Raw genomic sequence first — 144,179 nt, forward strand, 5'->3', positions numbered from 1 at the left:
TTCTAAGACCCCATTTAAAAACCCTTTCAAAAACTCCATTCTTGGGCTGGGCATGGTAGTGCTCCACTTTAATCCTAACATTCAAGACAGGCAACTGTCAATGGGTTCAAGGCCACTGGCCTACAAAGCAAGTTCCAGCACAGCTGGAACTACCCAGTGAGACCCTGTCTCAAAACAACAATAAAACCAAGCCCCCTCCCTCAAAAACAAATAAAAAAAACCACACACACACACACATCCTAGTCACCCATTGTTCAATGATCTCCCCCTGAAAACATTTGATGACCATTCCAATGTTTGGTATTTGGAAATTCCCACCACTGGGTCCTAAGGCTCTTTTGTACCTTCGAGCTAGGCCATCTCAACCAGACTCACCCTGCCTGCCAGCCACTCCCTTTCATTTCTAATTCTGTCTACTCTTTCTCTACCAAACTCCTGTACTTCCCAGCTGCTTTAAAAGATGACACCCCCACTGCATACATAGATCTCTTCCATGGCAGTTTGCCTGTACGCTCATGAATCAGCAACCCAAAGTATACAGAACCCCAGGGTTTGAGCAGTCCAGACCCTGGGGTTATTATAGAGGGGACTGATTATGACTTTCTTTTTTAATGTAGTAGCAACCCAATCTCCCTTCCCACTCACATTTTATATATATATATATATATATATATATCTGAGCCATGGGCACCATTTCTTTAAGTTTCATGGATTGGGACAAACAAACTAAGGCTAAAGGTGTTTTCTAAAACTCTACAAAGACAGAAAGTCCTTCTGGAACATTCATTCATCAACTGCTTTATAATGCTAGGGTCTGAGAGGGTTATAGCTGAAGTCTAAGATTTATTTACGCCTCTGAGGGTTGTGAGAGAACCTAGATATCTATATGAGGGAAAGAAAGCTGTTAGGGAAACTTACCTATACAGGAAGTTTCAAGAAAGAGTTCTGGTCATCAAGAAGCAGCCTGAAAAAGTTGGTTGAGAACTGGGTCCTGAAAAGGACTTGGACAGGAGTATGGTGAGTGTCTGAGGGTGGGAAAGTTGGCTGCTGGGCTGAAGTAAGCAGAAAAGAGCCACACCTGAGATATAAAAGTCCAGCTGCAAGGAGAGGTGTGTGCTGAGGTCTGGTAAACATAGGCAGGGGGTAACAATAGTGTGCTATCTGCAATCCTGGTTGCTATCAAGGAGATTCCATGCTAACCTTCCCAAGTAAAAGATTTACTGGGTCTCATTGCCCAACTCCAAAAATGTCCAGCCTGCAAAGTCCCTTAGTCAAATCGCCTCTCTTATCCTTCAGGAATGCCCGAATAGTCCAGGGTGGTGCAGCATAGGACACATGAGGGGTGGTACTGCACCTGGGGAATAGGATTTGTTGGAATCTCCTCTGGTTAGGGCAGGAAGTCCAACAATGCAGTGCCCTGGGTCCTGTCCATGCCATTGCTGCCAAGGCAGGCGGTCCAGAGCCGCAGAAGAGGTTTGTATGCGGACAGGGCTGTCTAGACTCCTATCAAGGCGAGTCCAGCTAGGGGGAGGATGGTTCTGCAGTATTAGTCCGGCTGCCGCCTCTGCCTCCCCCCTACCCATGGCTCCTCTGGCAAGCTTAGCCCCTCAAAGGGGAGCTCAGAAGAAGTCACGCCTTTGGGCGGTCACCAGTGTCAGAGGTGTCTGCAGCAGACAATGACAGCAGTCTGGCAGGCTGGGTGTTTTAAGTAACTGAGAAGTTGTAGGATTTGTCTGCCTTACATACACCGTGTGTTCTTTACTACGATGACTGCCCCCTCCGCTTCTAGTACGGAAATACCCCCACAATATTGTGCCCATTGCTATTTTAAACCGAAGGCTGGAGAGAAAAACGCGCCCTATGCCCTACAAGGGAAAAGAGACGCGCGGGGGTGTTGGGGGCGGCAACAAAGCGGCCTTGCAGCTCTAACCCAAAGACCAGTAAGAGCTCCTGGTCCAGCCCGCCTGCAATGGGGGTGGGAGCCAAATGAGAACTGGAGGCCCAGGAGGGGGTGCGGCTGGTTGGGACCACGGGACCAAGGTTCCAAGGCTAAGTGGGAAGTTCAGAAACCCAACTGTGCTCCCTTGAGGAGGAACAGACGGTGGATATCTTAACCTATCCTAAAGCCAGTCTCAGTCTGGCCCTGGCTAGCGCGCCAGCTTCCTCTGCAGAGAGACATAGGAGATGCACCGCAGAGGGGAGGGGCCACAGCAAGGCCTCGCGGGTGAGCAGCACCGGCCTAACAGCTGTTCCAGCAAATGTACTACAAACAAAGCTAAGGAGTTCCCGGCCTGCAAACACATTCTTGGGGTGCTAGCTAGCGGCGCCCCTCCCAGAACCACGCAACAGCACATGTGGGCCCATCCCAGCCTCCCCTTACAACCTAGAGGCGTAGCCCAGGCTAGTCCGCCCGCCTTCCGGCCCTCCCACCCCACCCCCAGCCACGATCGCCTGTACCCTAAAGACTAACGGCCTCTGGGCCCCTCACTGGACAGTACGAAAAGCGAGTACCAAGAAAGAGCGGCGAGAGACTGGGACTCCGACCAGCCTGGCCCTTGATGCCCTCCTCCAGGCGACCAGAACAGAGCACGCGGGGATGCACTAGACCTTCAGCAGGATGGCTCCTAGCTGTGCGCAGTGCTTACCCTGCCAGGTCCAGCTCCCAGCGCGGTTATTGTCTGCTGAGCTGCTCTGCTCTGAGCTGGAGCCTCTGCTGAGAACGCCGCCACGACTGCTCCTGCCGCAGCCGACACCACAGCTACAGCATTCTCCTGCACCGACTACCCTCCTCCAGGCTCTGGGCAGCTCCCCCATACCCCTTTCACCCTGGACTCCACAGTTACAGGGTGGGACGTCCGTGATCTGATTGGCAGGCATGAGGTCCAATCGCTACAGTGGGAAGGCATGCCCTGGCCCGCCCACTGTTTTCCTTGGTTCTTCTGTCTTTAAATGCAAATAAGCCGGGCGTGGTATTGGCAGGGGGCGGAGAGGTTGCCGAACCCCTAGCCCGGGCTCCCCACTTCCGCCCCCACGCGGGGCGGGTTTCAGCGTGGCTACACACCCGACTCAAAGAGCTAGTCCCGCCCAGATGGGACTAGCCAGGTTCTTGAAACTCGGTTTCGATTTTGCAAGCATTCCTATTTCCGTGGCCGGTGCTTTCGCGCTACTGCTCCCAGGTTGCTACTAAGGAGTTTTTCCACGTTGTTTGAGACCAGCTGGGAGAAATGGGGCAGGGAAATGGGGAGCCGTAAAGATTGTAGGGCCTGCAGAACCCCTTGGCACCGTGGCTGGTCCATTATTAAGTGTGGCAGCAGGGCCTAGTGGCTGGTGTTCCCAAAAAGGAGATCACCTGTCAGGAAAGTGACCTGCCTTTCCCCACACCACACCACTTGCCTCCTGCTTCAGGCCCTTAGGGAAGGCAAGATAGAGGTCAACTGCCAGCAGTCACCAAAGGCCTAGTGCTGCCCAGGAAAGGAAGCCGCTTCTCTGAAGTTACTTGGACTACCAGCGACTGGGGCATATTTGGAAGAGATACCTAGGCTCGTCTTTGAGGGTAGCTTTCACTTTTCGTCTTAGGAAGGTAACTAACTGTTTCTATGGTTGGACTCTCACTCAAATTTCATACCTTCCGAAGTACATGGAATGATTCTCAAGATCTCCAGAGCACTCTCCTTCACTTGTGAGTCTCGTTCTGTGCAGATCCCTTTTCTGGAAAACTCTAAGTACTGAAAGAAGTTTTGTCTGAGCCCTAACCAGAGGTCAGCCTGAGGAACTGTGAGGAGGCCTGTCAGACCAGCCTTGCAGGCTACTGTGTCTGGAATGTGGCAGGGAGCCAGCTGAGCTTAGGCCTCTAACTAGCCTAAAGACATTAAGTGGCATTAGTAACTGCCAGTGCCAGGTGAGCTGGAGCAACAAAGAATCCAGTTGTATAACCAGCTCTGGAATGTACAGAAATCCCGGCTTGAGGGGGAAGTGGATTGAGGTTGCAGAGCAGGGAAGGATTAGAGAACAATGACACCCCCCACCCCCACCCCTCCACCCCTCCACCCCCCAACCTCACCCCCCCACCCCGCCTCCCTTGCAGAGTTTTCTGCTGCTCTACTGGATCCTGTCTACCTTGTAAAGATCCAGATGCTGAACTGGTAAGACTTGGACGGCTGCCACTGCCTGTGTGAAGCAAAGGAATTGACAGGGCTGTTAGAGCTGGGGTCTGCTTTCCTTTCTGCCTCAGGCTTGCTGGGAGACCTTGGCCAATCTGATCTCCCTTCTGCGCCAGTCATTCCATTTCCACAAAGAGGGAATAAGCTTTATCAGTTCAACTCAATTCTTTCTATAGTATTCCATGATGTTCCGTGACCTTCAATGACATTCTAGACATCTTTACCAAAAATTAGCAATGTGAATCAGCCCAATAAATGTTGAATGGCAAACCACTTTATAACTTGGTTGTGTAAATCCTTTCCCCTAGCCTGGTTTGAATGGCTGGACTATAACATTTCCCTGGATCTCTGCTTTCCAGCTTTGCAAAAATCTTGATTCTCATTTGTTGGGCCTGAGATAGCATATTTTCTTTTTCGCACTTCCATCATACTCTGCTAATCTGTGTCTGTCACTCAAGACTTGCTCACATTTCACACAGACCCTTGGTTTTTCGAACTAGACCAAGATGTTTATTTAGAAAAGCTAGTTTTAAAATCCCGAGTCCAGGGAAACAAAGGGCAAGACAGTCTTGGCTGTGAAAACATGTGCGAGCCCGCTAGGTTGTGGACTTGAACTAGCCCTGGACAGTGCTCTGTTGCTCCCATCAAAGGAGATAGTCCTGCATGCCCTCTTCTCAGTCTTGAAACATCTGACACACCAGTCACCTTTGGAAGTGACAGATATTAGGCTGAGACAGAAGAAATAAAAGAAAAAAGGGGGAAAAGAAAGAAAGAAAAGAAGCCTTCAAATTGGACCCTTGTTTGTGGTCATGAAATTCCCAAGTCTTAAGAGGAAAATACATGGACATTACAGCACATATACCCTAAGAAGGACCATGGGAGCGGGTAGTATAGCTCCTCAGTGGTGTATCAGTCCTCCCTAGGAGTTAAAAAATGAAGTGGGTAAATAAAATCCCTCCTCTCAAAGAGGCCCCCTAAAGTGCCCATCTCAGATGCTGACTGAAAGGTGATCAGATAGATCATTTAGTCAGGCCAGAAGTTGATGGCGGGAAGCAGGATTTCTTTCTTGTTTTAAGTTTCTTTATCTGCAAAATGAAATCCATTACCTTGCTACACAATATCTTCTAGCTCCAGTGGAAAAACCTATGCAGAGTTAGGTTGATATCCCTGGGAGACCTGCTCCTTTCTGAAGGGAAATGGAGGAGTGAATCTGGACTGAGGGTGGAGGCTGGGAGGGGTGGGCAGCGGGGAAACTGTGGTCAGGGTGTATTGAAAACAAAAAGAACAAAAAGAAAGACAAAACAAGAAAAACCCATGAAGACAACTGTGAGTTGTGTGGCGGCAACTCCATAAACAATTTGACTGTCCCACATGATTACAGGGCCCACTATTTTGCACTCCATGGGTGCCTCTGCTAGTCTAAGCCTAGTGATCTATGTTAGGAGTTTCCATCGTAATCTTAGAGGACCTGAGGATGAAATGCTGAGAAGATCCAGGAAGCTAAATCAGATAGCTGGCAAAGGTGCTTTGGAGCAGTACAAGTGGGATGATTTCATTTTTACAAATTAGGAAAGAACATTAGAAAAAAAGTTCAACAGAAGATGGCCTTGATAATGGAGTCAAGTCTGAAAAATACAGGAAGGATTCCTACCCAAAGCAGAAATGCCCAGTGCAGTGAGCAAGTACACTGGATTGAGCAAGAGCTAAAATTCCATTGAGAAAACAAGCTTGAAATTAGACTAGAAAAATATATCTTGAACCAAAATGTAAAAAATCATGAATAACTGGATATAGTGATAACCAGTTAGCTAATTTCACCCTTTCCTTGGTAGCCATAGAGTAGAGTGACTGTGCAGCAGATGCCCAGGGCTGGAATGCCAGCTTTTGCTGCCTAGTTTTATGTCAATTTGATGCAGGATGGAGTCATCTGAAGGGAGGGAACCTCATTTAAGAAAATGCCTCCATAAGATAGGGCTGTAGGTAAGCCTGTAGGGCATTTTCTTAATTAGTGATTGATGGGTGAGGGTCCAGCCCATTGTGGGTGGTGTCGTCCCTGGGCTGGTGGTCCCGGGTTCTATACGAAAGCAGGCTGAGCAAGCCAGGGGAGCAAGCCAGTAAACAGCACCCCTCCATAGCCTCTGCATCAGCTCCTGCCTCCAGTGTCTTGCTCTCCTTGAGTTCCTGTTCTGACTTTCTTTGGTGATGAACAGAAGTGTGGAAATGTGAGCTGAATAAACCCTTTCCTCCCCAATTTGCTTTTGGTCATGGTGTTTCATCACAGTAATAAGTAATCCTAACTAGGACAGAAATTGGTACCTGGATTGTATTCCTGTGACAGACTTGACCATGCTGTTTTGGGAAGGATTGTGAAAGGAATTTGGAACTTTGGGCCAGAAAAGCCATTGAATGTTCAAAAGTTGGTGAGCTGTTTTGTGGGAGCTTGGAAAATAAGAATGTTGAGAAAAATGCAGATGATAGAGGCTGGCTTGTGAAGTTCCAGAGGGAAGTTTGAGAGTCACTTAAAGACTCTACAGGAGCTGTTGCATAATTTGAATTAAGAATCCGTGGTTCTGGTCAGCTGGAGCTGAAGAATCAGCCACGTTTAACAAGCACCACTGAAGTGAAACCTTTCTTTTACTGGGACAATTGATGCTGGTTAACTGGTGGTGAGAAATTAGTGGTGAAAAAGAAAAGACCAGCATTATTGAGGTGAAATCTGGGAATTGTTTCCTTAGAGTCAACACAGAGACGCTGTGTTCCACAGGTGGCCAAGGCTGTACCTTGTGCTGGCAGCTGAACTTGGTAGTGTAAGAGTCACCCAGGTGGTACTGGCTTGGAAGACATTAAGGGGTCCATGGAGAGAAGTGGAGGCTTAGCACTGTGGGACAGGGTTGGAGTCTCTGAAGAGAGCTGTGTGGTTTGAAGGAGAATGACCCCCAAAGGGAGTGGCACTATTAGGAGGTGTGGTGTTGTTGGAGTAGGTGTGGCCTTATTGGAGGAAGTATGCCATTATAGGGGTGGGTTTTGAGGTCACCCATGTTCAAGCTATGCCTAATGTGTGGCATACAGTTGCTTCTGCTGCCTGAAGATCAAGATGTAGAATCCTCAGTTCTTTCTCCAGCACCATGTCTGCCTGTACACCACCATATCCCACCATGAAGATAATGGACTAAACCTCTGAAACTGTAAGCAAAACCCAATTAAATGTTTTCCTTTATGAGAGTTGCTGTGGTCATGGTGTCTCTTCACAGCAATAGAAACCTAAGCCAAGCACCTAGGAGAGGCTATTGGTAAAAGTACAGCCCAGTTGCAGCAAGAGACCTCAGCATTTTGGAGATGCCAGTACCATGGAATGACCACCACAATCAGCAGCAGGCATGAAGTGGAGCCAGCTGGAGCTTAGGAGACAGTCTTTGTGTACTGCAGAAGGCAGAGCTGGAGAAGTGACCCAAGCCCCTTCCAGGAGCCAAGCAGATCTCGAGGGGGTCCCAGACATTGGACACTAAGTTATTTACAGTTGGAGTTTGGTTTTGCTTTGTTCAGATTGTGACTCTGCCATGCTTCACCCCTCTTGAAGAAACTTATTAACTTATTCTTAATTGTACAGGATCTCACAGTGAAGAAAACTCAACTTTTAAAGTGATTTGGGAATTTTACAGAGATTTTGGATTTTAAAAGAGACTGGATATTTTAAAGAGACTGAATTTCTGAGTGTTTGATGTTTTAAAGACTGTTAGAAATTAAAAATTTGGAATGTTTATATTGTAATGTTGATACTAAAGTAGGATCTTAGGGATGGACAAGAAAGGTTATGGCATAACAGTGATATGTTTGTGTCAAGGTGAGAAGGGATCAATTGTGCTGCCTAGTTTTATGTCAACTTGTCACGGGCAAGAGTCATCTGAGAGGAGGGAACCTCAATTAAGAAAATGCCTCCATAAGATCTGGCTATAGGATATTTTCTTCATTAGTGATTGGTGGGGGAGGGCCTAGCCCATTGTGGGTGGTGCCATCCTTGTGCTGGTGGTGCTAAGTTCTATAAGAAAGCACACTGAGCAAGGTATGATGAGGAAGCCAGTAAGCAGCACTCTTGCAAGGCCTCTGCATCAGCTCCTGCCTCCAGATTCGTGCCGTGTTTGAGTTCCTATCCTGACTTCCTTCAGTGATGACCAGTGTTGTGGAAGCATAAACGAAATACACCATTTCCCCCCTAAGTTGCTTTTGGTCATGGTGTTCCATCATAGTAACAGTAATCATAACTAAGAAAGACACTTAGGGGCAGCACAATCTGTCTGGGCAGATTAACCATCACTCTTAGAATTAATTTCCTCTTATACATTAATGAAGATACCACCTGTATTGGCTATTTTCTGTTCACAGTGATAAAAAACAACTTAAAAGAGGAAGGTGTTATTTTGGCTCCCAGTTTGAGAGGGTATAGTCCATCATATTGCAGAAGGCATGGCAGCAGGGGTTGTAGTAGCAGCTCTATAGTGGTTACAGCGGCAGGCCTGTGTGGCAGATGCTAGTTATATAGTGCTGACCAGAAAGCAGAAAGTTCGGCCCAGAAATGGAGTCAGACTAACCTTAATGCTTGCTCCCAGCTACCCAATTCCTCTGGCTAGACCCCACTTTCTAAAGGTTCTATACCCTCCCAAAACAGTGTCACAAGTTGGGGAGCAAGTGCTTAAACACTTTAGGGGACATTTCACATTCAAACTATGACTTTTGCATTAAATCCAAAGGCCAAGGGCCATCTTACAATGTAAAGTGCATTCAGTTCAATTTCAAGAGTCCTCACAGTCTGAGAGCCCCAATGCTGTTCAAAGTTCTAAAGTCTCGTGTGAGCCTCTTAGCTATGAGACCTTGTAAAATAAATTAATTATGTACTTTTAGTATATGTGACAAAGAAAAAAACTCCCATTCCAAAAAGGAACAGAGGTGTATCGAGGAAATATTGGACCAGCTGGGAGCTTTAAACCCAGCTCTCAGGAGGCAGAGACAGGTGGATCTTAGTGAGTTCAAGGCCTGCCAGGTTTACACAAACCTTGTCAAAAATAAATAAATAAAAAGGAAGGAAGAAAGGAAGAAAACAAGAAAGGAAGGGAGGAAGAAAGGAAGAAGGAAGGAAATCTTGAACCAAAGCAAGATAGAATCTTAGCAGTACAAATACCAAACCCTACAGTTCCATATCCACATCTGGGGTTCATGATGACATCATCTGGGCCCCAATTAGCTTTTACCCATAGCCCTGCCACCTGCAGTATATTACTGGCTCTTGTTTAGACCAATTCCATTGAGTGCCTGCAGTTTTCCTTGGTCGACATTCCATGTTGGTACCTCCAACATCCTGGTGTTTCCATTGCAACTTAGACTTCACCATCAGCTTCATATAAGAGCCTCTTCTTGACTTTTTCTATTATTTATTTTTATTGTAGGGGGAAGTGTGTACCCTGGCACAAATTGTGGGGGTCAGAGGATAACCTTGTGGAGTCAGTTGTCTCCTTCCACCTTTATGTAGATTTGGGGATTAAAATTACGTTGCCAGGCTTGTGTGTCAAGCCCCTCTTTACCCACTGAGTCATCTAGCTGGTGTCCATACAGTGGCCTCTAAGGAATTCCTTGCAGGGGACTTGACTCTGCCATATATTTCTTGGTCTTAGCAGCTTCTTTGAACCTTCATGTAATCCTCCATGACCCCGTAACTCTTGCATTCCTCGTGTGTGCAAAGTGAGCAGTATGTGGATAATGATAATTTCTGCTTTTCGCATGAGATGTAATAGTCTACTGTCGTTTGGCCACAGAAGCAGAGGCCAAATGGCTGAAGCTGGGAAAATAATTATCTAGAGGTGTGTCTCTTGTATGATTCCAAATCCAGTCAAGTTGGCAATGAGTAACTGTCACAACACTGGAGCTTTCAAATGGGTGGAACATCATTCTCATTGTCTTTCTGCAGAGTTCATAGTTGCTCTTGAGTTGCGCTAATCACTTTAACAGTGACTCCCCCTTGGTCTATCTGTAGCGACTTTGCTCATGGCTCTGAACTAGCTCACATCCCTTTCTAGCACACTTTCCTTGCCAACTGCACACTTTTAATATAGTTTGGCTCCACTTTCTGTTCTCTATCACTGTAAATCTTGCTGCCTGGCTCCAAGCAATGAGCAGTAGCCTGAATGCTACGCTGTACTGAAATTCTCTCTGAACAACTTATTCCATTACTCTTAGGTTCAGCCTGAAATTTTCAGGACACGGGCAGAACACGATCAGTTCTTTGCCAGAATATAGCACAAATGTACTGTAGCCCAATTTCTGACAGAGTCCCTTTTCCTTTCTGAAACCTGATGAACCTGACCTTCGCTATCCACATTTCCATCAGTATTCTGGTTTTTCAAATTCTGACCAGAATTTCTCATTAAGATCTGCTTATAACATTCTTTTGTTTCTGTAGCTCAACTCTTCCATATTCCTCCTACAAACCAGTTTTAAGGGCCTATGACCCACAGGGTCAAATTATCACACTAATGACTACACTCCTGATACCTAATTTCTGTGTTAGATTCTTTCTTTGTCACTGTGAGAGAATAACTAAAAGAAATAACTTAAGGTAGAAAATATTTTGGCTCTCAGTTTTAGCATGGTAGTAAGAGCACTTTGTGTCATGGTGGCAAAAGTATGTGGCAGATGCTCATTACATGATACCTACCTGAAAGCAGAGATGTTGGAGCAGAATCAGGGCTAGGTCATAAGCCTCAATTCCTGCCCCTCCAGCTACCCTTCTTCAGCTTGTAAATGTTTGTACAACTTCTGAAACAGTGCTATCAAATTTGGACCAAATGTTCTAACACATAACTATGGGAGACATTTCACATGCAATATAATAGTGTTTAAGTCACATGTCATGGAGCTATAATAAGCATAAGTGACTAGAGCCTGATACATACAAACCTAAATAAATGTTACCTATTGGTATTATTGTTATTAATATCACTAACTTCATTATTATTGGTCTTCTTTGGATGCAGTGTGGATATTTTCAAAGTTACAAGACTTACACTATCTTTGAAATTACTTTTATAAAATAAGCATACATGAGTCTGTGTTTACTTATGTACAGATTCCTTTTGATTCTGCAAACCAGCCTAAGATTCTCTTGTTCACTTTTATATTCTTAGCATCCAATAAAGTTTAAAAAAAAGACAGTGCTGAGCATATGCTTGCTAAACATTGTCAGATGAGACATTTTCAGATCTAATATCAAGCTTAGGGGCCAGTAAAGCAGGTTAGAAAGACAGGAAAATTATACAATCAAAAAACCAGTAAGATTTAAAAAATGGCCAATCAAAACAATATGAGCCAAAAAAAATCTACAAAAATATCATTGACTTAATTTTGTGTTGACCATCTAATGCTGGGCATGGGGCCTGCCCTTAAGTGAAGGAGTTGGGGAGAAGAAACAATGATCAGAATTTATTGTATGAAAAAATATTTTCAATTAAAAAATGAAACCAAGAAAAGGCAGGAAAATTATGGGTACATAGAAAGGAAAGGAGCCTCTCGCCCTAGTCTGGTTGAAGCCTCTCAACAGCAGAGAAGAAAGAATTCAAACATAGTCAACAACATTTGCTGGGAAGATGGACATCCTGGTTAGTTTTTTATTGTCAACAGGACATAACCTAGAGTCACCCAGGAGAGGGAACGACAGTTGAGGGATTGCCCAGTTCACGGCCCTGTCAGTGAGGGACTGGTTGACAGATGTGGGAAGGCCCAGCCCACTTGGGCCCTACTTGCCCAAGGCAGGAGGGCCTGGGCAGTATACTAAAGCTAGTTAAGCATGAGCCAGGAAGAGAACTAGTAAGCAACATTCCTCCATGGTTTCTGCTTCAGTACCTGCTTGAATTCTTGTCCCGACTTCCTTCAGTGGTAGATAGTGTCCTGGAAATTTGAAAATGAAATAAACCCTCCTTTCCTCCCCAAGTTGATTTTGGCCATGGTGATTAACACAGCAACAGTTTCTACCATATATGTAGTATTCCTTTCATGTGTAGACAATTTATGTTCAAGTAACAATAAACCAGAATTAATGCCTGAATGTATATGTCTGGATAAGCCTCATTCCTTTCCCTGAGAACCTCAAACAACACTATTTACAGTAAACATATCTCACTTTCTTTGTGGGATAGACATTTACCTTCTCACCTGTAATCTTGTCACCTGACCCTCTGAAACCTGACAGTGACAAGACAGAAACTTCAAAATCCTATATATGCTATTTTTAAAAAAAATGAGCTGAGACTCCCCTGATGGGCCCATACCTACAGTTGGGTATGTCTTGCTTTCTTCTGAGTGCCTCCTTTTCTCCTAATCATGGGGCTTAAGCTTCTAAAATTTCAACTCTTTTATTGTAGTAGCTAGTCCTGAAATTCTTTGCATAGTTGAAGCCACAAATCATATACTGGCATTAGTTGAGGTCCCCTAAACTAAGGGAACTATTCAGCCTGCTGAGTTTACAGTAGAGAGCTCTGACTCCTTTTACCTGTATTGGAAAACACTGACATCAGAAAACTGTGATGATTCCAGTCACTGAATACTTCCTCTCTGCCAAGTTCTGTGTCACTGAAGAAGCATGATCATCATCCAGAGGAATAAACTAGACACGGCTTCTCTCCTTACAGGCAGCCATTCTAGCAGAGGAGGACCCATATTTTATACTTTCCAATTTGGGCAAGGAACTGCCAGATGTTGCTGTCATTCAGGGACTACAAATACAGATTAAGAAAATGTAGTGCTTGTGTCTGGGACATTCTGAGCTTGATGTGTCAGAAATCTTACTGTAAGAGGCTGGGAATGTGGCTCAATGACAGAAAAATTTGAACAGTATAATCCTAAGCACTGCAAACAAAGAAAGGTAAGATAGCAACTTTGAACCAGGTGTAAAATTCCAGGCATAATTCCAGCACTCAGGAGAGAGAGTAAGACAGGAAGGTCATAGGTTTGGAGCCTGCCTTAGCTACAAACCCTATGTAATAAAACAAAAGAGAGGAAGAGAGAAAGAGAGGAAAAGAAAGACAGCATAGAAATACAAGTGTTGAACTTGTTCCCTTTGCCTGTGGTGACTGACATCTGAAAATGGGCATGTTTGTGCCTCCCTTCCTTCAGATGTGTAATCAAATGTCACAACACAAAGATCAACAGTGATTATCTTACCTGGACACTTGATATATAACAGTTCTGTTTTCCATTGCCTTCACGTTCCAATACCTTAGTTAGCTTTTTCCCCATTCATAGCAATGCTACTGTCTAACATAATGTCTGTTATTTATCTATTTTTATTGCTGTGTTTTTCATTGCCTTTCATCATGATAATGAAAGCACTAACAGACTAAAAAATACTTCTGTAAAATGTACAGTTATCCAGATAGTAATGAATATAATGGAGAAAAGAGAGTGGAAAAGGGTGCAGAGCATACTGACTCTATTAATGGCCCAGGTGAGAGGCAGTGATATGGTGAGACATATTTGGATTCTGCATGTATTCTGAAAACAGAACTAGCTCTACACTGTGATGGCACCTTGGATGAAGGCTGTGAGAGAAAAATCCTACAACACTCTCAGATAAAGGCAGAACATATACCCTGGGGTATGGACCTAGAAATTCACTGGTGATATGGGCAACACCAGCTAGAAGGCAAAACTGGCATAGACACCAACCAGTATGGATCAAGAAAATAGTTTCCTTGTTACAGAAGTTTGGCTACAAAAGGTAGTGGCTGGAGAGGGCCCTGGGGTGCATGTTTGTTTTTACATGTTAGAAGGTGAGGAGCTTGTTTGTATGCTGAGAGAAAGAGATTAAGTAGAAGACAAAGACTCTGGCTCAGTGGGGGAATGTGCTTGCCTGACTACCCGAATTCCATTCCCAGAACCTACTTAAAGGTGGGAGGAGATATGGCTTCACAAAATTGTCCCCATATGTGCTGTGGCATACACTCAACAAATAAATCAAGTATATGTAATTTAAAATGAAAAAGAAAAGATAATCTGGTGTCGGAGTGGTGGCTGGTGATAGATGGAATCCAGAGTACTGATGAGTTAGTCTTGGTTAGTAGGACAGACTAAGACAAGAAGGAATAGGAGGATTCAATAGTATATTGACATGAAAGTTAAAGATTTCATACCTACCTGCTCTGGAAAGTAGGAGACACTAAAGTTCCAATTTGATAGTGAGAAGAAAAGCAGTATGGGGTGGGGGGAATATAAGAAAGCTTGCTAATACTGCACAGAGTCAGATATAGCTATTTTAGAAAATGGCTAGTTAATAAAGTACCAAGGAGATGTTACCTAGGTAAGTACATTCACTCCATTCTGTAGGTTTGTGAGTGACTACTTTTTAAAAACCAGTTATTTAACAACACTGGATCTCAGTTTTTTTAATCTATAAAATGGCCATGAGTATGATAAGGCTGTTAAATCAAATGAGTTAATCTACATAAAATGTTTGTTTGAGCACATTCCCCAGCATATAAGAAGTATTTGACTGAAAGTAACTCTTTAGGTTTCTTTTGAAAAATATACTTAACAAATCATAATTTTATATACAAATGAGGAACAATGTAATACTTTCACTAAATGTAATATGATTACATCAAGTGGATTGACATACTTATCATCTATTTACCTATAATTTTATGGCTTGACATGTAAATTTTACTTTTAGTCATTTTGAATAATATACTGCATAATTATTGACTGTAGTTATCCTTTGTACAACAGATCTCAAAGTCTCCTGTCTATCTGAAAATTATATTCTTTTGATCAATAATTTCCCATTCCATTTCTCCCCATGCCCTCAACCTCTGGTAACAATCAGTACTCATTATGTTAAGGGAAATAAGTCAGGAATAGAAAAAGAAGCACTCAATGATCTAACTCATATGTGAATTATAAAAATAAATTAATATCTCATACACGTTAAAAGTGGAGAGGTGATAACAGTTATGAAATGGCCAAGAAATTCTGGTTTGCTAATTCACATTAAAGTAACTATAGATAGTATCACTGTACTATATAGACATTTCAAAAAGCTGGAAAAAGTGTAAATTTTTACCCCAAAATATAAATATTTAAGGAAATAATATTCTTAACCTGATTTAAACATTAGACCATGTACAAATGTATTGAAATATCATGTAGTACTTTATATACATGTACATTTTAATGTTTTACATATAGATGAAAATAAACTTAAGGTTGAAATGTAACTAAGGAGAAACGAATGGACAGGAAGGCAGGCAAGGGAAGGGGCAAAGGGAAAGAAAGCAGGAGTTGTAGGATTTCTGAAATGCAGTACCTAGCCCAGAACAGGGAGAATCTATGGAGCCAGCCCATACATTTCTAGGAATATGATTTCTGGAAAAGAGGGGCAATTCTGATTAGAAAGAATGGCTCCTTTTTAAGTGAGGTCAAGGATGCTAAAACAGTACATGGTGGTTTTGAAGCAGTTTGTCTATAAACCAGAGCACTGGAAGGGGGTCCTTGGATCAGATCCTACTCTTTGCCTACCATGCACTGCTTTTTTACTGAAGACAGAAAGTCTGTTTATTGGACTGGCTAGCAAGGAGCTAGCAAGCAGGCTAGATGTCGGAAGCTAGACTTGGTTATATTTTTTTTTTCCAAAGAGGGACGGATCTAGAGCTTACCTGAAGTTTAAAAGTACTGAAGACTCAGCCTTTCTGAAAGTTGGTTGCAGCTGAAAGTTTAGGGAATAGGGGTATTAGATTCTCACCAAGGGTCAGTGACAAGAAACAAAAGGCCAAGGGAAGATTGAATTTAGTAATGTTGCCTCTACTTACTTGTCACACCTCATAGGGAAAATAATCTTGGAAGAGTTATTAGAATTTGAGATGATCTATCCCAACCCTTGGCCCATTGTCTAGAAGGGAGCAGTGAGGTCTGGGGAAAGGAAAGGACTGAGGCACTAAGTTTTTCATACCCAATGGAAGTAATCAACTAAAAGAAGAAGACCTAGAGGTGGTCTGGAGAGCTGGTTTACCCAAAATATGAACACTTAATTTTGCCAGTATCTCAGTAACCTCATGTGGAAAATAGAGCTGTTTCAGGCCCTCCTCATTGTTGGGTATTTGGTATATACCAATAATAGTCTCAACTGCAAGTCTTTTGAAATGCCCAGTGTCCTTATGTTTTTGTGGGTCAACCAGAGAATCTACGCCTCACATACCATAGAAGATTGTGCCCTATTCAAATGGGTGTACTTTTCTAGCCCCTAAGCCAGATGGAGATAATGATATTGGCTTTGAGAATAGTCAGCATGGGCTACCACTTTCAGAAGCCCACTGGATTCTTCCACATACTTGGATTTTTGAAAACCTTTATACCAGGGCAGCAAACTCTTACCAAGAGCCTTGTTGAGAAGGGTCAGTTGATGGGTCAGTTTTCTCTCTTCATTTTTCAGCAGTCAAGATTCCTGTGCTGGTCAGGACCAGACTTACGCCAATCCTTCCCTATGGCAGATCAAACCCTTTCCCCAGGGGCCCTCCCCCATTCCCACACATAAACAGCAGACACCACAGCCACCAGGATATGCTTTGCTGAGGGCTTTATTATGGAGGATACTACACCAGAAAAGTCATGAGGTCTATTACCCTCAAGCTACCTGTTTTAGCAGGTAGTTTTTGGAGGTATTGCGGGTTCCTTCGAAGGTTGAAAACTTATCACTGATGTTTGAGGTAGTTCTTCAACACAGGGGGGATATCTAGCTGGTCGACGGCTTGTGGCTGCTTGGCCTGGATCAGCGATCTGCGGATAACTAGACGAGCCTGAGACAGCAGTGACCGTGGAGTGGCTACAACAACGAGAAACAGATTATGAGCATCAGTTCTCAGTATACTTATCCTTTCCAAGCCTACATCTACTGTGCCGTGGCTACTACAGCCATAATACCCTCTCCCCTCTAAGAACTGTCCCAATAGTCTCCCAATGCATGGTAACAATGGGGATACACTGAAGCCTAGAGAAGAGATGCTCTCAGGGCATCAAAATAGTCAGTCATTGGCAGATCTAAGAGCAGGAATTCTATAAATGCTTTCTAAATACCTCATCTTGGTGACCTTTGTACTCATGTGGAATCTTTAACCTTTTCTCCCCAGGACCCCAGGAGAATGGAGAAGATGGAGCTATCTCTACTTCAACCCAGAGGGAAGGACTTAGATGATGATTTGGAACCCTGAGACCTCCAATAAAAAATCCTATGAGGTATGCATGATCACCACTCACTCACCTCTGGCTTGTCGCAGCAATTTGATGCCTTTATCATTTTGTGAGGTCAGATCCAAGGGGAGAGATGGAAGGTAGATGTTAGCTCCGAAATCTATTAAAAGCTGGATGTACTCTGGCTCACAATTATGATGAAGGCATATTTCAAGAAGTGTGCGGGGCTGCGGAACACGACCTATGAGGCTCTGGTCGGTGCAGTTGTAATTGGGGTCTGCCCCATAGAACAAAAGCAGGCGGAAGCAGTCGAGGTGACCATAGACTGCAGCCAAATAGAGGGGGCCCGAACACGAAGCTATGTTTGATGCCCAGACTGGAAGCTTAGCTTTGACATTGGCCTCTGCACCATGCCCTAGGAGCTCCTGTAAGATGGCAACAGCACCATCACGTGAGGCAGTGAGAACAGGAGAGCAATTGTTGTAGATGCTACCACTAGGACAGGCACCAGCTTCTAGAAGCATGCGCACACATTCCAGATGACCATGACTGACAGCAGTGAAAAGCGGTGTTTGTGCTTTGACATCCAAGCTATCAACATCAGCACCATGTTCCAGTAGAACCTTCACGCAATTCAAGTGGCCATAAGAAGCTGCCAAACGCAAGGGTGTTCCAGGTATTCCCCATCCACTCCTGCTGTTGATGAATCGTTTATAGCGCTCCTGTTGTAGAAGGCGATCCAGGGTACAGGAGTCATTGTCATATACAGCTTGATTGAGAGCCTGCTTCTCTTCTGTGTTACTGTCCTCCTCCTCCTTTTCAGGCTGCAGAAGAGAGAAGATCTTGGCGATGTCCATGAGGTTCATTCTGGCTTATTGGAATAGCACTATTTTCATTCTGAGGAAGTGACAATTAGAGATTTGTGAGTAACAAAAGAGGGAGACAGACTAAGCGTCTCTATCAAAAATATGGAATGCCTGACTATGTTTACTCTCTGACCTTCACCATTAGGGTACTCATCCATGGGTGTCTTGTTTCTCAGTTTCAATTTTATTTTAGGACTCAAGATGCTTTTCAAATTAGTCAGGTAATTTCACAGTTTGGTGACTTAGCATATACCGTTCTGCCTGCCCTCGAAACTCCTACTTCTGGGAAGATTTCCCTGAGTACTTGGAGGTTTCAAAAAGATCATAATTGGAATTCAGCTACAAACAGACACATTTGGACTTATTTGTATACCATTAGTGAATACCACTATTGGTAATAGGGCATGCTTCCTGGCTGGAGACTTGGGAGATGTGTCTTCCTCAATTGACAATGTGACATTAATGAGGTAGCTTAGGCCAGGTAGTGAGCAGCTCAATAGAATGATAATTTGTGATATCAAGCTGTCATTTATGGGTATTCTAATAACAGTCTCAGGGGGTAAGATCTCAACTCCACTTCTTGGCATTTTAGATGGATTTCAACTTTTTCACGTTCCGCTCATCCATAACCAAATAAATATCCCTCTCCTGAGCTTTCTGTAACCTCTTCTCAGATTAAGACCCCATGGGGTTCAGGAAGAGAGGTTCCTGAAAAATAGATGCTAAGGGTATTGGCTGTTTAAATGAAGAGGTAGCATCACAAAGAATATAATTAATATAAAGGCAAGTACATGGCAGAAACAACAGGTTTCCAGAGCAAGTTCTCTATGGTGATGAACAGCTTCACCCTCAGGACTACTTCAAACCAAGAGTACCTTTGATTGCTGACACTTAGATCCTTCTGCTTTTCTGTGTTTTGACTCAAGCCTTATCACATTCTCTGTCAAATATGGTCTAGAGCTTTGATGCAAACCTCAACTCTTTTTCCTCAATAATCTTTAGGCCTCAATAAATCACCTATGAGCCAATAATGGATTTAGCTTAACCCCTGACCATGCCAGTTCCACTCTAGGCTCTCCAAGTGAAGTTTTCTTGCCTTAGTTGTAATGTCGTCAGGGTGAGCTGGTAGGGTTTTCAGAGCTCAGGACTTCCTACTTTCCCACAGTCTTCAGCCTAGGTCTCAGGGCCTCATAGCTCCATTTATTCACTATCTCCCCAACCACTTTAAAGAATATTATAGGGTGGATGAGTGAGGTCACCCTCAATTTTAGCCCTGTCCTCACTTGCCAGCATCAGCTTTATTCTTGGAGCGCAATGGAAGTAAAATTTGGGGAATCAGACAGACCAAGGTTTGTAACTCAGCTCTCCAAGATCCTAACACGGTATCTTGGGCAAGTCTCTTTTTTTGTGATTTACTGTCTTTATCTACAAGACAGAAATGGTAGTTCATGCTTTATGGGCTTCTAGGGTAAAGATAACTCCTCTACATAAAACTTCAAAGATGAGCTGCTTTACATTTTCAATCTCCTTACAGTAGCTCTTCTCCCTCAACTAACTTAGGAAATGAAACTTTCTCCATCAGTCTTCTTTACCAAACATATTCAAACAGATACCTACAATTTACATACCCACCTCCTATTTATTTCTCTAGCCTATGCAGTGTGGCTCCATACACTCTCAATCTAAGAAAGCTTTTAGAAGGATAATCTTTGTGACTGAACTTATTAGGTGTTTTGAAAATCTTTTTTTTTCCTCTCTTCTTTTCTTTCTTTTTTTCTTGTGGTATTAAGACTGAACACAGGGCTTCATGAATGAAGCACTTTACCACCCTCTGCTCACTTTGCAGACTTTTCTGAAATACCTGTCCTTACTGAATGTTCCATTCTACAAAACCCTATCAGTTTCTTAAGGAGCATCATCCCCTGATTTTTCTCCTCACAGTTCTTCACTGGAATATTTATATTCCCTTGTTTTCTCCTTCAGTCCCAGAGCTTAGCTTTAGTCCTCACCTTCATTCTACTGATGTCTAGTCTATTACATCACTGACCCACCCTCAGGCCTCTTTTTAGTTCCAGGCATATATCCATTGAGTCTCTACAGGTACTTCCAAGTCAGCAGTACCATACTAGGACCATTATTACCCTGAGACTTAATCCTTATATCAATTCCTCATCATCTATCAAACTAAATCTCCATGATATATCTTAGTTCCTTACCTCTTACCACTTCCACTCAATCTCATGTCTGGTGGGTTTTTATAACCTAGAGACTTCACCAGACCATATATCCTCTTCAGAGTTTCATACCCATTCTAATACTTTATCTAGGCCTCCCCTGTCTTTTGCCTCAACCATTGCAGTTATCTCCTAAACTATAGTTTCCTTTATCAATATCTTTCCTGTATTGTGGTTAAACTGATAATATAAAAATACAAGTGTGATCTATTCTAAATCAATTAATAAGTTCTCTTTTCTTTGCTTTATTTTCTTCTTTTCAGTAATGGGGATTGATTATACAGCTTTGCTGGTGTTATTGCTCTATCACTGAACTACATCCCCAGCATTTTTTTGTACATTTGAATTTTGAGGCAGGGTTGGCGTTGAACTTGCAATCCTCATGACTCAGCCTCCTTAGTGGCTGTGCCTTCAGTCCCAAACAAATGCTTTTTCTTTTGTTCAAGTTATATATGAAATGCTTTATATCTCACATAACTTTGTCAATCTCTGTAGCCTCATTTCATACTATTTTTCTAATTAGACTCTGAAATACAGTGATAAGGGGTGAAAATGATACCTCTCCATGTACATCAATCTTTTTTCTGTCACTATATGTCTTTTGAGTTAATTACTCTATAATTTATGTTCATATAACTCTACTGTCATCACCACATGTATAGGTATCTGTTTTGCTCCCATTGTGGATGAAGAGGTCATGTAGGGGTAGCAGTAAAACATAGGTCTGGAGTTGAGTTTCAATCATGTAACTGTGTGGCCTAGGGCATTCTTAATTTCTCTGCATGAGCTTCTTTATCACTACAGAGGAGATAATGATAGTAATTGGAGTAATTGCTTAAAATGTGCCTGAACATGGTTCTTGATAGTTAATTAGATCATGTTCCACTTCTATTATTTTAATGACATATAAACTAGATTGAATTGGAAGATGGCAAAACAGGGACAAACAGCATTCTCCTAAGTCTTCAGGAATCTGAAAGAAAACATCTGATTCCTGACTCAAAAAACAGGTAAGAATCATGGAAAGGAAAGAGAGGATTAGGGTAAAGAGTGGACTCAGCAATTAGAAAAATAGAGAAATGTTGAATGGTAGAGGCATAAAGGAAATACAATTTTTACCATGATCTCAATAGATTCCAAGAACACTTGAGACAAAGTCTGACATTACTTTATGATAAATACCCCGAAGAAACCAGGAATAGAAAGAATATCACTCAACCAAATAAAGGATATATGACAAACCTATAGCCAATGTTATACTAAGTAGGGAAAATGTCAAAGCATTTCCATTACAAACAGAAAGGAGATAAAGGGTTGAATTTTTTCTGTTTTTAATAAATGTAGTCCTTGAAGTCTTAGCTTGACCAATAAGACCTCATCTGGCAGCACAGTAGAGTTGATCCTATTGATGAGGGTGGGGTATGGGGTGCGGATGAATCTGCAAGGGGTGAACTAGCTGGGGCAATGATGGAGAGCTCACCCCTGGTGGTGAAGATGGGGGAGAGCTGGTGGGCTGACCAACCCTGCAACTACCCAGGCCCAGAACCAGGGTTATGAGTTGGTCCACCCTAACATCCACCGCAGCTATGATCTGTTGGAGCAGGAGAAGGGGCCAGTCCTGCAGACCCAGGATTTCCATGACACAGGGCAACAACAGGATATCCAAGAGGAGGGCCCAGCATTGATGACATATCAGAAACCAGAGGCCTCAAACCAGACCAATGATTCTTTGCAATGAGTACTTGCACATAAAGATATATGGATAAAAGGGTTTACTGCGTGACTCACTATGTCACTCTATAGCTTCCATAACAAGACTTTTCCTTTTTTCTTTCTTTTTTTCTCTTAAATTTTATTTTATTTTATTTTTTTTTGGGGGGGAGGTTACAGGGGCATAGAGCAGTTACAAAGGGACAGGAAATGAATGGGATCAAGATGCATGATGTGAAAGACACAAAGAATAAATAAAACGAAATAAAAAACAAAAAATAAATAAATGTAGTCCTTGAAGTCTTTGCTTGACCAATAAGAAAAAGGAATAAAAGGAACATGAATTTTTTAAAAAGGCAGAAATCAACTTAACTGTACAGGCAGAAGTCAATTTACCCATATTGCATATTTTCAGACCATATGATGCTATACATAAGAAACCCTTAAGATTTTACCAAAAACCAAACCAAAACAAACCAAAACAAAACCATCTCAGAATTGATAAACATGTCCAGAGAAATAGCAAGATAAAATATTGATATATAAAGCTCAACAGCCTCCCTATATACTGATAATGAACACGCTGAGTAAGAAACCATGAAACCACCCCATTTACAATGGCTTCAAAAGTGTGGTGGTTTGAAAGAAAATGGCCCCCAAAGGAAGTGGCAGTATTAGGAGATGTGGACTTGTTGGAGTAGGTGTGGTCTTGTTGGATTAAAGTGTGTCACCAAGGAGGCAGGCTTTGAGGTCTCATATATGTATGCTAAAGCCATGCCCAGTGTCACAGTCCACTTCTTGTTGCCTGTGAATCAAGATGTATGACTCTCAACTACTTCTTCAGCACCATGTCTGCATGCATGCCACCATGTCCCAACATGATGATAATAGACTAAACCTCTGAAAATGTAAGGTACCTCAATTAAATGTTTTTCCTTTATAAAAGTTGCCATGGTCATGGTGTCTCTTCATAGCAATAGAAACCCTAAATAAGACAGAAGTATATCTTGGAATAAACTTGATAGATGAGTCCTTTTTATTAAAAATTTATATAACTGAACAAAGAAATTGACTAAGATATCAGAAGATAGAAATACTTCAAATGATCAGAGACTGGAAGAATTAATATTGTGAAAATGGCCATATTACCAAAAACAATCTACAGATTTAATTTGATCCAAATAAAAATTCCAACAACAATGTTCTTCACAGAAACAAAGAATATAGTCCTAAAATTCACACTGAAGCACAATAGACCCCAAATAGCCAAAGTAATCCTGAGTAAAACTACCTATACTGCAGGTATCAAAGGCTTATTTTGAATTATACCACAGAGCCAGAATAGCAATATCTGCATGGTACTAGCACAAAAACAGACACATAAACCAACAGTATAGAAAGTCTAAAAATAAATCCAAACAGCTACAGCCATTTGATTCTTAACAAAGGTATAAAAAAACTAAATCATAGAAAATAAAACCTATTCAACATTTGATGAAGGTAAAACTAGATATCCACATGTAGCAGAATGAAACTAAATCCATATCGCTCAACCTATACAAAAATCAATTCAAAGAGTATCAAAGACATTAATGTAAGTTTTGGAACTCTCAAACTACTAGAAGAAAAATAAGACAAACACTTCAAGAGATCAGCATTGATAATGATAGCACAGGAAATAATGACAAAGAATTGGCAAATGTAATTATATAAAATTAAAAGTTTTCACAGTAAAATAAACTATTAATAGAATGATGATACCACTTACAGAACTGGAGAAAATATTTGCTATGTATACACCTAACAAGGTATGAATATCTAGAATAAAAAGAAACCTAAAATAGGATTACTATAGGGCCCAGTAATACTCCTCATTGGTACATATCTGAGAGACTCTAAGTAAATATACCAGAGTTATTTACACATCTATGTTAATAACAGTACTATTCATAATAGCCAAGTTGTGGAATCAAACTAGGTATCCAACAATAGATAAATGGTAAGGAAACTGTGGTGTGTGTAAACATTGGGCTTTTTCAGCCATAAAGAAAAACAAGATTATGTCACCTGCAAGAAAATGGTTATAACTGGACATCATATTTTGCAAAATAAGTCAGATTCAGAGAAATATTTTTCTCTCACTTGTGGATCTTAGAGATTTTATATTAATGCTTAAAATCATTTTAATCTGTATGTCAAAGTAGAAGTAGACTTTCTGGGAGAATGAAGTGGAATAGAGAAAGAGGGTGGTAAGGGGTGGAGAGAAGAGAAGGATAATGGGGTGAATACAGACAAAGGACACTTTTGAATAAAAATGCATTTATGAAACCAAACTATGTGCAATGACTATATGCTCATGAATACAAATTTCAATTAGCTTTTAATTATGATAGTTACAGATTTCTTTTTTTTATTTCCTTTTTTAAAATTCTTTTTAGACAAAGTCACTCAATGGAGCCCTGGCTGTCCTGGAACCTGCTATGTAGTCCAGGCTGGCCTTGAACCCACAGAGACCCATCTGTTCTGCCTCCCCAAAGCTGGCTTTAAAGAAGTGCACTACAATACCTGGCTTTGATTATTAATTTCTATGACTATTCTCTACCTTGTGATTAAATTTCCTCATCTATAGGCACAAATGATAGTCCATCCTTCATGAGAGAAATAATTACTCCTATAATATTATTTTCTTTCTATACTTCCTATTTCTTCACAACAGATATTGTCAGCTACTTTAGGGGACAAATCAGGAAAACTATAGTATATATATATTGTGGTTTTCTATGATTATTGCTTACTTAATATTTTAAAAACTTGAGCTGGAATGGATCATATTGACAAGTTAATTTCTTCACCTTAGGGATGGGTAATTCAAAGCTTAGAGTGTTCCAGGGACTTTTCTAATATTACATCATTGTTATTATGAAGTATCTTGTTATTATGAACCCAGAATATATCTATAAACTTGTACGTTTCAAAGGTATTTCACATAGTGGCATGAATAATACCCTCATTTTGAAGATGGTAGAAACTAGAGCTTGGAAGTTAACACATTTGTGAAGTGCCTTACACCAACCAGATCCATTCTACCAGAGCTAGAAATAAAATTTAGACTTCCCTACTTTTCACCATCCCCTTCTTGGATTGTAACATGAAACGTACATACACTCCTCTTCCTTGCTTCATGTTTAGTTACACTGCAGCTTTTAACTTTTGAGCATAATATTGAATTCCAAGAACTTTTGTAATGGAAGTTTCATTTATATATCTTTTCTCCTGACAGTCCATGGGGATTCCTTTCTTACTATTTCATTTTAGGGACTTGGGTCTCTGGTGGAGGAAATGGTGACATTCTCACCTAGGTCACACAATGAGTTCACAGAACAGTTTATATTATAATGAGCTCCAGACAGAAAGAAGCCATGGCTGTTTGTACTTGAGTTAACTGTGCTTCAATTAGATAAGAACGAGAAAATCCAGCCAGTTTACTGTGTAGCTTTACCTTGCTCTAGATTTTTAATAAACAGTTAGTACATGTATACTGTACAGAAAGAGCTTCTTTTTAATCCCCATAGTGCAGTTATTTTAAACATTTCCTTTGTGACACCGATAGTGGTAAAGTCAAAGTCCTTTTTGTTCTGCTTTTAGTACATGAAGCAATACATATATAGTTAAAGAACCAACTATCTTGAAATGTTGCTATCAAATCATTTTAACACTGTATGATATAGTAAATAACAAGATCTATTAATAATTTGGAAGTGGTGGTTGACGGTCAATGTAATTTCAGGACCTCTGCCACATTGTAATATGATATGCTTGTGATTTATTCTGGTGACCAAGTCATACAAACTTGTAACACTACCACCACTTGCTGCCTGCATTTATCTTAGAAAAATATGCTGAATTTCAGTTAGAGGTTAGGGGATAGGAGACAAAAGGTAATTGCTTATTTTTCCAAGGGTTTTTTAAACCCTTTATATTTTATCTAAGGCCCTCTTAGAATCTGTGTACCCAGAGTAAGAACTCTTCTAGGGAGAGTAGATGGTTTCATGGGAGCTAGAACATTCCTTAAGACATTATTAGACTATTTTTAAGTTTCACCTTCTTTATTCCATCTTGAGAAACTCTGTCATTATGGCCTTGAGCCCACTCTACTGCATACTCCAGGTCATACAAATGCTATGTAGGGACACACAACCAAACTTTTAACCTTATCTCTGTGGCAGATAACAACACATATTCCTGAATAAATAAATTCATCCACATATAGTGGCCCATGCCTGTAATCCTAGCACTAGGAAACCTAAGGCAAGATTTCCACTTTGAAGAAGTTCAAGGCTAGACTATGTGGTAGATTGAGATCCTGTATCAAAAAGCACCACCGCAACTACCACCACCACCAGCAAGAAGATCAAACAGAAAACATTTTTGAAATAAAAATTTAAAAATGGAAACCAAAACAATACAAAACAAAGTAACGAAAAAAATCACACATAGACTTTGGGACAGATGAATCAAGAAGCTCCCATAATATCCTTCCTCCCTTCTAAAAGTTCTTCCCCTTCTATCTTCTAAGCACTCCCAGATGATGGCCCTGAGAAAAAAAAGCAGGACTTCCACCTCCAGGAGAGAGCTGAAAGTTAGGATACTCACCGGACTTCAGCTTGAGCTGTGCTGAATGGGAAGTTGCAGTCCTAGCTCCTCTGTGAAGCACAAAGGTCCTAGTTGGCCCTCTTAAAAGGTTTGGAACCGCTCTTCCCAGTGGAAAGACTAGTCATTGGTCCCTGGGCTGATTTATTCTAGGTGGCTATTTTTAGTTGGTCCTCATTCTCCCTCCCTTGACTGTGTTATCTTACCAGTGACATTCTGGGAGTGATCTCAGCAAGAGGAGGAGGGATGCCCCAGGGAAGTCCTATGAGGCCTTTTTGATAGGCATCTGGTAGGCTAAAACATGCTCTCAGTATGTCCTCACGTACTCTGCTACAGTGCTCACTAGGACACTAAGATAAGGGCGCTGAGCAGTAGACATTCCTATGTTTCACAACGGCGCCAGAGAAATCCCAGCTTCACATAGCTAGCTCACCTTCCTCTGGGCTATAACCTTTTACTTTCTTCTCCCATATGAAGTGCTCTGTTTTTTTCCTTTCTTTAGAGCTCTACAATGTATCACTCCATTCTCTACTGACTGAGGAGGAGGATGAATAGGGGAAAACCTCATACTGGAATGAGCTCTCTGTCATCTTTTCTAAAGCTTAAGCAAATCTTGCTGTCTTATGAAGGAACTTCCTCATCTACTCATCCATTGGGTTCAGTCTGAAGGTGTTACCTTCTTACTTAGAGGTAACACCTCCAGATTAATGTATGCAGCATTAGAAACTTAATTAAAATCACAGTTCTTAAGTGTATAATTTTTCTCTCTCTGATTACCTTTAAGTGATGGAAATGGTATGAAACTAATTTTATAAATAACTACATCATCAATTTTAGATGTTACAAACAAAAGTGGAACCAGCATCCTGCCTCCCTCTGGAATAAAAACCAGTCTTTCTGTTTGGATTTGAGTCTCATTCCTTGGATGGGAATTCATATATGGTACTGTAAACCTGGTCAAAAGCCTGCAGCTAAGGAGATCATAGGTCCTAATGGGAAAGCTTCCGCTGTTTTATAAATGGGTATGACATGCCTATCATGTTGTCTTCTAAGTAACTCTTTATGCATATAGACCAATGCCGCTGTGAGCTTTAGTCAGAGAAGCTTCTTTTTGCAGTGGCCATAAAAATCTGCACAAACTCAAATGGTCAAAGTGCTAAGAATAAGTGATTGTTGAATGCTGAGCCCCAAACGAAACATCAGTATCACCCCCTCCAATGCTTAGGGGATGTGATGAAAGAATGGTTGGAAAGAATGTAAGAGCCAGAGGAAGAAAGGCGAGTGGTGAAGAATTCTGACTAACGGGCATGGCACAGACTTGGATGTAGCACTCTAAAATTCCCAGCAGCTGTGATTACATGCACAACATTGGTCTCCATCAAGAGCCTGTCTCAAAGCAGAAGGAGCTTATGGGAGGATTTGCACATCGTTAATGGTTGCTAGGGGAGGGAAAGACATTTTCTTTGAGTAGTAAGGTTCCCACGTTCCTGTAAACAAACTCTTATCCATGTTCCTGGGTAAGCAACCCTAATGAAATTCCAGGAATGGAGACACACACACAGAGAGAAAGAGAGAGAGAGAGAGAAAGAGAGAGAGAGAGAGAGAGAGAGAGAGAGAGAGAGAGAGAGAGAGAGAGAGAGAGAGGAGAAGAAGAAGGAGGAAGAAGAGGAGGAGGAGAATGAAAAAGAGAAGAAAGTAAAGGGAGATACTTGCTGGTAAGAGGAAGAGGATCAGTGGGAATGGGAGAAGGGTGAGAGGATAATGGGAGGTGAAATAATGAAACCTATTGCTGTGTATAATTAATATATTCTAATTTATTTCTTAATCATTTTTAGTTCTTCTTTTGAGAACTCTCTCCAGATCCTTAGCCCATTTTTAAATGGGTCTTTTTTTATTCTTTGTTTTTTGAGTTCTCTATATATTCTAGATATTAATCCTGTCAGTGTTCAGCTGACCAAGAGTCTCTTCTATTCTGTAGGCATCCTCTTTACATGATTGTTTCTTTAGCTGTGCAGAAGCTTTTCAGTTTCATGAGATCTCACTTGATGGTTGGTAGCCTTGATTCTTGGGGAAATGAAGTCCTATCAGAAAGTTCTTTCCTACATCTATATCGCATAGGGTACTGCCTATGTTACCTTCTAACAGTTTCAGACTTCATGTTTAGGTCTTTGGAGTTAGTTTTGTGCAAAGGTGATAGAGTTCTAATTTCATTCTTTTGCATGTGAACATCCAGTTTTCCCAGCACCATTTGTTTAAGATAATTTCTTTTCTCCAGATTGTTTTTGGCATGTTTGTCAAATATGAAGTGGCTAAAGTTATATGTGCTCATATTTGGGTTTTTTATTTTGTTCCATTGATATACATGTTTGTTTTAGTACCAGTATCATATTATTTTTATTACTATGGCTCTGTAATAAATCTTAAGATTTGAAGTGGTAATCCCTCCAACATTGTTCTTTTGTTCAGGGTTGTTTTGGCCATCCAGGGTCTTTTGTGATAAATGATGTAATGATATTATAATTTCAAAAATACTTAAAATAAAGAAAACAAATGCATCTAATCAGTACATGTGCAAATGAACTGAACAGAGATCTTAACAAAGACAAATGGCCAATAAACACTTGAGAAATGTTTAACACCTTTAAACAAAGGAAAATATAAATGAAACTATTTTGAAATTCTATCTTACCTCAGTCATAATGGCCCCCAAGAACACAAATCATAATGAATGCTGGTGAAGATGTGGGGAAAGGTGATTCTTATACACTGATGGTGGGAATGGAAGCTGGCATACCCTTGAAACACTAAAAACAGAACCACCATATGACTCAATTGTGCTACTCTTAGGTATATACTCAAATTCTAAGTTAGTTATGCCAGAGATCCCTGAACATACATGTTTATGGCCACAGTATTCAAAATAGCATGCTATGAAACTAGTCTTTATGCTTGTTAATGGCTAAAGAAAATGTGGTGCATACACAATAGTTTTATTAAGTCTAAAGAAGACCAAAATGTTATAATTTTCAGGAAAATAGAAAGAACCAGAGATCATCATGTAATTAGGCAAAATAAATGAGCCATATTCAGAAAGACAAATATATTTTAAATATGTAGCACCTAGATTTAAGGTTTTTTTTGTGTGTGTAGAACTCAGACTGTGAAGGGGGAGCACAGGGTCTAATGGGTGTCAGCAGAGTGGAATAAGAGAGAGTAATGGGGGAAAGAAAAAGAATTCTCATACTAGATTAACAATATATGCATGTACACCTATATGATAGAACAGAAGAAGGGGACTATACTTGATGGGAAGGTAAACAGAAGGGGTAAAGGGAGAAGATAGCAGAGGGGTGGGAGATATGAGGAAAGTATAAGTCTGTTATTAATAAAGGACATAACAAGATAGTGTACAAAAAAAGAATACACTGACATCACCAGCTATGGTCACATATAGTACAATAGGTGTCAAAGTATTTCTTGTAACTCATAAATTTGTCTACACCAAGGCTCTAGCAATTCTTCAATTAAAGATAAAATTTTTCTACTGTTGTACTAGTTCCTGTTCGAGGATTCTGCTCATAGATTTGTGCTTTGATAAATTGTGATTCCTTTACATCTTTGTGTCTATCCCTCCAAATTAGGGGATAGTGTTTTGTTCCATGGTCTTGTTACTGGCCTAGCAAAAATGAAGATATTCTAAAGAGATACTTTTGTCTCTCAATCTGACCATCAGACTATTCAAACAATGGACCCCAAAGAAATGGAAATTGCCCTAAGAATCTCATGTTGGTAGAAGGTAAAGGCACCACCCAGATGGCAAATGTGTCTCACAAGAAAAGATTTCACACAGATCTAACAACTTGTCAGACCACTTTATGGGATGAGACCTAAGCCCAGACAGTGATGGGTCAGAGATGGACAGGGCCACACCTTATCCAGAAAAGTTCAGGTGTGGATATCTCTGGCCTTCTATTTAAATTTTAGTCTCATTTTAGGCCCTCAAGATGGACTTGAGGAAATCAATGGATCTCGTTGTCACTCTTCCCAGTGTGGCCACATTGAATAAATCTCCTTTTTCTGCTTTCCACTGGTAATACGATTATTTATTGAGGATGTGTGATCAAACTTGGCTTTGGGCAAGCCAGGTTTAATGACAAACTCAGTTCTTTAATGTATTTAAGAAAAGTTGTTAATTTTGTTTGTTTACCTATTTTCTTCTTTATGAGTTGGGATGACAATTTCCAAGATTTTCCCATGCTAACTTACAAACAGGAAAGCCTTTTATATTGTTACATTTCCTTTGAGGTCTTATAGATTATATAGAAATATTTTGATAACAAATTGCCTAGAGACTTTGGCTGTTATCTTTCTGCTATAAACTTCTAGTTTTACGACATTGTGGACAGAATGTCCAATCCATATGACTATAATTCCTTTAAAGTTGTTGGGGCTTGTTTTAGGGATAAAGATGTGGTTTACTTTGGTATGTTATATCAGAGCTTGAAAATGTGTACTCTGCTGTTGTTGGAGATATATAACAGATTTTGTTGGCTGGAGGGTTTTTTCCCAATCCTATATTCTTTTTTTTTTTTTTTGGTTTTTCGAGACAGGGTCTCTCTGTGTAGCTTTGCGCCTTTCTTGGAACTCGCTTTGGAGACCAGGCTGGCCTCGAACTCACAGAGATCCGCCTGGCTCTGCCTCCCGAGTGCTGGGATTAAAGGCGTGCGCCACCACCACCCGGCTCCAATCCTATATTCTTATTTTCTATTATTGTTATCAGTTCCTGAAAGAAGGATGTTAAAGTCCTCAACTACAATTATGTTTGTTTATTTCTCATTTAACTTCTATCAGGGTTTGTTTCATGTATTTTGAGTTTCAGTTGTTAGATCTGTGTTCATGTTGGGTCATAATGTCTCCCTCTTTCTTTGATTAGTTTTTTAATCCTTTGTTTCCTTTGTCATCATCCTGACTAGGCCTCCTGAGTGCTGGTTACAAATATTCTCCACTGTGTTCCCTTCTCTTTTTTGGCATAGATCAGATCTTATTTTGTAGCCCACCTTGGCCTTGAACTTGAAATTTTCCTTATCATTTATTTTTTAATTTATTTACTTGAGCCAGGGTTTCACTATTTAGCCATAGTTGGTCTGGAACTTGCTATACAAAGCAGGCTGGCACAAAAGTTATGGTGATTCTTCTGTCTCTACTTACTGAGTGCTGGAATTACATGTGTCACCAAATATGGCTTTCTATTACACTTACTGCCAATCTACCTATGTTGTTGTTGAATGTCAAATGAGTTACTTATATACAACACCTGGTAAGTTTTTGCTTTAATAGTCTCTGATATTCTCTTGTGGTATATGTAAAGTATTTTCGTCTAGATATTATTTATATTGATTTTCATTCTGTCTTCATGCACATTACCTGATCGAGTATTTTCAGTATTATGTCCTTGCATCATTTTTGTACAGGTTGCAAACAATATTAAAGTATGACAGTACTTGGTATGATACATGACTAATCACAGCCAATTAGTATTAATGTTTTACTACTCTTTAAAATATCGAAAAATAAAATCCATTTAGATCCTTTTACACCCTTTAGATAATATGACCTTAAGTATCAGATGTTACTTAAAAAAAAAATCTCCCACCTCCAAACCAGGACCATAAAACAGGCCTAAGACTTCAAGAAAACTGGAATGTGTTCAAACCCTATTACATGTCCTGGAACCAAGAGGTTCAAACATAGGCAGTCTGACTTATGATCCATCCTGTAGTTTACCCTTTTTTTTTTTTTTTTTTTTGGTTTTTCGAGACAGGGTTTACATTTTTAAAAAAGGCAGTTTCTGTGCTGACAGGCCTTCCTTCTTCCCTACTCTCCACTACAAAAATTGATGCTCGGGTCCTGCAAGGTGCATTCTCCCGAGCCCTTGGAGGCATCAGCCTCTCAGGCAAATAAAGTCTGGTGGATCCAGCCTGACCAGGACCCTTCCTTTGCCACGAGCCTTTTTCCAGTTACCATTTCTCATCTTTCCTGAACCTTCCAAGAGTCACTCTACTCTCCAATTTCACTATGGCTGAACTGTGGCTGCTATACAACCTGAAGACCTCACCCCATCTGGGACCATGATTTCCAGAAGCCTTCTTGCCACATGAATGGAGAGTTTTGTCTCCACTTATGTATGCCATTTTATATATTAAACTTCTAAGGCCAGTTCCCAAAACGCTCTCACACATTTTGATCTGGCCAACAGGCACTCTCTCTCTCAAATTTCCCTGCACTCTGCTTCTCTACACACACCTTCTCTTCCCCCAAACCCCATCTCCACAGTCTACCTTCCATTCACTTCCCTCTTTCCCTTCCTTGATCCCTGAAGCTCACCCTACACGCCTCAGGTCTAAACTGCTGTCCCATGGGCCTCTTTTTCTTTGATGCAGAAGGTCCAGTTGAGATCTGGGAACTTTTCCCTTCTGAGGGACCGTCTAAGTCCTGCCCAGAATAAGAAGATGGTTTTGGTCTTTAAGATTACTGATTATTTTAAGTTACTCCAGGTATGCCACAGAAGAATTTTATCTGCTCTATGGCACCAAACTGGGTGCTGCTAGGGAGGGCAAAAGCAGTAGCAGCAGAAACAGAATAATCACTATGTATAGGTTATATTTGTTCTGTGCTCTCTAAACTCACTACGAAGCAGGCTTGGGAGATGGGATTTTGCTCTGTGACTTTGGAATCAAGCATGTTTGTCTCAATGGACTCTAAAACCCCTATCCTGGACCAGGCTGGGGGAAAGGGAAACAACAAAATAGCCCAAGAACTAAAGGCATTGTGCCCATGTGGACAGCTAATGGGCAGACTATTTCCAGCATAGCTCTTACTATTATTGATTTCCTTATATAGGGATGCCCATAGTAAAACCAACTCTGGTACAAGGATACAAAGGTCTGACTATTGAGCTGCTTCTGACACCCTTTCCCTGATCCTGGAATAGAGCTGGTAATTTTATTTCCTTCTTCTCTATAACAAAAAAGGTCTCCTTAGATACTCCTCCTTCTAACACTAATGTTTATATATATTGTAGAAAGCAATTTGAACTGTTTGGTGACTAGAGACCTGTGAACAGAAACTAAAACTCTACTGTTAACCTAAGGCCTGGCTCCCTGTGCTGTTACCTCACACCGGTCAGGGTAACCTGATGTGGGTGCCAGAAGGAGGGACATTCCTTAGTGAGATTTGGAAAGTTACTCTTCACCTAGAGACAGACCAATCTTTTAAAGCACTTGTATCTCCTGACCTTCTGTTGTTGAGAGAGGGAGTCAGGCCCACTATTGTTTGAAACTAAAAGTAAATAATGATTAAATTTCCTCTCTCTGCCTTTTTAGAAGCTATCTGAGAGAGACCTCACACTGATACTAGCCATTCTAACAATTACATATAGACTGCTTCCTTGAGCTAAGACCATGGAATTCCTTCCTCTCTTTATTTTGCTATTTTGGTCCTACCTACATAGGCCACAGGTACTAAGGTATCTTTTAAAGGAAAAAGATGTAATGGTCCACATCTGTGAGATGGTAAATCCCATAGGGACTTGTGCTCTGATGAAGAATGAGCTCACTTTACCATGGAGTTGAACTCAGTATGAACAGAAAGCAACTAACTATATGGCTTACCATAATCTTGGCTAATAACATCATAAAATGGATAAATGTCATGTGACTTCAACACCATCTTGATTAATGTAACCACATGGCATAAACCAAAATGGCAGCACTATAAAGCTTCCCCATTCCACTGAACCCTCAGAGGATCACTGCATCTCTTTTTATATTAGACTAAGAAGATAACACCAGATCTTCAAGTTGTTTTCGTTATTTAATTTTTAATGGTTTGTTTTGTTTTAATTTTGATAGTTCTTCCATGATACATTTACAGGCTTCTTCCAATCTGGGAGCTTTAGCTCTCTTTAAAATAAGCAAAACAAAACAAACAAATGAGACTCCAAAGAAACAAAAACTCAAAGGCACACTGAGTGCTGATAGGGCTTGCTTTCTTACCTAAAATGTTCAAAATATAATACAAACTTACATGAGATCAGGGAGACTCTAAGGCAGAGGAACTTGCCTGATTTCATGGAGCAATCTGTGACTTCTTATCCTCCTCAACCTGACAAAATTTCAGAGCTCATGGCAGGTCAAGGGCTTGGTACTTTCTTATTAGCTATCACTTGTTCAAGCTACTGCTTAGGATGCACTATTGGGCCACTCCCCTCTACATGAGAGGAGAAGTTACTTTGGTTTACATCACACCCAACAACACAATGCCTTACGTAACATTAAAAATAAAGTTCTATTTCTCACCTTGATTTGTCCTACAGATGAGGTTAAATGAAAACCAGTATCTACCACTTAGAATGCAGGGCTTTCTGTCTTATGGTAGTTTGAATAAGAATGGCACCAATAGGCTCACATATTTGAATGCTTAGTTATCAGGGTATGGAACTCTCTGAAATGATTATAAGGATTGGAAAAGTGTGGCCTTGTCGGAGTAGGTGTGATCTTGCTGGAGATGTCACTAAGGGTGGGCTTTGAGGTTCAAAAGCCCATGCCAGGCCCAGTATCTTTCTCTCTCTGCCTATGGATCAAGATGTTGCTCTCAGCTACTGTTCTAACACCTGCCTACATGTTGCCATGCTCTGCACCATAACGATAATAGACTAAATATCTGAAACTGTAAGCAAGCCCCCAATTAAATACTTTCTCTCATAAGAATTGCCTTGGTCATGGTGTCTTTACAACCAGCAGAATAGTGACTAAGACACGTTCTATCTAAGTTAAATAGCTGTACCCTTAGATGTGCCTACCTACAATGACCACAGCTAGACTTGTTAAATGTTATACTCCTTCACAGAAAGATGAAATAGACAGGGCCATCCCAGCCAATTTTATACAATTAGGCCCTAGTTACATGAGGCTCAAGGTCTTACATAGGCTCTAGGGTGATAGACTAGGGAAGGCTAGAGAAAGGGTGCTCTACCTGTGTGGTTAAGAGAAAGCCATTATACATACAGGGTGAAGAGTCTTCAGTGTGACTGCTTCTGGGTCACCAACACTCCCATCAGTAACCACTTACCAGTCTCCATAAGTAAGCCCAATAAATTCAATGGTTCCCCAGGATGAACTCTAATGAAATGGGACTTTGGTTTGTCAGCAGAATCTTATGAGGACAGAATAGACATCACTTAGCACTCCCTACCACCACCCAGGAAAAAATCTCCCATGGATAGAGATTTTATTTATTAATGCTATTATGTCTCACAGTATTAAGAAAGGAAACCAGTAAGTAAAAGGAAATGCTAGAAGGATATAATCAAGGACTTTGTTTCAGTAAAGAACAGTTTCTACACATCAAAATTAAAGTGGCTGGATATTTCCAGAATGGAAAACTAGAAAGCTTATGCAAGTTATGAAAATGTGAGTAAGCCATTTAAGGTACATAAAGGTTGAGACTTAGGGATAATATATGTGCTATTAAAGTTTCTAAGGTCAAAGATCAACATTTACAAGAACTGGATGAAATGTATGTCGAATCAAATTTATTTAAAAGTGTGTGGTTTTTAATATATATATATATATATATATATATATATATATATATATATATATAATACAGTTATTAAAAGCACAAAACTAGTATAATTGAACTTCTGGGTGCTCACTCACCATATTTGGAGGCCTATACTAATATTGTTAGAAGGGTTAAAAGGGAGAATATTTCCCCCTTGCCCTCCAAAGTCAACTAGGTCCCTGAGGACTGGAGCATATAAAGTCCTGGAAGGTTTTGCTCCCATGAGTAGTACCCCTAACCAATGGGCTGGATGACCGGGAAGCCAGGGCTGCAAGCCAATCAGCCATCCTGTCCTTGTTCAAGCCGACCAACCCTAAATTAGGAGAGTAGGCCTTTCAAAGATTTAAAAACAAAAACAAAAACAAAACAAAACAAAACAACAACAACAAAAATAAAACGCCCTCAAGAAAGGACTAGATTTTTCAGGCTCCTGAGTCCATTTCCTCCCCCTATACTTTAAGGTCTTCCTCTCTGTTGCCTTGCTGGGTGTGTGTCTCAAATTGCTAACCAAGTGTTCCCTGCCTCACCCCGGCTTTCCCTTCACCTTGTAAAGATACTAGGAGTCCTTTGAAATTGTGAGGAGAGTTTTCTTAAATAAGCTTCACTTCTCATCATTTGGCAAAACTTTGTAAAACAAGAGACCTTACCAGTTCAAAATAAGCATACTTCACAAGAGCCTGTTATGCGTGTGTGCATAGCCCCCACTTCCCTGGGTCCATTCCTGTCAGTTCCCTCCAACCTTGCCAATGCAATCTCACCAACACCACCTTTGCTCCACAAGACTGTTGAGTGCCCTTTGGTGCTATCTATCTGCCTTACTGCCCTTACTGTGTTCCATCTTTTTGAGTCTTCTGGTTCTCAATATATTGCTGGGGACCTAACTTCCCTGTCACAGGCAAATACTTAACTGTCCCTGCCTATTCAAACCTGCTGCCACCCATGGTCTCCTAAAATCCCCCTCACAGTTTTTTTTGTTTTGTTTTTCTTCACACTAATATCTTTTGCATAGCAAAAGGGCCATATAATTCATCCCCCGTCTTGCTACTCAGAACTGAAACACTGCAACTGGGAATTTCTTTGACTCAATTAACTTCTGTGTTGTCATCTCTCAGAGAACCTTAAAGAAATATCAGATCAGCTTGACATCCTTCAATATCAAACTGATTCATTAACTGCAATAGCTCTCCAAAATTGAAAAAGATTATATCTCCTGACAATGTTGCTTCTACACTAGCAGACTCAACTGGCTCAGGATAGAACCCAAAGACTTAGGAACCAGGCTCAAAAAAAAAAAAAAATCAACAATAAGCCTCTTCCTCTGGATGGGATTTTGGTTCCCTCCAATCCTGCCCCAGCTTAATCGCCCCTTTCCCTTATTATCCTCATATATATGTCTTTACCGTGTCATTAAACTTTTTGCAGAAGTTCCTCCTGGAATGAATCACTGCCAACATTAGATCCACCACACAGGACACATTAAAAACAACATTCTCATAAAGTCATTCCAGACCAACAAACTTCTGAAAGAGGCCCCTTCTACCAGCACAAAGTAGACAGACATAAAACATCTTGTCCTATCTTTTATACATAAAGGGTATGAGATAAAGGGAATCACCCGCACCAAAACCAGGGCCATGCAACAGGCAAAAGGATTTAAGAAGCCTAATGCCTGAGGAATTCTAGAAAACAGCCAGCCCGCATCACAGGCCCTGGGGCCAGAAGGTCAAAAAACAGGCCATCTGACTTATCTCTCACTCTGCAGTTTATCCAAAAAAGGGCAGTTTCTGGGCTTGTAGAAGCCAGTTGCTCCCTATTCCCTACTTTCTACTACAAAACCTGATTCTCAGGCCCTGTATGCTGTGTTCTCCTGTACCCTTGGATACTGAGCCAAGGCATTTGGAGATGCCAGCCTCTCAGGCCAAGTCTACTCTCACCATTCTGAGGTTGAATTGAGTCTGTTCTTTCATTTTCCTATGATGACTTCCTTCTTACAGTTATAAATGTTGTTTCAGTTATCAAATATGATTTATAAAACCACCTTCATTAGCTATAGCCCCAATGGAAATTTAATCTTTGAGTCCTTTCTGGTGTTATTTTATCCCACTTGTTTATGTGATACTACCGGAATTCCCTCCATTCCCTCCTGTTTTCTTTAGGAATGGAAGAGCTTTCTCTGTGTTCCATTGTGTCTTAGCCATGCCTGGGATCAAAGGCACTGATGGACAAAAAGGCTTCCTAACCTTTTCTCTTGGTGTCACAGGCCATGGAGGTGGGGAGAGCTTCTTGGATCACTGCTTATTGTGGCTGTCTTCTGTCTGACCAATGTCTCTAGATGGAAAAGGTTAGAGATAAATGTCCTTCATTTGGTGGTTGTTGAGGTTGGAGTGTGAAACGTTCACCATAGTCTCCAAGAGTAAGCCAAATAAATGCTTTCTTCTCAAACTTACCTTTGATTCCAATATTTAATCAAAGCAGCAGAAAGGAAACTGGAAGACCTAAACCCAAGGCCTAGCCACAGCCATAAGTATCAACTCAAACCTAACCCTTAAACTAGCTCTATCCTTAGCATGAATATTAACACTAGCACCAAGATAGCACCATAGTCCAAACTCTAGACCAAATGTTTATCCTAGCCCAAGCTCTAACTATAACCCTCACCCTAATACCAGCCCTATCCCAAACATGAACCCCAAATTTAATATTAGCCTAGTCCTAGGCCTAACAATATCCTTAAAACAATACCTAACCTTCTTCCAATCCTAATCTTAAATTTAGACCAAATTCTAACCATGGCTCCAAACCTAAATCTAACCTTAAAACTATCTTAGCCTATCCCTAAGGAAAACCCTAAAATCTATCACTAGCTTTATCCCTAACCCCAACCTTAGCCTAACGCAAGTCAAAGCCACAGCCCTAATCCTAACCCTAGAGGATAATAACCCTTGCCCATAAGCCCTGCATATACCTATTCATAACATTAAACTTAAACTTAGCCTAGACCTATTCCTCACCCTAACACTAGCAATAAATCAAATCTGAATCCTAACCAAAACTCTAGCACTAATCCTAATCCTGTCCTTAACCATAACCCTAATCCTAGTCATAGGCCTAAACTTCAGCTTGGGCTATACACCAAGACTGTGTTTCAAATGAACGAACAAACAAACAAACAAAAAACAAACAAACAAAAACACCCCCAAAATATTTGAAATTATAAATTAATTATCTTTAAAGGCAAAATTAACTCCAATCCTAAATATTCCAATGAAACCAACTCTAGCCCTATCCTTATTCTAAACCTAAACCTATCCTTAGTCCTAGCTCAAAGCCTAACCCTTGCCTGTAGCCCTAGACTTAACCATAAAATTAGCCATAACATAAACCTCTGCCGTTGCCCCAACTCTAGCCCTAGCCCTAACCCTAGCCACAGTCATGACATTAACCTTAAACATAATATTACAACTAGCCCTAATGCTAGACCTAACCTTAATCCTAGCATTAGCTTTAAACCTAATCAAAGCCCTAACATAGCCCTAGACATAAATGTTACCACGCTCAAACCGTAGTCATAGCATAAACATAACCTATATTCTTTCTTAAAAATTTTCTGTTTATTGTATTTGTATAAGTATTTTGCCTGCCAAAAGAGGATGCCTGATACCCTAAAACTAAAGTTATGGATGGCTATAAGCCATCATGTGGGTACATGGAACTGAATATGGGTCCTCTGGAAGAGCAGAAATTGTTCTTAATTGCCCAACTTTCTAACTCCTAGTCCAAACTCTTTTTTATTATTATTAACTCTTTTTTAATTTATTAAATTTTTTCATTTTACATACCAATCATAGCTCCCCTTCCTCCCCTTCTTCCCCTCCCCTCCTACCTCCCCCTCCCCTCATCCCCATCCACTCCTCATATGGGATAAGGCCTCCCATGGAGAGTCAACATAGGCTGGCATATCAAGTTGGGGCAGGGCCAAGCTCCTCCCCCCTGCACCAAGGCTGAGCAAGGTATCCCACCATAGGGAATGAGCACTAAAAAGCCAGCTCACGTATCCAGGATACAGGGTTAAGGCTAGGTAAAATGTTTGGGTTAATGTTTATTGCTAGAGACAGACCTAGATTAAAGGACATGTTAGAGGTATAGCTTGGGTTAGGTTTCATGTAAGGTTTAAGGCTAGGGCAAGGGTTGTTGATAGTGTTGTTTTTGAAGATATTTTAAGAGGAAATAATACCACCCACCTTCCTTGATTCTCTAAAACAGTGGGTTCTCAACCTTCCTAATGCTGCAACCCTTTAATACAGTTCCTCATGTTGTGGTGACCCCCAACTATAAAATTATTTTGTGGCTACTTCATAACTGATGTAGCAATATTAATGTAAATATCTTTGGAGACAGAGGTTTGCCAAAGGGCTTGTGACCTACAGGTTGAGAACTCTGCTCTTAAAAAACATACAAGTTTGATAGACAAGTACCAGGCCAAGCTCCAGGAATCCAGTCCAGAGAGAAGAGGGATTCTATGAGCAAGGGGAATCAAGATCATGATGGGGAAACCTACAGAGACAACCAAACCAAGCTAGTGGGAATTCATAAACTTGAGACCAACAGCTGGAACCTCCATGGGACTGGACTAGGTCCTCTGCATAATCGAGATAGTGAGACCTTAAACAACAGCCCAGACTGGCCTTGAACTTGGAGTCCTTCTTTTAGTCCTCCCAACTGCTGTAAGTGTTTTCTTTATCTTCCCTCCCTTCTATTGTATTATTTTGAAGACAAGGTGTCTAGTGCAGGGTAACTGAATTCCCTTGTATAGTGAGGATGACCTTGAACTTCCACTCCTACGCCCTCTACCTACTGAGTGCTGGGGTTATAGGCATTCTTGGTTTATATGATACTAGAATAGGTCCCTGTGTCATGTACATAGCAGCCAAACATGAGAGTGTTTTTTAAATTATTTTATTCATTATTTTTATTTTTTATTTTTAATTTATTTCATTAAAATGTTTATACAATAATTTTGATAATGTTTTCCCTTTCCCCAAACTCCTCTTAGATTCTCCTGACCTCCCTATCAATCCAGGTTCATTCTATATTTGTCTATCCCCATCAAAAATTTAAAAAAAAAACACAAAGGAAAAAATCAAAACAAACTACCAGAGGAGAGAAAGGTAATCATTAGTATTCCCCAACTACAAATCTATGAACTACAACAGCAACCTGCCTGCAAGATGTACTTGTACAGTAGTGGCACAAAGGTTATGGGAGTAACCAGCCAATTTTGAGTAGATTTAAGGCCCACTTCCTGAGATGGAACATGTACTTAACACTGCTAAAGTGGCAAAGAACATGAGACTAGATAGGTCCTGGGTCCAGGAGGAAACCTACTATTACTCTACGAACAGAAAATAGCAATAAATTATTCCTGATAACATACTGCTATACCCATTGATCAGTGCTGTACTCAACCCACATCAAAGAAGCTTCTTCTTGCAGTCGATGGGCATTAACATAGAAACCCATGACTAGACAATGTGAAGAATCATGGACTTCGGAGCACTTAGTCCTAAGTTGAATGTCTTCATCAAACTTCTCCCCTCAAGGTTCAGGGATCTATGTGGAAGAGGAGGCAGAAAGATTATAAGAGACAGAGATGATGGATGAGTCCAAGGAAACAGTATATCTTTCAGACATAACAGGACTGATGCACATAGGCACTCACAGAGACTGTGACAGCACTCTTAAGGCCTGTACATATTGAAACCAGACAAATCACTGCACAGAAAAGGGGAAGTAGACACAAAATCCCACCATTAACCCAGAAACTATTTGCAACTGATTCTTGCTGGGAAATGGGAAAATATGTTCTCTCCAAGGAAGTGTCACTAGCTATATCAACTACACTCCAGGTCAGGCCTCATGCCCAAGAGTAGTGGGACAACACAAAATGGACTCCAGGTATTTTGTGTGTGGTGGGGATATTTTTGTCTCATTTTGTTTTGTTTTGGCATTTTTAAAATCTGAGTGTTTTAAATGGCATTTTCAAACCAAATTAAGCTTGGCCTGAATTTAACATAAAGAGATGTTTGTAAAGTAAAGAAAATCATGTAGTATTTTTGCTGCCTGCTGGCTTGCATTAAATATCCAGCACCTTTTTGGTGCTATTAGGCTTTGATATACTGTTTTCAAATTGTTCTATAAGACTATTTTATAAAGTGGCCTCTTTTAGTTGTATTGAAAAATGCAAATAATCTTTAATAAAAATACTCTAAAAAGGAGTTTACCGTGTTCTACAAAGGCCGTGCCTGGGTAGATTGTTCTCTCTTTAGTTCTCAAATATTTTGAAACAATTATAACACTATTTAATTCTATATGTGATACAAGCAGGTATGAATGCAATTAATTCAGATTTCCCCCTAGCCAAAAATAGAACTAATTTTCAATATAAACATTTATAAGTGAACTAAAAGTAAACATGACTTTACCTCTGAAATTTTTATGAACTTGTTTTTATATACTCTGAAGAAATGGCTGGCATGTTAAGTGACACCAAAGAGACAAAGGACACGGGAAATATTAGGGATTATAAAGGATTCTTTCTTTTTTATCTCTTAAAGGAAATCCTGTTTTCAAAGTCTCTGGTGACAGCATAGAATGTTGCCTTTCCAAAAGCAAAAATGTTCCTTTTGAAGTCCTTCAGAACATGTGTTATGTTACCCTCCAGCTGTGAAAGTGAGAGTCTGTGTCTCCCTCTTAAACAGAAAGTATCGGTATTGTTGCCAATTATGGTAACCCCCATCTCCTTTAGATGCCAGTGCAAGTAAAGGATGTTACATGCTCTGTGATTTTTTTTTACTTCACAGAAGATGAGTGTGCTTTGAAACCAGCTGTCTAATTTATTCCTGTGTATCTTGCACAGGCTGAACAAAACATATTCATTAATTGGCATGTGAGAAAGCAGTGGTTTCCATATTAAGACTAGTACCCTGACCCTTGGTGTTTTCTGAAGGTGTGTGAGTGAACTAAAAGATTACTTCTCTTCCAAAGCTTTGTTGTCTTTTAACTACTTTTGTGGCGTTTTTTCCATGGATTCTCTTTAGAGGACCACACAGTAGCCTTCATAGAGTCCTAGTTGTGATTAAGGTTACAGGAAAGATGAAAGGATGATAGATAAATACACTTGGCCAGTTAAATTTTCATCCCTGCTTGAAAGCTAAATTGTTTGCAACGAAGTTCAAAACAGGTATTCTCTGAGAAGTACTGTAGTTGAACTATTTTTCCTCCCAAGGCCATCATTTATACTGAGAGAAATCTTTCTCAAGAATGCTTTGAGTTGAATGTTTTCTTTCTCAATACTTTTCTCTGATAGATTGTATGCTCTTGAGTTTTCTTTATTCTTTTTTAAATTTATTTATTTTACATCCCAACAGAAGTTTCCCCTCTCTCCTCTCTCCCTATTCCCTCCCCTACCTCCCCTCTGCTCCCCCCAACTCATTCCTCCTCTGTTTCTGTTGAGAAAGGGACAGGCCTCCCATGGGTATCAACAAAGCATGGCATATCAAGTTGTGGTAAGACTAAGCATCTCCCCTTGTATTAAGGCTGGGCAAGACAACCCAGTAGGAGGAATAGGTTCCCAAGAGCCAGCCAAAGCATTAGGGACAACCCCAGATCCCATTATTAGGAGTCCCACACAAAGACCAAGCTACACAACTGCCATATATATATATATATATATATATATATATATATATATATATATATATATATATATATATATATATATATATATATATATATATATGGCCTAGGTCAATCTCATGCAATCTGCAGGTTGTCAGTTCAGGCTCTGAGTTCCTATGAGCTAGGTTAGTTGTTTCTGTGGGTTTTCTTGTGATTTCCTTGACCCCTCTGGCTTTACAATCCTTCCTCCCCCTTTTCAGCAGGATTTTCTGAGCTCAGCCTAATGTTTGACTATTAGTCTGCATCTTGTTACTACAGTTACTGGATGAAGGCTCTCTAATAACAATTAGGGTGGTCACCAATGTGATCACAGGAGATGCCTAGTTCAGGCTACATATCCACTATTGCTGGGAGTTTGTCATAAAATGAGATTCACTTGTGACAGTTTGAAATTCTTATCCTTTTTTACATCTTATATTAAGGGATATTATTAATTTATGAAATATTCTTATGATTTACTTAATTTGAAAATGACCCCATTAGCATTCCAGGTATTTTAATTTTCTTTCTTTACTTTCTTATAATATATAAATATGCTATGCAGAGAGAGTGCAAGCAGTCAGGCTGTTGTCCCTGCAGCTATTGATATCAACTTCTCATCAAAGAAGCTTCTGGAAGTTTGATAACTAAACAACTGCACAAAGTGTATTTCTTCTATGTTAGATTACTGTTACAAATTCCACTTATTCTTTCCTTGCTCTCTTTCAAATTCATGGCCTCTTTTTCATTAATTGTTATTGCATAATTATATGTATATGCATATATATTCTGGAATATAACCTGCTCAGTCTGTATAATGTTACTCATGTGTATGTTTTCAGGGCTGACCATTTGGTATTAGAGAACCAATTGGTGTGTTCTTTCCTGAGGAACTATCTCTCCCACTCTAACCTATAGTTCTTTGGGTAGGGTAGAGGCCTCTTGGTCCTTTCCTCATCCACTTTGGCATGTTGTTCTTGTTCAGCTCATGTTAAAGCAGATGTATTGATGAGACTTTATAGGTGTAGCATCTGTCATTCCTAGGAAACACAATCTCACTGCAAACTCCCTGATCTTCTGGCTCTCACAATCTTTCTGGGTCCCTCTTTCCACAATGTTCTCTGAGCCGTAGGTGCAGGAGTGTTTTGTAGTTGTATCCATTGGGACTGGTCTTACCCTTTTTTATAAATTACTTTTATTTTATTTTTACAACTTCTTTATGTTCGGGGCTACAAATCAAAACTATGAACAGAAATGCTTTTTTACAGAAGTCAAGTAGACAAATAGCAACATCTCACTGCTGTGGGATGGTCTGTATGTCAAATGTGTTGCTGATTGGTCAATAAATAAATCACTGATTGGCCAGTGGCCAGGCAGGAAGTATAGGCGGGACTAACAGAGAGGAGACTTGAGAGAACAGGAAGCTGGGTGAGGGAGACACTGCCAGCCGCCACCATGACAAGCCGCATGTGAAGATGCCGGTAAGCCACGAGCCATGTGGCAAAGTATAGATTAATAGAAATGGATTAATTTAAGCTGTAAGAACAGTTAACAAGAAGCCTGTCACGGCCATACAGTTTGTAACCAATATAAGTCTCTGTGTTTACTTGGTTGGGTCTGAGTGGCTGTGGGACTGGCGGGTGAGAGAGATTTGCCCTGACCGTGGGCCAGGCAGGAAAACTCTAGCTACATCTCACTATTTCAGGTACACAAGGAACAAACTGTGGAAGAGGGTCAAAGAAGATTCACTAGATAATTGTCTTGAAATTTAGAAACTCTAGGGTCACTGGACATGTTGGCGTATACATGTAATCCCAGCACTGGAGAGATTGAGGAAGGATGATCTTAAGTTTGTCCTGGGCTTCATAGCAAGGGAAAAGTAAGGTAGAGTGGGAAGAGATGGAATACTACATAGAAAGCTTGAGGAGAAATATTATGTTGGAAAATGGTCATTGGGACAGGGATAACTCGTAATAGAGCATTTGGCTACCATGCACAAATCCCTTGGTTTTGTCCACACCACCATCAAAGAAAATTGCAAGGTAAGCAGGTTCTTGTTATTTAATAAATCTGTTTTCTTAAAAATAGAAGGAGGAGGAAGAAAGGAAATGCTTTTTATTTGTGAATTAAAAGCACCCAAATGAATATGAGTTAAGAACAGAGAACTAGATGCCTGCCAGGAAGACCAGGTAGGCTGCCCACGGACTTTCTCCACTCTATTATCTCAGACGCAATTCTCAGGGTTGCTCTTAGTGCTACAACAGAACATCAGCTGTAGCTTCCCCTCCCCCCTTGTGCACACCCACTGCGTATCCCACAAAACACCCCACTTCCCACTTCATCACTGTATCCTAGCCCCCAAACCCGGCAGACATTCCCTGCTCAACCATAGGCCATGCCTGTCAGAAGACCAGGTAGGCTGCCCACAGACCTCCCCCACTCTCTCCATTACCCCAGACCCAATTCTAAGGGTCACCCCTAGTGCTGCAACACAACCCCAGGGGCAGCTTACCCTCCCCTCTGTCCGTGCCTCCTGTGGACCCCTCAGCCTATCTCTCCCTGGTCTCTGCTTCCCTCAGCCTCCAATACCAGCAACCATTCCCCAGTGAACACTCCAGCTGAACAGACCCATAAAACAGGCAACACTCAGGCAACACACTATCTGATTATCCAGAGAAGAAACAGAAACCAAGGAACAAAACACCCACCCAACCAAGACAAACCCAGAAATCAGCAACTAGACCTATAATCACCCCTATCCCAGATGCCTAGAGGGCAGCTTAAGAACACAATCAATAACAGCCAGGGCCATATGTTTGCACCAGAGCCCAGCTATCCTACCACAGCAGGTCCTAAATATTCCAGCACAGCTGAATCATAAGAAAAAGACCTTAAAAGCAGCTATATGAAAATGATAGAGGTTCATAAAGAGGAAATTGATAAATCCCTTAAAGAAATCCAGGAAAATACAAAAAAATCAGTTGTAGGAAATGAATAAATCCCTTTAAGAAAGCCAAGGGAAAAAAAACCAAACAATTGAAGGAAACAAATAAAACTGTCCAAGACCTGAAAATGAAAATAAAAACAATAAAGAAAACACAAACTGAGGGAATCCTGGAAATGAAAAATTTAGGAAAGAGAATTTAGGAAAGACAAGCTTCACCAACAAACAGAACACAAGAGATAATCTCAGGCATTCAAGATATGATAGAATAAATGTGTATATCAATCAAAGAAAATATTAAATCCAAAAATATCCTGACACAAAACATCCAGGAAATCTGGGACACTATGTAAAGACCAAACCTAAGAATAATAAGACTAGAGGAAGGAGAAGAACCCCACCTCCAAGGCCCAGAAAATGGTTTCCACAAAATCATAGAAGAAAAATTCCCTAACCTAAAGAAGGAGTTGCCTATAAAGGTACAAGAAGCATACAGAATACCAAATAGAAAGGACCAGAAAAGGAAGTCTCCCCCCCACCACATAATCAAAACACTAAAAATAGAGAACAAAAAAAGAATATTAAAAGATACAAGGGAAAAATATTAAGTAACCTATAAAGGCAGGCCTATAAGAATTACAGCCAACTTCTCAATGGAGACTCCAAAAGTCAGAAGGGCCTATACAGATGTGCTGCAGACTCTAAGAGACCACAGAGGCCAGCCCAGACTACTATGCCCAGCATACTTTCAATCACCATAGAAGGAGAAAATAAGATATTCCATGATAAAACCAAATTTAAACGATCTCTATCTATAAATCCAACACTACAGAAGGTGCTAGAAGGAAAAATCCAACCCAAGGAGGTTAACTATACCCATGAAAACACAGGAAGTAAATAATCTCACATCAGCAAAACCAAAAGAAGGGAAACACAGACACCACCAACAACAACAACAAAAGCAAAATAATAGAAATTAACAATAAATGTTCTTTGATACCTCTCAATATCAATGGACTCAATTCCCCCAATAAAAAGACACAGATTAACAGAATAGATATGAAAGCAGGACCCATCCTTTTGCTACATACAAGAAACACATCTTAACATCAAGGATAGACATTATCTCACTGTAAAGGGTTGGAAAAAGATATTCTAAGCAAAAGGACCTAAGATGCAAGCTGGTATAGCCATTTCAATATACAAAATAGATTTCAGACCAAAATTAATGGCTGAGAAACACTTAAAGAAATGTTCAACATCCTTATCCATCAGGGAAATGCAAATAAAAGTACTTTGAGATTCCATCTTATACCTGTCAGAATGGTTAAAATCAATAACACAAGTGACAGCTCATGCTGGTGAGGATGTAGAGCAAGGAGAACACGCCTCTATTGCTGATGGGAGCGCAAATCTGTATTAACACTATGAAAACCGCTGTTCCTCAGAAAGTTGGGAATTGATCTACCTCAAGACTCAGCTATACCATTCCTAGGCACATACCCAAAAGACAATCAATCCTACCACAAGGACACTTGCACAGCTATGTTCATAGTGGTTTATTCATAATATCCAGAAACTGGAACCAACCTAGATGTCCCTCAACAGAAGAATGAATAAAGAAAATGTGCTATATTTACACAATGGAGGATTACTCAGTGGTTAAATAAAATGACATTATGAAAATTGCATTCAATCTAGTAGATGCAACTAGAAAAAAATCCTGACTGAGGTAACCCAGACCCAGAAAGACAAACATGGTATATACTCACTTATAAGTGGATATTGGCTTTTAGGTAAATGATAATCAAGCTATAATCCACAGACCCAGAGAGCATAGGTAAAGAGGAAGGTTCTAGTGGGAAGCATGGGAAGAGGAAATAGAATCAATTCTGTGGGTAGACTGTGGGCAGATGAGGACAGGAGCAGAAGGGGTCAGGTCAGGGTGGGGGAGGAAAAGAGGGAGAGAGTACAGGAAGAGAAGTTGGAATTGGGGTGCACTTAAGGGGTAGAGTGGAAACCTAGTGCAGTGGTAACTTCCTGGAATCTATGAGAATGACCTTAGTAATGACTCCTAATAATGGATGATACAGAATTTGAACTGGCCACCTTTTGTAGCCAGGCAAGGCTTCCAGTGGTGGGACTGAGTTACATTAGGTTGGGTTGTTTGCCGAGGAGGTCCTGTGGAAATCCCTAAACATCCCAGGCTGATGCTAGGATAGAGGGTCAGTCTCTGAAAACTGTCAGTGGGGACCCATTGCTGAAGACAACTTCCACTCAGCTCAGGTCGAGCTGGTGCAGGCTTAGAGCTTTACCCACAGCCAGATGTTATGCACAGAGAGTCTAAATTGAAGGTCTCTATTGGGTCCCTCCCCTTGGAGATTGAGGAACCCCTCGGAAGAGGGAGCGGAAAGATTGTAGGCGTCAGAGGGGGTCGAGGAAGCCAGGAGAACAGCTCACCAAATCTACTACAAAGGGAAGCGGCAAGCATGAGCCTGCATGGGTCTGCACCAGGTCCTCTGCGAATATGTTATAGCTGTTAGCTTGGTGTACTTGTGAGATTCCTAACTCTGGGAGTGCATGTATCTCTGACTCTTGTTGCCTGCTCTTGAGACTCCTTTCCTTCTATCGGGTTGCCGTGTCCAGTTTTCAGCTTGTCTTATTGTATTTTGTTTTATCCTGTTTGGCTGTCTTCTCTCAGAGGCCTGTTCTTTTCTGAAGAATAAATTGGCAAAAACCATAGCTGAAAATACAGTATGAAAAAATGAAAAACTAGCAAATGTATCAACCCCAAGTGGGGAATCTTGTTCAAAGAAGAGCATGCTTCTTCACACAGTTTTTTTTCCCAAAAGTACAAACATATTATATATGTGTATGTGTACACACACACACATACACATATACACATACATACATACATACATACATACATACATGTAAATTAGGCCTCATATAGCCTCATCTGCCTTTGAACTACGTAGCTGGTGCTGGCCACTGACATCCTTATTTTTTTTGTCTCTCCAAATTGCTGGATTTATAAATATGTACTGCCATGCCAAGACACCTATTAGATTTTAAAAGTCATGTCAACTGTATAAAAATCCACAAACTATATGATACCTAGATAAGTAAAACAAGAGGCCCTAAAAAGGCCTGTTTTGTAAAACAATTAGACAAACATACAAATTATGTCTCAACAAGAGACAAAGCACTAAGATTTTCAGTTGCTTGTGTAACTATGTCAAGAATGTCAAGAACATTGATCGGTAAAAAAGACAAGAACCATATTTTTGCCTTGCATGTTTTACCTGTAGTATCATGGAGTGAATATAGATACTAAGAAAACTTACTGTAGAAAATTAACTTTGGGGCTGACAAGATGTCTCAAGGGGTAAAGACATTTGCCACTATGTCTAATAACCTGAGTTTGACCCTTGGGATCCATATGGTTGAAGGAGAGACTCCTGCAAGTTGTCCTTTGACATCTGTATGTACACTGTGACATGCACACTCATACTCATACACACACATAATAAAAATATAATAAATTTTTAAGCAAAAAAGAATGCTGTTAATCAATATTATACAGACCCCAATGATTTGAAATTGATAATTTTATACTATACTTGATTAGACCTGCAGGCTATCTACAAACAAAGAGAGTTAGCTAAAGGAATATTATAACAAGACAGAGCTTGGGTATGGGTTGGGGAGAATGACTGCTGTAAATAAGAAAATATTCCTTATATGGTATAAACCTTCAAGTACTTCCATACACTCATGCTAAGATGGCCATGAGTCAAATACATCTGAAAGTAAATTTTCTCTTAAAATATTCTGCAATTCATGGATACTTGCTGCATAACACCTCTCCACCTTTGCAACAGGTCGTAATTTTCCCCTGTGATATTTTTACTTTAACCTCAGGCTAGAGCAATGAGGGCAGAAAAGCAGGGAAGGGTAATCATAATCATTAAGGAAACAGGCAGTGTACGGAGGCATCTCAACTGAAAGGCAATGTTTCCAAACTTAAATCCCATCTTAGAAATTAATAACATGTTATTTTCTTAATTACATTCTGGGCTGTTTACACTGGCCACTAAATCAGTAAGGGCCATAAATCTCTTTCTAGAAGGGGAAGGGTGCCCTAGTCTTACCAATTTAAACCATCTGGAAGACCAGCATAACCCTGCTTGGGACAAAGATAACTGTGTCCTTTGTAAGTGTCCCTATCACAAAAGCAGCCTGTCTTCTTTCTGCCCTTGAGGATCACTGTTTTCAGAGATAACCATGTCGCCCATAATGTCCACACCATCAAAGAAATCCAGGATTCCAGAGAAGCCTCTGGCCTCAGAAATATGCATGTTTCCAGGGATGCCAAGTTTTTAGAGATTATCAAAGCCTCAGATGTATCTGTGTTCCCAGAGATTCCCATGGCTTTGAAGATGTCTACACTCCCAGAGAGGTTCATTTATGGTCATGAGAGGTTTATTTATGATCCTACAGCAGTCATGATAGTGGTCTGTACACTGGATTTTTGCTTGATCTATCTAAGCAAAGGCCTCCTCTGGACAGGGTGCCATTTAGACCTCCACTGACCCTCATGAAGCTTAGAGGATTAAAGGACTTCCCAAGTACTAGGACAATACATTCCTTAATTGACATATCTTCTAGTGACCCATCACAGGTTTCTAGTTTCTGTCTCCAGAACAAAGAATGACATGAAAAAGAACCAAAGAGAAAAAAGTGGTCTACAGGGATCCTGCTTCTATTTTTTATAAGTGGCAAATTATCCTTTCTACTGGCCAGGTTGAGCACTGAACAGCGAGAGTGCACAGCAAGAGGTCCCAAGAACTCTAACCTATGAAGTCAGGGTGAGAATGCAGAGCACTGGAAGTACGCTTGGGAAAAAGGAAGTCCCAAGGGTATGGAGAGACGGAAATGTGCAGTGGGGGGTTATGAACAAGCAGAATATCATAAGTGTTCATGGGAAGCAGAAGGTTCCAAGACCTCTAACCTGTCATGCTGGGCTGGACATAAGACATGTGATTGATTGTGTAGTATATATAATCCCTGAGACTTCCAGCCTGACTGAGTCGGTCAGGTTGGTTGCAAGGAGTGTGTAGCTGAGGCCAGGTGTCCTGATACATGAAACTTGAGAACTCTAAATCTGTCCTGTTGGTGTGGGCACAGCAGAACAATGGAAGAGTGCTCCAGAGGCTGGAGGACCTGAGACCTCCAGCCTGTACAGGCAGGGGTGAGAGGAGTGCATAGAAGTGGTGGGGTTCCCAAGACATCTAACCTATCTGGTCGGATTATGGCTGAGAATCTCCTTTGGGGACTCTTCTCTTTACCTTTTCTAGTTGATGCACATCTGTCTCAAGCACTGCTCTTCTTTTTAATTTCCTGAAAGCTCCTTAATATACTTACTCTCTCTTTGGGCTTGCTGCCCCATGTAAAAAATGTATACCCTACACCTACATCTTAGACAAAAAGAAGCTAAAAGTGGGCAAGTGAAGTAGTTAGCTGGAGGAATTAATCACCAATATTTTTGTATGCCAAGAAAACGCTAGTCTAGTAGGTGAGAAGATCTCAAAAATATAACATTAATGGTTTAAAGACTAGACTTACTAATAATTGAAGAATAAAGTTTCCAGTAGAAAGATCTCTGGAGAAGAAGATACTTGGACTATAATAAACTTAAAGTACATTTAAAAATCAAGCTACAGTTTTGAGAGAATTGCAGATTTCATGTAGTTTCAAGATAAAAGTGGGAGGACTAACATCAGCAAGATAGCGAAATAAGAAGACATGGCTTCTCCATCCCTGTATGGCCACACCAATTCAATGCAACATAAGGACAAATCCCCTTGTGAGAAATTCAGACACTACCTGAAAGGCTTGTGTTCCTATACTAAGTGTCACACTTGCCGCATTAAAACAATAGGAAAAGCAGAAACACCCACTCGTCATAATGCTCATTCCAAGCAGATTCCACAGACAGGAGGGAATGTCAGCTCTTAGCTTCTACTTGAGCTGTAATCTAGATTCTGTGAAAGAATTGGATCACACATCTACTACCCCAAATTCTCCAGGTCCCATCCTGAATGGCTGGCTCCTTCCATGTTTTAGAGCAAACAGAGCCTTGTATCTCACTAGGGACTGTAGAGTATAAAATGGCAGCTTTAACTAGCAGGTAAGCATTAAACACACCTTTTTTTCTGAGATGAACAAAGAAGTGGCTGAAAATTCTAACTCTTGCCTTCTCCCCAAGGCAGGAAGGAGTTGAGCCAGGCATTCAATATTCTAACTTCTTTAGAAGCTTCCAAAACAATGTCTTCTGTAGAATTGGTGGAGCAGTGCTGATGAAACTGGACAGGCTATAGATACCTGGGATACATTAATACCAGTTCAAAAGCTCTGATCAGGCCAACTGCTGCAAAGTCTCCTATACAAAGCCAATCCACGGGACCTGAGAGGTGGCATTTTTGCTAATGTAAAGATGCCAGTGCAGTTAAGGAAAATGAAGAAAAAGAGAAGCATAAAGAAAAGAAAAAAGATAAAACTGATCCCCTGACAGATTAAAAATAAGCATAAAAGAGCCTAGAAAGATTAGAAAAAATGAACGAACAAAATAAGCATTTCAATAAAAATAAAAATAAAGCTCGAAATGAAAAAAATCAGAATTCTTAAAGCCAAAAGAATAATTGAACTCAACATTGAATACAGGAGTCCAACGGTATTCTAGAAGAATCATAAAAAAGAACTAGCAAACTCAAAAACAGATTATGTGAATTATTCATTCAGAGAAGCAAAAATGAAAAACAATTAACAGAGAAGACAGCTTAAAGGAACTATGGGTTGTTATGAGACAGACCAATATATTCAGTGTAGGAATCTTAGGGGAAGAAAGGAAGAGAGAAGATTAGTTTTAAAATTGGCCAGGCAGATCAAGTGGTGGTGACACACCCCTTTAATCCCAGCACTTGGGAGGCAGAGGCAGGTGGATCTCTGAGTTCGAGGCCAGCCTGGGCTACCAAGTGAGTTACAGGACAGCCAGGGCTACACAGAGAGGCCCTGTCTCAAAAAACCAAAAGCCAAAAGCAACGAGAAATTGGACAGAGATCACGCCACACACCTTTAATTCCAGTACACAGGAGGCAGATGCAGGTGTATCTGTGTGAGTTACAGACAAGCCTGGTCTACACAGAGAGTTCCAAGGTAGCAAACTACATAGTGAGACCCTGTCTCAAAAAAACAAAAAGGCTGAAAATTCAGCAATCCAAGAAAAGAAATAGATATCTTAGTTAGGGTTTCTATTGTTGTGACAAAACACCAATAAGCAAGCTGGGAAGGAAAGGGTTTATTTGGCTTACACTTCCACATTGCTGTTCATCACTGAAGGAAGTCAGGACAGGAACACAAGCAGGGCAGGATCCCAGAGGCAGGAGTTGATACAGAGGCCATGAGGGGTGCTGCTTACTGGCTTGCTTCCTTTGGCTTGCTTAGCCTTATAGAACTCAGGACTAGCAGCCCAGGGATGGAACCACCCACCATGGACTGGGTACTCCCACATTGATCACTAAATTAAAAAATGCCTTACAGCTGGATCTCATGGAGGCATTTCCTCAACTGAAGCTCCTTCCTCTCTTATGACTCTAGCTTGTGTCAAGTTGACACACAAAACCACCCAGGTTTTTTTTTTAAGAAAAAAAAAAGCACAAATAAGGTGAACTGAGAGAAACCCAAACTGAGATACATACTAGTCAAGCTATCAGAAGATAATGAAAGCATAAGCAAAAAATAAGTCATATGCAAAGGAAATTTTCATATAACAAACAATTCAACAAAATCCTAACATGCCAAAAGCAGGTCATGCTATTGCAATGATAAATTCAAACTTCTGAAATTGGAGAGAAAAACTTACGAATCAAGAATGCAATAGGAGGTGAAATTGTCTTTCAAAAGTTAAAGTGAGAAAACTAGTTTCCAGGACAGATAAAACTGAGGGATTTCATTACCACTAGACCCACCTCATAGAAAACGTGAAGGGAGTTCTTCAAGCTGAAGGAATGGTAAAGCAGCACCACACTGTCACGAGAAAGGCTGTGACTTGGTAAACTTGATAAAGGTAAATATTTAGACAAATCTAGAAAACCACATTGTACTGTTGGTGGTCAATAAAGCTCTAAATGAAAGCTCTATCCCTTTAAGAAAGGATTCCAACAAACTTGATATGCCATGTTTTGTTGATTCTCAGGGGAGGCCTGCCTATTTCGGAATAGAAACAGAGGAGGAGTGGATAGGGGAATAGAAAGGTGGTGGGGGGAGGGGAGAGGAGGGAAAGGAAACTGCAGTCGGGATGTAAAATAAATGAAAATTTTAATTAATTTAAAAAAGAAAAAAAAATTTCCAAACTGTGAGATGTGTGTTGGGCCTTATTGGTGGCCATTTTTCACCAGATCTGCTCAGATAGAAAGGGAACGGGCGATTGACGTCTAGTTTCTTATTAAAGAACTAGTATGGTTTGGAAACCCCTCATCTTTTACCCTGCCAGTAGATGATCACCTTGGGAGGATTGTTTAAAGAAGCAGTGAGCTACTTAATCATTAAAATTGTCGTCGTTCTCCAAAAAGCTTTGATTCTGGCTGTACTTCCTGAGGCTATGCTTCTACCTGTCCGTTATCGGAATCTTTGGTCACCAAAGTTAAGAACTTTTCTCTCTGTGGCTTATGATGTTTTTATTTAACAATTTGATATAATTATCTGTACCCTACCAATATAAACATTATATTATAGGGTCATTGAATATTTATTCACTTGCTTCTTTTGTGTTTGTTTTCTTTTGGGGTATTTTAAGACAAGTTTTATGTATAACCTCAGACTCACTATGTAGCTGACAAAGGCTACGTTTGAGTGCTGGGATAATAGGCATGTGCCACCAGGCTCAGCTTCACCAATTTTCCTTCTTCCATTATTATTTCGGATTGAATACAGAATAGTGTGCATACTAGGCAAGTGTTTTACCACTAAGCTATATACCCAGCCCAGAAGAATTATTTCTTAATGAAAATTCTTAAGGCCATATTAACTTGCTATTTTTTCTATACAAAAGCATACTTGGGTCTTGGTAAACTTTATCTAAGTGAAATTATGGTCTATATCTTTCTACAAAAGGAAGATTTGTGTTAGAAGAATCATAAAATTAATTACCCCCCTACAGGAGTATTATCGATATACTTTGCTGAAATGGTTGAATTATTAATTGGGTTCATCTTCCAAATGACACCAAATTAAATTACTTGGATTCCAATTACTTGGATTCCAGGATATCTTTTAAACTTTCTGTGCTTTTAGAATAAAATTTTCTGTATCAATGTATGACAAATTATGAAATCATAACCAAATACAATTCTAATGAGTGTAATCAACCTCTGAAACAGAAATACAAAGCAGTATTTGAATTAATATGGAGAACATTACAAAGAAGGTTCCAGTGAGGATAAACCAATATTGTGGGTTCTGTTTCTTAGAATGACCAAAAAAGAAGTCTTGGAATCTGGATCAGAAAACAATAATAAGTCTACTATTCAGACAGATGAGCTCAGGACCTAGCCTATGGACATGGTATCCATTCAACTTCATCATCATTTTTGAGCCTTTCCTACCTGTGATAGTTTAAAAGAAAAATATCCCATATAGGCTCAGGTGTTTGAACACTTGGTCTCCAGTTGGTGGCACTGTTTGGGGGGAGTTTAGGAGGTCCAGCCTTATGGGAGGCTACTGGGAGTGGAATTTGAGAGTTTAAAGCCTTGCTCTACTTCAGTTTGCTCTCTCTGCTTTGAGCTTGTAGTTTCTGACAGGATCTCTCATCTTCCTCCTCCTGTCACTAAGCCTGCCTGCTGACATGCCTCCCATCAAGATGGATTCCTTTCTCTCTGGAAGTTAAGCCAAAGTCAATTCCTTCTTCCATAAGTGGCTTTTGGTTATGGTGCTCTAATACAGCAATAGAAAGAAAAAGAACTGACATGCAAACTCTTACAGAAACCTATTATGTGTAACCTACCTTCTGACAGACACTAAAGCATGTTAAATGTCCAAGGAAAAGTAGAAAGGAGTTATACTCCATGTTAAATGAGAAACCAGTTATTTCATAGACTCAGAGCTCTTTTGTGGAAAATGACAAGTTTGTCCAGAGGTCTTTGACTCATTCCCAATCTGTTACTCACATAAAGGAAAATATCATTACTTTTTCCTTACCTTAAATTTGCTGGATATCCTGTGCAATGGGTCTAGATGGATGATGGTCACTGAGCAGATTTGTGATGCTTGGTTCCACCCATTAAAACAGTTGGTCTTTTCAACCTTTGCTAACTGTTAAGAAAAGGCAAAAAGTACAATAAGCCATCTTTGCATCATAAGCTATGTTAATAGGATTTCCAAATGCTGTCCACATGGCACAGAGAATCTATTCTTTTTTTTAAAAAAATTTTTATTTTGCAATACAATTCAGTTCTACATATCAGCCACAGATTCCCTTGTTCTCCCCCCTCCCGCCCCCCTCACCTTCCCCCCAGCCCACCCCCCATTCCAATCTCCTCCAGGGCAAAGCCTTCCCCACAGACTGAGATCAACCTGGTGGACTCTGTCCAGGTAGGTCCAGTCCCCTCCTCCCAGGCCGAGCCAAGCGACCCTGCATAGGCCCCAGATTTCAAACAGCCCACTCATGCAATGAGCACAGGAACCGGTGCCACTGCCTGGATGCCTCCCAAACAGATCAGGCCAATCAACTGTCTCACCCACTCAGAGGGCCTGATCCAGTTGGTGACCCCTCAGCCATTGGTTCATATTTCATGTGTTTCCGTTTGTTTGGCTATTTGTCTCTGTGCTTTATCCGACCTTGGTCTCAACAATTCTCTCTCATATAAACCCTCCTCATTCTCGCTAATTGGACTCCCAGAGATCCACCTGGGGCCTAGTCATGGATCTCTGCATCCAGATCCCTCAGTAGTTGGATGAGGTTTCTAGCACGACAATTAGGGTGTTTGGCCATCCCAAACACCCTAATTCCTAATAGATTCTACTCTGGAGAATCTATTCTTACAGTACGACATTAATTTCTTGTCATAACATCAGAACCCTCTATGGGGAATAAAGAGAAAACAATAGAGTGCAAAAGGACAGCTTACCTAATAGGAAAAGAAAACAAAAACATTCTATGATATGGAACTAAGAAAAAAGTAGAATTCTCAATCTACAAAACTAAACACAAACAAACAAACAAGGATCAGTACTTAGAGGAAGAAACCAGTAAGAACAGTAAATCATGATTAAAATCATAAATCATAGATCTATATTCCTTCATATTAGAAAATGATTTCCCTTAACCATGTATTCTTACTAATACAAATTCTTCCTACCCAATATGGAGGAGCGTGCCTGTCTTCAGTAAGCTTCTATAAAATCGGAATAATGTAAAGATCAGGGTAATCAACATTGGGTGTTTTGACAAGGATAGATATTGATAATTCATTTATTCATTTTTTCATGTTACCCTATATGCAAGATGTATCAATAGATACAAAGACAATCAGTTCATGCTTTTGAAGAGCCCACAATCTAACTAGGGGTGACCAAAGGTAAATAATAAAGCCAATATAGTAGAAAAATTACTGTAACAGATTAACGTATAACTATGTCCTTTCACAGCAGCCTGAGAAGCTTGAGCCTTGATGAAAAAAAAAATGGGACTTCCCCAAGTAAAGACGGGGAAGGAAACTAATTTTCTTTAATTTTTGTCATTCATTCATACCTACCAGTAATTTCTCAATGACTATACAAGAGGCACTTCAGAAAACAATAGGAGTATAAGTGAGAAAACATGTAAATGATGAATACAAAATGATAATGCATAAAACAATAACATTCCATGCTGGGTTTTAAAAAAGTACAAAAGACAACTGTCCTAGTTAGTATTAACTGTCAGTTTGACACATTCTAAAATCACTTGAAAAAATTCCAATGGGGTAATTGTAGTTGGCTTCCTCAGGCTGGTGTGTGATCATATCTGTGAGGGATTGACATGTCATAATTGATATAGAAAATTCCAACCCACTGTGGGTGACACCATCCTTAGGTGGGTGGTCCTGAACACTATAAGAAAGCTAGCTAAGGGGAACTCTCCTCCACTGCTGGTGGGAATGCAAGCTTGTACAACCACTTTGGAAATCAATATGGCGATTTCTTAGAAAATTGGGAATCCATCTCCCCCAAGATCCAGCTATACCACTCTTGGGCATATACCCAAGGAATGCTCAACCACACCACAAGAGCACTTGTTCAGCTATGTTCATATCAGCGTTGTTTGTAATAGCCAGAACATGGAAACAACCTAGATGCCCTTCAACTGAAGAATGGATAAACAAAATGTGGTACATATACACAATGGAATACTACTCAGCAGAGAAAAACAATGACATCATGAGGTTTGCAGACAAATGGATGGATCTAGAAAAAATCATCCTGAGTGAGGTATCCCAGACTCAGAAAGACAAACATGGTATGTACTCACTCATAACAGGATACTAGATGTGGAACAAGGATGACTGGACTGCTACTCACATCACCAGGCAGGCTACCTGGAAAACAGGACCCCAAGAAAGACACAGGGATCGCCCAACGACAGAGAAATGGAATGAGATCTACATGAACAGCCTGGACATGAGTGGGGGTAGTGAAGGGCGAGGGTCGAGGGAAAGAGAGCTTGGGTGAGTGGGAGATCCCAGCTGGATCAAAAACAGAGAGGGAGAACAAGGAATAGGAGACCATGGTAAATGAAGACCACATGAGAATAGGAAGAAACAAAGTGCTAGAGAGGCCCACAGAAATCCACAAAGATACCCCCACAACAGACTGCTGGCAATGGTCGAGAGACAATCCGAACTGACCTACTCTGGTGATGGGATGGCCAAACACCCTAATTGTCGTGCTAGAAACCTCATCCAACTACTGATGGATCTGGAGGCAGAGATCCATGACTAGGCCCCAGGTGGATCTCTGGGAGTCCAATTAGCGAGAATGAGGAGGGTTTATATGAGAGAGAATTGTTGAGACCAAGGTCGGATAAAGCACAGAGACAAATAGCCAAACAAACGGAAACACATGAAATATGAACCAATGGCTGAGGGGTCACCAACTGGATCAGGCCCTCTGAGTGGGTGAGACAGTTGATTGGCCTGATCTGTTTGGGAGGCATCCAGGCAGTGGGACCAGGTCCTGTGCTCATTGCATGAGTTGGCTGTTTGAAACCTGGGGCCTATGCAGGGTCCCTTGGCTCAGCATGGGAGGAGGGGACTGGACCTACCTGGACTGAGTCCACCAGGTTGATCTCAGTCTGTGGGGAAGGCTTTGCCCTGGAGGAGATTGGAATGGGGGGCGGGCTGGGGGGAAGGTGAGGGGGGCGGGAGGGGGGAGAACAAGGGAATCTGTGGCTGATATGTAGAACTGAATTGTATTGCAAAATAAAAATTAAAAAAAAAAAAAAAGAAAGCTAGCTAAGCACATGTCCATGAGTGAGCAAGCCGGAAAGTTTCTCCATCGTTTTTGCTCCAAGTTACTGCTTGAGATCCTGTCCTGACTTCCCTCAGTGATGGACTGTGACCTAGACGTATAAGCCAGGAAATCATATTATCCCCTAGGTTGCAGCAAAAATTAAACTAGAGTAATAACCAAAAAGGATCCACTAAAGTGAATATTGTCAGAGAAAAAGGCATTTACCAAATGGACGAAGGAGAAAGGACATTCTGTTGGGGGAAATAAATATCTGTATACACACAAGCAAGGGCCAACAGCAGAGTGGGGGGAGAGAGAGTGAGAACACACTGTCCAGTTGGCCAAGGGTCAGACCAATGCATGAGTGCTTTATTTGGTAGCAATAAAAAGCACTGTATCATGGTAGAAGGAGGATCATGATTAGATATGCATTTTCTTTTCTTTTCTTTTTTTTTTTAAGATTTATTTATTTATTATGTATACAGTATTCTGCCTGCATGTGTCCCTGCAGGCCAGAAGAGGGCACCAGATCTCATTACAGATGGTTGTGAGCCACCATGTGGTTGCTGGGAATTGAACTCAGGACCTCTGGAAGAGCAGTCGGTGCTCTTAACCACTGAGCCATCTCTCCAGCCCAGATGTGCATTTTCAAAAAAAAATTTTGATAGCTGTAAGGAGAACAGACCTAGAGGAAATTGGTTTAGATATAGGAAGACAAGTGAAGGAACTTCTAGCATCATGAATTTCCATCAGTAACTGAAGTAAGGAAAGAGTGGTAGAGCCACAGAGATATTTGCATATATATGTTTATTGCTACACTTTTCAAAATAGCTAAACTGTGTAACCAACAATAAGATTTTATTTGATTATATTTAAGTATAGAATTATCAAATAGATAAAGCTGGAGATTACATTAAGAGAAATAATCCAGACTCAGAAAGACAAATACTGCACAATCTCTATCGTGTGTGTGTGTGTGTGTGTGTGTGTGTGTGTGTGTGTGTGTGTGTGACGTCAACCCAGTAACAACCTGATTATAGATGCCTTTCTTCAGACCTCAAATCTGTTTACTGGAGACTTCAATTCTTGGTTTAGACCCTGGGTCCCTCTAGCCCTTTCATTCCTATCTCTCCAGATTATTCTTTGCTTTACTGCAACCTACTTGCTTGATCTCCTCTTTCTACCACACCTCCAACTCCCTGGGGAATCCCCCTCTTGGTGTGGACAGGATCCCCTTAGCTCTTCCCTCTTAGCCTTTTCTCCTAGCCCACCTCCATTCCTCTCTGACACACACCAACCTGCAGAAGCATTCTCTACCAGGCAACGCACACCCATCACAGTTTCCTAAGATCCTGAGAAGAATACAAATATATCCACATTTGTCATACAACACAAATCAACTCCAAAGGAATCAAGGACCTCAACGTAAAGCAAGATACCCTGAATCTGAAAGAAAAAGTGGGGAACAGCCTTGAACTCATTGGCACAGTAAAGGACTTTCTGAACAGAACACTTAGCACAGGCACTAAGATCAACAATTAAAAAATGGAACTCATGAATCTGAAAAATGTCTATACAGCAAAGGACACTATCATTAAGACAAAGTGGTAGCCTATAGAATGAGAAAAGATCTTTATCATATACATATCTGACAGAGGGTTAATATCTAAAATATATAAAGAACTAAAAAAACTGGACATCAAGAAAACAAATAGCTCAGTTTAAAAATGGGGCAGAAAACTAAACAGAATTCTCAAAAGATAAACACAAATGGCTGAGGAATACATCAAGAAATGTTCAACATTCTTAGTCATTAGGGAAATGCAAATTAAACGTACTTTGAGATTTCATCTTACATCAGTTAGAATACCCAAGATCAATAAAACAAACAACAGCTCATGCTGGCAAGGATGTGGGGTAAGGGTAATATTCCTCCATTGCCAGTGGGAGTGCAAACTTTTACAGCCACTTTGGAAGTCAATATGGTGATATTTTCTCAGAAAATTGGGAATCTATCTACCTCAATATCTAGCTAAACCACTCTTTGGTATACCCAAAGGACTCTACATCCTACTACAGGGACACTTGCTCATCCATGTTCATTGCTGCTCTATTAGAAAGAGTCCAGATGTCCATCAACAGATGAACAGATAATGAAAATGTAATACATTTACACAATGGAATATTATTCAGCTGTTAAAAATGAAATTTGTAAGTAAATGGATGGAACTAGAAAAAATCATCCTGAGTGAGGTAACCCATATCTCAATGACAAATATGGTATGCTTTCTCTTCTATGTGGAGGTTAGCTTTTAAGCTTTCATTAGTCATGCTACAATCAATAATAACAACAGAGGTTAGGTAAGAAGTAAGGCACTGGGAGGGGTGAGGATCTCCAAAGTTATGGGAAATAGAATACACCATTATGGATAGATGGAGGTGTGTGTAACAGGAGGATTAAACCAAGAGGGGAGGGAAGAAGGAAGTTAAGGGAAGGAATATGAGGGGGAACAACTAACACTGAGTCATTTGAGGGATAATATGGACCCCTACTACTGTAGAAGTTTTATAAAACAATTCTTTACAGTACTTTTTATATTAATGGAAACAATTACAAAAACCTCAAAGCAAAAATTACTCAGAAGAAATGTCAATGTTTTAAAAAGGAGAAACATAATAATAATTATGGTCTTTTATCACACTAATGATGTCATTGAGCTTTCATTAAATTGATGACAAATATCAAAGGAAGCACAAACAACAGTGAGCTGGTACTAAACAAGTTTGCTATGAGTGATGCTTCAGCAAACAAATCAATAATTTTAACATTCTCAACTTCAGTAAGAGTTAGGCTAGCTAATGAAGATAGCAACATTTATGATCTGTGTTGAAATATGTCTGCCAGATCTTTATTTAAATATATATTAATATTTAGATGGAGAAGAAACATAGTGTTTATTGAATTTCTGGTATGTACTAGACATTGTGCAAGATCCTTTATATTTATTATCTTATTAAATTCTGAGTATAGTCTCTGAAGGTAGATACTGTTATTATCATCCCCATAAGAAATAGGTTCATACAGGTAAACCAATTTGCCTAAGATAATATAGATAAGGCTTGAGTGCATGATTTGATCTCAGACTTTTAGGACTCCTAAGAACAAAATTTTATCAGCATGGTAAAATTTCTACTAGTATAACATTTAGAAGAAAGGAATTTTCCACACATTCCCAAGCCTATTGTCTTAGTTTGGATTTTTATTGCTGTGAAAAGACACCATGACCACAGCAACTCTTATAAATAAAATATTTAATTGGGGTAGTTTGCTTAAAGTTCAGTCCATTATCATCATGATGGGGAGCCTGGCAGCATGCGAGCAGATGTAGTGTTGGAGCTGAGAGTGCTACATTTTGTAGGCAACAGGAAGTTCACTGACTGTCACACTGAGGGAAGCTTGAGAAAGAGACCTCAAAGCCCACCCCCATAATGACACACTTCCTCCAATAAGGCCACACCTCCTAATAATGCCACTCCCTTTGGGCTCCATTTTCTTTCAAACCACCACACCTATTAACCTGCTTGCATGAATTTCTATGGATGCATCTAGGTAAGCAGAGTGTTTAGCTAGTGTGTCAAAATGCTAGTTTAATTCCCAGCACCACACACATACACACAACACACACACAACTTGATTTCTTGAATTTGAAAACTGAACTGTTAAAAGACTTTCTGATGTTGCATTTGACAAAATACACCAATGTTCCAGTGTAACACGAATTAAAAAAAAAAACAAAACAGAGCCAGATATTGGGGTGAAAACTAAGAGATCAGAGAAGCAGAAAGAAGCCAGCTACGTTCTTACCACTAGGAAATCCTCAGCCAAGAGAGAGCTACTTCCTGTATACTCATGTCTATAAACCTTTCTGTGCCCTGCCATCTTACTTCCTCTCTCCACCCAGCTACATCACTTCCTCTTTCTGCATAGCTCTGTCACTTTCTGTCTGTCTATACAGACCTCCAGACCTCTATGGTTAACTAGCACTGGGATTAAAGATGTGTGCCACCACACCTGGCTCTGTTCCCAGTGTGGCCTTGAACTCACAGAGATCTGGATGAATCTCTGTCTCCGGAATGCTAGGATTAAAGGCATGTGCTACCACTGCCTGACCTCTATGTTTAATATAGTGGCTGGCTTTTTCCTCTGATCCCCAAATAAGCTTTATTGGGGTGCACAAACAAAATATCACCACATTTCCCTTTTGTCTAAAAAAATTATAACTAATATAAGAAAAACTATATACAATAAGTACAATAACTATATACAATATATACAGGCAATAAATATATCAACAATGTCTAGTTCATTTGCATTTGACAAATTCAGAGAAAATATTCCATTATCCATCCTATTTTGGTGAGTCCAAAATGTACCTAATTTACTTTCTGTCCTAACTTGTATTACCAACAGAAAACTATTTTTTGATGTCTCACAAATGTATACACTTTACATTTCTTTAGTGAATTTCTTTACTGAATTTGTTAACAAGGAAAACTGTATCTAATCTTCAACTCCCTCAGAGACCTGAGAAGGAAATAATATTACCTAGTTAAACAGGAAATACAAACAAGCAACTTCCAAAAAATGTGAGTTGACAGAAACAGCTGGCTGCCTGGACAGTCACATGAGGTTTCTCTGCAATGTTGGAGCATCCATCTTTGGCCTACAGGCTTAACATATCTGACAGACTCATCTGGGAAGCAGAGTTTTCTAAAGAGCTTTCCTACCTTGTCTTGGCAAGGATTGGCAGTCCTTTCTTTTGTGTCCTGCTTGTCCATTTTGGACAGCATACTGTCAGCAGTCGAGGCGAGGGCATTTTCTTGCCCAGTGGCTAACTTTTGCCACAATGAAAGTAAACTCCATATGGAGTTTCTTCAATGCCCATCATCTTCTCTGAAGTAGATTGGTGCTGCCAGGAGCAGACATGTCTCATTGTCATACAAAAAAAGAAAAAAAAATCTATGTTATTAAAACATCTTAAATGCCATATTCTGTAGATCTCTGAAGTATTTGAAGATGACCTATCTAAAATATATTTCTGCTTGATGTAGATCTCTGAAGTGTTTAAAGATGACCTGTCTATCTAAAATATATCTCTGCTTGACCTTGAAAACATACCTAATATGACTACAAGTTCGATTTTAATGACTAATTACTAACTTACATTTCTTTATAGCCTAATTAGTTGGTAATAATAACTTTTAAGGACTAGCAAATTGCATTACATTGTTAAATGAATTGTATATGTCCAATACCTTGAACAAAGTTAGAAATATATTGTAGATGAAATTCTAAACGGTCTTATTAAATAAGAAACACAGAGCCAAATACAGAGTTAAAAGCCCAATAGATCAGAGCACCAGTGAAGCCTTTAGCATACCACTTGCTGCCATCCTTCCCCTGAGAGAGAGCTTCTAATGTCTGGCTTGTCTTTTTATTGCCTTTCTGTTCTGCCTTCTCATTGACTCTAAACCCAACCACATCACCTTCTCATCACTGCCTATCTATACAGTTCTCCAGGTCTCTATGGTTGGTGCTGGTATTAAAAGTTCGGGTCACCACTTGGCTGTGTCCTTGACCACACAGAGGCTCTGCCTGCCATGTGATCAGATTAAGGACGTGTGCTACCACTACCAGACTTCTGCTAAATGGCTCGCTTTTAGCTCTGATCCACAGACAACTTTATTTATTAATAAACAAATAAAATTTCATTTCAGCACAAATAAAATATCACCATGATATATGTACAGTATTTTCTAACAAAATCAATCTCAAATTGGTATCAATATATATAATTTGTATATAAAACTTCACTGAGATGTACAGACTTTGGGTCTGGTTAATTTCTCTGTGTGATTTTTTTTTAAATTTTCATGTTTTAAAAATAAATTTTGGAAGGCTAGGTAGATGACTCAGTGGTTAAGAGCACTAGTGGCTCTTCCAGAGGTCCTGAGTTCAATTCCCAGCAACTACATGGTAGGGTACAACCATCTATAGTGGGAGCTGATGCCCTCTTCTGCAATAAAGGTGTACATGCAGAGAGAGCACTCATATACATAAAATAAATAAAGAAAACTTTAAGAAACTTTATAAAATATGAAAACAAAAACTTGCATATATATACTTATGCATACATTTATCCATATATACACACATACATATTTTTACATATATAATTATAAATATATACATATACACACATTTATACATATGCACTTAAAAATACAATCTACTGAGTCCATTTAGTGTCACGTGTATGTATATGTGTTTAGGAATGACCATTTGGGATAGGATAAACTGTAAGGGACTTATTCCTGAAGAAGACTGATTCTCCCTCTCTTAGCACCAGTTGCCTATAGTTTTATATAATGGTGGGGCCTTGTGAGATTTATCCCATCCACCTTGGTCTCTTAGTTACTTTTCAATTACTGTGAAGAAATGCCATGACTGAGGCCAATTATAGAAGAGTTTATTAGGGGCTTACATAGAGTGAGTTCATGACCATCATAGTGGAGAGCATGGAAGCAGGCAGGCAGACATGGCACTGGAGTAGTAGCTGAGAGCTTACATCTGGATCCATAAACAAAGAGAGAGGGAGAGCTAACTGTGCCTGGTGTGGGCTTTTGAAACCTCCAGTGACAAACCTCCTCCAACACAACCACACCTTGTAATCCTTACCAAATAGTTCCACTAAGCATTCAAATATATGAGCCTATGGATGCTATCCTCATTCAAGCCACCATAATTGGAATATCAGTTGGTGCTGTCATTGTTCCGGATCTTATTTAGGTGACAATAATCTTAAGATTTCATGAGTGTAACTCCATGTTACTTATAGAAGACAGTCTCACAGCAGATATCCTGGTCCTCTGGCTCTTAATAATCTTCCCTCTTCCATAATGTTCCCTGAGCCTTAAGTTTGGGAGTTGTGTACAGATATATCAATTTGGGCTGAGAAGCCCTCAGTTTGTTGTCCTCTGCATTTTAACTAGTTGTGGCTTTCTGTAATGGTCTCATCTACTACAAAATGAAGCTTCTTCCTCCTTACTGTTTTAAGATTATTTAATCTTTATGAAAGAGACAGATTTTACTAAACTCCCATATCAGAATGTCAGACACAGTTATGGCTGGAAAAAAGATAGCACATTTTTGAGCAAATAAAGGATTGTGACTTATCAGAAAGAGAAATTATTTTCTCCCTTGGGCACAGTCAGTACTAGAGAGTGCTAGAGAATAACCAATAAGATATCACAAAAATGAGGCAGAAAGTTTTCTTAAGGTATAAGCACCTCACTTAGGCGCAGCTCTAAAAAATGATACTAGCAATCAAAAGTTAGCAATGAAATATCCAAACCTGTTGCTGCCCAACAAAATTATATCAATAAACTCATGATATCACATTGAAGTAACAAAGCTAGATTGTTCAGAATATCTTCTCACAGCTTTGTTGGACAGCAACAGGCTTATGAAAGATACAAGGGGCTTATAAAATGATTTTACATAATGTATGTCATAATAAACTCACATATACAAACCTAACTTTCTCAATAATCTAACTTTCTCACATATGCAAACCTAACATTCTCAATGAAGTCTCAACATGTGGAAAGGGGAACTTCACAAAGTAGAAATGAATAATAAAGAGGTGCTCAGCAGATACCTTTGGTCTAGTGTCTATAGCATACATAAATTGGCCCCTAGAATTTGTCTGGCAGGAGCTCATCATCTATATACATTCCACACATCACATCCTGAATATTTCCTCAATAAAATTTTACTATTGATATATAATGTTCTGATCTTTTTTCCTGAAAATGTCCCATTTAATATAAACCCGGTAATAGTAACATCACCTAAAACAGTGGCAATTGAATTCAATGTAAAGGAAGATCTAGAGAGAATGAGATTCAGTGGTTTCAGGGGTTAATGCCAAATCACAGACACTTCAATATAAAAACAACATAAACATATAACAGGTATGTTTTGTTGCTTTGAGATAAAGGCACAATATTGCATTACTATAATCTCTAACACTTGAGTAGTTGCTCTTTTCAAGATCTGACTATTTTTCCTAACTTTAGAGCTCAGAATGATCATAAGAAGTAAATACTACCACTTCCTAATTAAAGCAATTCAAACACAAAGAAACTAAGTGCTTTCATCCCATTAACATAAATTATATTAAACACAGAGAGAAAGAATCAAGGATATCCAAGTGCTCCAAAAGTACTTTTATAAAAATAAGCCTTTTTTATTATATAGTTTCAGACTAAGATGGAACCCATAGAAAAGAAACAAATGGACACACTAAAAATTGCTTAACCATCTTAGTGAGTGTTCTATTGTTGTGAAGAGACACCATGACCACAACAACTTTTATAAAGGAAAGCATTTAATTGGGGCTGGCTTACAGTGCAGAGGTTTAGTCCATTATTGTCATTGCAGGGTGTATGATGGCATGCAGGCAGACATGGTAGCTGAGAATTCTACATCTGGATCTTCAGGCAGCAGGAAGAGAAGACACTGGGACTGGCCTGAGCTTTTGAAATCCCAAAGCACATCCCCAGTGACATACTTCCTTAAACAAGGCCATACCTCATAAACCCTGACAGATAACACCACTCCCTAATGACCAATCAGATGATATATAAGCCTATGAGGGCCATTCTTATTCAAACCACCAAAGGGAGTAGCACTATTAGGAGGTGTGGCTTTGTTGGAGTGAGTGTGTCACTGTAGAGGCGGGCTTTGAGGTCTTATGTATGCTCAAGACAAGCCAAGCAAGACAGACCACTTCCTGTGAGTTAAGATGTAGGACTCTCAGCTATTTCTCCAGCACCATGTCTGCCTGCATGTTGCCATGTCTCACCATGATGATAATGGGCTAAACCTCTGAAAATGTAAGCCACCCCAATTAAATGTTTTACCTTTATAAGAGTTGCTGTGATCAAGGTATCTCTTCACAGCAATAGAAGCCCTAACTAAGACAAACACCACCACATCTAGTAAACATATATAAATAAATATATATATGTGTGTGTGTGTATATATATATATATATATATATATATATATATATATATATATATCTCCCTATATCCTTCCTTCATGTCATCCCCTATAAATTTCCCACAACTACCGAAGTTCAGAGAAGTTAAATGGCCTGCTTTAGGTCATACAGCTCTGAGTGTCAGGGTGGGAATTACACCCAAGTATTCTACAGTTAAGTTTAATTCTTTTTTTTTTTTTTTTTTTTTTTTGGTTTTTCGAGACAGGGTTTCTCTGTGTAGCTTTGCACCTTTTCCTGGAACTCACTTGGTAGCCCAGGCTGGCCTCGAACTCACAGAGATCCGCCTGGCTCTGCCTCCCGAGTGCTGGGATTAAAGGCGTGCGCCACCACCGCCCGGCTAAGTTTAATTCTTACTAGATAATCTTACTTAAGTTGCATGCTCTTTTTCCAGAGGTAAGTGATCAAAGGTACACATTTCTTTACTTTTGAATTTCAAACTCCCAATCATCTTTTCCAAGGAAACAGATTTAGGAAGCATTATTTCAAGGAAGGTAGGTACTGTATGTCTAAAAACAATAAGCTACCTATTATTTTTACATTTATTTCACTTGTTAGAAAGAGGCTATAGTTAGCAATCACTTATAATAAAGTCGTTAAAATTCAATTAATAGGTTCAAATATAAAAACACAGGTGCAATTGAAGATGGAGAAAAATACAATTTACTCTTTCACAAATCATATAATGAGTTCCAAGTAGGCATATCTGAAGTGCCTTTATATCCTAGTACAGGGGTGAAGAAGCTCACATTTTAGGTGTTACTTATTCTAAAAAGATAGGCATAGGACCTGGGGGTGTAGCTCAGTTTGTAGAGTATTTAGCAAGCGGAGGCCCTGGGTCCATTCCTCACCACTATATAAAACTGTCCATGGTAGTACACTCGGGAGGTAGAGGAAAGAGGATCAGAAGTTCACATTTGTTTTCTGCTACACAGGGAGATCAAGGCCAGGGTACTAGAGGATATCTCATAAGAAAGAAAGTAGAGATACTTACTCGAATCCCTCAAGGGATAACAAGATGAATCTTTCCAACGATGAAATATTATAACATCACAGGCTTGACAACACAACTTAAACATCCCCTAATTTTTGACAACAAACACTAGAAGGAGGAGGGTGAATATAAGGAGGAGGACGAGGCCATCCTTCATTTTCCCTTATCTCTTTTGAGGATTTGGATTATAAGAAAAAGCATAAAGGTCTTCATGTATGTTAAAGAAGTTGGGCATTAAACAAAGCAAAAAGTGAAACAAGGAATACCTGCTAAACAAACCAGAAAAGACAGTTTACAGTTTTAGATTTACAGAAGGAGTAAGAACAAGCTTATTGCTTTATGTTCTTTTTTAAGCTCTAAAGGCTTACATTTAAAAAAAAACAAAAAGAGCATAAATAAATTACTTAATAATGCAAATAAAAATTTACAAAAACAAAAAACTAAATCCAAATATAATTTATGGCAAGAAATAATAAAAATCAGAGCAGAAATTAATGAAATAAAAACAAAGAAAACAACACAAAGAATCACTGAATTTAAAAACTAGTTCTTTGAGAAGATAAGATTGACAGACTCTTGTCCCAACTAACCAAAAAAAAGAGATGACCCAAACTGACAGAGTCAAGAATGAGCAGGGAAAGATTGCAATACACACCGAGGAAATTCATAACAATACTTTGAAAACCTGCCCCTAAAAGAAATAGATAAATTTCTAGATTCAGTCAACCCTCCTAACTTAAACCAGGAAGTCAACAGCCTAAACAGACACATCACAAATGAAAACATTGAAACAGTAATAAATAACCTTCCAAAAACAACCATGTCCAGATGGATTCACAAAGGAATTCCACTAGATATGAAAAGACCTACAGCCAATCTTTTTTAAACTATTTTTTTAAAAAGACACAGAAGGAACACTCCCAAACTCCTATGAAGACAGTATCACTTTAATGCCAAAGCCAGGTTTAAAAAAAAATGAAAAGATGGAACTACAGGCAAAAATCCCCAATAAACATTGATTTAAAAAGTCAATAAAATACATGTAATCAGAATACAGACATATATCAAAATATTATTGTCCATGACCAAGTTGGCTTTATCCCTGAAATGCAAGGATGGTTTAACATACACAAGTCAATAAATGTCATAAACCACATAAATAGACTTAAAGACAAAGATTACATGATCAGCTCAATAGATGCAGAAAAACCCTTTGAGAAAACCCAATGAGCCTTCATAATAAAGTCCTAGAGAATACAGACCTAGAGAAGTGTTTCTCAACCTATGAGTCATGACCCCCAAAGGGGTCACATATCAGATATCCTGCATATCAGACATTTACATTAAGATTCATAAAATAGCAAAATTAAAGTTATGAGGTAGTGACAAAATGATTTTATAGTTGGGGGTTCACCATGACATGAGGAACTGTATTAAAGGGTTTCAACATTAGGAAGGTAGAGAATCACTGAACTAGAGGAACATACCTCAACATACTAAAAGCTGTATATGAGAAACTCAAAGCCAACATCATCCTAATTGGAGAAAAGCTTGAAGCAATCTCACTGAAGTCAGGAAGGAGAATCAAGAATGTCCACATACAGAAGAATGAAATAAGAACCATATAGTGCAGATTATCCATAGGTACTGCTAAAGGAACTATTTATTTTAAAAAATTATATGGAGAACAACTCACTAAACAGGATAATGCAAATCCATCTCAGAGTCCTGGAAGGCTGATGGTCTGTCCCACATGGCTTTTACCACCTAAGTCAGTCCCCACCATCCAAGCCCACAAGGGAGAGAAGAGAAAGGGCCTGCATAGTGCCCTTCAGGTCTTAAGCTAGTTCAGAGGCCACACCCTAGGGGCTGGTACCTCGAGGTCATAGGTAGAACAGGTACCTACTACACGCGTATCTATTCCCTTGCATGAAAACTAACTCCAAATGGATCAAAGACCTAAATGTAAAACATAAAAAATGCTAGACGAAAATATAGGCAATACTATATAGGTGTAGGAAAAGACTTTCTGAATAGGACTCCACTTGCCAAAGAATTAAGTCCAACGATTGGCAAATGGGACCTCATAAAACTAAAAAGTTTCTGCATAGCTAAAGAAACAATCAACTGGGTAAAGAGGAAGCCCACAGAATGGGAGAGAATCATTCATAGCTATACATCTGACAGAGGATACATCTGATAAAGAATATATAGACCTCGAAAAACCAACAACACCCATTCCAAAAAAAAAAAAAAAAAAAAATAGGCCTGGGACCTGAATAGAGTTCTCAAAAAAGGAAATGGAAATGACTAAGAAATACCTTTAAAAATGTTCATTGTTCCTACCAATTATGGAAATACAAATCAAAACAACTTTGAAATTCCATCTTACTCCAGTCAGAATGGCAAATATGAATAAAACAACTGATACCAAATGCTGGAGGGGGTGTGGGGAAAGCCTCATACACTGTTGGTGGAATTGCAAAGTGGTACAGGCACTATGGAAATCAGTGTGAATTTTCAAAAACCTGAAAATAAATCTACCATATGACACAGCTATACCACTCTTTGACATATGCCCAAAGACTCAACATCTGTGGAGTAGGCTCCACAGATACTTGCTCAGCCATGCTTATTGATGCTGTATTCATAATTGCTAGGAAATGGAAACAAGCCAAATGTCCTTCAGCTGGTGAATGGATAATAAAAATGTGGTACATTATACATATGGAATACTATTCATCTATAAGGAAAAATAAAATCCTGAAATGTGGATAGAACTAGAAAAGATCATTTTAAATGAGGTAACCTAGACCCAGAATAACAATGTCACATGTTCTCATTCATCTGAAGCTCTTTGCTCCAAATCTCAACATGTGAGTGCATAACCTGGAATAATCACAGAAATCGAGAAAGCAGAAGGTAATCATTGCAAAGGTAGTGGAGCACCAGCGAGGGGAACAACAAGCTATCTGAAGGAAGGAAGAGGAAATCAGTATCTCTAATTGCAGAGGATGGAGGGAAATAAATACAGCGGAAAGAGGAAAGTGGGTAAAAAAAAACAGTAAGGATGTCTGAAAAAGTCATAAGCCACCATACTATTAAATGTCTACCTAAAACTACCTATAATACATATAAGTCAGTGTATATGTATACATACATAGTTTAATTACTGGTGTTGCCCTTGGTTGTCCCCCAGAGGTAGAAAGAGAGTCCCTATTTCTGAAGATGCCATGCACTTTAGAAACAGGGCCCAGGGGTCCTGCTCAACAAGAGGGATACCATGCATGGTACTGGAGACCTAGATAACTAACCAGTGCTAGCGAAATCATGGTAATTGGAAAATAATTTACAACCACTAACTTACTAAGCCAGCATAATCTCTAACAACAATCTATAAACATTTGTCCTTATACCCAAAAATAAATATAGTCTTCAACATTCATCAAGGAAACTCATTTTTGCAGCAGACAGAGACCACAACAGAAAACCACACTGATCAAAATGCAGAGTTGTGGATCCCATACATCTGCAAAAAAAAACTCCTATACTTAAGGCTCAGGGAACATTTTGGAAGAAGGGAGGGAAAGAAAGATTGTGAGAGAGCCGGGCAGTGGTGGCGCACGCCTTTAATCCCAGCACTTAGGAGGCAGAAGCAGGCAGATCTCTGTGAGATCGAGGCCAGCCTGGGCTACCAAGTGAGTTCCAGGAAAAGGCACAAAACTACACAGAGAAACCCTGTCTCGAAAAACCAAAAAAAAAAAAAAAAAAAAGGAAAGAAAGATTGTGAGAACCAGAGCATAAGGCAATTCTCTGTGAAACTGTCTGTTTCCTAACAATGTCAGAAACTATAGTCATAAAATCTCACCAACGTGACTGCACAAACACAACCTGAACAAGGAGGACACCAACAGACATTCAAACATCACAAGAGAAAGCTCATGAGGCCTCAACACTACACAAAAAACTACAGGCAACCAAGGAGCGCTGAGAGCGGGAGAATAGTCTTCCCCAGGGAAGAGCTCACAAATTGGTTATGCAATACCAAATAGTTGCCTTTAAAAACATATACATATAAGTAATGTTATATATAATGAGCAGGTTGTATTTATGTATTTAGAAATGTACACACACAGACACTCATATGTAGCAACAATTACTGAAAATAGAGGTCATGAATTTGAAAGAGGGTAAAAAGGCATACATAGGAGTGTTTGGAGGGATGATAGGGAAGGGGAAATGATGTAATTATATTATAATCTCAAAAAATAAAATTATTTTTAAAATAAAATAAAGTAATTTAAAAAATATATAATTATACAAAAATGACTCATTTTACCTCAATACTGCAATCAGTTGGGGAATTTGTTAATGAAATGTAAATTACCATGACCTCATTATAATTTATGTGTGTATACATTTTGTATGTGTGTAAATTTTATATATGTATCCCACTATACTCCATAAAATGTCCAATTATGTGTCAAGATAAAAATAAACACACTTATCTGTGGTCTTCATCCCTCATCAAGAAAAGTTCTCTTTGCAACAGATGGAGAGCACCTCAGAAAACCACAACCAATCACAAAACAAAGTTGTCAAGCCCAGTCCAGTGGGTACATTTACAAAATACTCTAGCACCTAAGGCTCAGGGAACATTGTGAAAGAGGGGACAGAAAGATTTTTAAGAGCCAAAGGATCATGGAGTTTGCTGTGAGATTGTGTCTCCTAGTAATATCAGACGTTACACCTACAAAGTCTCACCAACACGACTATCCAAAAGTGAGCTGAAGAAGGATGACACACAGTGAATGGAGAAAAGCCCCAAGACACCATGTCTACACAAAGAACTAAAGGCAACTGAGGAAAGCTGGGAAGAGAAGAGGTGGTGTTCCCCAGGGACAATGGTGGCCATGCATGAGCCTAGAGTTAGGATTCCAAGAAGACACTCTTTATAATAACTTAGGATTCATCTCCAGCAATACAGAAGGACTGAAGATAGTTTTGTTTGTTTGTTCATTGATTTATTGCATCACCTGCTGGAAGTTGAAAAACAATAAGGCATCAAGAAGAAGGTCCCATTTCAGGAAGGCCAATTTATAACTAAACACGATGGGTTCCCATCTCAGTGAGAACACAGCTGAAGTAAACACAGCCAAGATAACCGAGTGGAGAAAGCTTTATTACCTTCAGCAGGTCATAGAGCAGTGCCCTCCATGAACAAAGAGTGTTCGAGTGTTTTTATGCCTTCCCAGTGAGAAGTCTCTCCAAGCACTTACCGACTAGTACAAGGGAAATGCTTTAATAATAGTAGACAACAAGTTCTGGCTAATGCACAAAGGGGAGCAAGCCCTGAAGAGAAATCCCCCTTAACTTCTACAGCTTCACAGCCCCCAAGTTATGCTTTGAGCAATTAAAAGTGTTTTGAGAGACAGAAATTTTAAGGTTTGGTTGTTTGGTCAAATGGGAAGATTTACAATGTAAATATGTTGCCATAGTTATCCTGAGACAGAGCAGGGTTGCTCTTCCGGGGCAGCTGGTAACCAGGGTCAACCTGCCTGCCTGGCAGAACTATGCTCTTCCGCCTTGGTTAGTGGCTGTCAGCCAGGATTGATTGTCTAAACTGCCTGACAAAAGCAGAGTTCCACTTTAGCTAAACTTTTACTCTTGTGTAACTTAGTATTTTCAAAGCAAGTTTATTGACAAATTCTTTTTTTTTTAATTAAAAAAATTTTAATTTACTTTACATACCAGCCCCAGATCCCCCCTCATTCCTCCTCCCACTCACCCCCAGCCTCCCCTCCCACCTGAGCCCACCTCCACCCCCTCCTCCAAAAGGGTAAGGCCTCCCACGGGGAGTCAGCAAAGCCTGGTACACTCAGTTGAGGCAGAACCAATTCCCTCCCCCCTGCATCAAGGCTGAGCAAGGCGTCCAACCATAGATAATGGGCTCCAGTAAGCCAGCCCATGCACCAGGGTTAGATCCTGATCCTACTGCCAGGGGCCCCTCAAACAGACCAAGTCATACAACTGTTATAACATCACTTTATTACTTCAAGAGCACATCAGGATTTTTTTATTTAGAGAGTATGCATACTCACATAGGAGTTAGCCCATTCTTTGGGAACTTTCAGTTAACGTTGTGGAGCACACATTTTAAAGATTTAACTGGGGCTAGTGAGATGGCTCAGAGAGTAAAGGCACTTGTCCCTAAGCCTGATGGCCTGAGTACAAACCTTGGAACCCACGTAGTAGAAGGAAAGCACCCCCATGCCTGCAAAGTTGCCCTCTGCCCTCCACATGCACACTGTAGCACACGAGCATCCCACACACACATACAAAGTGAATAAATAATAAATGTAAAACCATATAAAAATGAAAGTAATAGACAGCAACACCTCTGAGCATGCTCCGCTTACACCATAACACTTTGGCTGAACATAAAGGAAAGGAGTCTTTGAAAGTGCTATGCCCTGGTGGTGCCGTCTCTATTCACTGGCGAGAACAACTGACCTGACCAAGTCACAATGAACTTCTTCATGTTCTATACCAGTTAAACACAGACTTTAAGAATGCATACAGACCCCCGCCAAACAAACTAATTTTTCCTGAAAATACAAAATTCCAGTAAACCTGAGTCAGAGTAGTTCTTCTTTCTTTCTTTTTCTTTTTTTTCTTTTCTCCTATTTCTTTGTTTTCGTCACACAAAACCCTCTGTCCTCTTGTTGCCTGGGAGATCTTATTCTGTTTTGTTTAATGGAGACGCCTCTATTCATGAATTGCAAATAAAAGTCAATTAGATCTATGTTTGGTGTGATTGTGTGCGCCCCTCCCCCTGTAGTACACAAAAACAGAAAGAGAATTCCCCTTTTCTGAAAAGCATTGATTCTGAGGTGTTCATGTAACTGAAAATAGAGCAAAAGACTTACACCAATTCCCTCACGAGTTTGCCCCCTTTGTCTGAAAGCATAGAGATAGTCCTTAACCTCTTTTCCAGTCACTCTGCATTCCCAGAATAGCAGAATCTCCCCACAGATGACTCTTAGACTCTGTCTCCCAGATCATGGGAAGACCACAAACTGAAACAGAGGTTGTCATCTATACTCTGAATCAACATGGACAACCTTGGGACACCCCGAAGGGCCAGAACTTGATCAGAACAACTTAATTGTGTACTTCTTACTCTCTATTTAAACTCAAAGCTTCTCTGCTAGTACCCTAATGAAGGACTCAGGAACACTCGACCCCATTTTTATTCCTCTTCTCAATGTCTACACTTGTTGAGATCAGGCTATCCTCTACATTACTGCATATTGTACAAAACAATGTTGTTGTTGTTTTTTTTCCAGGATTTGCATTGCCCTAAGAGATCCTATTTTACAAGCAGCTTGTGATTCCATTTTAAGGGAGGAGGATAATGACTGTAGCCCCTGAGCAGACCCAGAAACATCACCATCTGTCAGACATCACCCATCTAATACAGACTAAGTGACCTATTCCTGGGAATAGAAACGGAACCCAGCCTATAAGAGTACTGAGGTGAATTGAGACTGTAGAGGCATGTTGGTATATTAAAGTCATAAAAGAAACTGAGTGCAAGAACTTATCAGGCATAACTATCAAGGAAAAAACATAACTCCTTGATCTGGATCCCATAAAGTAATGGGCAACTAACAATGTTATAGCATAGTCCAGCATCAACCTATCATCTGATACCTTGAGTATTTATTAAGGACTGAGGACTCCCCAACATTATTCCTGGAACTTTGGCTCCACAGTGTAGCCTGATGTTGATGAAGCCTACTCAACTGCCTGCTCACTTACCTGTTGGCCTGTCTTGCTCTAGAATGATTGAGTCTTTCACCTACCAGCTAAACTCAGCAGTTTCACTCTCAAACTGGACTCTAATGTCTCTAGTAGCAACTCCCTCCCAGCACTGGTCTGCTTAATTATCTTATGGATGCAAACTCCCTCAGCCCAATTTTGAACCTTCTTGAACTCTGCTGCAGCTCTTGGACTAGTATTATTTAGTCCATATATGTGTTAAATACTAAAGTATTATTTTATTTATATGCATACAAATCATTTATTTATATGTATGTTATACATCCATATATCATTATTTTTGATATGTCAAATGATAAATATATCATTATTTAACCCATATATGCATATAAATACATAGATATATTCACTGTGTTTTGTGGGATATGAGTTAATAATAGTAATTAATACTGGGATAAAAGAACCTGTATTCACCTCAGCTAGGCTACCAAGGTATCTACATCATCAATCCATTTTTACTTTTTTTCTGCAACAGGTAGCTGGCCTTGAACTTGAGATCTTCTTGCCTCAACCTTCAGAGTGCTCAGGGTTACAGGTCTGAATGAGTATTGAAGGTGACTAAAGGGTAGGTAAATAACAGGTGGCCAATTACAATGGAAGGAAGCAAGGAGAGACCAGACCAAAGGACTAAGAGTTTAACAAAAGACCATTAAGGCCTGCTGTAGAATACAGAAAAGTCTCTCAGGACTCAGGGGTTACTTGAGGGCTAGAAACTGAGGAAGGGAAGAAATTGGTGAGGGAGTAATGCATGCTAACATTCAGATACAGACTAGAGGAATGTAAAAAACAAAATATAGGGGCTGGAGAGATGGCTCAGAGGTTAAGAGCACTGACTGCTCTTCCAGAGGTCCTGAGTTCAATTCCCAGCAACCACATGGTGGCTCACAACCATTTGTAATGAGATCTGGTGCCCTCTTCTGGCCTGCAGTCATACATGCTGTATACACAATAAATAAATAAATCTTAAAAAAAAAAGAAAGGAAAAAAAAGAAAAAAATATAGTAAAAGCTGCAAAGAATTGCTGCAAGAGGAATATGGATAAAAAGCACTTTTCAGGGATGCATTGTGCTAATATGAATGCAAGAGAATAGGTAAACATCAGAGGCACATGTGATAACTTCAGTCAAATGAATGTTAAAGAGAAATATAGCATTTTTTTAATGTGCATGCACACATGTATAAGTGTAAGTGTTTTAGAGGGTATATGAAAAGGCCTGATAAATACATACTACTTTATAAAACTATGTACTTTGAACTTCCTAAAACCTATTAAAATGGTATCTTTCATTCTGGTAATTTTTCATAAAAATCTCAAAATGGTACTATTTATATATTAAAAAACTCATTAGAATCAAACTATGAAATTTAGATTGGATAAAATGGATTTTGAAAAGATTTCCTCCAACAGGCTCTAGAAAGAAAAAATAATAATTAATTAAAATTTTATTTCATGGGAAACAATATATCTATATATATGTATATATATTCTATAATATATGCAATGCTCATAAAATAAGAATATAAGCCAAGCCTGTTGTGGAATATTTGTTCACTGTGTGAAGGTGTATTGCTTTGATTGGTGTAATAAAAAGCTAAAGAACCAATAGCGAGACAAGAGGTTTAGGCAGGATTTCTGGGGAGAGAAAGGAAGAGGAGGAGGACTCTAGGTGTGCAGGAGATGCCAAGAGACACAGAGAGGAAGGAAATAGGGTGCAAGATGAAAGAGAGGTAACACCACATGATAGAACACTGATTAATATAAATGGGTTAATTTAAGTTATAAGAGCTAGTTAAGACTAAGCCTAAGCTATAGGTCGAACTTTCATAATTAATAAGAAGTCTCAATGTCATTATTTGGGAGCTGGCTGGAGGGACAGAAAAGGACTCGTTGCATATGCCCTTAATCCCAGTACTCGTGGGGTAGAGGCAGGAAGATTTCTGTGTTTTCAAGACCAGCCTACATAGTGAGTTCCAGTACAGCCAGGGCTATTTAGCAAGACACTGTCTCAAAACAAAACAAAACAAAAAAAACTAAATAAAATAAAATAAATAAAAATTAAAATGTTTTGTATTAATCAAAGTATCTCAAGTACCAAGTAATATACACTAAATTTTTTATTAGATTAATTGTTATGTATTTATCTTTCAGGAATATTCTTGTATACTGTGCTGAGTGGTTTTGTGTGTCATCTTGACACAAGATAGAGTCATCAGAGGAAGGAGCCTCAGCTGAGGAAATGCCTCTTTGCGATCCAGCTGTAAGGCATTTTCTCATTTAGTGATCAATGAGGGAGGGCCCAGCCCATGGTGGGTGGTGCCATCCCTGGGTTGCTGGGTTCTATAAGAAAGTGGGCTAAGCAGCTCCCTCCATGGCCTCTGCATCAGCTCCTACCTCTGGGACCCTCCGCTGTTTGGGTTCCTGTCCTGACTTTCTTCAGTGATGAATAGCAATGTGGAAGTGTAAGCCAAATAAACCCTTGCCTCCCCCAACTTGTTTTTTGGTCATAGTGTTTCACTGTAGCAATAGCAACCCTAAGACATATACAAATGGCAAGTTTAAGATTTTTATTAAGGCTGTGATACATATAAATGGACACATATGTTTGTCAAAGATCTTTATGTTAAATTTCCTTTTCATGATAAAAATCATAGCATATGTAATCCCCAAAAGCAGTAATACTCAAAATCTAGGTCAGTTTACTCTGTATGTAATAGAAATAGAATAGCTATGTTGCCAATAGCTGCTTAAAACGACTTGAAATAACAATAACTAATTTTACATGTTTGAGACAAATTTTAATTCATAATTGTGACACTGTAATACAAAATATTTATTATTATTATTATTATTATTATTATTATTATTATTATCTGACCTATCCTCTTTCAGGAAAAAAGGTGGGTGAGGAATTTCTCAAGATTTTTATCCTATTCAATTTAAATTTTTCAAAAGGAGATCATGTAAAAAGCAAACTTTGGGGCTGGACAGGTGGCTTAGTTAGCGTGTTTGCTGCTTTTGCAGAAGACCTGGGTTCAGTTCCCAGAACCCACATGGCAATTCACAACTATCCATAATTCTAGTTCAGGAGATCCATCACATTCTAGTGGACACCAGGCACACACAGGGTACACACACATACACACACAGACAAAACACTCAGACACATAAAATAAAAATAAATAAATCTAAATGAACAGGCAAGATTTTGGTGCCTGTTCCAGAAAGTCTACTTGTATAATTATTGCAACAAAATGTAAACTTACATACATCAGAAGAAAATGATATTGATAACATCAAAATCTAAAGCTTCCCCATCAACAAAATATCATGCATGTCTCATGATTGCAAACCCAAATAGTATACAGCTATGAGTATTATCTATAACTATAAGGAAGAAAAGGAGGACAACTCTTTCAGACAACAGAATATATGATGTATAACTCCACTTTGATTTTTTTATTTTATTTTATTTTACAATACAATTCGGTTGTACATATCAGCCACAGATTCCTTTGTTCTCCCCCCTCCCGCCCCTCTCCCCTTCCTCCCAGCCCACCCCCCATTCCCACCTCCTCCAGGGCAAAGCCTCCCCCCCGCGGACCGAGATCAACCTGGTAGACTCAGTCCAGGCAGGTCCAGTTCCCTCCTCCCAGGCCGAGCCAAGTGACCCTGCATAGGCCCCAGGTTTCAAACAGCCAACTCATACAATGAGCACAGGACCTGGTCCCACTGCCTGGGTGCCTCCCAAACAGATCAAGCCAATCAACTGTCTTACCCATTCAGAGGGACTGATCCAGTTGGTGACCCCTCAGACATTGGTTCATAGTTCATGTGTTTCCATTCGTTTGGCTATTTGTCCCTCCCTGTGCTTTATACAACCTTGGTTTCAACAATTCTCGCTCATATAAACCCTCCTCTTTCTCGCTAATTAGACTCCCGGAGCTCCATCAGGGACCTAGCCATGGATCTCTGCATCCAGATCCCTCAGTAGTTGGATGGGGTTTCTAGCACGATAATTAGGGTGTTTGGCCATCCCATCACCAGAGTAGGTCAGTTCAGGCTGTCTCTCGACCATCGCCAGCTGAACACATTGGCATAAGAGATCACTTCCTAAATATAACACCAGTAGCACAGACACTGAGAGAAATAATCAATCAAAGGGACCTCTTGAAACTGAGAAGCTTTTGTAGAGCAAAGGATACGGTCAACAAGGCAAAGCGACAGCCTACAGAATGGGAAAAGGTCTTCACCAACCCCACATCTGACAGAGGACTGATATCCAGAATATATAAAGAACTCAAGAAATTAGACATCAAAATGCCCAACAGTCCAATTAAGAAATGGGCTATAGAACTAAACAGAGAATTCTCAACAGAGGAAACTCAAATGGCTGAAAGACATTTAAGGAATTGCTCAACATCCTTAATCATCAGGGAAATGCAAATCAAAACAACTCTGACATAACACCTTACGCCTGTCAGAATGGCTAAGATCAAAAACACTGAAGACACCTTATGCTGGAGAGGATGTGGAGCTAGGGGAACTCTCCTCCACTGCTGGTGGGAATGCAAGCTTGTACAACCACTTTGGAAATCAATATGGTGCTTTCTTAGAAAATTGGGAATCAATCTCCCCCAAGATCCAGCTATACCACTCTTGGGCATATACCCAAGGAATGTCCAATCATACTACAAGAGCACTTGCTCAGCTATGTTCATATCAGCATTGTTTGTAATAGCCAGAACCTGGAAACAACCTAGATGCCCTTCAACTGAAGAATGGATAAATAAAATGTGGTACATATACACAATGGAATACTACTCAGCAGAGAAAAACAATGACATCATGAGGTTTGCAGGCAAATGGATGGATCTAGAAAAAATCATCCTGAGTGAAGTAACCCAGATTCAGAAAGACAAACATGGTATGTACTCACTCATAGGAGGATACTAGATGTGGAACAAGGATGACTGGACTGCTACTCACATCACCAGGGAGGCTACCTGGAAAACAGGACCCCAAGAAAGACACGGGGATCACCCAATGATGGAGAAATGGGTGAGATCTACATGAACAGCCTGGACATGAGTGGGGGTAATGAAGGGCGAGGGTCAAGGGAAAGAGAGCTTGGGGGAGCGGGAGATCCCAGCTGGATCAAGAACAGAGAGGGAGAACAAGGAATAGGAGACCATGGTAAATGAAGACCACAAGAGAATAGGAAGAAGGAAAGTGCTAGAGAGGCCCACAGAAATCCACAAAGATACCCCCACTTTGATGTTTTTAAAAGGCCAAGTATGGTAGCACATGCCTTTTTACTTGAGCAGGAATCATATCTTTATATCAGCCTAAAACTAAGCACTTCTATCTTTATTAAGCAAGCCATTTTATCACTATGGGCCTCTGCTTCTTATCTTATTATGGGAATAATAATTATAATATCCTTTATAAACGTTTTAAGGAGTGAAGACCAAATTCATGAAAACTATTGAGCACGGGGCTTGCTGCATAGTTAAGCACTCAGTATGTGTCAACTGCTATTATTTTCTGTGCCAGTCCTTTCTACTAGTGACCAGTCAGTTCATAGATTTAGCCCATCCCCACATGTGCATGCAGGGAATATTAATATTTTAACGTTTAAAAGCAGGGCAGTTCCACTGTCTCCTCTTGACCTGAGCAGAATTAAAAAAAAAATTAAAACGTGTATTCAAGTACATACAGTGGCCCAAGTGCATGTGGATTGGGCAAAGAGTGACTACAGCAGAACTGAAGGACCTTTGCTCTTTTATGGTGCCAATATCCCCTATACCGTGCCAGGAAACCTAGTGTAAATAACATGAACTGGAAATGAGGAGATCCTGAAAAAGTTAATGCTAGACATGGTTATCATTTTCAGAGAAGAGTCCTGAGGAAACTGGGACTCAGACAAGGAAGTGTAAACACTGGGATTCTTGCTTGACCCATTGCAGCAGGCAAAGTCTGAGGCCAACAAGTGGACAAATATTATTAGTTTAAAAAATGGAGAAAACAATTAGTTTAAAAACTGGGGGAAGCAGCACCTAATTCAAGTCTCCTAACTTCTAAACCTCATACTATTCTCATTAAAATGTAGACCTACATTAGGCCCTAAAATAGGCCTAATCTGTACTAATCAGTGTACTAATCACAGGTGAGTTATGAATGTGTCACTGTTCCTTGGCCCTAAATGGGAGAACTAAACTATCAGAAGGGAGAAGGTCTTTTCCCGTTCTGTAGGCTGTCTTTTTGTCTTATTGACCGTGTCTTTTGCCCTACAAAAAGCTTCTCAGTTTCAAGAGGTCCCTTTTATTAATTGTTGTTCTCAGTGTCTGTACTGCTGGTGTTATATTTAGGAAATGATCTCCTGTGCCAATGCTTTCAAGAGTACTTCCTACTTTCTCTTCTATTAAGTTTAGTGTAACTGGATTTATGTTGACGTCTTTGATCCACTTGGACTTGAGTTTTGTGCATGGTGACAGATATGGATTTATTTGTAATCTTTTACTTACATATTGATATCCAGTTATATCATCCTGAGTGAGGTAACCCAAACCCAAATGGACAAACATGGTATGTACTCACTCATAAGTGGATTCTAACTATAAAGCAAAGAAAAATCAGACTGCAACCCACAGAACCAGGGAGGCTATATAGCAGGGGGGACCCTAGGATGACTGTGGCTTATAAGAAGTTTTGGTTTTACTCAATTACTGGGCAAGCCTCAATGAAACATTTCACTATTAGGATAAGAATTTATACTATATCAAGCTGATAATAGAAAAATAAATAAGTAAATAAATAAATAGATGGATAGATAGATAGATAGATAGATAGATAGATAGATAGATAAAAGAAAATAAGGGAAAAGAAAAGAAAAAGAAAGCAGCCAGACATACCCTCCCAAAAAAAAGAAGGGAGAAGGACCTGAAATATAAAGGGGTTGGCTGGAATTGGGCAGGAAGAGTCAGAAAATATGAGAGGAACAGAAGTAGCTCTATAGGATGGGCAGGATGCAAACAGGTGTCAACTAAGTTGGTGATTCTCTCTTGTATTTCTTCCCTCAGTTGAGCTGAGTTAGGTACACTCAGCTTTACCTGCTTTCTTTCCAATTGCCAGGCTAGGACTGGAGGGATGCTCAAACCCATACACTTAATTTGGGGACAGAATGGGGATCTGGGTAACCTGTTTAGCGACAGGGGTTATCCAAAGGAGAGAGGGAGAAAGGAAAAAAAAATATTGGAGAAAGAAACTTTCCAGAGTGGGACACCGTGAAGGCGGGGTATTTAGTAAAGGCGGCTGCCAACGTAAGAAGCTAAGGTAAACATGGTGAGAGGTACCAGCTTGGAGTTGTGTGGTGTCAGAAGGCACCTGCCGGAAAGCAGCAAGTACTCGCCGGGTATTTAACAGACAGGAACACAAACTTTTTTCAGCTGCTCCACTGCTGCTCTTAAGGAGGAGAGCACAGTTTGGCCGAGAGTGGCTGTAGGCTCAGAAAGCGCACACAGACGCGGGCGCTGGAAGGGGGTGTCAAAGAACACCCTGAGAATTACAGAGGAGTGTTCCTGGGCTCCAAGCTGAACACTAGCAGGGAGTCCCTGACTCCCAGTCCAGGTTAATTCTTTTTCTTACCTCTGGCACCATGAAACGGTTCATGACTACAGATGCTGCCATCCAAAGTCCCTTGTTGCTTCTCTAGCTGCTGCCGCCTCTGATTCAATGCTCCTTAGCCCTGTTGCTGATCAAAGTCTCATCTGATACTAACAAAAGCTCCTATCAAGACACTTCGTCCATAGCTATACTGGCTTCTTACTTTCTGGCAAGTGCCTTTTTATTTTGCTAGCTAATTATTCTAGTTCAGGCTCAAGGTTTGGCACAGCTCTTAAGACTCCAGACTCCAACTCTGGAGGTGGAACTCATTTGTTACAGAAGCTCCCAGGCATGCAGCATTCACAAGGCCCCGGATTCCACCCCAGTACTGCATGAAACCAGTCATGGTGGTGAATGCCTGTTCCTCCCAACACTTGGGAGGTAAATGCAAAAAACCCAACAGTTCAGGTCATCCTTGATCACATAGCAAGTTGGGACTGTTTCAGACAACAACAAATGGAGCCCCAGATTTGAATAGTGCAGCCCTTTTTCCACTGCTACGCTTGTTATAAGGCCATGGTACTATGATGCTAGGCCATCTGATGCTGGCAGCTGGGCTTCTGAATAGCTCGTCGGTGATGAAACCTTGGGCTCGTCAATATTGAATAATCTTTGAATGACAGGATGGTGTGTCCCTTCTATTCTCCACCTTCATATGTCTACTGTCATCTCCCTAGTCAAAACCTGAAGAAGAGGCTCAAAGGCTGCACTGTCCAAACTTCAAAAGAATCATCTACTTACCATCTTTAGTGAATAATTTCACTTTCCTAATCATCTTCTTCACTTAGTCTTTGATGTCCATTCAATTCTAGTTGCCTAATACACTTTCCTCTTGTTACTTACTTTGTTTTGCAACATTTGACACTGTTGAGTGATATACAGCGTTCTTTCTTCCCCTAGCTTTTGTTATAAAGCAGACTCACTGTGCACATCCTCAAGTTATCCTTCCCTTCAGCTAATTAGCTCTTCTACAAATCTAACTCTTATTCTTTGAACCTAAATTTATATCTCACATCCTGTGAACTCAAAGAGTTAGTTTATGTCTTCCTGGTATAGCACATTAAAGATAGGGTAGCTCACATCAAACTCTAGTTTCCCTTCAAATCCTTTTTACTTCTTCATTCTCCTACCTCTGCAATCTTCTGTTCCTCAATTTTAACTTTTTCCTACCACCACATTTCTAGTTTCTCAGTGAAAACATCGTTTTGGAGTTGTTCAAGATAGTGTAAAAGGTATGTGAAGGCTGCTTTCTGTTTTCAAGTTGTCCTTGTGTGTGTTCATGTATGAATAGGTACACATGTGTGAAGGTCAAAAGATAATCTCAGATGCCACCCATTTTCTTTTTTAAGGCAGGGTCTGGAATGCACTGGGGGACCTGTTTGTCTCTGTCCCTTCAGCAATGGGATTACAACTGAACAGCGCCATGCCTGGCTTCTTTGTCTGTGGGTTCTGAGCATCAAACTAGGGTCCTCAAGCACTTTATCAACAGAGCTATCCCACAGATCCCCTTTTTGATGTGTTTATTTGTTTGGTTTGGTTTTTGTTTTTGAGACAGGGTCTCGTGTATTCCAGGCCATTTGAATGTTTTGTACTCCTATGGAAGAAGGAGACAGAAATAAAAATGCCCTAAATATTTCAAATTAGCTCTTTTATAGGCAATAATCTTTATATGAGAGTGGAGTTCCTTTGCTTATTTACTTCTTAAAGGCTTTGTCTCTGAACAGCTTTATTGTTGATGTTGTTGTATGTTTTACTCAGTGTCAAACTGTGTAGCCTGTTTCAATCTGAAATGCTTGATTTTCCTGCCTCAGGCTCCCAAGTACTGGTATTATAAGCATGCACTATCACAGCTAATTTTCAATATTTTTGAATTGGGGTTAAGGTTCAACATAGTTTCAGAAGAAACACACATATGTAAACCATAGCACAGTTGTTCAGACCAAAATCCTTGGAGGTATTATCTTTCTCTTGTTTCAAATGTGACACAGCTAATTTAACAAACACTTCCTTTGCAAAGGGCTCCAAATCTAATCATTTTTCAACTTGAATCCTGGCCCAGGCCTCAGGACATTTTAGCTGGATTATTGCCACAGCATGTTAGCTGGTCCCTATGCTTTGGCCCTAGTCCTCATACAATCTATTCTCTGCACATGATCTTTTAGACTCTGTACTCTAAAACGATGTTAGTATTTTTAATAAAACCTTATAATGGCTCCCCATCTCTCAATACAAGCTAAATGTTTAATTGCAGTCTATGAAGACATAAATAGGAGTTCAACCCAGTACCTCTCAACTGCATCGTCCATTACTCTTTCTTTGCTCAAGTCATATTGGATTCCTTGCCATTTCTCCTAAGGTCTTTACATTTGCTATTTCTTCCTGACTAGGATCTTTTCTTCCCTCTGATCTGTACATATTTATTTGCTTATCTCTGTCAGATCTCTGACCAAATATCACTATATCAGAGAACCCTTATCTAAGTACCTTATATAAAATAAAGCCATTGCTGCTGATTCTCTACTTTCCTCTCTTTTATCAAAGTTATCAATGCCATTTGATAAAATAGAGATATATTTGTCATTTGTTACTTATTTTTCTTTCTGTGGAGTCCTGTTCATGGAGACAGGATCTTTCCAAAGTCTGGAACAAGCCTAGTTTGCAATAGTTAATAGCACGCAGTAATTAATAAGTACTTAGTGAATGAATGAATGAATTTTCAGAGCTCCCACAGATTTTGACACCATTAGTATAAGTGCTTCCTTAGAGTGGTTCTCTTTAAGGCAAATTGGAGCAGAATGTCTTACCAATGACTGTAGGAGATTCAAAACTCAGAAAGGGCCCCTCATGGGAGTAGGAAATCCAGGGAATGAATGAGAAAACTTAGAAGAAAATGTTAGGTTCATAAAATATTTTCAGTAAGAGATCTTTTCTTTCTTTTGGAAAGTCAGTTATATGATTCCTGTGGTTTGCCTATTTAATTCACTACCTCAGTGCTTAGGAAAGTACTTGGCACATAATAAATGCTGGATACTAGCTCAACAAGTGATAAGAGTAAATTTTTCTAAATTTAAAGCTAGTGTCGATTAGAGGGCAAAATAAAGGCTAGAAAAAACAAACAGCTAAGAGGGTGATAGTGTTCTCCCATCAGAAGATGTGAACTGGTAAGCACGTAACCTTTTACTTTATACATAGTGCTGAGGTCCTGAAAGATAAGATCACATGTTAAATACTATTCATTATAGTAAATTTCTCCTGTCTTGCTTTACACTCAAGCTGACAATTTAGATGGTACACATTTATCTTCTACTTACCTGTTGGAAGCTGGTGTTCTTTCCATAGTAATTGGGAGACTAAGTAGGTTTACTCCATTCTCTTATCTTACTGATGATAAACAGCCCCAGAATGCTACTGCCAGAGGCTTCTGATGAGGTAGTGCCTGATGACTGTTAGAAAGTCATAAAGCCATAGTGACATCACTCCTCCTCCAAAACTAGCAGTGGGAAGCATGAGGCACAGCTTCACCCTAGTCCTCCACTAACTTGCTGCTCAGAGAAGCCTCAAGAAACAGAGTGGACGTTGTTTTTTCATCTTCTGTCAGTCTTAGATGATCAGACTTCTTGAGCCAACTATCACCAAACTTTCTGTGAGGACCAACCTTCTGGGAACCCTATGTTCACCTTATAGAGACAGCATACTTCAATCATGCAGCACATAGAGGACTTCAGCCAAGACGTCTGGCAAGACTGTATCAAATTGTTCCTACAAACTGATATGTGCAGTGATGTGGCAGTTGTCACCAATTGTCCACCCTGGCTTTTAGCTTCTTCCCCTGAAGGCAACTTTATTCAGATGACCCAGGAAGAAGTTCAGACCTTACTAGCAAAAGAAGGGAGAGAAAAGCTGTTTCTCCAGGGAGTCACCCTTGCTGGAATCAAATGTCTGTTAATCCGAGACAACCTGTTCACTGAGGGCAACAACAGCATGGACCTGCGTACCAAAGGTCAAAGTAGAGGTAGCCAGGCAGTGACAGTAGTTCAGATGGGATCCGTGTACCTTGTCGTGATGGGAAAGAAGGGGACAGAAGGAGGACCTCTCAATCTCAAAGCTTTTGAGATAGCAGGCTACATGAAAGAGGCCATTCTTGAACAAATTTCCCATTGCTGAGTAAATAAAATGACCTGACGTCTGACCTGCAATTCGAATTCAGTTTTATGTTTTACCTGCTAAATTAGTTTATTCTTGAGGCGTGAAGACCCCAGACCTGATTTTAACACATGTAAATGTGTTTGGGGATGGAGGGAGAGGTCCACACCTTGAATAGTTCCTTCAAACCAGTGGTTCTCAACCTTCCTAGTGCTGTCACTCTTTAGTACAGTTCTTCATGTTGTGGTGACCTCCAGTCATAGAATTATTTTGTTGCTACTTAGTAACTGTAATTTTGCTACTGTTGTAAGTATCTGATATGCAGGTGATTGACCCCTCCAAAAGAGTCCTTGACCCATAGGTTGAGAACCACTGACTTAGGCCATGAGCTTTCTAGGCCTTTTCTTTTTATTTTCTTTGCAGTTTTACACCTAACATACAATCCTTCATTTCTCAGCTCCTAGGGGAGAGTAATGGACTGGGAACCAGAACATCTTGAAACTAGTTCTAACTTTTGTAACTGAGCTTTGTCTTCTGGGATTTCAGTCTCCTTACCTATACAATGGCAAACACACTGAGCTTTTTGGGTTCCTTCAAGCTCTGTAAATGAATTTTATAACAAAAACAGTATACAGACAACAGAGAGAGAGAGAGAGAGAGAGAGAGAGAGAGAGAGAGAGAGAGAGAATGAGAATGAGAATTTCAAGAACAGCCTAAGCATCACCTTGTCAAAGGTGCTCTCTCTGATCACTTTAACTGTTTGGACTGATCTTGGTTGAAATAGAGCACAGCAGCCTGGGTCTTTTCTTTGCCCTTAATCATACCCTATCCAACATTTCTTGGTTGACTTTTTGATGTTCTCTTCTACTTTGGGCATGCACATTAATTTTATTTCCTAGCTTGACTATAATTTCCTTGATGACAATGTCTTTAATTCTCCATTGCCTTCTTGGGGTTCCAGTATGGGCATCTGCCAGAGGACTTGTTTTCAGGTATAAAATAACTAACAAAGCAACCTTTATCTCTCATGAGAAGAAAGTAGAGGTTGCTGTGAATATCGCTCTGTACACTGTGAATGTGTTGCTCTGATTGGTTAATAAATAAAATGCTGATTGGCCAGTAGCCAGGCAGGAAGTATAGGCAGGACAAGAGAGAAGAGAATTCTGGGAAGAGGAAGGCTGAGTCAGGAGTCGCCAGCCAGCCACAGAGGAAGCAAGATGTAAAAGTACCAGTAAGCCACAAGCCATGTGGCAACTTATAGATTAATAGAAATGGGTTAATTTAAGATATAAGAACTAGATAGCAAGAAGCCTGCCACGGCCATACAGTTTTTAAGTAATATAAGTCTCTGTGTGTTTACTTGGGTCTGAGTGGCTGCAGGAGCCAGGTGGACACAGGAAAACTCTAGCTATAAGAGGTGCTGAAAATAAATGGATTTGCTGATTAGTTGTAAGTGCAAAAAATCATTAGAGGACAATCTTAAGTATCCAAACTCTCTATCAAACAAGAAACTTAATTGGGCCTTCAGCTGACTGAGCCCCAAGGACAATAGGCTGGGAATGAGAAGGAAGCCCAGGTGTGTGTGTGTAAGTGGATGCATTTAATAGAAGCCTTGTCCTTGCCAGCCTGAGAAACACTAACTGCTAGATTAGATCAGGTCCTAGTCTGTTGTTATAGTAAAGTCTTCCTCTGAAGTCTCAATGCAACTTATATAAATATACTTGAACTGAAGTGTAGAGAAATCCATAGGGCTCTTGTATTTCCTGAAGTCATCAAGAAAAGGCATTGATAGAAGGTCCAGGTCCAGAACAGGGAAGTTTGGGTTATACTTGGAATATTCATCTTTTCCACATCCACCTTGTGAGCTCATGTTGTTTTAGGTGGTCATGGCGACATTCAGTTCACTGAGGAACCTAATCATGGGTTGCTGAGACAGTGCAGAGGGTAGATGTGCTCGCTCACAGGCATAACTACTTAAGTTCATTCTCCAGATCACGTAAGGTGACAGGAAAGAACTGACTCCTGGGAGTTGTTCTCTGACCTTCACACATGTACCATGGCACCTACATATCTGTGTACACAAACACAAATAAGTGCACAAATAAACAAATATCTCAAAAAGAAGCTACTCTTAATCTTTTTCTGATACCATCCACTTTCTCTCTCATACCCAGAAAGTCAGGTCCACTAAACTCACTGTATTCAGGATATACTCCACAATTTATCCTATTGTGTTCTTAGGAATGATAAACTATGTCTCCTCTATTGGCTAACAACCTTTAACACGTATCCTACACATTTTTTCTAGTCCTAGCCACCAAGTCCTAGGCCTTGAAGGCTATTCCCTCTTCCCCATATTTGGAGAAGTTTCCTTAGGCCCTGGATTTACCTGGATTTGGTTCTTCATACCTTTCTCATAACACCTAATACATTTAGCTTTTAGTCCTTACTATAGTTCCTTTCTTTTCTTAGCCTGAAAGTTTCCCAATTCTTCTTTTACAGTAAATCCCATTTTAACATGTTTTTGTAATAGACAGTTCTTAAGTAATATACAACTAGTTGGATGATTAAAATAGATTTCAGGTATAACAAATGATTGATTCAATGACATTTCAGTCAAGCTTCTGTCCTGGTTTCCTACAGTTTAACTGATAAAAAAATGTTTGGAACTTGCTGATGATCCTTTAGTCCCCCTCTTCATCAGCTCCTCTTCTTCATCAGATCCTCAACATTAGTCCCTAATTCCCTTTTATCTAGGCAGCAGAAAGAGAGTTCTCTTTTGTCATCTTCCTCATTTAGAAACATTGGTTTGGGAGGAATACCAGTAAGGGGCTATGCAAGCAGATAGTCTTACCTCAGCATTGACCTCTTAAGGCAGCAGGAAAAATGAAGTTCTCTATATTTAAGAGTTCTTACCCTATATAAAAGTCATCATGTTAACACTTTTGATCAGGATCTATCCCTGGTGCATGAGCTGGCTTTTCAGATCCCATTACCTATGGTTGGACACCTTGCTCACCCTTGATGCAGGGGTGAGGGGCTTGGTCCTGCCTCAACTGAACTGAATGTATACCAGGATTTGCTGTCCCCCCATGGGAGAACCTACCCTTTTGGAGGAGGGGATGGAGGTGGATCGGCGGGGAGGCAGGGGAGGAGTAGGATGATTAATGAGAGCGGGAATCTGTGGTTGGTATGTAAAATGAATAAAAATTTTTTCTGGAGTTGTAGGTGGTTGCCTGATTACCCTTTGCTTTATATCTAGTATCCACTTATGAGTGGGTACATACTATGTTTGTCCTTCTGAGTCTGAGTTACACAACTCCAGAGAAGCTAACAGGGAAGACCCAAAGAGGGACACATGGACCACCCTGAGAAGGAGAAATAGATAAGATCTCCATGAGTAAACTGGGGAAGAGGGGTGAGCAATGGAGGGTAGGGGATAGGGGATGAGAGCATAAGGGAATGGGATGGTTGAACTGGAACAGGGAGGGAGGGGGAATACAATGAAAGAGATACCATGATGGAGAGAGACATCATGGGGATAGAGAAAAACCCGGTGCTAAAGAAGTTGCCAGGAATCCCCAAGGATGACCCCAGCCTGGACTACTAGCAATAGTGGAGAGGGTGCCTGAACTGAGCTGGCTTGCCCCAGAGATCAGACCAGTGAATACCATAACTGTCATCACAGAACTTTTCTCCAAAGACTGATGCAAGCAGATGCAGAGATCCACAGCCAATCACTAGACAGAGCTCCAGGTGTCCAGTCAAAGAGAGTGAAGAGGGATTCTATGAGCAAGTGCATCAGAATCATGATGGGGAAACATGCAGGGATGACCAAACAAAACTAGAGGGAACTCATAAAAGTTTGATCAATGGCTGTGAGGCCTACATGGGACTGGACTAGGCTCTTTGCGTGGTGAGATGATTGTGTAGCTTGATCTGCTTGGGAGGCCCCCTGGCGGTAGGATCACAATCCATTTCTGGTGCATGAGTGGGCTTTGTGGAGCCCACTACCTATGATGGGACACCTTGTGCAGCCTTGAGGGAGGGGGAAGGGCTTGGACTTGCCTCTACTGAATGTGCCTCTACTGAATGTGCCTCCACAAGACCTTGCCTTGCGGGAGGGAGTGGGGGATGGGTTAGGAGGGGAGGCTGGGGGGCAGGAGGACGGAAGAGGGAGCATCTTTGGTGTGTGAAATGAATGAAAAATTTTTCTTAATAAAAAATAAACAAAATAAGTAAAAAAACTTTAAAGGAAATAAGACTTTTGAATACCCCATTGCCTAAACAACACATTATTGCAGGTCATAATGGTATCTATGACTAATTTTCAACCTTTACTTTATTATCTTTATAATACTAAATACATAGATAAATTTTCATGTGTTGTTTAAGCTTGTTGAAAGAGGACTCTGAGAGCCAAAGGGGCTTCTTTGTCACAGAATGTTTTTTTCAAGTGTCCTCCAAGATTCCTTGTCCTGGGGTAGGCTGCCCCCTAACTTTCTAAGTGAGAAGAAGGAAAACAGAAAATGACTAAGGGTATTAAGAGCATTGCACCTTTGAGAACAACTAGAATGTAAACCATTTCCAATCAAGTTTACTATTGTTTGTTCCATAGTATAGAAATGCCTGTGTAGAAATGAAAGAATGTCCTCCATGATCTAATATAGACCACTCATCCTATCATTCTATTATTCTTACTGCCTTATGTATTTAATAATGGTTTTATGATCTTACATTTCCTGTATTGACTTACTTGTTTATTGTCTGTGTCCTATAAAAGAATGTAAGTGGCATGAGAATATGGATGTTTGACTGTTATAGTAACTGCTTTAACTCCAATGACTAGCAAGATGTCTAGCATGTAACAGGTAATAAAAAATATTGATGGAAAGCACAAGTGAATGAATGAACATACAATTACAAGGGTCTACTATGGTGTAGGTCTTGTGTTAGGTCATGTTGAGATGGAAGCGTAGGTGAACAAGAGTTCTGTTTTAGCATGAGAAGGGGAGGGCCTTATGAATCCACCCACACAAAATGACACAATATGATAGTTGCTACAGAAAGTATCAAATGATGTTTTGTTGGGGTGCAAAGGTGAAGGAAGTTAATAGAAAATATCATCTCTCCAAATGTTCGTTACCTATGCCTTTCTCTTATGCTGTGGTCCTCACCTTTGCCCTTGCTGTGAGATTGGCAGATACTGAGCCCACTGACTGGATTTGGGTAAAGGATTTCTTATGTTATTTTTTTAACCTCTATGGATATTATCTATAGTCTTTGCCTGTTACTCCTAATCTGATCCCATTTTGTGGTTTCAGAGCTTTCTTCTTGTTACCCCTTTATTCATATAACTTAATCAGGTCAGGGTATTACTTGGATTCTCCTTTACCATACTCATTTCTTGTACCAGGGAAAGATCTAAAGAGCCTTTGCACACAACAAGGGCACCTACTGCATCTGCCAGGAGGAGGATCAATACACTTGTTTCAACCTGTAGTATTCTTTAGACGAGAAATGGCTAGAGGTCCAGCACCACTGTCCAGGAAATGGCAAATGAAGCAAAATATAGTCCTCATGAATTTAGAATGGCCAGTGCCAATATTTTGTACTTATGTAAATTCACAATTGAGGCTCAAAAACTTTCATTGAATCATTAAGAGAGAAAGAACACAGGTTTGATAATAAATACATGTGTGAATAGCCCTCTCCAAAAGGATGTGCATTATGTGAACACTTGGCAGAAAGCAGACAAAATTACATTACTTCAAAGGGAAACTGCCACATCAGACTGTCAGCTGGGGACATATAACCCTGTTAATTTCACTATTCTCATCTTAAAGGACATCAGACGAAAACAAGAATGGCAGTCTGGAATAGAGTATGTATCGGTGGTCGAGACCCATAACAAGGGACTGTGTTGTCCCTTTGAAAGTTTTCTATTACTTATAAAGCCATGTCTTCTTACCAAGTCTATTTCTTCTATAAAGAAATAAATAGCAGTATCCCCCATCTCTGCTACAACCAGAAAGTTGTTTCTAGACCTGGCAGGAACCATAGCCCAGGCTCTTAAGGTCTTTTTTTGTTATGTATGTAAAGACACTAATATGGAAGATCAATAGCTTGAAAGCTAGAAAGTTTGATCCTCTTAAATCTTATGAAAAAAAAAACCAATACCCCCATTCTGCTACCAGAATTTAGCTTTTTAAAATCACAGTTACTGGGGAAAATTGCAGTGAACAATGGCGAAAAACTCAACATTTCTGTTGAAAAACTAACATGCTTGGGCTAAAGATTCCATAAAACCCAGTAGTAGTGATACCCAAACCATTCTTAACAAAACCCCCAATCCTTGTTTAACTTCTCTCACTTCTGGAAGGCATGGGATAATCCCAATGCTAACATCAAGTGGCAAGCCCCAGGTGGGCTACATGGAATATGTGCGAGAACAGCTTAATCTGTGTGTCCTCCAAACTGATCCAGATTATATATGCTGAGCTCGATGTGTCCCGCCTTCGGCCTACTCCCACTTACCAGATAAGAACACTTGGAAAGGCAAGTGACTAGAAATATAACAAATGCCTCACTAAACATATAATCCATTATTATGGTCTGAGCACCTGGGCAGAAGAAGTCCTGGTGGGGTAACTGTACTCCCATCTATATGCTAAGCTGTATTAACATGTTACAAGTTGTTACTGAAATTATAGCCTATGCAACTACAAGGGTCTTTTAATATCTTTGCTAAACAACAAACAAAAATGCACAATGCTAGTTGCCAAAATTGTTTAGCCTTAGACAGTTTGCTTGCTTCTGAAGGGGATGTTTCTACAAAGTTCAATCTGAGCAATTTTTATTTAGAAATAGATGATAAGGAAGAAGTCATAGAAAAAAAATTAATCAATGATAGAATGAAAAGGGTTGCTTATATTCTGGTCCAGGCTTGGAATAAATAGAACCCAGATAAAATATTTGAGGGATACCTTGCCTGTATCTCTGGAATGGAATCAACTTTGCTCACAATGAATGATCTATTTGACATGATCTTGAATTCATTTTACAATATTTTAATGAGAATTTTTACATGTAAGTTCATTACCTGTAGTTTTCTGGTTTTAGCTATATCTTTATCTGGTCTTGGTATCAGAGTAATACTGGCTTTACAGAGGGCTTGAAAGCCTTCATTCCTTTCCTGTTTTACAGAGTAATTTGGAAAGTGTGTTCTTTGAAGCTCTGGTAGAATTCTTCAGTGAATACAGCTGATATTGGGTTTGTTTTAGATGGGCCATTTTTAATTAGTACTTCAACCATGTTTCTGGATACAGTTTTTAAAAAACGATTTCATCTTGGTTTAATCTTTGTACATCCAATGCATCTAGAAATCCATCATTTCTTTTAAAATTTCCAGTTTATATGAGTGTTTAAGGTGTGTTCCTATGATTTTCTGAATCTCATTGGTACCTGTTGTCACTTCTACCTTTTTACTTATAATTTTATTAATTTGACTCTTCTCTCTTTTACTCTTGCTCAATTTGGCCAAGAGTTTGCCAATCTTTACAAAGAAATGACTGTTTGCTTCATTGAATTTGAGAGATTGTTACAATTTTTATATCATCAATTTCTGCCCTGACCTTAGCTATTTCTCCTCATTTTTTCCTTTGGCATTTGTTTCTTGTTTTAACAGTGCATTAAGCCCACTCTGAGTAAACACTATCAACATTTGCTCACCCATAATCATGCATCATCTTTAAAAATGTGCTCTTGCTTTAATTGTTGTAAATTTTTTTATTTAAGAAATGTTTTTATTCATTTTACATGCCAACCATACACCTCTATAATCCCTCCTCCAGCTCCTGTCCCAGCCTACACGCCCCAGGTCCACCCCCCATCCCCTCCTCCAAAAAGATAAGTCTACATATGGGGAGTCAGCAAGGCCTGGTAATTCAGTTGAGGCAGGACTAAGCCCCTCTTCCCTGCATCAAGGATGAGCAAGGCATCCCACCATAAGTAATGGGCTCCAAAAAGCCAGCTCATGCACCAGGGATAGATCCTGATTCCACTACAAGGGGCCCCTCAAACAAACCAAGCTACACAATCGTTTCCCATATGCAGAGGGCCTAGTCAAGTTCCGTGCAGGCACCACAGCTGTTGGTCTGTATAGTTCGTGAGTTCCCGTGAGCTTGGTTCAGTTGTCTCTATAGATTTCCCCATCATGATCTTGAGCCTCCTTTGCTCATATAATCCCTTTTCCCTCTCTTTGATGGGACTCCCAGAGCTTGGCCTGGTGCTTGGCTGTGGATCTCTGCATCTGCTTCTATCTGTTATTGGATGAAGGCTCTATGATGACAGGATATTCACCAATCTGATTACCAGGGGAGGCCGGTTCAGGCACCCTCTCCACTATTTCTAATAGTCTAAACTGGGGTTGTCCTTGTGAATTCCTGGGAATTTCCCTAGCACCAGGTTTTTCCCTAACCCCATAATGTCTCCCTCTATCAAGATATCTCTTTTATTCCTCTCTCACTCCATCCCTCCCCCAGCTCTACTATCCCATTCCCTCATCTTCTCATCCTCCATCCCCTCCCCTCTACCACCCCACCTCGCTCCCAGTTTACTCAGGAGATCTCATCTATTTCCCCTTCCCAGGGCAATCCATGTGTCCCTCTTAGAGTCCTCCTTGTTAGTTAGGTTCTCTGGAGCTGTGGGTTGTAGTCTAGTTATCCTTTGCTTTTTATCTAGTATCTACTTATGAGTGAGTACATACCATGTTTGTCCTTCTTAGTCTGGGTTACCTCACTCAGGATGGTATTTTCTAGTTCTATCCATTTGCCTGCAAATTTCCTGGTGTCCTTGTTTCAGTTGAGGGGCATCTAGGTTGTTTCCAGGTTCTGATTATTATGAAAAATGCTTCTATGAACATAGTTGAGCAAGTGTCCTTGTGGTGTGATTGAGCACTCCTTGGGTATATGCCCAAGAGTGTTATAGCTGGGTCTTGAGGTAGATTAATTATCAATTTTCAGAGAAGTCACTATACTGATTTACAAAGTGGCTGTACAAGTTTGCACTCAGACCAACAGTGACAGAGCGTTCCCCTTGCTCCACATCCTTTCCAATGTAAGCTGTCATCAGTGTTTTTTATCTTAGCCATTCTGACAGGACTAAGATGGTATCTCAGAGTCATTTTGATTTGCATTTCCCTGATGACTAAGGATGATGAGCAATTCCTTAAATGTCTTTCGGCCATTTGAGATTCTTCTGTTGAGAATTCTCTGTTTAGAGCTGTAACCCAATTTTTAATTGAATTGTTTGGTATTTTGATGTCTAGTTTCTTGAATTCTTTCTATATTTTAGAGATCAGCCCTCTGTAAGATGTTGGGCTGGTGGAGATCTTTTCCCATTCTGTAGACTGTCCTTTCATCTTACTTACCGTGTCCTTTGCCTCACAAAAGCTTCTCAGTTTCAGGAAGTCCCATTTATTAATTGTTTCTCTCAGTGTCTGTGCTACTGGTGTTATATTTAAGAAGTGGTCTCTTGTGCCAATGTCACACATCATTTTTTAAGTTCCTATCCTTGGGCATAACTATAGTTAATCACATGGACTTTCTAGTCCTAGTATTCATCTTTTCCTTTTCTAAATGTTTGAAGTGAGGTCTACTAATCAACAGTAAGCTGAAATAATCAGGTCATGGTCTTCATCTTGGTCTTTGGATGCTAAAATTTTTAATGAGAAACAGTCAGGTGATAGTTTGCTTCACAGTTACCTAGAGAGTTAGGCCAGTAATTTTTCTGCCTATTTCTCTTCTTAGGTGGATATATAGAAAATAAGGATTACAACTGGGCCATGAACTTCATAACTGGGATCTGAATTCTGTTGAGATGTGAATGTACTTTGCTGAGTTAGTCTTGATCCGTTTGAAACTTATGTCACCCACAACCAATACTCAGAGCTCATCTGACAGCCAATATCCTTTGCTGGTGATCCAGCATTGGTCATCACAAAGAAAAACTGAAGAACTTGGGCAATGCTACACTAAATGCAACCTAACTTTAGCTGTCATTCAGAATTGCTCCTATCCTTATATCTGCTGGTCCAACACTGAGGAAATTCAACCTCAGAAATCACATAGGAGTTACAGTTCAGGAACAAAAAAGAAAAAATACATTTAAAAACTGTTTCCAACAACCCAACCATTAAGTAAATCCCTTCTTTGTCTTATGCAACATGATTTTAAGGTGTGTATGTCCTAAATGGTACTTTCCATTATATTGTGAATATGGAGGGTGGCTTTTCTTCTGAAAACCTGGTACTTGCCCAAGTTCATTGGACTTCATATGATTGTTTTGAATACTTTCCATAGCTTGTAGTTGACATTCTGGGCTACAGGAAAAATATATTCTTGAATTCCTAAAGTTTAAGTTACTAAACATTGTCTACACTATGTAGAAAGTCTACTTTATGTATGCATGGATACAGACTGTTGAAACCAGATGAACATACAGCCTGGAAGAAGCAGACACTAGCCAAAGCTGCCTGGAAGAGGTGAAGATCAATGGAACTACCTGCAAAACACACTCTTCAACCTGTTAAGAGTACAAAAACTTAATTCCTAATTACCTGATAAAGACTCAAACCCAAAGCCATGTACAGGAAGCTAGATGAAGCCTTTTTCTAGAATTAGTCAGTACTCTATATGGCCATTAATATGAAAAAGTGTTTATATATATATATATATATATATATATATATATATATATATATATTAATCTTATAAATTCTCATATAATATTTATACCTTAAGAAAAGTGTTAAAGAATCAAAATAGAAACAAAGGATTATGAGATTGGTGACAATAGAATAGTTCCTTAATTTTGGTTTTCTTCTGTCCCATCCCAGGCGTTCTTCTGATATGAGACAGAGATTTTGGATTTTCCTTTAACAAACATGCTTGGGTTTAGTGAACGAGGGAGCCACACTCCAACTCCAAAACCAGCTCTAATTTTTAATTAGACCATTTGCATTATGTGTCTGTAGAGAACAGCAGAAACAAATATTTGGGAAGAATTACGAAATTTTATCCTGTTGGAAACGTGTTATACCAATAGGCCAATTAATCTTTTTCTTGGGACATTTTCTCTGGATGAGTCATTCTTTTTCTTCAGATGTCTCATTTGTCCAGTGGTCTTCAGATTCCTTAGCTGGATGTCTTCATTCTCCTGGGAAGAAAAAAGCAAAACCCTGCCCCAACCCTAACTTTGGGGAGTTTCCCTTTTGGCAAGTTATATCTGATCAAAGGAAAAGCATTTGTGAGTCTTAAAAGTTAATTTTCTAATCCATTCATCTATGGGTGCTGATCTTGCCTTTTTGCATTTTGCATTATGAGTTAGCATTTTCAAAAGCCAAAGATTCAATTAATATTTGTCTAGCTTCTGAATTTGGTACCGTTCTATTTACAGCTAAAGTCAATCTTTGTAAAAAAAAAAATCAGTGAGGGTTTCTTTTGGACCCTGCATAACTTCAGTAAATGACTCAGTTTTCTTTCTGACTTCATCAGTTCTGTTCCAAGCATTCAAAGCTTCTGCCCAGCATAGAGTCAGGGTGTGGTCATCATATAGAGACTGTCTTTGTACATCAGCATAATCGTCCTCTGCAAGAAGCTGGTCTTGGGAGATTTCAATACCTCCAGCCCTATTTAGTTGTTCAATGGTCCTAGCCTCATCTTTCCACCAGGTCCACCACTGTAATTGAGGTTCCAGTACAGCTGTAACCAAATCTTTCCAGTCTTGTGGGACACTTCCGTTACCAGTTGACCATGAATTTAACATCTGCTTCACAAAAGCTGAATGCATACCATATCAGACTATTGCTTCCTTAAACCTCCTCAAATCTAACATATCCATAGGAATCCAGTGAGCTGTTCCACAGCCTTGGGATACTTGTCATTTGGAAGTTGTTTCTGTATGGGGACTGGATAAATTACGGTTGTTTTTTGATAACCTTGGGCTGTTCCTCTCTTAATTTCGTAATGTAATAGTGATGTTGGTTCTCTAAATTCCTGTCTGTGTCTGAATATCTCTGTTATCTGTTTTAATAAGTTTTTCTAAGACTTGTAACTTTGAATAGTAAGTTTTTCTAAAGTTTGCATATTATCAGTCACCTTTTGCTCTCTTCATCAGTAAATATTTCTAAAGCTTTTATCATATCACTTAAAATTGTATTAATCTCCTCAGTAATTATTTGTAAGGCTTGAATATTATCACTAATAACCTTTTCTAAGGCTTATGACTTTTGAATAGTTAGCTCTTCTAAGGTTTGCATGTTATCAGTCACTTTTTGCTCTCTTCATCAGTAAATATTTTTAAAACTTTTATCTTATCAGTCAAATTTGTATTATTCTCCTTAGCAATTATGAGTAAGGCTTGTATATTATCAGTAGTAGCCTTTTCTAAGGCTTGTATCTTGGCAATCATATCAACCAACTTTCTTAGGGATAAAACAAAAATTATCAAACAGGTAATGATTATAATTAATATTATATAAATCACAACTAGGATAATTATTTCCTCATTTAATTGTTCCATTTTTAAACTACACCATGTGTAATCATACAGAGACCTAACTCCCTCCATCGTAATATTGTTTCCCATTTTTTTTAACAACTCTTTGTTTTTTTTTTTTTCATCTAATTCCCCCCTTTAAGAATTCCCGCCGGGCGGTGGTGGCGCACGCCTTTAATCCCAGCACTCGGGAGGCAGAGCCAGGCGGATCTCTGTGAGTTCGAGGCCAGCCTGGGCTACCAAGTGAGTTCCAGGAAAGGCGCAAAGCTACACAGAGAAACCCTGTCTTGAAAAACCAAAAAAAAAAAAAAAGAATTCCCAATTGGCTGGGCAGTGGTGGCACATGCCTTTAATCCCAGCACTTAGGAGGCAGAGACAGGTGGATCTCTGAGTCCGAGGCCAGTCTGGTCTACAGAGTGAATTCCAGGGCAGCCAGGGCTACAACAGAGAAACCCTGTCTGGAAAAAAAAAAAAATCCCAATTGTCTCACCAAATCTGATGATGATGACGGTGAAATGTGAGCCATTGCACATCTGAGTGGAGAACACGGGCGGTGCACAGCCTTGCTGAGGATAGCTGCCACTGCTCTCGTGTCAGCAGCCTGCGGAGGGGGTCCAGGGAAAGCCCACAATCCATGGGGGAAAGGGAGCCAAAGAGCCAGCCATCAGCATGGGGGAACATGTGAAAGCAGCACTTGATACCAGCAGGAAGTGAAAGCACCCAGTTGCCCGAAGGCAGCGCTGGCCAGTGGTGAGTGGCTTACTTCAGGGGCATTTGGAGCCCAAGCACTTGTGGTGTTTGCTGTAGAGAAGCTCCAACAGAAAAATCCCAGATTCGCTCAGAGGGCTTGAGGAAAAATAAAAGGAAAACCTAGCAGGCAAGGCTGTGACTCCGATGGAAGCCCCTGTGTACAGCTCTGGCATGTGCTTTGGGCAAGCAGCTTTTTCATGAACTCATGCCCCAAAAGCTGGATGCCAGATGAAGCATAAATCTAAGTAATCTTACCAATTAAAAACCAGGAGTTAGATATCGGGGTAATAACCTGAAAGATCAGAGAAGCAGCCACCAATGACTTCTTACCTCTCTGGATCCTCCCACTGAAAAAGGGCTAAGATCCTGTCTCTGCCACACCTTATCACTTCCTGTCTCTGCCCCTCTTTGTCACTTCCTGTACACTTGTCTCCTCTCTGTACAGACCTCCAGATCTCTATGGTTAACTAGTGGCTAGTTCTGCCCTTGGATCTGCAGGCAAGCTTTGTCAGAACACAAACAAAATTATCACACAATGATAGATGCTCATCCTGATGTGGTCGACTGTCAGGGGTATTCTTCCGGTGTTCTGGGTGGTTGCTACAGTTGTCAAGTGTATAGCAGTTATGTATCTAAACAATGAGATTATACCACAAATTGGGGTAAAAATTAGTTTTCACTCCATATTTACTGGAAATAGACACCGATATTTAACCCAGTAGGATTTCACCCGAGGCACATTACAATCTTGGCAAATTGCAGTTCTCTGAGGGGATATATTGCTACAACATGACTTTCTAGTTCCCCCTCCCCCACTTAAGTTGAAAAGGAAAGGAAGCATGAACATGTTCTGTTACTGGGTGGGGGCACACTCTACAGAATGACTGCTATGTATTTGAAGTATGAGACTTTGAGTGTTTCAGTTGCCACTGTTAAATAGTGGTGAAGAAAAAAAATCTGAAAAAGTGAATGTTGTGTTGTCCTAGGTGGCTAACCTTGGAGCAGGCATGATATTTCAAATTCTTTATATTTTGAGCTGTTACTGTAAATGGTATATGAACTTTTGCGAATGTTTCTGTGTGAACCTGCTAGTGTGCACAATAAATCCACATCTTTGTGTTTTTGTACTAAGAAGCAATCAAGAAAGATAATGTGAACAAGAAAGGAATTTTAGATATAGGGAAAAGATGAATGCCTGGTATTTGAAAAACTGTACAACTATGGTCAATACTTTAAATATACTAAAGAAAAATTTTAACATATTAATGAGGTGGGCCTGGTTTTTGAAATAGTGAATAGAAATACAGTTCTTCCCTAGGTATGAGGCTATGGAGGGCTAGGGAATCCAAATGTAGTGAAGTTTGTTGTTTTTTGAATCCTGAACCTTTGAGCCTGCTTCCAGCACAGCTTACACCAAAGAAACAGGACAAAGTAATAATCTAAGTCATTGATCAAACTAGCTGGAGTAACAATTACAGATGAAATTCCACCTTGTAAATAGGAGATGAGCAGAATAAAGGATACCCTTGATTTTTTTTAAAATAAATGAATAAATAAATAATGTTTTAAAAGCTGACAGTTCATGTTTTAATCAAATTGAACGTTTTTTTTTCTCATATAAAAATGTGAGCCGCTGGGAATCCAATCGATGAGAGAGAGGAGGGATTCTGCAGGCGGGGGACATCAACATCATGATGGGAAGACGTGCAGAGATGACCGGCCACACTAGTGGAAGCCCATGAACTGTGGACTGGTGGCTGTGGGGCCCCCATGGAACTGGACTAGGCCCTCTGGATACAGAAGACATTTTCTTGGCTCGAACTGTTTGGGGGCACCCAGGCAGGGGGATCCGGATCCATCCCTGGACATCAGATCATGATGGGAAGACGTGCAGAGATGACCGGCCACACTAGTGGAAGCCCATGAACTGTGGACTGGTGGCTGTGGGGCCCCCATGGAACTGGACTAGGCCCTCTGGATACAGAAGACATTTTCTTGGCTCGAACTGTTTGGGGGCACCCAGGCAGGGGGATCCGGATCCATCCCTGGTGCATGGGCAGGCTTTTGGGAATCCGGTGCCTGTGGTGGGACTCCTTGCACAGCCTTGGTGCAGTGGGAAGGGACTTGGACCTGCCTAGGCTCAGTGTACTGGGCTCTGCTGACTCCCCATGGGAGACCTCGATTTGGGGGATGTGGGGATGTGGAGTGGCTTGGGAGAGAGGGCTGGGGGTGGGAGGAGGGAGGAGGTGGGATCTGTGGGTGATATGTAGAGTGAGTAGAAAATTTCTTAATAAAGAAAAATGAAAAAAAATGTGAGCTGATAAGGGGCTGAGTTTCTGCTCAGTTTTTTATTCCATAATCCTATCATATTGCCATTTAAGGTGATGTCAATTAACATGTTTACATTTCAGTAATGTAAAGTGAAAAGAGGGTGCTCATCCTTTCCTTTCAATAATATGGCTGAAGTGTTTGAAACATGCTTCTGAATATACGCCAGTAGCAAAAACTTATATACAAAGCCACAATTAGCTAAGAGTTTGGGAAATATGATCTGTAACTGAATGATCATACACTGAGGTAAAAAAATTCTCCTTTGTAAGGATCAGTAAGATAGTTTAGCAGGTAAAAACACTTGCCATGAAAGCCTAATGGCCTGAGTCTGATTTTCAGAACCAAATAAAGGTGGGAGGAGACAAGTTACTCCATAAATCTTGTTCTCTGATCTACACACACACACACACACACACACACACACGCACACACACACACACACAACATACACTGTAGCCCCAATGCTGTGGCACATATGCCTATTCCCACACACCATGCACATACACAATTCTATACTAAAAATATAAATTAAAATTCTTTAAATTCTATCTTGATAAAAGGAGAAAGACGTCTATAAAAGGGACCACATGCTGAAGGAATTCAACATGCCTTTGTAACATCTATTAACTCTACCCTTCCTTAATAAAGATTCATTATTTTATTAAGGTACCCCTTCCTTCAGTTATCTCATGTGCCTTAGGTGAAACCGATCTTACCTACCAACACTGTGGTGCCTCAATCTCATTAACTTTTCCAGTTCTCACTTCAAGACTGACAGTCAGGGACAACTAGACTGAAGAAGTTTATTGGTGGCTTCTAAGGAAAGTTATTATTCATTGTTCTAGAATAAATTTTAGAACCAGAGTTTTCCCTTTTTCCCATGAATACTGTGGAATATAAATTTCTATGAACACTGTGGTATATAAAATTATATAACAGGACAGAACTGTAATAGTACTTTTTCTGAAGATAAAGTGTAAGGCACAGAAGAGAAAATATGATAAAATTATAGAGAAATAAAACTTATGTCACAAGATCAACCCTGAAAGATTCCCTCTATTTCTAGAGTTCACTATGTGAGTTCAATTTTCATTATTTCAATATTTTCATTATTGATTTTATTTTCTTTGTAGCCCCAATCATCGTAAATGATAAAACAATGAAGGCTATGTGAAGATTAAAATCCTATTTATGGTGACTGGAGAGACGGCTCAGCACTGGTTACCCTTCGAGAGAGCACCCAGGATCAATTCCCAGCATGCACATGGCAGCTCACAACTATCTATAACTCCAGTTCCAGGGTATATGACACCCTCACACAGATATGCGTGCAGGCAAAACATAATTGCGCATAAAATAAAATAATAAAAAATCACATTCGTGTGTATTTACACCCTACTTTAGTCAGATTCAGCTTGTTCTTCCATAATCAAAAGGAATGAGTACTGAGCCTATTACACGAAAACCCTAGAGATAAGTGAATGATGTAATTTACAAACTTCTTCCATGGACTCTCATAAAAAAATCAACTTCTCATTTAGGAGAAAAGATTTTTTCCCCATAAACATCTTGAGCTATCATTTATGGATCAGCACTTATGGCCGTTTTAGAAATTATTTTTTAAAGGATACACTTGTGATTACTACTTAACTTTTACACTCAAGATTTAAAAAAAAACATATTGTGGGTACAAACGTGTGAATTAGGGTTTCCCTTTGCAGGTGGTTTTTACCCCTGAAAACTAGAGACAAGATTCCATAGTAAAGTTCAGAAAGCATTTTCCCCCTCACTGTGGAATGGTAACTGTGTACTACTCAACAAGGCTCAGGTAGAATGTTATTTCTTTTTTTTTTTTTTATCGGACATGTCTTTCTACATTAGAGAAACTAGGAGAACCAGCACAGAGACAATAATGTGGAATTAGGTCCTATTCTCTTTTTTCTGGGTCTTGAGAGGGCGAGCCTCATGGAAATTTAGTATATAAAGCAGCAAGTTTATGACAATGGGAGGAAGCAAGTCAGTAAGTGTCCACTTTGTGAGAAGGAGAACAGGGAGAGGCTAGATTTGCTGTGACAAATAAGAGCTAGGTTGACATTAGACATTTTATAAGGCCTGAATCCTGTGACATTTGTAGTGGTGCATGGAAACTCATCAGTCACTTGCCTGACTTTTGCTAGAATAGAAAATATGAGGACCTAAGTCAATCTGAACTGTGAACCCATGAATACTGAGTCTTCCAAATTCTATTTATCACTAGTTGAAAATGTTCAGATTCCCAGACAATTTATAACACTTCTCCTTTTTCATTTTTTCTTTTTCTCTTTCCTGCTCTTCTTAAAGCATTGGACATTTACAAAGGCAAATTTGGGGTGAATCATGAGGGTGTGCAAAGAAGAAATTAGACGGTAAATTACTAAAGTCAAACAATGAATCAATGCTGAAATAAGCACATATTCTGATACCAAAGCTTGGAACATTAGGAAACTCAGCCAGTGCCAAATACCAGGAGTCCTGGGATTCTAGCCAAAGAAATTTTCTATCCTAGGTACTAAGCAAACACATCAAGGCAGTGCTCTAGATACTGTCAAGACTTCTGGAAATCTCACATCTGGCAAAATATTCCCAATGAGCTCAGCACATTGTTTATATGACAGTGAAAAGAGAGAACAAGATGAGAACTATGGAAAGGCACACTGACTAGAAGCAATGTCCTATTGTACAGCACACCCCCACCCCCAATCCCTAGCTATCCCTCTACAGTGATGACTGTGGTGGTGGAAATTTTGACCACTCCCTGTATGCTAGCATGTGTAACAGCCAGGCCTCTACAGTTTATTCTTTCTCTAAGCAAAATGGTATGTCATCAGAGCCTGTTGTTAACCAGGCTCTAAATTTTTTTGTCCTCATGGTAAGAGACACCAGAATATCAGAAAAGTTACTTCCTCATCAGTAATTGGCACTGGGCCAGAAACCAATTATGTGGTTAGCTGGTTAGAACAGTTCTTGATGGCCTCCAAGGAATGTCTCCAAAATTGTCCTCAGAGACCACTTAAATGCATCAGCACATTATTTCAGTTAATGTCCAAAGCTACACTACAGCTAATGCCAAGAAGTCATCTATTTTATTCCCTACCCCCACCATGCTCAGCTGCATTGTGCCAGATAAAAGCATCAGCATTTTCTAAAGAATTTAGTCCCAACAAAATAAAATGCACCAATTTTTCACTTCAACAATTTTTACATTTCGCATTGCAAATAACTCTTTACCACATTATTCCTTTGCTAACAGAAATTTCAATTTCCAGATGCATAGCAGTAACTTCCTCCCATGCTTTCTTCTAATTCTTCTTCATCCTAGATGTTCTGAATCAAACATTCTAGACCTAAATCCTTGTTTCTAAAAGTGTCCTTAGTGGAGGTCCTGACTGGGACCTGACTGGTGGCGCCTCTCTTATATACTGCTCTACTTGCTGGACTCCAGATGTCCAGATGTTCTTTTGGCACATGCAGCTGTGCTACTCTGTGCCAATTCTGATGTGTTAGAATGAGTTTCCAGGCATTCCGGGTGAATTCGTGGACACTGTGAACTGCTAACAGAGAGCAACTGAAAATCTGGAGAGGCCTTGTCACCTTCCATATGGAATGTACTGACTAGTGGAGCTCCCAGGCTGGGGCATGATAGTGTGTGATGACCCCTAATATGCTAAATGTCTTACGCTAGAGCAGCAGTATGCTATGGAAGCACCACAGGCTGGAGGTGTAGACCTGGTGTGAGGGTCCCTTTTTACTTTGTGAGATGGTGTGGAAGTGTCCCCTGCCCTTTTGGGGAATTCCTTCATTGGCACTACTTATAAATAATCAATAGAGAAACCCAGTAAGACTTAGGGCTACTGGAAACTGTATCTGTCCACAGCATCAGGACCTTTTCTCATCTGTAGATACAGCCTTCTATGGACACATGGAGCCTTGGTACTAAAGAGGGAAGGAGAAAAAAGGAACATTTTTCTCTTTGGGGCCCAAGATGATCAGAGTTGACACTAGATTAAAAGATTTGTGCAGTATGTCTAGAACAGAAGGCCCTCCAACTCATGGCATGAGAGGCAAAGTTCCACAGCTCTTTTCAGGGCCCTGATAGATTTTCAGAGTTTGTCTTTTTCCGATGCATGTGTACTCAGCCTAGAAGTCCCAGGAGTGAACATGTACAATATGTGACCACATAGCCAGACACAATCATCCTATCATGTTTAGTTTAACTGGATGTGTCTTTGATGGGAAGTGGATTGTCTTTTACCCTTTCCTTCCTGGGTGAAGGCTTTGGAATCAGGGGAAAGTGTCTTAACCCTATTCTACATAGATGCTTTCCAGATCTACTCAAATTCAGACTTTGGGGGGAAGATAAAGGAGTTCTGATCTCTGAGAATGACCTCACCTTACCTGAGCCTTAATTAAAGCAATTGGAGCCTGAAAGTGGGAGGATGCCCAAACCTTCTCCTTTCTGTTTTCTTCCTCTGTAACTTATCATAAAGAAGCAGAGTTGTCTTATCTTTTTTTTTTTTTTTTTTTTTTTTTGGATTTTCGAGACAGGGTTTCTCTGTGTAGCTTTGCGCCTTATCTGGAACTCACTTGGTAGCCCAGGCTGGCCTCGAACTCACAGAGATCCGCCTGGCTCTGCCTCCCGAGTGCTGGGATTAAAGGCGTGCGCCACCACTGCCCGGCCCTTTCTTATCTTAAAATGAGTTATTTTTAAGTTATGATCAGTATTCTATTTTTCCTTAAGTGAAAAAGAAAATTTTCATACAATATATTCTGATCACAGTTTCCCTTCCCTCATCATCTCCCAGCTCTCCCCACCACTCCACCATCCAACTCCATTCCTTCTTTCTTTAAAGTATGTTTTTGAGTGTTTTGTACAATATATTTTGACCATATTCACTCCCCACCTCTCAGTTTTCCCCAGATCAATACTTCTTCACGACCTAAACAACTTTGTCATGTTACAGCTATGTAAGACGAAGAATACATTTTAGAGCACTACTGTATAATGTTGTACTTATGTTTATAAACTGCAGTGTATATTTAAAAGTTTGTTGTTAAGAAAGTAGTTTTCTTTTAAATAGTGTAATAAGAATAAAAAGAATAAAGTCAAGGGTGCTCATTGGGACAGGCTATACAAGGGATTCAGGTTGCTTTTTTTATGAAGAAATATCCCAGCAAAGAAAAAAATTTTTTTTTCAAGTATGGAGTATAGACTACTAGAATCATCTACTAAATCAAAACTTGTGAGGAAACGTTATTGGAAATCTACATGTTCAAGAAGCTTCTTATGGTTCTGTATATAAATTAATTATTTTGCAGAAAAGAATACAAAATTATAAGATATTAATATAGAAAATATAATAGACTAATATATTAATCAGCTAGTTTAAGTAATAAGTTTGGGATATTTTTATGACTATCATATTCAGAGAAGTACTGAATTTGGGACTATGCAGAGGAAGAGGATTTTCAGCCAAAACAGCCAGCTGGCAACTGTAACAGAGCCTGCATTAATTGGTGGGGGCAATTCAGGATATTCAATCCTGAAGAAAAAAAATAAAGAAAGAATGGCAAAACCATATTTAGCTTCAAATTCAAGTACCTCAAGGAGGGATTTTTTCCATAGATTATCCCCAAAATTTGACTAACAGTCAAGACTTCCATAATCCATGTTTTGAGGATTATGTCAAAATCTGCATTTATCTAAGGTCGTCCCATCCTTTCTGGATAGAATATTTCACATCACCTGATCTGTCCTAAAAGTTCAATGTCTTCTCACTATTTCCTTACTAACATGATTTCTAGAGACAGTTAACAATAATTCTTTGGCCATTGGATTTGTGAATAGTTTATATTCCTTTGTAGCCCATGGAGATCACTCATTATTTTGAAGTTCAAGTTCCACTTTTTCCATGGTTTGTGGGGGGGTAAAGAGGATTGGTAAAAGAGCTGATATGAAATTACCCTTCAGAGTAAGCTTTATTAAGAGATAAAGCCTTGCAATCATTGGGGGGGGGGCACAATCTGGCCTTGCGCTTGAAGAGAATTGTGAGAGCCTTAGTAGAGATAAACTATTATACCAGAGGCAGCATGTGGAGGCCTTGAAGGGAGAGAAATCCTTCCCTTAGAAATCTGAAGAATGGTTTTATTCGAAGAGTTCACTTAAAATAGAGGATTAGGAGAGATAGCAGCCATGTACAGTATGATAGGGATCTTAGACGTAAAAGCCTTTAGAATTCATTGAACAAAGGGATTTTCTGATTTTTATACATTTTGGGGTATGGCTGGAACTTCCAAATCACCTGATTTAATCTGGCTTAGCCTAACTGACAAGGATCCAGGTACTGGAGAGAACCATAGATTTGACTTGCTGCTATGAGGGGCGGGGGGGGGGGGCTTGCAAGGCTGAATTACAAACAGATTCTTCTTTTCTTTAAAATTAGACAATGGTCTCATTATGTATCCTTGACCCACCTGGAACCTGTACCTTCCCCAATGCCCTGCTGGTCTCTCTTCAGGAATTTTGGCCCTACTACATGGCTACAAACCTCACCTTCTCTCCATGACCACTTCAATCCTGGGGTTTCCACTTCAACTAAAGCTGAACCTTCACCAATGGCCTCCTGGCCTCTCTGTAAGGACTCCAACCTTACCACATGGTTTCAGGATTCAGCTTCTCTCTAGGACCCCTCAATTCTTCAAGCTTTCATGTCACCAAAACCACATAGGAGACTGTTATATATTAGCAAATTCATCTGCCAACTTGAGAAGCAGCTTTCCTGGAAGACAGCTTCTTTGTGCTGACCCTAAGGAACTAATTCTCAAAAGGTTTCACCTCAATGATGCTGATCTCTTATTAGTCATAGCTGATTTTTTAATTCCTAGGAAATCAGTATATATTGTCTCAGTAAAGCACAGGTTTTACTTCTGCAGATTCTTAACACAAAATATCAAATGAACAGACCTGATAGTTTTAGAGACATACGTAAATTTCCTTCAGGAGTTTCAGAAGCCAGGCCTTCATCATCCGTGTTTCTCCACAGTATCTTCTATATCCCTACAGAACAGCATACTTAGCTCTGAACACCCGATGGCTTTTCCAGCCCAAAGTTCCAAAGATGTGTACAATCCTCCCCAAAGAAATATGGTCAGGTCCATCATGGCAAGATGTTACTCTCTGATACCAATTTCCATTGTTGTGATAAAAACACTGGCCAAACCACCTCGTGGAAGGAAACAGTTTCTTTGACCTACACTTCCACATCACAATCTGTCACTGAGGGAAATCATTGAAGGAACTGAAGCGGTGATATGGAGGTAGGAACTGAAATGGAGATCATGGAGGAATGCTGATTTTCATGCTTGCCCAGATTGCTTTCTTAGACAACCCAGGACCACTCATTTGTGGTGCTACCCAGTGTGCTGAAACCTCCCACATCAATCCTTAATGCCCCCACAGACATTCCCACAGTCCAATCTGATAGATGTGTTTCCTCATTTTAGGCTCCATCTTCCCAGGTGATTCAAGTTTGTGTTAAGTTGACAAAACCAACAAACACAACTTCTGTGTGACAAGAAAGAACAAGAAACGAACAGAGACTCATTACTTTTCCTGAAGCCATCTAACAAGGAATGACAAAGCCTTGATCCCAATTGAAGCTGTTTTTTAAAATGAACTTGTTAATTTATTTTAATTTATTCTTCTCCCATATATTGCATCTGGACCTTGGTTTCCCCTCCCTCCTCCCCTCCAGTCCCTCCTCATCCCCTGTCGCACAGATCGATTCCTCTGCTTTTCCCTTCAGAAAAGAGCAGGCCTCCCAGGGATATCAACCAAACATGGCATGTCAACTTATAATAAAACTAGGCACTTCTCTTCATATTGAGGCTGGGAAAAAGCAAGCCAGTAGGAGGAAAAGGGTCCCAAAAGCAGGGAAAAGACTCAGAGACAGTCCCCGCTCCCACTGTTAGGAGTCCCACAGGAACACCAAGCTATACAACCATTGCGTATATGCAGAGAATGTAATTTAGACCCATACAGGCTTCCCGATTGTCAGTTGAGTCTCTGTGAGTCCCTATGATCCCAGCTTAGTTGATTCTGTGGGCTGTTTTCTCGTGGTATCTTGACCCCTTTGGCTCCTGCAATCCTTTCTTGCCCTTGATTCTCAGAGCTCTGCCTAACGTATGGCTGTGGGTCTCTGTATCTGCTCCAATCAGCTGCTGGATGAAGCCTCTCTCATAACAATTATGCTAGGCTCCAGTCTTCAATTATAGCAGAATATCATTAGGAATCATTTCATTGACTTTTTTTTTTTTTTTTTTGCCAGTCATGTTTGTTTCTCTCCTAGGTCCTGGGCTATCCAGTCTCTGGATCCTGGCCCTCCAGACAGATTCTGACATAGGCTCCCTCTCATGGCATGGGTCTCAATTTGGACCAGTCATTGGTTGCCCATTCTAGCAAGTTCTGCATAACCTTTACCCCAGCACATCTTGCAAGAAGGACTAATTGTAGGTCGAAGGATTTGTGGCTGAGTTGGTGTCCAAGTCCCTCCCCTGGAAACTTGCCTGGTTACAGAAGATGGCCGGTTCAGATTCCTTATCCCCTATTACTCGGAGCCTTTGCTAGGGTCACCCTTGTAGATTCCTGGGAACTTCCATTACACTACATTTCTCCTTTGCCTCTGAAATGCCCACCTCCAATTCCACTCCTCTCTGCTAGTACTCTATCCCTTACACCCCACCCCTACCAAATCAATCCTATTCATATCCCCATCTAGCCCCAGTCTACCTATGAAATCTACTTAATTTCCCCTTCCTAGAGAGATCTATACATCCTCCCTTGGGCTCTCCTTATTACTTAGCCTCTCTGAGTCTATGGATTGTAGCATGATTATCCTTTACTTTAAAATTAGTATCCACTTATAAGCGAGTACATACTATGTTTGTCTTTTGGGGGTTCCCTCACTCAGAGTGATTTTTTTTCTAGTTCCACCCATTGTCTGCAGGTTTCATGATGCTATTTTTTAACAGCTAAGTAATACTCCATTGTGTAAATGTACCACATTTTCTTTATCCATTTTCGGTTGAGAGGCATCTAGGTTGTTTCCAAGTTCTGGCTATTACAAATAAAGCTGCTATGAACATAGGTGAGCAATTGTCCTTGTGGTATGATTGAGCATCCTTTGTGTATAATGCCCAAGAGTGATATAGCTGGGTCTTGTGGTAGATTGATTCCCAGTTTTCTGAGAAACCACCACACTGACTTGCAAAGTGCCTGTACAAGTTTGCACTCCCACCAACAATGGAGTAGTGTTTCCCTTGCTCCACATCCTCACCAGCATAAGCTGCCACTTGTGTTATTGATCTTAGCCATTCTGAAAGGTGTGAGATGGAATCTCGGAGTAATTTTGACTTGCATTTCCCTGATGGCTAAGGATGTTGACTATTTCTTTAAGTGGTTCTCAGTCATTTGAGATTCCTGTTCAGAATTCTGTTTAGATCTGTACCCCCATTTTCAATTGGATTACTTGACTTGTTGATTTGCAGTTTCTTGAGTTCTTTACATATTTTGTATATTAGCCCTCTGTCAAATGTGGGATTGGTGAAAATATTTTCCTATTCTGTGAATTGCAATTGAGGCATTTTGTATCTTAAACTTTATAGTCTTTTATCATCTTGTAAACTGGCTTTGTTTGTACAGTTATTAGTCCCTGTCTCTAACAAATAATGCATTCCTGTTTCTTTTTTCCAGCCTGTCCTTTTCTGACAGAACCACCACAAACCAGTTTCTTATGCATATCTGATGAATGAACATCTTGCCCATGGAAATCAGTACAGCCCTTCTGATTGACTTATGGTATGATATCACTCAGAGGCAGGAGAATAGCAATTAGTGTGGTGGAGGAGATGCCAGTGATTAACAAATGAAAGGCATTGCCAGAATAAAACTGGGACCTTAAACCCACCTGGGCTTATTCAACCAAGGAAAAATGCTACAAACAAAAGTCTAAACTTAGGAGGGGTAGGTAATATGTAAATGACCCACTAATTTGAAGATCTCAATCCTCTTCTCCCAACTCTTTCTTCCTTTCACTTTCCTGGACACCTCTTAGAATACAGAAACAGGAGACCCAGAAATATAGCAGCTGTTTCCTTCTGCTAAACACATTAACCAAAATCAGTCACCAGTACGTATCAGTATCACATTAAAGAAAGGAATCAAAGCACTTACCCTTGGGGTAGTTTAACCAAGAGTGAGCCATAGTTGGAATTCTCTACTTTTCTTCATGTGTTTTCCATCTGTTTCCTGTCTGTTGTATGGGTCTCGATCTGTGTCCCTATGTCTACCAGAATGCTGTCTGTCTGTCCCTGTCCCTGTGTCCATCCGTCACAAAAGACTTTTGCTCTTTATTTGTGCACAGAAAGCACCAGATGAGGAAGAAATGAGGGATACTTTACAGAAAATTTTAACACAGTTTAACAATGGATTAAGCCAGGGACTCCAACTGACCCCAACTGACCCAGATGACAAACAAACACTACCAAGCAGTGCTACTATCAACATTTATACTGGATATTTGTTTTTATCCAGTTTAATGTTTTCAGTAAATGATTATCCTAGCAGACAAACAGAGCCATATATATTGCTCTTCGGGTCAAGGTCACAGCAGAGTACACATCTTAAAATAAAAGCTGTGCACTAGCTTGGTTGTAAACATTACTTACATTGGAAATCCAAGGCAAGCAAGTTTGGTTGTTACATTGTTCTCTCATTTTTTATTACTTGCTCAGCCAAGTTCATTGCTGCTCCACACATTATTCTCTCTCTTTTGAATTGAAAATTCATATAACATATTCTAATCACAGTTGCCCCTCCCCCATTTCATCACCACACCTTTCGAGGAAACTCCATTGTAAAACACGCAGAATTCGCAGCTGAGTTCTACTTTTGGCTGCATTCTAGTACTGATTGGTTAGCCCCTATTGCTGGAGACTTTGCATGCTTTGGTTGCAGGACTTGGAGAAATAAAGTCAGGACTGGGACAGAAGTATCCCTTCTCTGTTGTACTAGAAGATGCTGCTAAGAATTCTGGGAAGAATTATGGCCAAAAGTAGCACTCAGCTGTGAATTCTGCGTGTTTTACAATGGAGTTTCCTCGAAAGATGTGCTAGCTAGTACAATAGTGGTGAGAGTGGGTATGAATAGAACCAGCTTTCTGAATGGACTTAAGGCATGCTTCATAGGGGGAAATTCACATCTGGTACTAGGAACTTAGACAAAAAAAAAAATGCCATCAGGAAAGTCATAGACTTCAACGGAGAACAGACTGCTATCCTCAGACAGGTTTATTCCTAAGAATTTTACTTCTTTTCTTTTTTTTTTGTTTTTGTTTGTTTTGTTTTGAGATAAAGTTTCTTTGTGTAGCCCTGACTGCCCTGGAACTCACTCTGTAGACCAGGTTGGCCTTGAACTCAAAAAGATCCACCTGCCTCTGCCTCCCAAGTGCTGGGATTAAAGGAGTATGCCACCACCACCCAGAGAATTTTATGCATCTCATTTGTGGCTATTATGAATGGGATTGTTACCCTGGTGTCTTTTTCTGTATGTTTTTCATTGATATATCCTAAGACTAGTGATTTTTGTGTGTTAATTTTGTGTCCTGTCACTTTGCTGAAAGTAGTTATCATCTCTAATAGCTTTTTCTCTAGAGGCTTTCTGGTCTCTTAGATTCTTACAATTTGCAAATGGGGATACCTGAACTTCTTTTCCTGTTTGTATCACTTTTTTAAGTGAAAAATACTTTATTCATAAAAAGTATCCAGAAGTAATCACATAAAGTCCTCCTGGAAATGGGTATTTCAACACTTAATGGGAAGTGATTTGAACAGTTGGACTTAAAAACAAAAACAAAAACAAAGACAAAAACAACAACAACAACAACAACAACAACAACAACAAAACACTTAGATTCTTTATCTTTTCTGCTTCTTCATCACATTTACATTTGTCTTAGTGGCCTTGGGAGCTGTGGTATGTCACGCAGTATACCCTGATGGCCAAGCAGCTTTACTTACAAATGTTCATTGCAATTAGTTGTTGGTCTGGCTCAAGGCCTCTGGCTTCTGGTCAATACCGGAGCCTCACTGAAACTTCTCTTGTGTCTTGCTATTGCCCTGTCATGGAGATCCTGCAGCTATGGTTCCACAGAAGCAGTCCTTTCACATGTTATTAATTAATTAATTAATTTATTTATTTATTTATATTAAGGAATTTTTTATTCATTTTACATACCAACCACAGATGCCCCTCTCTTCCCTCCTCCCACTCCTCCAGCCTTCCCCCTCCAATCGACCTCCCATCCCCTCCTCCAACAAGGTATGGCCTCCCATTGGGAGTCAGCAGAGCCTGGTACATTCAGTTGAGGCAGGTCCAAGTCCCTCCCCCTGCATCAAGGCTGTGCAAGTTGTCCCCCCATAGGTAATGGGCTCCAAAAAGCCAGCTCATGCACCAGGAATGGGTCCTGATCCTACTGCCAGGGGAGACCTAAACTTCTTTTCCTGTTTGTATCACTTTTACTTCCTTCTCTTGTCTTATTGATCTAGCTAAGACTTCAAACGCTATGGAATATGAATGGAGAAACTGGATACCTGTGTCTTTCCTATTCTTTTTCCCCCTTTTTTGTTAAATTGAAAATAATTTTTTTCATACACTATATTCTGATCACAGTTTCCCTTCCCCCAACCCTTCCCACATTACCACCCACCCAAACCTACATCCTTTCTATCTCTCTCTCATTAGAAAACAAATAGTTATCTAAAAATAAAAATAAAAACAGACAAAGCAGAATAGGACAAAGCAAACCAACAGAAAAAAAGAGCCAAAGAAGAAGATATGAAGTGGTGGGAAACAGAATAACGGTGAGGACCTCCAACTGGGGAGATGTGGGGAGGTCAATACAGAAAAAGAAAGAGGAACAAGAGACAAATAACATCAAGGTTGTTTGATAAAGCTTCAAGGAGTCATTTTTTTATATTTACCTAAAATTACACACGATGCATATAAGCATATGTATGCATATATATATATGAAATATATATATGCATATTAAAGGAAGTTAAGCTACTTGAGGTGACAATGCTCTCTACAAGAACCATAGGATAGGATAACAAAAACCCTGGTCCCAAACATGAGATTCCTCCCTTGGAAAGGCTGGTAAGGTAGTCCACGTGACTCCCAAAGCAATACAGATTGTCGATGTAGTTCTTTTTTGCCTCTCAGGAGTTTAGGGTGAGCCCCTGTTACTGAAGAAACTAGACACATAGGACACAGGACTCAGATGACTCAAACTGGATCTGACCTGAAAGCCTCTTCCCTGCTGCCTAGCTTCAGTGGTTCCAGAAAATACTCTGCAAGTTGCCAAGAGGGAGCAATTAGAAAGTCCTACCCAGCTGCAACACCTATGAACCATGACAATCACCAGCATGGCAATGTTCTGGGATAACCATGTTGATATTTGGGGGCTGGTGATCCAAAGGTAGTCCAACAAGGAAGCATTGCTACATGACAAGATATGCATAAAGGTGTAAGAAGTACTCACATGCCAGTGGCAACTGACAGCTGTCTAAACTGGATGGACTTAAGGTCCACTCAACAGGAGGAAAATCATGCCTGACACTAGAAACCTAGCCAGCTTCCTGGGGCTAATGAGATCATAGACTTGAGAAAAGAATCTATTACCACCACTACTTTAGGAGACTAGCATAATTCCTTACTACATTCTAATCCTTATACCCACAGGATCAGTGTAGCTACCACTCCTCATCAATGAAGCCTCTCTACAGCAAATGGAGACATCACAGAAAACAACTGAACACAATGCACTAATCAGGGGATTAGTAGGGAACCCAGCCCCAACAGAAACACCTACATCACAGCTCCTGCATCTATGGCTCAGGGAATATTGAGGAAGAGGCAGTGGAAAGATTATAAGAGCCATAGTTCCTGCCTTTATATAATTGCTTTGGTCTGCTTTCACCATGCTCCTATGTTTTCATTCACTCAGGTAGTGGCATGGATACAATCCTCCCCATATTCTTCACTAGTCACTCGAAGAAAATAGTAGTGAGTCTCAGCGTTGGGGTCCTGCACTTCCACTCTAGCCATGGCAGGCAGCATTGCTCCAGCCATCTGTCTGTCTTCAACTGCAGTCCTCCCAGCTCCTGGTCTTTTTCATTTCCCCCTCTCTATTGTTATTGTTGGTGTTGTCCAGTACACAGAATGCACCCCATTTGCATTTATTCCAACAAATGAACATTTATTTAAAAGGATTTATCAAATCATATCATAACACTTTTACTTTCAAAAGGCAGAGGAATGGTTGATGTTTGGAACACATATTATCATGACTCAAAGCCAAAAGTTAAAGAAAAACAGGATAAATATGTCCCTCTTCTCCCCAGCCAGGCGTAGAAACCTGCACCTAAATCTTTTTCACCAGTTAGCCCTGATTTCATCCCGTAGGTCTAAGAGAAGCATGACGAGGAAGCTTAGCTTTGATAAAGAAGTGAGCTGTGGGGCTTGAAGATCTTCATTCCTTTTGTGGGGAAGAAAGGTCACCTACACAACCCACAGCAAAAGAGTGACCAATGACTTCCTTAACTGAGGCTATCTTAGGGAAGACAGACCCAAAGGGAGGAAAGAACGGAAAACCAAAGTCATACCCACTTACGTGTATGAAGTGATTGGCATTCATGTAACACTATATCCACTTCTCTCCTCCCAATGCTATACAATCGAGCAGATATCAGAGTGGTGGTTTTTAAACAAAATTCAAAGCTAAAGTCAGCTCAGGGTCTCTCAGCCCAAGGCAATTCCTATACCATAGCCATCAGACCTCAATTTTAGGCAGTGAACTAGATGAGATTGTAGCATAGGTCTGACTCCCTAATTTCATTGTGGGGAATGTCTACTGATTTGCAAAGAACAAAAAAAGGTATAGGGAAAGACCCCCAGATCTTGGGATCTCAAGATGCCCAGCCTGGTATGTAAGAACTTGAAGATAACTGGAAGACCTGGATGGAACTATAGAATAACGCCAGAGCCTCACAAATTACTATAAGAAAGAACACTTGTCTAAATTATTCCTGGGCTTTAGTGATGAGCTGGATATTGGGAAGATATATGCATTCAGCCCATTGAGAAGTCCAGCAAAAATAAAGTTGTTGTCCCTTCAGAACCTAAGGCAAAAATAGAGGGAAGGAAATCATAGAGGCCTTTTCTTAAAGCAGGAAATGGACCTCCTCCAGTCCTTACACCCTGCAGCTCATTAGGTTCCAGTCCTCGGGAACAAAAGAAAAGGTTAATCAGGGCCTTTTATGCCGCAGTCAGCTCCAAACAAGGACAGTAGTTGAGAGGTGAGCTGGAGAGAAGGAGTCATGAGACCCAGTCATTAGCACCTAAACCACAGCTGTTCTTGAAACTGATGTCCCAAGAGTAGAAAGAAAGAAGAGCAAAGAGAGAGGGGTTATTCTCCCAGCAAATTAAATAGAAGACTCGGGAGGGGAAGAAAGGGGTAATTTTTAGAAAATCAGGACATCTATCACTCTGGCCAAAGGGAGGGTTTACGATCAACAGAGGTCTAGCCTTTCACCTTCTCTTCATTCATCTTGCTTCCGTTTTGGCTTTTTGGGGTTCCGTGACCGACTCTTGGCTTTGCAAAGAGGGCATATAGGTGCATTTCGATGAATCTGTTGGTGACATGACAAGCAGGCCTGATGGGAGTAGACAGGATAGATAAAGTTAGTGCGATCAGACTCTTCTAAACAATGCTTCAGACTGCAGATACTCAGTGGCCCAGAAAAGAGTCATAACAGCTTTTGGGAGTTGGTTCTTTACTTCCACCATGGGATTCAGGGATCAAACTCCGATAATCACATTTACATGGTAAGTACTTTTACATCCTGAGCCATGTGGTGGCTCATAAATATATTAGACTTTCCACATTAAGTGGTCTGTTACAATTACTCAACTCTATTTTATGTTAAGATACAAGACACTAGCTGGACTTGGTGGCACACGCCTTTGATCCCAGCACTCAGGAGGCAGAGGGAGGGGATCTCTGAGTTCGAGGCCAACCTGGTCTACAAAGTGAGTTCCAGGACAGCCAGAGCTACACAGAGAAACCTTGCCTCAAACCAAACCAAAAAAAGATACAACACACAAATCACTTGGCATGTGTGTGTCAGAAAATCGTCAATGAAAGCATATAACAAGTCAGATTCTACCTGTAGGTTATGGTCTACTGGGCAACTACTCCAGTAAAATGTCTGTCTGACTATTTACTATTGACCTGATTCTGTGATGCTTCACTGATAACCCACGAACAGTTTTTGCCTAGTAGAAATGCAAATTAATTCTACTGGGAAGAAAAGGTAATCACAAAGGTAGTACATTTATGTCTCTAGAAGACATAAATAATTTCTGTATAAAATTTTCCAAATTTATTTCAGCATCTGTTTCCAACCATGTAAACATCTGTTCATCAAATGTACTTAGAAGCTGCCTTGGGGTTCTGCCAGATCCCTCACTAATGAGATATGCTCACTATGTATTTGTATAAAGATCATCTTTCTAACCTTTAGAAAAATATATTTTAGCAGGGCCTGCCAAGCTTCTTGTATTCTAATCTCTCTGGGAATGTGCAGCAACAAAAGCAACATGGATTCAACATAGCATCCGATCCTCTGTGTCCCAATCAAACATTGTTTAAGTAAGATCTAAAGTAAGTAAGGCCACAACCTCAAACACTGTAACATCAGCTTCCTATTGCAGGATACTTTGCTTTCTCCATGGTCCAATCTAGCTTACTCACCTTCATAGGTGGAGGCTGCTGTCTGAAGGTGGCTGTCTGCCGTGTGTCCTGCTTCCTGGCCACTTGGAGTTGTTGGGCAGCAGCAGCCGCAGCAGCAAGGGATTCAGGTATGGGGGGTTCTTGAGGTTCTGTCTGCCATTCTGCTTTCTGCTTCTCAAAGTAACTTTGGGGGTGAAAGACATTGGCTAGATCATTCTGAAAGCAAGAAGAACCTTGCCCCTCTTAAAGTCTCTATGCTAAGGAATAAAAAATTGTACTACGACCTTCTCTAGAACAATACTACCCTCTCTATAGCACATGGCTCTTTCCACTTAATACTAGGTACATTATCAGTAGCAATGGTAGACATTTTTTCTTGTTAACTCTGATAGATGCAGATGATCAAGAAATCTTAGGGCTAGCAAGATACTAGACCTATTCTCTATTTGATGGTCACTTGCAATGTTCTTATTAAGCATTCTCAGGCTTATATTTATATCCTCCTAGGAACAAGAAGCTCACTACTTCTACAGGCAACCAGCTGTACCTTTAGGATATACTTCCTCCTGTTGGGCTGAACTCTCTCTTTAAAATGAGCCTAGTTTTTAACTCTGGGTCTTGAGATTAAAAGACAGGCTAGATTCTGGAGAAAATGGAAGCATATCCTTTTATGTTTTCAAAGGTTTCTATATACTCTTCTAGACCCTAACTTGGAAAGTGACCTTTTAAAATTCATGGGTAAGTTATTTTTGAATGATACATTAAATTTATTTATTTGTGCATGTGTATGTGTAGGCAGGCACACGATGCTGCCATGTCATAAGGACAGAAGTCACAGGACAGTCTGCAGGGGTTCATTCTTTCCTTTTACCACATGGGTCCCAGGAATGCAACTCAGGTCCGCAGGGTTGGTGGAAAGCCATTTTATCCCCTGAGCCATCATGCCAGTACACAGGTAAAATTCTTACATTGTCAAAAGTTGCACAAAGTATTTTAAAAAGTCACCTATTAAACGTCATCTCATCATTGTTCTTGGTAATAGGTCAGCATAGAGACTTGAAGAAGGTCATGCAAGGAATTAGCCACTAACAGGCCTAAGAATAGGACTATGTACTCAGCCTGAATCGCCACTCCTCCCCGCACCCCTCTCCCTTCTGCTACATCGTGTTATTTTGGGGTCAGAGGACAGGCAGCTTACTCCAAGGAGAGCTTCTCTTCCTCTTCACACAAGTCAGGAAGCCTTTGCAATCCCAATGTCATACGCAGGGCATCCACGTGTTCTTTCAGCGGCTTATACTCATCATGAAGCCTCCGGGTTGACTCCAACAACTTGTTTAAGTCATTTTCTGACTGTTTAATGGTGTTTTCCATCTGGAAAATAGAGCAGGGGAGAAACAGAAAAGATCCCGAAGTTCTCCAGGAAGTTTTCTAACTGAACAGATAATAGCACCAACTCCAGAGAGAGACCAGTCTATGCTCAAGTTCTCTACATCTTCTACATGACTGATCAAGCCTCAGTTTCTTCATTACTATGATAGTGAAAGTTTAGCAGTGCATACATACCCCATGCAGTCTTAATAAAGATTCGATGATCAAATTCATGTGAAGCACTTAATATAGGAATTAACAGAGTAAAAGCTCATAAAAAATGGTGGTTAAATTACTCAAATTAACACCTCATAGCTGGAATTGCCTTTAGAGATCATCTAGCTCACCTCATCTAGGTCATCATCTCCACTTTTAGAGGTTAGGGAGCTGAAGTTCAGAGAAGAAAGGGTTTATTCTTATATTTCTTATGGACAAAACCTACACAAAAAAATTGAAGACTTGTGTCTTCCAGGCCAGTTACATTTTCCCTAGGTAGATTGTTTTCAAGCTGTGGTTGCCACACTTCCACCCTACCACCCTTATTCCCATCCCCCACCAGCAGCTGCAGCAGCATTTAGGAACAAAGAATTTTAAATTCTCAAACCCTTACCTAACAGATGTAACTAGGAACTCTGGAGAAAAGTTCAACAATTTGTGTTCTGATGGGCTCTCCAGTTGACTCTCATACTCTAGTCTGAGATCTACTGGCCTGGATTCTCAACTAGTCTATGAAGAACACATGATTCATTCTATTGATTCTATATCATCAGTCAGCTTGCAGCAAAGTCTACAGTTCCCTCCAGGAAACCTACAATCTTGTGCTCTCTAACACATAAAACCCCAGGGGTCTATTATACAAGCCTCATTTTTATATTTTTTAAGGATTCTAGGCCTGACAATATTCTGGCAATGAGTAATCTCACAGAAATGAGTTTGCCAAGAAGAGAAATTTAGCTCCATCAAAAAAATGAATTAAAAAAAGATACTGTCATAGGCTCTAAGGATTAGAAAGAACTTCATAGGTAAACCCTTCCCACTTCCTGATAAAGGAACAGCAAGTAGAGATGCCTAGACTATTCATGAATAACTCCATTCAAGGGAAGTTTGCCAATGCAGCAATTTATTCCCAATATTCCAAGAGTTTCCAAATGGCAGTCTAAACAAGAGAATCCCACTTTCATAAGCAGACAGAGAGGATTTGTTTGGTCTTGTTGGAAGCTTTTGAGTATTTTAAGCTATCCTCATGAGGCAGACATCTAGTCCACTTTTCCTTAGCTACTTCTTAAGCTGCAGACTTCCAGAATGTGAACATGTCAGAACTGAATGAACCCTTGAAGGTCAGTTAGCCTCTTTCATAATACAGGGAGAAAATATGATGCTCAGAAATAAAGGACTCATCCATTGCTGTTGGTCAGTGACATAACCAGAGCTAGCCTCAAAACTAGAATTTTCTACTCCACAGCCTTCTCGTCTGAGCTGGCCACAGCCACATCTAAATGAAAGGTAACACCATTTTCTATTACCTCATCCTTAACAGGCCCAGAGACAGGCTCCAGGCAACAAGTCACATACCACATTGATGTCAGCATGGATCAGCCGGAGTTCCTCCACATGAGCCATCTTCTCCTGTAGCAGGAGATCCATCTCCTGTTTGTATTCTTTCAGGTGTCTCTCTTCTGACTCCAGTGCTTCAAACTCAGCCTTCAAACGGGCCTTGATCTTTTCCATCTGCAGAGTCTTGTTCCTGAAATTTCTCAAGAGCAGGAAACAGGCCAGCAGGAGGATGGAGGAAGACAGAAATGGGAAGCAGAGTCAGGCCTCTCCTTCTAAGCCATCTTTCTAATCCTTGCTCTCACAGACAGAGACAATCAGAGCAAAGTGGGGTCAATTTTATTGCCTCAGGACTTTTGCAAAGGAGGGTGCAGGTTCCAGCTGTGGGATTGAGTCAAGGAAGAGGACTACTGGGCTTTAGTGGATATGGGCCAGAGATGCTAAAAAGCCTCTCATTACAAAGAAAAGTCTCCCATCACAAAGCACTCCTATCAAAGATAACCAGCAACAGTGACCTTCTGAGAAATTCTAGAGAGGAATGTCCAATAAACTTCCTGCAGTGACAGAAATGTTTTGTATGCATGATTTCCAAAGCAATAGCCCATAGCTTGCTGAGCACATGAAATGTGGCTACTATAACTGAAGGATTGAGTTATAAATGATACTTAATTTTAATGAATTTAACGATAAACTTGTAGCTGATGGCTCTCATACCATACAGCATGGTTGGCTAATCTAAAAATATCCCCTTGTTTTGCTTATGTCAGGAACATTGACATAGTGATGCAAAAGTAACTCCAATACCTACATATTACACACTATACTACATTACCTTTCAGTCAAGTTACCAGCGGTATGAAAAACTCTGGATGGAGCTATTGACCTGTCTTATAGAGGAACAATATTTACTTTTATGAGAAAATTACTTATTTAGACCCCTTCCTGTCTAGACTTCTATTCTCAACATCTTCTAGATTATATACAGAACATCTGGAACTCTACCTCCTTCTATCACAATTTTAGAGATGGGAAACTGATAATCAGAGTAGTATTCTATCTTGATTCATGTAGCCAGTTGAGAGGGTGTTGGGTCAAGAACCCATTTCTACAGGAAGAGACCCATCTTGAAAGAACATGTACTTTAAACTCATACCTGGGTATACATGCTAGTTCTGCCCTTAACTAGATTTTTGCCTTTGGATAATAATAACAATTAAATTTACACTTAACTATATTCAATAAGTATGCACTAAGTAGCATATGTCCAACAAACATTTACTGAACACTTGTCCTCTGTCACTGAGTACAGAGTGACAAGGGAAAGCAGTCCAGGTAGTGAGGATGGCATGAACGAAGGCCCTAGAGCAGAAAGACACAACACAATAAAGGAACAACTAAAGACAGATTAGCATGGCTGAATCTGAAAGAGGAACAGGGGCCCAGATGAATCTAGGAATTTTAGAAAAGATCAACCCACAGCTGAGATGCTGGGATGAGTTAAGTCTTTCATCCTCAGCCAAAAAGGGATTCTTAAAATTTTAAATATCGAGAAAGTGGCGTTATCCAATTACCTTACTTCTCTCCGCTTTGACTTACTCAGTACTAATGTGGAAATAACACCACCTACCTCACATATCATGTGGTACGGATTAAATGAGTTAACACATGTAAAGTTCCCAAGCATGTGGCACATGATGAGCAGTCAACAAATGATAGTGTATTCCCCCACTCTGCCCAGTAGTTCAGCCATAATTATCTCCTTCACCACAGTGGTCCAGACATTGTTACAAAGAACTAAACAAGTACTATAGGTGTGCTATAAGGCATAATACTGGTTACTAAGATTAGAATGGCTTCATTATCATATGCCGTCTTATAAGTATAATATGAATACTGGCCTATTAAGGGGCCAAGAAAAGCCTTCCTAGTCTATAACCAATTAAATAAAGATAGCAACAAGACCTTCTCCCAGATCCTCTTTTTCCCTTTGAGACTCGTGAAACAATGGAATTCTTACTGCTGGGGCCCACTAGCCAGCCCACTTAGGGCAGAGATACAGGTAACCTACCTGTGCACCCAAGCACAGTCCTTCCCAACCCTGGTCGAATTGTGGATGCTTTTCTCGATCGTGACCTTCTCTTGACCCTTCTTTCTCACTTGGACCCATAAGATACTGAAACCCTCACTCCAAGGAACTCTCTATCCAGCCCATATAGACACATGTAACTTAATCTTTATTCCCTGACAACTCTTATCTTTATATCCTTCCAACTCAGGTAGCCCTGCAGCTGCTTGCCAAGGATCATGACTTTTTCCTGGCCCTCTTCCTTCTTTTAGAACTCACCATCCCCCAGACCATTCCCTGCCAGGGACCCTCTAGCCTGTCTGTGTGCTGCAGAAACACAGATAACATACTTAGCCTTGCTGGCACAACCCCTTCCCATTCTAGTTGCTCCTATGGACGTTTGGTCCTGATCCACACTTCACGGCCAGACAGGCCCATACATCCTGTGCTATGGCCCATCCTGGTAACTATGCCTGATCCTACCCTGCCTGAACTCATCTCAATTTCCAGACCCAATCTAGATCCCACAACCAGGGACTGGGCATAGCCTGGTGAGACCCACGTGCACTTTTTTTTTTAACTGCCAGCTTGTACTGAGTAGCAAAGCCTGTGTACCAGCCAAGCCTTCTGTGTCCACATCAAACACACCCAAAACAAGAAGTCCATGTGCCCAGGTCTCATTGCAAAATAATATAAAAGTTCAAAGGCATGTGTACTCCCCATCCCTCTTCACTCCCCCCCCCCCAATCCACATGTCCTATAGAAATTCTATGTAAGAACAATTATGTAGGTTAATCCCAGGATACAGAACTTTAAAAAAAATATATAAACTTCATCAAAGAATTCAGAGTTTAAAGAAAACAGAAACAAATAGCTCAGTGAACTTAAGGAGAATAAAGGCCTGTTACCCAAGAAAAGACAAACGTAAGGCTGAATAAAATAATGCAGGATTTGAAAATGCAATTCAATAAAGAGACAGAAAGATTGAAGAGAACTCAATATAAAATGAAGATGGAATTTAAAAATGGAGCAACACAACCAGGAAACTCAAGGAAAAGCTTCACAAATAGAGTGGTAGCCAAAACAATCATGAGCAATGCAGGAGGGGTTACCATTCCAGATCTCAATATATCAGTATCAGAGGCACAATAATAAAAACAACATGCTAGTGTCACAAAACAGACATGTATACCATTGGGGAGAAAATGAAGATCTGAATATAAGTACACATAACTACAGCCATTTAATATTCAACAAAGATGCCAAAAAATACACTGGAAAAATACCGCATGCTGCCTCAGTCTCTGTACGTTCATACATGCATTAGTCCTGTTGTGTTTAGAAGGGCTTGTTTCACAGTGGCCTCCATCCCCTCTGGATTTTACACTCTTTCTGGCTCCTATTCCACAGGGTTCCATGAGCTCTAAGGGGAGGGATTTGATGGAGACGTCCCATTTAGGGCTGAGTGTTCCAAGGGCTCTCACTCTTCGCATAATATCTGTCTGTGGGTCCCATTATTTGTTCCCATCCTCTGCAGGAGGAAATTTCTCTGATGGTGGCTGAGCAAAACACTGATGTATGAGTATAGCAGGATGTCATTAGGAGTTATTTTATTGTTACATTGCCTTAGTAGGACAGTAGCATTTGGTTTTAGCTTAGATCTCTGGGCTATTTAATCTTTGGTTCTTGGCCATCCAAGCCACAATGAGTATGGGTTTGAGCTCATGGAGCAGGCCTAAAGACACATAAGATATTGGTTAGTAACTCCCACAAGCTTTGTGCCACCACTGCACTAGAATATCTTGCAGGCAGAATGTCATTGTAGATTAATAGGTTTGTAGCTGGGCTGGTGTTTATGTTTCTCCTTTAATAGCATGCAGAGTACCTTCCTGTACCATGAACATTAGTCCATAAGTGTGAAGGCTCTATGTAGGAACTAGCTCAACTTCTCCATGTACAATGAGTTGTGTAAGGGTTGTCTTCAGCAATAGGGCTTTGCTATTAGTTTGTGGAGATCATTCTATACAGCCTTGGGAACAGCCTGGGTTTTTGGGGAGTTCCCATTGGGCCTTCTTTGGCCAACAACTCAATTAGATGTAACTGATTCCTGGTACTGGAAGCTTCATTTGGGGCTCTGTCTCCCCTGTTAATTGGCAATTTCATTTAGACTGACCAAGCCAACTTTTATAAATGAATGCATTTAATTGGAAGCTTGCTTATAGCTTCAGAGGGCTAGACCTTTATCATCATGGCAAGAAGACAAGCATGGCACTGGAGCAGTAGCTGAACCTTTACATCCTGATCCACAGGCAGAGAAAGAGAGAGGAGCAAGAGGGAGCAAGAGGGACTGCGCCTGGTGTGAGCTTTTGAAATCTCAAAGCCCACCCCCCAGTGACACACTCCTCCAAAAAGGATTCACCTCCTAATCCTTCACTAAACTGTCCACCAACTAGGGACTAGACATTCAAATATAAGAACCTATGGGCCGGGCGGTGGTGGCACATGCCTTTAATCCCAGCACTCGGGAGGCAGAGCCAGGTGGATCTCTGTGAGTTCGAGGCCAGCCTGGTCTACAGAGTGAGTTCCAGGAAAGGCGCAAAGCTACACAGAGAAACCCTGTCTCGAAAAACCAAAAAAAAAAAAAAAGAAAGAAAGAAAAGAACCTATGGGGGCCACTCTCATTCAAACCACCACATCAGGAAAGTAGAAAGGAAATACTCTGTGTGTGTGTGTGTGTGTGGGGGGGTGTCAGTACAGAGTACAAAAGCAGGGTACAAGTGATCTAAAGGGGAAATCAGAAAAACAGGCAGGGAGCTTTAATTAAGGGGAGAGGAAAAAAAAGGAGGAGAGTAAACAACATTAAACATATCTGAAAATAGTCATAAAAATCATATTACTACCTACATAAATAGCTATAATACAGGATAAATCTGTATAAGCATATACATATATATTTTAAATGAAAATTTCCCATCTGGGCTGACAAAACCATAGGCTAACAAAAACCCAACACCAAGAATGAGAAACCGGTCAAGGTTTTCCAAGAGACTTCCAACACATGATAGGCTATTTCTGTTGTCCTTGGTTGCCCCCTAGAGGTGGAAGGTTGGTCTCTATTGCTAAATAAAGACACTATGCACACTGGGCACAGGACCCAGCAGATCCAAGCTATTGCATATGAGCTGAAAGCCTTCTCCCTGAAGACCAGCTTTCATGGTACCAGAAGGTGCCATGCAAGGTTCCAAAAGAGGGAGCAATCAACAGTCCTACCCAGCTACAATGTTTATGAACCACAGCAACAATAAGCATGACACAATAACTCTAAAGGTACAATGGTGGCATGTATAACTTCGTGGTAACCAACAGTTCTGTAACTGGATAAGACCCACTCAACAAGAGAGAAACCATGCCTCTGGTTTCCCATGGTACTGGAAATCTGGCTAAGTACTCCATGCTAGTGAAGCCATGGTTATTGGAGGAGAATCTACAACCACTAATTTAGACCAGCATAATGCCTAACTGCACTCTAAATATTTATCCTTATATATACAGATAAGTATAGTTCTCACCACTCATCAAGGAAGTTTCTCTTTGCAACAGAAAAAGACCATTTACAGAAAACTACAGCTGATCAAAATTCAAGATATGGAGCCTCGTCCTATCTACAACACAACTCCTGCACTTAAGGCTCACGGATGATTGCAGATGACTGAGGGAGTGGGGGTTAGTAAGAGCCAAAGGAACAGGAAGCTTGCTACCAAATTGTGTCTCCTAGAAATGTCAGAAGAGCTACAACCATGAAGTCTCACAAACATGGCCGCTGAAACATGACCTGAACAAGGATGACACCAATAGACATGACAACATGGATGGGGGAAAGCTCACAAGGCCTCAACCCTAAACAAAGAATTACAGGCAGTAAAGGAATGCTGAGGGGGGAGGAATAGTCCTCCCCAGGGAAGAGCTCCCCAATAGTTATCCAATACCAAAAGAGCAGCCCTGAAAACATACACAAACAAGTAAACTATACATACTGAGAAAGTTGTATTTATATGTTTAGAAATATATGAACATATATATATATATATATATATATATATATATATATATATATATGACACATATACATGATATATATGCATTGGCAACCAGAGCATGTTACAGATATATTGGTATATACCTGAGGTAGTGAAAGGCTCTCATTCGTGTTATGGCTACGACATTCACTTTCTCTGTTTCATTAAAGCTCGCCTCCTCTTTCCTATTTTCTATTACATTTGTTTTTGTTTCACTTTTGTCTTTCCTTTTTCTCCTTAACCATTACTTATAAGACCAGGAAATCCACACAGCAAATAGACCAATGTGATTAGAAAGCTGAAATATAGCATTGAAATGCAGTAGAGTTTCTGCTGGATATACGATCATGAAATACACTGTGATGAGAGAATCCATTCCTAACACCTTTCCCCACTGCAAATTATGCCTTTGGTGTGTGTAATAATCAATATAAATATGCATGCTTCTAGTCCTCTGTCCATGTGTATATTAGTTTGGCTTCATTGGGTGAAAATACCATCATTGTTGCTACTACAGTCCAAGAACATTAATGTTTTAACAAAAGTGATTGTTCTTTTAATAAGACTATTCAAATAATGGTAATCATAATTTAAAACAGTTGAAGAACTGCAAATAGTGGAACATTAATTGGAGTATCAGCATTTATAAGGACACTTGATAATAACACCAAATGCATGTATGTATCATGTGAATAGAGGATACACTTCATGTGGGCTTCAGGGATTGATTAAACTCAGGTTGCCAGGCTTGCATGGTAAGTGCCCTGTCCCACTGAGACAGCCCTCTTTTTATTGTTTGCAGGTTATCTTTTTTTTTAACCCACAATCTACCTATATCATTATTTTTGAGTAACTTTGTTGTAGATGGTATATAACTGAATTGCTTTTGAGAAATTCATTATACAAATTTAGTTGTCTTTGAGTGATTTATGTTTTTTTAATGTGAGGGCTGAAACAATGGTTCAACAGTTAAGAGCACTGGATGCTCTTCTAGAGGACCAGGGTTCCATCCTCAGCACCCAAACTGCAGCTAATAATCATCTTTAGTCCCAGATGGGGCTAAATATATATAAATAAATATATAAATAATAGACTCTAATCCCAGGGGATCTGATGCCCTCTTCTGTCCTCCAGGGACATTGCACGCATGTGGTGCACACAGACAGATGTAGGCAAAATATCCATATACACAAAATAATAAAATAAAATATTTTAAATTATGTATATATGTGTATTGTGTGAGTTTAGTGTGCTGCATGCATGTATATGCCCATGGAGGCCAGAAGAGAACACTGGAACTGGAGATATAGGCGGTTGTGAGCCACAAATGAACCCAGGTCCTCTACATAAGTACCCAGCACTCTTAACCACTAAGACATCTCTTCAGCCACACATTATCTACAGTAGAATTATTTATATGTAAAAACTGCATCAGCCTTTTCAACTTTGTATATCCTGTTTATTTTCTGTGGGGAGTTTGTTTGCTTGATTCTTTTTTCTTTTTTAACCAGCCTTTCTTGGATGAACTAAATATGTTTTAGAATTCCATTTTTGTCTACTTTTAATATTTTTGAGCCATCTCTTTGCATAATATTTTTAGTGTTTGCTTTCAGAAATACATTATATATACAGAATTTATCAGTATCTTCTAACATCACACTACCAGCTTTAGTAAAATATATTATCTATTTTATTTCTCTTTAAATTCACCTATTCATAAAATATTATAAATATTCCTGTACATACACTGAGTTTCTGTTATAATTATGTTAGAAAATTTCCTCCAAGAAGTCTGATAGGGAAGAGGACCAGGGGGTAGGGAACAAGTAGGGGTAATAAGGGTCAATATGATCAAAGTACATTATATACATATGTGAAATGTCACTGTAAATTTTTATACATTAATATATGATAATAAAAAATAAAATAAAATAATTTTCCTTCAATCACCCAACATAATTAAGAAAACTCAGAATAAAAAGTAAAGTCAACTCTATCATGTTTTTGCTAAGTTTATGCTTCCTGGTGTTACAAAGTTTTTTTTCTCTATTTTAAATATTTTTGTCATTCTTTCACAGTACGTCTGCTGATAGTTCCAGCATTTGAGAGTGTCTTTGATTATGAAGTATAGTGTTATCCCTGCACATAACATTCTACACTGGCAATTTTTTTCCTTCAGCAAAACTTGAAAATTTTGTACCTCAACCTGCAAACTTGTACAGCCACTTTGGAAATCAGTATGGCAACTTCTCAGAAAATAAAGAAAATGTGGTACATATATACAACAGAGTATTACTGTAAAAAACAATGACATTATGAAATTTGCAGGCAAATGGATGGAATTAGAAAATATCCTGAGTGAGGTGACCCAGACTCAAAAAGACAAACATGGTATGTACTCACTCATAAGTGGATATTAACTGTAAAGGATAATCAGACTATAACCCACAGCTCCAGAGAAGCTAGGAAACAAGGATGACTCTGAGAGGGATGTATAGATCACCTTGGGAAGGAGAAACAGAGGAGATCTCCAGGAGTAAACTGGGGATGGGGGGGACAATAGAGAGTGAGGGATGGGGGATGAGAACATGAGGGAATGGGATGATCGAGCTGGGAGAGGGATAGAGTGGAGAGCAATGAAAGATATATCTTGATAGAGGAAGACATTAGGGGGTTAGGGAGAAACGTGGTGTTAGGGAAATTGCCAGGATTCCACAAGGACGATCCCAGATTAGACTACTAGCAACAGTGGAGAGGGTGCCTGAACTGGCCTACCCTGGTAATCAGATTGGTGAATACCCTGTCATCATAGAGCCTTCACCCAGTAACTGATGGAAGCAGATGCAGAGACCCACAGCCAAGCACCAGGCCAAGCTCTAGAAGCAGATGCAGAGATCCACAGCCAAGCACCAGGCCGAGTTCCGTAAGTTCAATAAAAGAGAGAGAATCTGGATTATATGAGCAAGGGGGGTCAAGATCGTGATGGGGAAATCTATAGAGACAACTGAACCAAGCTCATAGGAACTCACAAACTTTAGACCAACAGCTGTAGAACCTGCATTGGACTGGACTAGACCCTCTACATATGGGAGACAGTTGTATAGATTGGTCTGTTTGAGGGGTTCCTGGCACTGTGATCAGGATCTATCTCTCTGGTGCATGGCTTTCTGGATCCCATTACCTATGGTGGGACACATTACTCACCCTTGATGCAGGAGGGGAGGGGCTTGGTCCTGCCTCAAATGAATATACCAGGCTTTGCTGTTCCCCCCCCCATGGGAGAACTTACCCTTTTGGAGGGGGGGATGGAGGGTGGGACGGGGCGGGGGAGAGCAGGGGAGGGGAGTGGGAGGAGAGATGAGAGGGGGTCTGTGGTTGGTATGTAAAATGAATAAATTTTTTAACAATAATAAGAAAACGTTGTACCTCTTTCCACTAGGACCTTGATATTTTTCTGTTGAAGAATTTGCCATTCTAATTTTTCCCCTCATAGATATAATTAGGGGATTAGTTCTTGTCACCTGTCTTCCTTTCAAGATGTGTCTTTTTTCTTTTTCTGAAGACTAATTATACTATACCTTGGAGTAGATTTCTTTTTGTTAAATCTATTAGTATTTGATTAGCTTTTTGAACCTGGAGGTGGTTCTTCCTCTGTGTGGGGGAATATCAGTCCTTATTTCTCCAACCATTTCTTCATTCTGTCCTGTGTCGCTCCTGTGTTAAAGGTTAGTAATAATCTCACAGTGATTTCTCTTGCTTTGGGTTTAAGCTGACTCATTTTTTTTCTGTCTGCTCTATCTTATTGATGAACCTATCTGTTGAATTTTTAGGTTGTTTTAAAGATCCCCTGAGCATCTTCTTCATGGTTTGTGTTGTTCTTGCAGTCAGTACTTGTCTATTTGCTTTGATTTTGTATTTTTTTTAACTTAAGGCAGAGTTTATTTGGGCTTATGGTTCCGGAAGGGAAGTTCATAATGGCAGGAGAGATATGGCAGCAGGTAGCAAGAAGAGGAAGGTAAGAAGCATCTTCAACCTCAAACAGGAAGCAAAGAGAGCAAATTGGGAACACCTGCTACCTGGACCTGCTACTCACAGCAAAACCAGTTCCTCTAGCAAAACTGCATGATCTCTCCAAACAACACCACTGACTGGGAACCAAGTGTTCAAATACCTAGGCCTACTAGGGACAGTCTCATTCAAACCAACACATTGTAATTCCTGGCTCTCATAGATTCACGACAATAACATAATGCAAACTGGCATGCACTCCAACTCCAAAAGTCTCTGTAGTCTTTAACATTTTCAACACTGTTTCAAAGTCCGGAGTTTCTCTGCATTGTGATTTTTTGATGTTTATATGCTCCCAGTGTGTTGTATTGCTTACTGAAGCATTTTCATGATGTATATTTTAAAACTCTTGCTAGATGATTCTAAACCTGTGGTTTATCAATACTGGCACCTGTGCATTTTCTCATTCAAGTAGATTTATTGGTATGGTGAGAATCTTTTCAGTAAAAGTTGGATATTCTGGATTTTACTTTAATCTTTTGTCTTAGTAGGCTTCCTGATACTCTCTCTAAACCTCTTCTGCTACTATCTAACATGGTTGGGGAATAGAAGTCATGGCTCCTGACTTGATGTCCACTGAAAGGGGTCTATTTTCACCAGGGATTAATGACCTTGATCCCAAATAGTCCATTTCTGCAGATAAGATAAGCATACACACACACACACACACACACACACACACACACACACACACACAGACACTTGTTTTTGTTGAGTCAAGGTTTCTCTGTGTAGCCCTGGCTGTCCTGGAACTCTCTCTGTAGGCCAGGCTGGCCTCAAACTCAGAAATCCTCTTGCCTCTGCCTCTCAGGTGCTGGGATTAAAGGCGTGCACCACCACGGGCGGCTGCCACTGCCCAGCTAAGACAAGCCTATTTTAAAGTTCACAAAGAGTATAAGACTGAAGTTAGAGGCTTTCTACTCAAAGGCCAAAGCTTTTCATTAGCTGCACTCTTAGCACTCTCTTGCACCTAGGAGTCTCATTTCCTATCTCCTGATGCTTTTGTAGAAAAAAACAGCAGCAACCCTTCAAGGGAAAACAGAAGAACAGAGCCTTTGTAGGCAGACTCCATTCCTGTCAAACTGTGGCATTGTCAAGCGCTGTGAATATGAGAACTCACTCAGATTCTCCGAGCCTCCATTTTTCCACTATGACAAAGGTCACAGGGCACTTGCAAAAATGGTTGGGTGGGGGGAGAGCTGGCATACCAGGGGCTCAATAAATGACAATTGTCCTTGCTTTGCAAAAGGAAAGACACAGTCCCTCCAAGAGGAAGAAGAAACCAAGATTCTTCACTACCACTTCTACGTGGAGATCCCACACAGATACCCCAGAGGTTAAATCTCTTGTTAAATTTGTCAGGGTCCAATCTAATTTCTTAAAAAGATATCCTCTATGTCTCTTTTTCTTTTTTCTTTTTTCTCCATATATCTGAAAAACACTCCAGATGCAGGGACTTAGGCAGAGCAGGGAGGCCCACATAGTCAGCCCTTGAGGTACTACTGTTTTCTGAGCAGGAATCTCATTGCAATATCAAAACTTGCTTGCAGAGTAACCTATTAGACGCGTGACAATTCCCAGTTCGCCAGACCTCTAGTTCTTACTCACATTCTCACAGTTTGCAACCCCCTTCCAACCTCAGGATAGGAAAAAAGTGGTTGAAGGCATTTCAGGCAAACAAGAGCAGCCCCCTCCCGAGGTTCATCTGCATCCCCAGCTATAGCCACAGCAAAGTTGGGAACTGAATGACCAGTCCAGCTAAACTTGGCTCTCAGAAGGCTTTCCCAAGCTCTAGGTCATGAAGCTGAATGGAAAATCATCAACTTTTACAAAGCAAGAAGCAAACAGCGACTTGGACTAAACAAGTATTTTTTTAAAATGTGTCTGTGAATGCCAGCACTCGTCTCCATACCAAAAGGAATACAGTTGTCTGGTGACTGGCTCCTGGTGTGTCCCTCTATTCTATCTTAGCTACATCTGGAAAGGCATCGCCATCTCCCCTCCTTCCCTCCTCCTAGTACACACACACACACACACACACACACACACACACACACACACACACACACACACTTCCACCAACTACCTCCTCTAGACTCGATTTCAACTTGCCTCCTCATTCTTCACCTCATTTGTGAGCCTGTGATGAATGGCCCCCTTTCCCGCTCCTCTTTTGCAAGTAGCCCAACAATAGATAGTTTTCACAGAAAAACAGTTCTCTTTGCTCCCAGGGATGCCCGGAAGGGAGGGGGGATCGAGGAGGGTGGATGCTGCAATAAGCAGTGAAGGGCTTACCTGATCTCTTTAATGCTTTCCAATTTGCACATGATTTCTTGTTCATCTGCCATGCTTTTCACTCTCAATTTCACGTCCAGAGAATTGTAAAAATGCACCAGCCAAGGGATACAATAGATACAATACAGCCACCTCCTACTGGTTTGTGGCTTTGAGCCTGTGTGGTAGGGACTTAGGAAGGCCTGGGAGCTGTAGTCCGCAGTTCCAGGGCCCACTAGGCAGCCCGGGTGCCACTAGAACTACAACTCCCAGAAGGCCAAGCGAAACATTCCTGTTCCCTTTCCTGCAGCGGCACTTTAAATCAATATGTCACAGATAATTATGTCAAGATTATGAGGAGTGCAAGGGAATGAAGATGCTTGTCCTACCAGTGTGCAACAAAATAGGGGAAATCTCGAAAGCAACTGGGAAGATGAGAAACATACCTTTTATCACGGGCCTCGGGCCTCATGCCAATGCACCCCAATAGGTTAAGGAATCTTTTATTTACGGAATGCCTTGGGGTGGAGAGAAACTGTGGGTGATTTAGCTTCCAAAATGTCAAGTGCTCTAGCAGCTTAGGGATTGACATTGAAATGTAAATAGAGTGGCGCTGAAAATACGGGGGCGGGGAAAAAGGAGGACCAGAGAAAGGGGACTCTTCAAAACACAGGAAACTGGGCTTGTGAGGAGGACCTCTTTCCTCCTGGTTCCCCATCCACTAAACTATTGCTTACTCAGTTTATAGTTTACCAGTCAATGAAAGGTGTTCCGAGGGAGGCACTGAAGAGTCAACGAAAATAAAAGCAAGTTCTTGCCTTTGAGAAAGAGAGACTGAAACATAATATATTATATAGTGTACAAGAGATGTCACAACGCAGAGATACATAGGTGAAACCTGAACACCTAAGATGTAAATATTTTTTAAAACTAAGAGTTTTCCAGAGAAGAGTGAGATTTCTAGGAAGAAATAGCCTACCTAGAAAATGAAAAAGGCAAGTGGTCCAGGGAGCCTGGAGTACAGGGTTCTTGTAGTGGTCCATTAAAAAGAAAAGTGGAAGACATGTTTAGAAAAGGTAGGTTGTAGACATATTTTTTTAAATATATTTTTTAATTTTTTTGGCCATTTTATATGTGTTATACAATGTATTTTAATCAAATACACTCCCCAGTTGCTGTCCTGCCACCCCTCGCAGAACCATCTCCCTCCTAAATTCATGTATTCTTTTTAAAACCATCAATTCATGCTAGCATTATATGCATGGGTGTATAGCCATCCACTGGAGAATGGGCAACCAACCAGGGTCAGCATCTCTGAAGAAAACTGAAGCTCCTTCCCCAGCAGCTAAATTTTGAAATACCTTGGAGTGTCAGACTAGAATTTGGAATTAATCCTATAGGCACACATTTATTCAGTATGCATTTATTATGTGCTCACTGTATGCCAAACAATGTGTAATATATATATATATATATATATATATATATATATATATATATATATATATATATATATATATATATATATATATATACACACACACACACATACATACATATAAATTTTTGGTGCTGGGAATTTAACCCAGGGCCTTATTCATTCTTAGTATTCAGTCCCCAACAAAGCTACACCCATAACTTCTAAAATAAAATAATTTAAAAGCACTGAAGTGATAAAATGATAAAATTGGAGGTAACAGTGAAAGTAAAAAGTAAAATGTAGAATTAAAGAAAATGAGAGCTAGTAAGAGGGCATTAGTTATCCAAAGAAGATGGCTAGGCATGGAAACCAGGCTGCAGAAAAAAGGAGTGTCACAGCTGAGCTAACCACTCACCTCCACACTGTCACTCTCAGCTGCCTGTTGAGGTACCCTAATCTTTGAGGGACCTAGACCCATACCAAAATGGGATTTATGGCTTCCACCGAGACAGGAATTTCAGGAAGCAAAATTGGAGACTTAACTAAAGATATTGTGATAGTTTTAATAGGAATGGACTCCATAGGCATGCATATTTGAATGTTTGGACATTAGGGGATTAGGAGTTATGGTCTTGGTAGAGTAGATGTGCCTAGTTGGAGGAAGTGTGATACTAGGATTGGGATTTGGGGTTTCAAATGCTCAAGCCATGCCCAATGTTGCTATCTCTGTTTTCTGCTTGTGGATCAAGATGTAGAACTCTCAGTTAACTCTCCAGTACCATGTCTGCCTGTACACTAGCATGCTTCCCACCATGACGATAATGGACTAAACCTCTGAACTGTAAGCCAGTCCCAACTAAATGATCTCCTTTACAAGAGTTGTTATTGTCATGGTGTCTCTTATAAGAGTTGTGGCCATGGTGTCTCTTCACAGCAATAGAATAGTGACTAAGACAGATATTAAGGGGAAAGGTCCTCAAGAAGAGACCTAGAGCACACCTGAAAACATGGATATGAGATTCTCTAAAGGAAAGTTACCAAAAGTGAGATATTCCCTAATATACTCTTGGGCTCCTTAAGAGACTCACAATTATTTGTTTTAGCATTAGCCATTAACCATTTGGGTGGTTCTTAGAAAACATCACAAAAGGTTGCTAAGAAATCTTTTGTTTTTTCAGTTTTCCGTAACTGAGATAAGTGAAGTAGCTTCTCAGATGCCCTGGATGGAACTATGATCTGATAAAGTAATAAGAGCCATTGTGGTTTGCACAGGGAGTTCAGTATGTGTTGTTTGACTACAAATGGAATTCCTGGGGAAATTGCAAGTTTTTAGCTGTCAAGGGAGAAGATCCTTGAACAGGTGCTAATTGTGCTGGAATGCTTCATTCTGTGTTGGTGATGGAATTCAGCTAGACTCCAGGGTGACTCTTCTAGTGAGAAAAAGAAAGAAATGGTATGAATGTACATGGATGGGGGGAGGCTTTGTGAGATTTCCCTCACTCACAATGGAATTTTGACTGGTGGTGTCATTCTGCTCATATTGTTTGGGTAACAATATTGTTGAGATTTCATGAGCACAGTTCCCTATCTAATGTAGTAGACACCATCCCCCAGCAAATGTCCTGGTTCTCTGGCTCTTACAATCTCTCCATGCCCTCTTCCATTGTGTTCCCCCAGCCTTGTGTAGAAGATGTGTTTTAGATGCATCAGTTGGGAATAGCTACTCCTCCAGGTCAGTTTTTCTCTCCATTTCAGCCGGTTGTGGATTTATGAAATGGTCTTTAAGTCCAAAAAGAAAGCTTCTTTGATAAGGGGTGAAAATAACACTTATCTGTGGATATAAGGATAGGAGTTTAGAATACAGTTAGGAATTATACTGATTTAGGAAAGTGGCATTAGTAGGTTCTTTTCTGGGCTCAATGACCTAATCAACCATGAGAAGTTGGGTAAGTACACAGAACCAATCATAAATTCTTTCCTACTGAGAAAGCATTAAGTCCAATTATACAACCCCATTGGTCACCTCCAACATGTGTCACTACTGCACACTTGAGTCTATCTTGCTCTGCTGATCATTATTGTGATCCATAGGCTTTATGTCTGGGTAGGATTATTAATCATTTTTCTTCATTGACAAATTGCATAGCATCTTCCCATGATATTAGAGCTAGTACTTAAGGAGGAGGCTATCAGGTCAGCTCCACCCTGACTCTTTCAAGCCCTGTGTCAGAAGTGTGTGGTAACTTCAGCGAAAGGATCTTACCTTCAAGTTTGTGGAGGCCACCAAGGACAACAGAAACAGCCTATATTGTTTTGGGAATCCCTTAGACTCCCCTTACCAACCAACTGAAGGGAGGTTTCTCATACCTGACACTGGGGTTTTGTCAGTCTATGGCTCTAGGGAAAGTATTATCATCCCAGGTGATGAAACTTCATTCAATTGATTTATATATGAATGCACATACACTTGTATATGTGTATTTTTGGTAAAAATCTTCTTCAATTATTTTGTTGTATTTATTTTAATATTTCTTTCATACTCTATATTTTGATAATATTCTTTACCCTCTCTTTACTCCTCCTAGATCCTCTCCTACTTACTGTCCATTCGACATCATGTTCAAGTTCTCTATTTCTATATCAAAAAGCCCCCCAAAAAAACAAAAATCAAAGTAAATAAAACAAATAAGGCAAAAAAAATGCCAAACCAAAACACGCACACACACACACACACACACACACACACACACACACACACACACACACACCAAACAAATATGGAGTCCATTTTCTTTGCCCAGTTACTCTTGAGCGTGGGTCCTGGCCCTGTAGTGTGTTTGACATAGCCAGTGTCACTCCAATGGAGCAAACTTATTTTTCCCTTTATCAGTAGGTATCAATTGAAATTGTTCCTTGGCTACACGTGTCCACTCACCCTTCTCAGTGCTGTGATTTTGTCTGGTTGGAACTTGTGCAGGTCTTGTGTATACTGTCATGGTCTCTGAATTCATATATGTATCAGTCCTATTGTGTCTGGAAGATGCTGTTTTCTTGGAGCCATCCATCACTTCGGGCTCTTACAATTCTTCTGCCTCCTTTTATTCATAGATTCCTGTGGGGAGTGTCTGCAAACACCATGGCTATAATTGTAGACAAATTTTTAAGTGGTCTTATTAAATAAAAAATACAGAGCCAAATATAGAGGTAAAAGCCTTAGAGATAGGAATAGCCACCAGCTAACCTTACCTCACCACGCTACAGCTCCCAAAGTTTGCTACTTCCTGTCTACCCACGCCTCTATTGCCTTTCTGTTCTGCCCCCTCATTGGCTCTTAGCCCAGCTACCTCACTTCCTTGTCACTGCCTGTCTGTACAGACCTCCAGGTCTCTATGGTTGGTACTGGGATTAAAGGCATGTGTCACCACACTTGGCTCTGTTCCCCAGTATAGCCTTGAACACACAGAGACCCTGCCTGCCAACTGATCAGATTAAGGATGTGTGCTACCACTGCCTGACTTTTGTGTTTACTTAAAATGGCTTGATATTTCCTCTAATCTCCAGGAAAACTTTATTTATTAACATATAAATAAAATATCACCACAAGTAATGATCTGCATGAAGCAAGAAGGAAGTCTAGTTTAAGATGACTCAGTATCCTGTGTTGGTTCAAATTTCTAGAGTCTTGACAATTAGCCATTTATTTTAGGCATATTTTCATTATACTCATATATTTACAGACATAAGTATAGTACAATTTGGAAAAAGATGTCTGGTGTAACACAATCCTGTGTGTACAATAAAGAATAATTACATTGAAACTCTTTTCAAAGTTCCTATCACTTCTGTCATGAAGATGGGTTCGATACATAAGTTATTTGTATTATCTTAGGGGCCTAGGGGAGGATCATGTGTGATCTTGGTCTTAAAGATAGCACATACGTCACCTAGGCTGTTTACTGTCTCTGGGACTGCTGTGACAGCCTGTAGGAGCCAGGTGTGGCTTGGTCATACAGATAACACAGAGGTCACCTCCATTCACCCCCCACCTTCTGGGCAGAAAATAGGTTATAAATCTCTTCCTCTGAAGACAACACTCTGTGTTTAACATTCCTAGTTCCTTAGTGATTATCTGTATTCACAAGGACCTCTGTGCTCCCAACAGATTCCTGAGGCTTGAGAGAAGAGGTATGTCCTATTTAGGACTAAGTGCTCCAAAGTCTCTCATTCTCTACACATTGTCCAGTTGAAGGTTTCTTTCTTAATTCCCATCCATTGCAAAAAGAGGCTTCTTTGACAAGGGTTCAGTGTTGCACTAATCTATGGGTGTAGCAACATGCCATTAGGAGTAATTTTATTGCTATGTACCTTTAGCAGAATAATAGA

At 40.2% G+C, this 144,179-nt stretch overlaps 3 protein-coding genes across 6 annotated transcripts; 1 reads left to right on the forward strand and 2 right to left on the reverse strand.

Moving 5' to 3' along the window:
* Positions 1 to 16,753: 16,753 nt before the first annotated feature.
* Asb12 (ankyrin repeat and SOCS box containing 12) lies at positions 16,754 to 89,715 on the reverse strand. 3 transcript variants are annotated; one of them, XM_059251212.1, is made up of 6 exons: positions 89,618 to 89,715; positions 57,386 to 57,499; positions 41,936 to 42,075; positions 38,706 to 38,793; positions 17,452 to 18,278; positions 16,754 to 17,016 (listed from the first exon to the last, which is right to left on the reverse strand). In XM_059251212.1, the coding sequence occupies exons 5-6, from the start codon at positions 18,245 to 18,247 to the stop codon at positions 16,886 to 16,888; spliced, it is 927 nt and encodes a 308-aa protein (XP_059107195.1). In that variant the 5' UTR covers positions 18,248 to 18,278; positions 38,706 to 38,793; positions 41,936 to 42,075; positions 57,386 to 57,499; positions 89,618 to 89,715; the 3' UTR covers positions 16,754 to 16,885. The 3 variants fall into 3 exon arrangements, 2 of the variants coding, with proteins under 2 accessions (XP_059107195.1, XP_059107196.1); XR_009376119.1 differs by lacking the exon at positions 16,754 to 17,016 and having other exon boundaries at positions 18,095 to 18,205; XM_059251213.1 differs by lacking the exons at positions 38,706 to 38,793; positions 41,936 to 42,075.
* A 293-nt stretch (positions 89,716 to 90,008) lies between these two features.
* Positions 90,009 to 90,470, forward strand: LOC131900031 (profilin-2-like). Its single transcript, XM_059251473.1, has one exon. The coding sequence runs from the start codon at positions 90,009 to 90,011 to the stop codon at positions 90,468 to 90,470; it is 462 nt and encodes a 153-aa protein (XP_059107456.1).
* Positions 90,471 to 120,416: 29,946 nt separating this feature from the next.
* Positions 120,417 to 138,607, reverse strand: Zc4h2 (zinc finger C4H2-type containing). Of its 2 annotated transcripts, XM_059250627.1 has the most exons (5): positions 138,398 to 138,607; positions 125,915 to 126,086; positions 124,173 to 124,345; positions 122,996 to 123,158; positions 120,419 to 121,895 (listed from the first exon to the last, which is right to left on the reverse strand). In XM_059250627.1, exons 1-5 carry the CDS (start codon positions 138,448 to 138,450, stop codon positions 121,782 to 121,784), a joined length of 675 nt encoding a protein of 224 aa, XP_059106610.1. In that variant the 5' UTR covers positions 138,451 to 138,607; the 3' UTR covers positions 120,419 to 121,781. The 2 variants fall into 2 exon arrangements, with proteins under 2 accessions (XP_059106611.1, XP_059106610.1); XM_059250628.1 differs by lacking the exon at positions 122,996 to 123,158 and having other exon boundaries at positions 120,417 to 121,895.
* Positions 138,608 to 144,179: the final 5,572 nt, after the last annotated feature.

Source organism: Peromyscus eremicus, chromosome X, assembly GCF_949786415.1.
Source record: "Peromyscus eremicus chromosome X, PerEre_H2_v1, whole genome shotgun sequence".
NCBI lineage: Eukaryota > Metazoa > Chordata > Mammalia > Rodentia > Cricetidae > Peromyscus > Peromyscus eremicus.

Bases quoted from the DNA above. Each gene is read 5' to 3' on its own strand.
- Asb12 (XM_059251213.1), bottom strand. From the start codon at position 18,247: ATGAACCTCATGGACATCGCCAAGATCTTCTCTCTTCTGCAGCCTGAA. The intron at 17,017-17,451 runs GTGAGTGAGTGG...TCGTTGTTGTAG, and splicing joins ATTGCTGCGACAAGCCAGAG to CCACTCCACGGTCACTGCTG.
- LOC131900031 (XM_059251473.1), top strand. From the start codon at position 90,009: ATGCAGCACATAGAGGACTTCAGCCAAGACGTCTGGCAAGACTGTATC.
- Zc4h2 (XM_059250627.1), bottom strand. From the start codon at position 138,450: ATGGCAGATGAACAAGAAATCATGTGCAAATTGGAAAGCATTAAAGAG. The intron at 126,087-138,397 runs GTAAGCCCTTCA...GAGAAATTTCAG, and splicing joins GAAAGCATTAAAGAGATCAG to GAACAAGACTCTGCAGATGG. The intron at 121,896-122,995 runs GTGAGTAAGCTA...TACTCCCATCAG, and splicing joins AGCAGCCTCCACCTATGAAG to GCCTGCTTGTCATGTCACCA.